The following is a 144179-nucleotide window of genomic DNA, read 5'->3' as shown; positions in this document are numbered from 1 at the left end:
CGCAGAGGTACACCCTACCAGCCAACCTCAGATCTCCACGCAGGCACACATGAATGCACATATATTTGCATACATCCAGAGATAAACTCCCCTTCAGAAACCAAATTCCAAGAAATCGAGCCGTGGCAATGCTTGCACACACATGTGATTATGCGCAGAGGTCCACCCTACCAGCCAACCTCAGATCTCCACGCAAGCACAGATGAATGCACATACATTTGCACACATCCAGAGATAAACTCCCCAACAGAAACCAAATTCCAAGAAATCGAGCTGTGGCAATGCTTGCACACACATGTGATTATGCGCATAGGTCCACCCAACCAGCCAACCTCAGATCTCAGCGCAGGAACACATGAATGCACATACATTTGCACACATCCAGAGATAAACTCCCCCCAAAGGACCCAAATTCCAAGAAATCGAGCCGTGGCAATGTTTGCACACACATGTGATTATGCGCAGAGGTACACCCTACCAGCCAACCTCAGATCTCAACACAGGAACACATGAATGCACATACATTTGCACACATCCAGAGATAAACTCCCCAAGAGAAACCAAATTCCAAAAAATCGAGCCGTGGCAATGCTTGCACACACATGTGATTATGCGCAGAGGTCCACCCTACCAGCCAACCTCAGATCTCCACGCAAGCACAGATGAATGCACATACATTTGCACACATCCAGAGATAAACTCCCCCTCAGAAACCAAATTTCAAGAAATCGAGCCGTGGCAATGCTTGCACACACATGTGATTATGCGCAGAGGTACACCCTACCAGCCAACCTCAGATCTCAGCGCAGGAACACATGAATGCACATACATTTCCACACATCCAGAAATAAACTCCCCTTCAGAAACCAAATTCCAAGAAATCGAGCCGTGGCAATGCTTGCACACACATGTGATTATGCGCAGAGGTCCACCCTACCAGCCAACCTCAGATCTCCACGCAAGCACACATGAATGCACATACATTTGCACACATCCAGAGATAAACTCCCCTTCAGAAACCAAATTGCAAGAAATCCAGCCGTGGCAATGCTTGCACACACATGTTATTATGCGCAGAGGTACACCCTACCAGCCAACCTCAGATCTCCACGCAGGCACACATGAATGCACATATATTTGCACACATCCAGAGATAAACTCCCCAAGAGAAACCAAATTCCAAGAAATCGAGCCGTGGCAATGCTTGCACACACATGTGATTATGCGCAGAGGTCCACCCTACCAGCCAACCTCAGATCTCCACGCAAGCACAGATGAATGCACATACATTTGCACACATCCAGAGATAAACTCCCCAACAGAAACCAAATTCCAAGAAATCGAGCCGTGGCAATGTTTGCACACACATGTGATTATGCGCAGAGGTACACCCTACCAGCCGACCTCAGGTCTCAACGCAGGAACACATGAATGCACATACATTTGCACACATCCAGAGATAAACTCACCCCAAAGAAACCAAATTCCAAGAAATCGAGCCGTGGCAATGTTTGCACACACATGTGATTATGCACAGAGGTCTACCCTGCCAGCCAACCTCAGATCTACACGCAGGCACACATGAATGCACATACATTTGCACACATCCAGAGATAAACTCACCCCAAAGAATCCAAATTCCAAAAAATCGAGCCGTGGCAATGCTTGCACACACATGTGATTATGCGCAGAGGTCCACCGTACCAGCCAACCTCAGATCTCAACGCAGGAACACATGAATGCACATACATTTGCACACATTCAGAGATAAACTCACCCCAAAGAATCCAAATTCCAAAAAATCGAGCCGTGGCAATGCTTGCACACACATGTGATTATGCGCAGAGGTCCACCGTACCAGCCAACCTCAGATCTCAACGCAGGAACACATGAATGCACATACATTTGCACACATCCAGAGATAAACTCCCCCTCAGAAACCAAATTCCAAGAAATCGAGCCGTGGCAATGCTTGCACACACATGTTATTATGCGCAGAGGTACACCCTACCAGCCAACCTCAGATCTCCACGCAGGCACACATGAATGCACATACATTTGCACACATCCAGAGATAAACTCACCCCAAAGAATCCAAATTCCAAAAAATCGAGCCGTGGCAATGCTTGCACACACATGTGATTATGCGCAGAGGTACACCCTACCAGCCAACCTCAGATCTCAACGCAGGAACACATGAATGCACATACATTTGCACACATCCAGAGATAAACTCCCCCTCAGAAACCAAATTCCAAGAAATCGAGCCGTGGCAATGCTTGCACACACATGTTATTATGCGCAGAGGTACACCCTACCAGCCAACCTCAGATCTCCACGCAGGCACACATGAATGCACATACATTTGCACACATCCAGAGATAAACTCCCCAAGAGAAACCAAATTCCAAGAAATCGAGCCGTGGCAATGCTTGCACACACATGTGATTATGCGCAGAGGTCCACCCTACCAGCCAACCTCAGATCTCCACGCAGGCACACATGAATGCACATATATTTGCATAGATCCAGAGATAAACTCCCCTTCAGAAACCAGATTCCAAGAAATCGAGCCGTGGCAATGCTTGCACACACATGTGATTATGCGCAGAGGTCCACCGTACCAGCCAACCTCAGATCTCAACGCAGGAACACATGAATGCACATACATTTGCACACATCCAGAGATAAACTCCCCAAGAGAAACCAAATTCCAAGAAATCGAGCCGTGGCAATGCTTGCACACACATGTGATTATGCGCAGAGGTCCACCCTACCAACCAACCTCAGATCTCCACGCAAGCACACATGAATGCACATACATTTGCATACATCCAGAGATAAACTCCCCTTCAGAAACCAAATTCCAAGAAATCGAGCCGTGGCAATGCTTGCACACACATGTGATTATGCGCAGAGGTCCACCCTACCAGCCAACCTCAGATCTCCACGCAAGCACAGATGAATGCACATACATTTGCACACATCCAGAGATAAACTCCCCAACAGAAACCAAATTCCAAGAAATCGAGCTGTGGCAATGCTTGCACACACATGTGATTATGCGCATAGGTCCACCCAACCAGCCAACCTCAGATCTCAGCGCAGGAACACATGAATGCACATACATTTGCACACATCCAGAGATAAACTCCCCCCAAAGGACCCAAATTCCAAGAAATCGAGCCGTGGCAATGTTTGCACACACATGTGATTATGCGCAGAGGTCCACCCTACCAGCCGACCTCAGATCTCAGCGCAGGAACACATGAATGCACATACATTTCCACACATCCAGAGATAAACTCCCCAAGAGAAACCAAATTCCAAGAAATCGAGCCGTGGCAATGTTTGCACACACATGTGATTATGCGCAGAGGTACACCCTACCAGCCAACCTCAGATCTCAACACAGGAACACATGAATGCACATACATTTGCACACATCCAGAGATAAACTCCCCCTCAGAAACCAAATTTCAAGAAATCGAGCCGTGGCAATGCTTGCACACACATGTGATTATGCGCAGAGGTACACCCTACCAGCCAACCTCAGATCTACACGCAGGAACACATGAATGCACATATATTTGCACACATCCAGAGATAAACTCCCCTTCAGAAACCAAATTCCAAGAAATCGAGCCGTGGCAATGCTTGCACACACATGTGATTATGCGCAGAGGTCCACCCTACCAGCCAACCTCAGATCTCCACGCAAGCACAGATGAATGCACATACATTTGCACACATCCAGAGATAAACTCCCCAACAGAAACCAAATTCCAAGAAATCGAGCCGTGGCAATGTTTGCACACACATGTGATTATGCGCAGAGGTACACCCTACCAGCCGACCTCAGGTCTCAACGCAGGAACACATGAATGCACATACATTTGCACACATCCAGAGATAAACTCACCCCAAAGAAACCAAATTCCAAGAAATCGAGCCGTGGCAATGTTTGCACACACATGTGATTATGCACAGAGGTCTACCCTGCCAGCCAACCTCAGATCTACACGCAGGCACACATGAATGCACATACATTTGCACACATCCAGAGATAAACTCACCCCAAAGAATCCAAATTCCAAAAAATCGAGCCGTGGCAATGCTTGCACACACATGTGATTATGCGCAGAGGTCCACCGTACCAGCCAACCTCAGATCTCAACGCAGGAACACATGAATGCACATACATTTGCACACATTCAGAGATAAACTCACCCCAAAGAATCCAAATTCCAAAAAATCGAGCCGTGGCAATGCTTGCACACACATGTGATTATGCGCAGAGGTACACCCTACCAGCCAACCTCAGATCTCAACGCAGGAACACATGAATGCACATACATTTGCACACATCCAGAGATAAACTCCCCCTCAGAAACCAAATTCCAAGAAATCGAGCCGTGGCAATGCTTGCACACACATGTTATTATGCGCAGAGGTACACCCTACCAGCCGACCTCAGATCTCAGCGCAGGAACACATGAATGCACATACATTTGCACACATCCAGAGATAAACTCCCCAAGAGAAACCAAATTCCAAGAAATCGAGCCGTGGCAATGCTTGCACACACATGTGATTATGCGCAGAGGTCCACCCTACCAGCCAACCTCAGATCTCCACGCAAGCACACATGAATGCACATACATTTGCACACATCCAGAGATAAACTCCCCCTCAGAAACCAAATTTCAAGAAATCCAGCTGTGGCAATGCTTGCACACACATGTGATTATGCGCAGAGGTCCACCCTACCAGCCGACCTCAGATCTCCGCGCAAGCACAGATGAATGCACATACATTTGCACACATCCAGAGATAAACTCCCCCTCAGAAACCAAATTCCAAGAAATCGAGCCGTGGCAATGCTTGCACACACATGTGATTATGCGCAGAGGTCCACCCTACCAGCCAACCTCAGATCTCCACGCAAGCACAGATGAATGCACATACATTTGCACACATCCAGAGATAAACTCCCCAACAGAAACCAAATTCCAAGAAATCGAGCTGTGGCAATGCTTGCACACACATGTGATTATGCGCATAGGTCCACCCAACCAGCCAACCTCAGATCTCAGCGCAGGAACACATGAATGCACATACATTTGCACACATCCAGAGATAAACTCCCCCAAAGGACCCAAATTCCAAGAAATCGAGCCGTGGCAATGTTTGCACACACATGTGATTATGCGCAGAGGTCCACCCTACCAGCCGACCTCAGATCTCAGCGCAGGAACACATGAATGCACATACATTTGCACACATCCAGAGATAAACTCCCCCTCAGAAACCAAATTTCAAGAAATCGAGCCGTGGCAATGCTTGCACACACATGTGATTATGCGCAGAGGTACACCCTACCAGCCAACCTCAGATCTCAGCGCAGGAACACATGAATGCACATACATTTCCACACATCCAGAAATAAACTCCCCTTCAGAAACCAAATTCCAAGAAATCGAGCCGTGGCAATGCTTGCACACACATGTGATTATGCGCAGAGGTCCACCCTACCAGCCGACCTCAGATCTCAGCGCAGGAACACATGAATGCACATACATTTGCACACATCCAGAGATAAACTTACCCCAAAGAAACCAAATTCCAAGAAATCGAGCCGTGGCAATGCTTGCACACACATGTGATTATGCGCAGAGGTCCACCCTACCAGCCAACCTCAGATCTACACGCAGGAACACATGAATGCACATATATTTGCACACATCCAGAGATAAACTCCCCTTCAGAAACCAAATTGCAAGAAATCCAGCCGTGGCAATGCTTGCACACACATGTTATTATGCGCAGAGGTACACCCTACCAGCCAACCTCAGATCTCCACGCAGGCACACATGAATGCACATATATTTGCACACATCCAGAGATAAACTCCCCTTCAGAAACCAAATTCCAAGAAATCGAGCCGTGGCAATGCTTGCACACACATGTGATTATGCGCAGAGGTCCACCGTACCAGCCAACCTCAGATCTCAACGCAGGAACACATGAATGCACATACATTTGCACACATCCAGAGATAAACTCCCCAAGAGAAACCAAATTCCAAGAAATCGAGCCGTGGCAATGTTTCCACACACGTGATTATGCGCAGAGGTCCACCCTACCAGCCGACCTCAGGTCTCAACGCAGGAACACATGAATGCACATACATTTGCACACATCCAGAGATAAACTCACCCCAAAGAATCCAAATTCCAAAAAATCGAGCCGTGGCAATGCTTGCACACACATGTGATTATGCGCAGAGGTCCACCCTACCAGCCAACCTCAGTTCTCCACGCAAGCACACATGAATGCACATACATTTGCACACATCCAGAGATAAACTCCCCAACAGAAACCAAATTCCAAGAAATCGAGCTGTGGCAATGCTTGCACACACATGTGATTATGCGCAGAGGTACACCCTACCAGCCAACCTCAGATCTCCACGCAGGCACACATGAATGCACATATATTTGCATACATCCAGAGATAAACTCCCCTTCAGAAACCAAATTCCAAGAAATCGAGCCGTGGCAATGCTTGCACACACATGTGATTATGCGCAGAGGTCCACCGTACCAGCCAACCTCAGATCTCAACGCAGGAACACATGAATGCACATACATTTGCACACATTCAGAGATAAACTCACCCCAAAGAATCCAAATTCCAAAAAATCGAGCCGTGGCAATGCTTGCACACACATGTGATTATGCGCAGAGGTCCACCGTACCAGCCAACCTCAGATCTCAACGCAGGAACACATGAATGCACATACATTTGCACACATCCAGAGATAAACTCACCCCAAAGAATCCAAATTCCAAAAAATCGAGCCGTGGCAATGCTTGCACACACATGTGATTATGCGCAGAGGTACACCCTACCAGCCAACCTCAGATCTCAACGCAGGAACACATGAATGCACATACATTTGCACACATCCAGAGATAAACTCCCCCTCAGAAACCAAATTCCAAGAAATCGAGCCGTGGCAATGCTTGCACACACATGTTATTATGCGCAGAGGTACACCCTACCAGCCAACCTCAGATCTCCACGCAGGCACACATGAATGCACATACATTTGCACACATCCAGAGATAAACTCCCCAAGAGAAACCAAATTCCAAGAAATCGAGCCGTGGCAATGCTTGCACACACATGTGATTATGCGCAGAGGTCCACCCTACCAGCCGACCTCAGATCTCCGCGCAAGCACAGATGAATGCACATACATTTGCACACATCCAGAGATAAACTCCCCCTCAGAAACCAAATTCCAAGAAATCGAGCCGTGGCAATGCTTGCACACACATGTTATTATGCGCAGAGGTCCACCGTACCAGCCAACCTCAGATCTCCACGCAGGCACACATGAATGCACATATATTTGCATACATCCAGAGATAAACTCCCCTTCAGAAACCAGATTCCAAGAAATCGAGCCGTGGCAATGCTTGCACACACATGTTATTATGCGCAGAGGTACACCCTACCAGCCAACCTCAGATCTCCACGCAGGCACACATGAATGCACATACATTTGCACACATCCAGAGATAAACTCCCCAAGAGAAACCAAATTCCAAGAAATCGAGCCGTGGCAATGTTTCCACACACGTGATTATGCGCAGAGGTCCACCCTACCAGCCGACCTCAGATCTCAACGCAAGAACACATGAATGCACATACATTTGCACACATCCAGAGATAAACTCACCCCAAAGAATCCAAATTCCAAAAAATCGAGCCGTGGCAATGCTTGCACACACATGTGATTATGCGCAGAGGTCCACCGTACCAGCCAACCTCAGATCTCCACGCAAGCACACATGAATGCACATACATTTGCACACATTCAGAGATAAACTCACCCCAAAGAATCCAAATTCCAAAAAATCGAGCCGTGGCAATGCTTGCACACACATGTGATTATGCGCAGAGGTCCACCGTACCAGCCAACCTCAGTTCTCCACGCAAGCACACATGAATGCACATACATTTGCACACATCCAGAGATAAACTCACCAAGAGAAACCAAATTCCAAGAAATCGAGCCGTGGCAATGCTTGCACACACATGTGATTATGCGCAGAGGTCCACCCTACCAGCCAACCTCAGATCTCCACGCAAGCACAGATGAATGCACATACATTTGCACACATCCAGAGATAAACTCCCCAACAGAAACCAAATTCCAAGAAATCGAGCTGTGGCAATGCTTGCACACACATGTGATTATGCGCATAGGTCCACCCTACCAGCCAACCTCAGATCTCAACGCAGGAACACATGAATGCACATACATTTGCACACATCCAGAGATAAACTCCCCAACAGAAACCAAATTCCAAGAAATCGAGCCGTGGCAATGCTTGCACACACATGTGATTATGCGCAGAGGTCCACCGTACCAGCCAACCTCAGATCTCAACGCAGGAACACAAGAATGCACATACATTTGCACACATCCAGAGATAAACTCCCCAAGAGAAACCAAATTCCAAGAAATCGAGCCGTGGCAATGTTTGCACACACATGTGATTATGCGCAGAGGTCCACCCTACCAGCCGACCTCAGGTCTCAACGCAGGAACACATGAATGCACATACATTTGCACACATCCAGAGATAAACTCCCCCTCAGAAACCAAATTCCAAGAAATCGAGCCGTGGCAATGCTTGCACACACATGTGATTATGCGCAGAGGTCCACCCTACCAGCCGACCTCAGGTCTCAACGCAGGAACACATGAATGCACATACATTTGCACACATCCAGAGATAAACTCACCCCAAAGAATCCAAATTCCAAAAAATCGAGCCGTGGCAATGTTTGCACACACATGTGATTATGCGCAGAGGTCCACCCTACCAGCCAACCTCAGATCTCCACGCAAGCACACATGAATGCACATATATTTGCACACATCCAGAGATAAACTCCCCTTCAGAAACCAAATTCCAAGAAATCGAGCCGTGGCAATGCTTGCACACACATGTGATTATGCGCAGAGGTCCACCGTACCAGCCAACCTCAGATCTCCACGCAAGCACAGATGAATGCACATACATTTGCACACATCCAGAGATAAACTCCCCAACAGAAACCAAATTCCAAGAAATCGAGCCGTGGCAATGTTTGCACACACATGTGATTATGCGCAGAGGTCCACCCTACCAGCCGACCTCAGGTCTCAACGCAGGAACACATGAATGCACATATATTTGCACACATCCAGAGATAAACTCACCCCAAAGAAACCAAATTCCAAGAAATCGAGCCGTGGCAATGTTTGCACACACATGTGATTATGCACAGAGGTCCACCCTGCCAGCCAACCTCAGATCTACACGCAGGCACACATGAATGCACATACATTTGCACACATCCAGAGATAAACTCACCCCAAAGAATCCAAATTCCAAAAAATCGAGCCGTGGCAATGCTTGCACACACATGTGATTATGCGCAGAGGTCCACCGTACCAGCCAACCTCAGATCTCAACGCAGGAACACATGAATGCACATACATTTGCACACATTCAGAGATAAACTCACCCCAAAGAATCCAAATTCCAAAAAATCGAGCCGTGGCAATGCTTGCACACACATGTGATTATGCGCAGAGGTCCACCGTACCAGCCAACCTCAGATCTCAACGCAGGAACACATGAATGCACATACATTTGCACACATCCAGAGATAAACTCCCCCTCAGAAACCAAATTCCAAGAAATCGAGCCGTGGCAATGCTTGCACACACATGTTATTATGCGCAGAGGTACACCCTACCAGCCAACCTCAGATCTCAACGCAGGAACACATGAATGCACATACATTTGCACACATCCAGAGATAAACTCACCAAGAGAAACCAAATTCCAAGAAATCGAGCCGTGGCAATGCTTGCACACACATGTGATTATGCGCAGAGGTCCACCCTACCAGCCAACCTCAGATCTCCACGCAAGCACAGATGAATGCACATACATTTGCACACATCCAGAGATAAACTCCCCAACAGAAACCAAATTCCAAGAAATCGAGCTGTGGCAATGCTTGCACACACATGTGATTATGCGCATAGGTCCACCCTACCAGCCAACCTCAGATCTCAGCGCAGGAACACATGAATGCACATACATTTGCACACATCCAGAGATAAACTCCCCCCAAAGGACCCAAATTCCAAGAAATCGAGCCGTGGCAATGTTTGCACACACATATGATTATGCGCAGAGGTCCACCCTACCAGCCGACCTCAGATCTCAGCGCAGGAACACATGAATGCACATACATTTGCACACATCCAGAGATAAACTCCCCAAGAGAAACCAAATTCCAAGAAATCGAGCCGTGGCAATGTTTGCACACACATGTGATTATGCGCAGAGGTACACCCTACCAGCCAACCTCAGATCTCAGCGCAGGAACACATGAATACACATACATTTGCACACATCCAGAGATAAACTCACCCTCAGAAACCAAATTCCAAGAAATCGAGCCGTGGCAATGCTTGCACACACATGTTATTATGCGCAGAGGTCCACCCTACCAGCCAACCTCAGATCTCCACGCAAGCACACATGAATGCACATACATTTGCACACATCCAGAGATAAACTCCCCCTCAGAAACCAAATTTCAAGAAATCCAGCTGTGGCAATGCTTGCACACACATGTGATTGTGCGCAGAGGTCCACCCTACCAGCCGACCTCAGATCTCTGCGCAAGCACAGATGAATGCACATACATTTGCACACATCCAGAGATAAACTCCCCCTCAGAAACCAAATTTCAAGAAATCCAGCCGTGGCAATGCTTGCACACACATGTGATTATGCGCAGAGGTCCACCCTACCAGCCAACCTCAGATCTCAACGCAGGAACACATGAATGCACATACATTTGCACACATCCAGAGATAAACTCACCAAGAGAAACCAAATTCCAAGAAATCGAGCCGTGGCAATGCTTGCACACACATGTGATTATGCGCAGAGGTCCACCCTACCAGCCAACCTCAGATCTCCACGCAAGCACAGATGAATGCACATACATTTGCACACATCCAGAGATAAACTCCCCAACAGAAACCAAATTCCAAGAAATCGAGCCGTGGCAATGTTTGCACACACATGTGATTATGCGCAGAGGTACACCCTACCAGCCGACCTCAGGTCTCAACGCAGGAACACATGAATGCACATATATTTGCACACATCCAGAGATAAACTCACCCCAATGAAACCAAATTCCAAGAAATCGAGCCGTGGCAATGTTTGCACAGACATGTGATTATGCACAGAGGTCCACCCTGCCAGCCAACCTCAGATCTACACGCAGGCACACATGAATGCACATACATTTGCACACATCCAGAGATAAACTCACCCCAAAGAATCCAAATTCCAAAAAATCGAGCCGTGGCAATGCTTGCACACACATGTGATTATGCGCAGAGGTCCACCGTACCAGCCAACCTCAGATCTCAACGCAGGAACACATGAATGCACATACATTTGCACACATTCAGAGATAAACTCACCCCAAAGAATCCAAATTCCAAAAAATCGAGCCGTGGCAATGCTTGCACACACATGTGATTATGCGCAGAGGTCCACCGTACCAGCCAACCTCAGATCTCAACGCAGGAACACATGAATGCACATACATTTGCACACATCCAGAGATAAACTCCCCCTCAGAAACCAAATTCCAAGAAATCGAGCCGTGGCAATGCTTGCACACACATGTTATTATGCGCAGAGGTACACCCTACCAGCCAACCTCAGATCTCCACGCAGGCACACATGAATGCACATATATTTGCACACATCCAGAGATAAACTCCCCTTCAGAAACCAAATTCCAAGAAATCGAGCCGTGGCAATGCTTGCACACACATGTGATTATGCGCAGAGGTCCACCCTACCAGCCAACCTCAGATCTCCACGCAAGCACACATGAATGCACATACATTTGCACACATCCAGAGATAAACTCCCCAACAGAAACCAAATTCCAAGAAATCGAGCCGTGGCAATGCTTGCACACACATGTGATTATGCGCAGAGGTCCACCCTACCAGCCAACCTCAGATCTCCACGCAAGCACAGATGAATGCACATACATTTGCACACATCCAGAGATAAACTCCCCAACAGAAACCAAATTCCAAGAAATCGAGCCGTGGCAATGTTTGCACACACATGTGATTATGCGCAGAGGTACACCCTACCAGCCGACCTCAGGTCTCAACGCAGGAACACATGAATGAACATATATTTGCACACATCCAGAGATAAACTCCCCCTCAGAAACCAAATTTCAAGAAATCCAGCTGTGGCAATGCTTGCACACACATGTGATTATGCGCAGAGGTCCACCCTACCAGCCGACCTCAGATCTCCGCGCAAGCACAGATGAATGCACATACATTTGCACACATCCAGAGATAAACTCCCCCTCAGAAACCAAATTCCAAGAAATCGAGCCGTGGCAATGCTTGCACACACATGTTATTATGCGCAGAGGTACACCCTACCAGCCAACCTCAGATCTCCACGCAAGCACACATGAATGCACATACATTTGCACACATCCAGAGATAAACTCCCCTTCAGAAACCAAATTCCAAGAAATTGAGCCGTGGCAATGCTTGCACACACATGTGATTATGCGCAGAGGTCCACCCTACCAGCCAACCTCAGATCTCCACGCAAGCACACATGAATGCACATACATTTGCACACATCCAGAGATAAACTCCCCAACAGAAACCAAATTCCAAGAAATCGAGCTGTGGCAATGCTTGCACACACATGTGATTATGCGCATAGGTCCACCCAACCAGCCAACCTCAGATCTCAGCGCAGGAACACATGAATGCACATACATTTGCACACATCCAGAGATAAACTCCCCCCAAAGGACCCAAATTCCAAGAAATCGAGCCGTGGCAATGTTTGCACACACATGTTATTATGCGCAGAGGTCCACCCTACCAGCCGACCTCAGATCTCAGCGCAGGAACACATGAATGCACATACATTTGCACACATCCAGAGATAAACTCCCCAAGAGAAACCAAATTCCAAGAAATCGAGCCGTGGCAATGTTTGCACACACATGTGATTATGCGCAGAGGTACACCCTACCAGCCAACCTCAGATCTCAACACAGGAACACATGAATGCACATACATTTGCACACATCCAGAGATAAACTCCCCAAGAGAAACCAAATTCCAAAAAATCGAGCCGTGGCAATGCTTGCACACACATGTGATTATGCGCAGAGGTCCACCCTACCAGCCAACCTCAGATCTCCACGCAAGCACAGATGAATGCACATACATTTGCACACATCCAGAGATAAACTCCCCCTCAGAAACCAAATTTCAAGAAATCGAGCCGTGGCAATGTTTGCACACACATGTGATTATGCGCAGAGGTACACCCTACCAGCCAATCTCAGATCTCAGCGCAGGAACACATGAATGCACATACATTTCCACACATCCAGAAATAAACTCCCCTTCAGAAACCAAATTCCAAGAAATCGAGCCGTGGCAATGCTTGCACACACATGTGATTATGCGCAGAGGTCCACCCTACCAGCCGACCTCAGGTCTCAGCGCAGGAACACATGAATGCACATACATTTGCACACATCCAGAGATAAACTCACCCCAAAGAAACCAAATTCCAAGAAATTGAGCCGTGGCAATGCTTGCACACACATGTGATTATGCGCAGAGGTACACCCTACCAGCCAACCTCAGATCTACACGCAGGCACACATGAATGCACATACATTTGCACACATCCAGAGATAAACTCCCCTTCAGAAACCAAATTGCAAGAAATCCAGCCGTGGCAATGCTTGCACACACATGTTATTATGCGCAGAGGTACACCCTACCAGCCAACCTCAGATCTCCACGCAGGCACACATGAATGCACATATATTTGCACACATCCAGAGATAAACTCCCCTTCAGAAACCAAATTCCAAGAAATCGAGCCGTGGCAATGCTTGCACACACATGTGATTATGCGCAGAGGTCCACCCTACCAGCCAACCTCAGATCTCCACGCAAGCACACATGAATGCACATACATTTGCACACATCCAGAGATAAACTCCCCAACAGAAACCAAATTCCAAGAAATCGAGCCGTGGCAATGTTTGCACACACATGTGATTATGCGCAGAGGTACACCCTACCAGCCGACCTCAGATCTCAGCGCAGGAACACATGAATGCACATACATTTGCACACATCCAGAGATAAACTCACCAAGAGAAACCAAATTCCAAGAAATCGAGCCGTGGCAATGCTTGCACACACATGTGATTATGCGCAGAGGTCCACCCTACCAGCCAACCTCAGATCTCAACGCAGGAACACATGAATGCACATACATTTGCACACATCCAGAGATAAACTCCCCTTCAGAAACCAAATTCCAAGAAATCGAGCCGTGGCAATGCTTGCACACACATGTGATTATGCGCAGAGGTCCACCCTACCAGCCAACCTCAGATCTCCACGCAAGCACAGATGAATGCACATACATTTGCACACATCCAGAGATAAACTCCCCAACAGAAACCAAATTCCAAGAAATCGAGCCGTGGCAATGTTTGCACACACATGTGATTATGCGCAGAGGTACACCCTACCAGCCGACCTCAGGTCTCAACGCAGGAACACATGAATGCACATATATTTGCACACATCCAGAGATAAACTCACCCCAAAGAAACCAAATTCCAAGAAATCGAGCCGTGGCAATGCTTGCACACACATGTGATTATGCGCAGAGGTACACCCTACCAGCCAACCTCAGATCTCAACGCAGGAACACATGAATGCACATACATTTGCACACATCCAGAGATAAACTCCCCCTCAGAAACCAAATTCCAAGAAATCGAGCCGTGGCAATGCTTGCACACACATGTTATTATGCGCAGAGGTACACCCTACCAGCCAACCTCAGATCTCCACGCAAGCACACATGAATGCACATACATTTGCACACATCCAGAGATAAACTCCCCCTCAGAAACCAAATTTCAAGAAATCCAGCTGTGGCAATGCTTGCACACACATGTGATTATGCGCAGAGGTCCACCCTACCAGCCAACCTCAGATCTCCGCGCAAGCACAGATGAATGCACATACATTTGCACACATCCAGAGATAAACTCCCCCTCAGAAACCAAATTCCAAGAAATCGAGCCGTGGCAATGCTTGCACACACATGTGATTATGCGCAGAGGTCCACCCTACCAGCCAACCTCAGATCTCCACGCAGGCACACATGAATGCACATATATTTGCATACATCCAGAGATAAACTCCCCTTCAGAAACCAAATTCAAAGAAATCGAGCCGTGGCAATGCTTGCACACACATGTGATTATGCGCAGAGGTCCACCCTACCAGCCAACCTCAGATCTCCACGCAAGCACAGATGAATGCACATACATTTGCACACATCCAGAGATAAACTCCCCAACAGAAACCAAATTCCAAGAAATCGAGCTGTGGCAATGCTTGCACACACATGTGATTATGCGCATAGGTCCACCCAACCAGCCAACCTCAGATCTCAGCGCAGGAACACATGAATGCACATACATTTGCACACATCCAGAGATAAACTCCCCCCAAAGGACCCAAATTCCAAGAAATCGAGCCGTGGCAATGTTTGCACACACATGTGATTATGCGCAGAGGTCCACCCTACCAGCCGACCTCAGATCTCAGCGCAGGAACACATGAATGCACATACATTTGCACACATCCAGAGATAAACTCCCCAAGAGAAACCAAATTCCAAGAAATCGAGCCGTGGCAATGTTTGCACACACATGTGATTATGCGCAGAGGTACACCCTACCAGCCAACCTCAGATCTCAACACAGGAACACATGAATGCACATACATTTGCACACATCCAGAGATAAACTCCCCCTCAGAAACCAAATTCCAAGAAATCGAGCCGTGGCAATGTTTGCACACACATGTGATTATGCGCAGAGGTACACCCTACCAGCCAACCTCAGGTCTCAACGCAGGAACACATGAATGCACATACATTTGCACACATCCAGAGATAAACTCCCCCTCAGAAACCAAATTCCAAGAAATCGAGCCGTGGCAATGTTTGCACACACATGTGATTATGCGCAGAGGTCCACCCTACCAGCCGACCTCAGGTCTCAACGCAGGAACACATGAATGCACATACATTTGCACACATCCAGAGATAAACTCACCCCAAAGAATCCAAATTCCAAAAAATCGAGCCGTGGCAATGTTTGCACACACATGTGATTATGCGCAGAGGTCCACCCTACCAGCCAACCTCAGATCTCCACGCAAGCACACATGAATGCACATATATTTGCACACATCCAGAGATAAACTCCCCTTCAGAAACGAAATTGCAAGAAATCCAGCCGTGGCAATGCTTGCACACACATGTTATTATGCGCAGAGGTCCACCCTACCAGCCAACCTCAGATCTCCACGCAGGCACACATGAATGCACATATATTTGCACACATCCAGAGATAAACTCCCCTTCAGAAACCAAATTCCAAGAAATCGAGCCGTGGCAATGCTTGCACACACATGTGATTATGCGCAGAGGTCCACCCTACCAGCCAACCTCAGATCTCCACGCAAGCACAGATGAATGCACATACATTTGCACACATCCAGAGATAAACTCCCCAACAGAAACCAAATTCCAAGAAATCGAGCCGTGGCAATGTTTGCACACACATGTGATTATGCGCAGAGGTACACCCTACCAGCCGACCTCAGGTCTCAACGCAGGAACACATGAATGCACATATATTTGCACACATCCAGAGATAAACTCACCCCAAAGAATCCAAATTCCAAAAAATCGAGCCGTGGCAATGCTTGCACACACATGTGATTATGCGTAGAGGTACACCCTACCAGCCAACCTCAGATCTCAACGCAGGAACACATGAATGCACATACATTTGCACACATCCAGAGATAAACTCCCCCTCAGAAACCAAATTCCAAGAAATCGAGCCGTGGCAATGCTTGCACACACATGTTATTATGCGCAGAGGTACACCCTACCAGCCAACCTCAGATCTCCACGCAGGCACACATGAATCCACATACATTTGCACACATCCAGAGATAAACTCCCCAAGAGAAACCAAATTCCAAGAAATCGAGCCGTGGCAATGCTTGCACACACATGTGATTATGCGCAGAGGTACACCCTACCAGCCAACCTCAGATCTCCACGCAAGCACACATGAATGCACATACATTTGCACACATCCAGAGATAAACTCCCCCTCAGAAACCAAATTTCAAGAAATCCAGCTGTGGCAATGCTTGCACACACATGTGATTATGCGCAGAGGTCCACCCTACCAGCCGACCTCAGATCTCCGCGCAAGCACAGATGAATGCACATACATTTGCACACATCCAGAGATAAACTCCCCCTCAGAAACCAAATTCCAAGAAATCGAGCCGTGGCAATGCTTGCACACACATGTTATTATGCGCAGAGGTACACCCTACCAGCCAACCTCAGATCTCCACGCAGGCACACATGAATGCACATATATTTGCATACATCCAGAGATAAACTCCCCTTCAGAAACCAAATTCCAAGAAATCGAGCCGTGGCAATGCTTGCACACACATGTGATTATGCGCAGAGGTCCACCCTACCAGCCAACCTCAGATCTCCACGCAAGCACAGATGAATGCACATACATTTGCACACATCCAGAGATAAACTCCCCTTCAGAAACCAAATTCCAAGAAATCGAGCTGTGGCAATGCTTGCACACACATGTGATTATGCGCAGAGGTCCACCCTACCAGCCAACCTCAGATCTCAACGCAGGAACACATGAATGCACATACATTTGCACACATCCAGAGATAAACTCCCCTTCAGAAACCAAATTCCAAGAAATCGAGCCGTGGCAATGCTTGCACACACATGTGATTATGCGCAGAGGTCCACCCTACCAGCCAACCTCAGATCTCCACGCAAGCACAGATGAATGCACATACATTTGCACACATCCAGAGATAAACTCCCCAACAGAAACCAAATTCCAAGAAATCGAGCCGTGGCAATGTTTGCACACACATGTGATTATGCGCAGAGGTACACCCTACCAGCCGACCTCAGGTCTCAACGCAGGAACACATGAATGCACATATATTTGCACACATCCAGAGATAAACTCACCCCAAAGAAACCAAATTCCAAGAAATCGAGCCGTGGCAATGCTTGCACACACATGTGATTATGCGCAGAGGTACACCCTACCAGCCAACCTCAGATCTCAACGCAGGAACACATGAATGCACATACATTTGCACACATCCAGAGATAAACTCCCCCTCAGAAACCAAATTCCAAGAAATCGAGCCGTGGCAATGCTTGCACACACATGTTATTATGCGCAGAGGTACACCCTACCAGCCAACCTCAGATCTCCACGCAAGCACACATGAATGCACATACATTTGCACACATCCAGAGATAAACTCCCCCTCAGAAACCAAATTTCAAGAAATCCAGCTGTGGCAATGCTTGCACACACATGTGATTATGCGCAGAGGTCCACCCTACCAGCCAACCTCAGATCTCCGCGCAAGCACAGATGAATGCACATACATTTGCACACATCCAGAGATAAACTCCCCCTCAGAAACCAAATTCCAAGAAATCGAGCCGTGGCAATGCTTGCACACACATGTGATTATGCGCAGAGGTCCACCCTACCAGCCAACCTCAGATCTCCACGCAGGCACACATGAATGCACATATATTTGCATACATCCAGAGATAAACTCCCCTTCAGAAACCAAATTCAAAGAAATCGAGCCGTGGCAATGCTTGCACACACATGTGATTATGCGCAGAGGTCCACCCTACCAGCCAACCTCAGATCTCCACGCAAGCACAGATGAATGCACATACATTTGCACACATCCAGAGATAAACTCCCCAACAGAAACCAAATTCCAAGAAATCGAGCTGTGGCAATGCTTGCACACACATGTGATTATGCGCATAGGTCCACCCAACCAGCCAACCTCAGATCTCAGCGCAGGAACACATGAATGCACATACATTTGCACACATCCAGAGATAAACTCCCCCCAAAGGACCCAAATTCCAAGAAATCGAGCCGTGGCAATGTTTGCACACACATGTGATTATGCGCAGAGGTCCACCCTACCAGCCGACCTCAGATCTCAGCGCAGGAACACATGAATGCACATACATTTGCACACATCCAGAGATAAACTCCCCAAGAGAAACCAAATTCCAAGAAATCGAGCCGTGGCAATGTTTGCACACACATGTGATTATGCGCAGAGGTACACCCTACCAGCCAACCTCAGATCTCAACACAGGAACACATGAATGCACATACATTTGCACACATCCAGAGATAAACTCCCCCTCAGAAACCAAATTCCAAGAAATCGAGCCGTGGCAATGTTTGCACACACATGTGATTATGCGCAGAGGTACACCCTACCAGCCAACCTCAGGTCTCAACGCAGGAACACATGAATGCACATACATTTGCACACATCCAGAGATAAACTCCCCCTCAGAAACCAAATTCCAAGAAATCGAGCCGTGGCAATGTTTGCACACACATGTGATTATGCGCAGAGGTCCACCCTACCAGCCGACCTCAGGTCTCAACGCAGGAACACATGAATGCACATACATTTGCACACATCCAGAGATAAACTCACCCCAAAGAATCCAAATTCCAAAAAATCGAGCCGTGGCAATGTTTGCACACACATGTGATTATGCGCAGAGGTCCACCCTACCAGCCAACCTCAGATCTCCACGCAAGCACACATGAATGCACATATATTTGCACACATCCAGAGATAAACTCCCCTTCAGAAACGAAATTGCAAGAAATCCAGCCGTGGCAATGCTTGCACACACATGTTATTATGCGCAGAGGTCCACCCTACCAGCCAACCTCAGATCTCCACGCAGGCACACATGAATGCACATATATTTGGACACATCCAGAGATAAACTCCCCTTCAGAAACCAAATTCCAAGAAATCGAGCCGTGGCAATGCTTGCACACACATGTGATTATGCGCAGAGGTCCACCCTACCAGCCAACCTCAGATCTCCACGCAAGCACAGATGAATGCACATACATTTGCACACATCCAGAGATAAACTCCCCAACAGAAACCAAATTCCAAGAAATCGAGCCGTGGCAATGTTTGCACACACATGTGATTATGCGCAGAGGTACACCCTACCAGCCGACCTCAGGTCTCAACGCAGGAACACATGAATGCACATATATTTGCACACATCCAGAGATAAACTCACCCCAAAGAATCCAAATTCCAAAAAATCGAGCCGTGGCAATGCTTGCACACACATGTGATTATGCGTAGAGGTACACCCTACCAGCCAACCTCAGATCTCAACGCAGGAACACATGAATGCACATACATTTGCACACATCCAGAGATAAACTCCCCCTCAGAAACCAAATTCCAAGAAATCGAGCCGTGGCAATGCTTGCACACACATGTTATTATGCGCAGAGGTACACCCTACCAGCCAACCTCAGATCTCCACGCAGGCACACATGAATCCACATACATTTGCACACATCCAGAGATAAACTCCCCAAGAGAAACCAAATTCCAAGAAATCGAGCCGTGGCAATGCTTGCACACACATGTGATTATGCGCAGAGGTACACCCTACCAGCCAACCTCAGATCTCCACGCAAGCACACATGAATGCACATACATTTGCACACATCCAGAGATAAACTCCCCCTCAGAAACCAAATTTCAAGAAATCCAGCTGTGGCAATGCTTGCACACACATGTGATTATGCGCAGAGGTCCACCCTACCAGCCGACCTCAGATCTCCGCGCAAGCACAGATGAATGCACATACATTTGCACACATCCAGAGATAAACTCCCCCTCAGAAACCAAATTCCAAGAAATCGAGCCGTGGCAATGCTTGCACACACATGTTATTATGCGCAGAGGTACACCCTACCAGCCAACCTCAGATCTCCACGCAGGCACACATGAATGCACATATATTTGCATACATCCAGAGATAAACTCCCCTTCAGAAACCAAATTCCAAGAAATCGAGCCGTGGCAATGCTTGCACACACATGTGATTATGCGCAGAGGTCCACCCTACCAGCCAACCTCAGATCTCCACGCAAGCACAGATGAATGCACATACATTTGCACACATCCAGAGATAAACTCCCCTTCAGAAACCAAATTCCAAGAAATCGAGCTGTGGCAATGCTTGCACACACATGTGATTATGCGCATAGGTCCACCCTACCAGCCAACCTCAGATCTCAGCGCAGGAACACATGAATGCACATACATTTGCACACATCCAGAGATAAACTCCCCCCAAAGGACCCAAATTCCAAGAAATCGAGCCGTGGCAATGTTTGCACACACATGTGATTATGCGCAGAGGTCCACCCTACCAGCCGACCTCAGATCTCAGCGCAGGAACACATGAATGCACATACATTTGCACACATCCAGAGATAAACTCCCCAAGAGAAACCAAATTCCAAGAAATCGAGCCGTGGCAATGTTTGCACACACATGTGATTATGCGCAGAGGTACACCCTACCAGCCAACCTCAGATCTCAACACAGGAACACATGAATGCACATACATTTGCACACATCCAGAGATAAACTCCCCAAGAGAAACCAAATTCCAAAAAATCGAGCCGTGGCAATGCTTGCACACACATGTGATTATGCGCAGAGGTCCACCCTACCAGCCAACCTCAGATCTCCACGCAAGCACAGATGAATGCACATACATTTGCACACATCCAGAGATAAACTCCCCCTCAGAAACCAAATTTCAAGAAATCGAGCCGTGGCAATGCTTGCACACACATGTGATTATGCGCAGAGGTACACCCTACCAGCCAACCTCAGATCTCAGCGCAGGAACACATGAATGCACATACATTTCCACACATCCAGAAATAAACTCCCCTTCAGAAACCAAATTCCAAGAAATCGAGCCGTGGCAATGCTTGCACACACATGTGATTATGCGCAGAGGTCCACCCTACCAGCCGACCTCAGATCTCAGCGCAGGAACACATGAATGCACATACATTTGCACACATCCAGAGATAAACTCACCCCAAAGAAACCAAATTCCAAGAAATTGAGCCGTGGCAATGCTTGCACACACATGTGATTATGCGCAGAGGTACACCCTACCAGCCAACCTCAGATCTACACGCAGGAACACATGAATGCACATATATTTGCACACATCCAGAGATAAACTCCCCTTCAGAAACCAAATTGCAAGAAATCCAGCCGTGGCAATGCTTGCACACACATGTTATTATGCGCAGAGGTACACCCTACCAGCCAACCTCAGATCTCCACGCAGGCACACATGAATGCACATATATTTGCACACATCCAGAGATAAACTCCCCTTCAGAAACCAAATTCCAAGAAATCGAGCCGTGGCAATGTTTGCACACACATGTGATTATGCGCAGAGGTACACCCTACCAGCCAACCTCAGGTCTCAACGCAGGAACACATGAATGCACATACATTTGCACACATCCAGAGATAAACTCCCCCTCAGAAACCAAATTCCAAGAAATCGAGCCGTGGCAATGTTTGCACACACATGTGATTATGCGCAGAGGTCCACCCTACCAGCCGACCTCAGGTCTCAACGCAGGAACACATGAATGCACATACATTTGCACACATCCAGAGATAAACTCACCCCAAAGAATCCAAATTCCAAAAAATCGAGCCGTGGCAATGTTTGCACACACATGTGATTATGCGCAGAGGTCCACCCTACCAGCCAACCTCAGATCTCCACGCAAGCACACATGAATGCACATATATTTGCACACATCCAGAGATAAACTCCCCTTCAGAAACCAAATTCCAAGAAATCGAGCCGTGGCAATGCTTGCACACACATGTGATTATGCGCAGAGGTCCACCCTACCAGACAACCTCAGATCTCCACGCAAGCACACATGAATGCACATACATTTGCACACATCCAGAGATAAACTCCCCAACAGAAACCAAATTCCAAGAAATCGAGCCGTGGCAATGCTTGCACACACATGTGATTATGCGCAGAGGTCCACCCTACCAGCCAACCTCAGATCTCCACGCAAGCACAGATGAATGCACATACATTTGCACACATCCAGAGATAAACTCCCCAACAGAAACCAAATTCCAAGAAATCGAGCCGTGGCAATGTTTGCACACACATGTGATTATGCGCAGAGGTACACCCTACCAGCCGACCTCAGGTCTCAACGCAGGAACACATGAATGCACATATATTTGCACACATCCAGAGATAAACTCACCCCAAAGAATCCAAATTCCAAAAAATCGAGCCGTGGCAATGCTTGCACACACATGTGATTATGCGCAGAGGTACACCCTACCAGCCAACCTCAGATCTCAACGCAGGAACACATGAATGCACATACATTTGCACACATCCAGAGATAAACTCCCCCTCAGAAACCAAATTCCAAGAAATCGAGCCGTGGCAATGCTTGCACACACATGTTATTATGCGCAGAGGTACACCCTACCAGCCAACCTCAGATCTCCACGCAGGCACACATGAATCCACATACATTTGCACACATCCAGAGATAAACTCCCCAAGAGAAACCAAATTCCAAGAAATCGAGCCGTGGCAATGCTTGCACACACATGTGATTATGCGCAGAGGTACACCCTACCAGCCAACCTCAGATCTCCACGCAAGCACACATGAATGCACATACATTTGCACACATCCAGAGATAAACTCCCCCTCAGAAACCAAATTCCAAGAAATCGAGCCGTGGCAATGCTTGCACACACATGTTATTATGCGCAGAGGTCCACCCTACCAGCCAACCTCAGATCTCCACGCAGGCACACATGAATGCACATATATTTGCATACATCCAGAGATAAACTCCCCTTCAGAAACCAAATTCCAAGAAATCGAGCCGTGGCAATGCTTGCACACACATGTGATTATGCGCAGAGGTCCACCCTACCAGCCAACCTCAGATCTCCACGCAAGCACAGATGAATGCACATACATTTGCACACATCCAGAGATAAACTCCCCAACAGAAACCAAATTCCAAGAAATCGAGCTGTGGCAATGCTTGCACACACATGTGATTATGCGCATAGGTCCACCCTACCAGCCAACCTCAGATCTCAGCGCAGGAACACATGAATGCACATACATTTGCACACATCCAGAGATAAACTCCCCCCAAAGGACCCAAATTCCAAGAAATCGAGCCGTGGCAATGTTTGCACACACATGTGATTATGCGCAGAGGTCCACCCTACCAGCCGACCTCAGATCTCAGCGCAGGAACACATGAATGCACATACATTTGCACACATCCAGAGATAAACTCCCCAAGAGAAACCAAATTCCAAGAAATCGAGCCGTGGCAATGTTTGCACACACATGTGATTATGCGCAGAGGTACACCCTACCAGCCAACCTCAGATCTCAACACAGGAACACATGAATGCACATACATTTGCACACATCCAGAGATAAACTCCCCAAGAGAAACCAAATTCCAAAAAATCGAGCCGTGGCAATGCTTGCACACACATGTGATTATGCGCAGAGGTACACCCTACCAGCCAACCTCAGATCTCCACGCAAGCACAGATGAATGCACATACATTTGCACACATCCAGAGATAAACTCCCCCTCAGAAACCAAATTTCAAGAAATCGAGTCGTGGCAATGCTTGCACACACATGTGATTATGCGCAGAGGTACACCCTACCAGCCAACCTCAGATCTCAGCGCAGGAACACATGAATGCACATACATTTCCACACATCCAGAAATAAACTCCCCTTCAGAAACCAAATTCCAAGAAATCGAGCCGTGGCAATGCTTGCACACACATGTGATTATGCGCAGAGGTCCACCCTACCAGCCGACCTCAGATCTCAGCGCAGGAACACATGAATGCACATACATTTGCACACATCCAGAGATAAACTCACCCCAAAGAAACCAAATTCCAAGAAATTGAGCCGTGGCAATGCTTGCACACACATGTGATTATGCGCAGAGGTACACCCTACCAGCCAACCTCAGATCTACACGCAGGAACACATGAATGCACATATATTTGCACACATCCAGAGATAAACTCCCCTTCAGAAACCAAATTGCAAGAAATCCAGCCGTGGCAATGCTTGCACACACATGTTATTATGCGCAGAGGTCCACCCTACCAGCCAACCTCAGATCTCCACGCAAGCACAGATGAATGCACATACATTTGCACACATCCAGAGATAAACTCCCCTTCAGAAACCAAATTCCAAGAAATCGAGCCGTGGCAATGCTTGCACACACATGTGATTATGCGCAGAGGTCCACCCTACCAGCCAACCTCAGATCTCCACGCAAGCACAGATGAATGCACATACATTTGCACACATCCAGAGATAAACTCCCCAACAGAAACCAAATTCCAAGAAATCGAGCCGTGGCAATGTTTGCACACACATGTGATTATGCGCAGAGGTACACCCTACCAGCCGACCTCAGGTCTCAACGCAGGAACACATGAATGCACATACATTTGCACACATCCAGAGATAAACTCACCCCAAAGAAACCAAATTCCAAGAAATCGAGCCGTGGCAATGTTTGCACACACATGTGATTATGCACAGAGGTCTACCCTGCCAGCCAACCTCAGATCTACACGCAAGCACAGATGAATGCACATACATTTGCACACATCCAGAGATAAACTCCCCCTCAGAAACCAAATTCCAAGAAATCGAGCCGTGGCAATGCTTGCACACACATGTTATTATGCGCAGAGGTACACCCTACCAGCCAACCTCAGATCTCCACGCAGGCACACATGAATGCACATATATTTGCATACATCCAGAGATAAACTCCCCTTCAGAAACCAAATTCCAAGAAATCGAGCCGTGGCAATGCTTGCACACACATGTGATTATGCGCAGAGGTCCACCCTACCAGCCAACCTCAGATCTCCACGCAAGCACAGATGAATGCACATACATTTGCACACATCCAGAGATAAACTCCCCAACAGAAACCAAATTCCAAGAAATCGAGCTGTGGCAATGCTTGCACACACATGTGATTATGCGCATAGGTCCACCCTACCAGCCAACCTCAGATCTCAGCGCAGGAACACATGAATGCACATACATTTGCACACATCCAGAGATAAACTCCCCCCAAAGGACCCAAATTCCAAGAAATCGAGCCGTGGCAATGTTTGCACACACATGTGATTATGCGCAGAGGTCCACCCTACCAGCCGACCTCAGATCTCAGCGCAGGAACACATGAATGCACATACATTTGCACACATCCAGAGATAAACTCCCCAAGAGAAACCAAATTCCAAGAAATCGAGCCGTGGCAATGTTTGCACACACATGTGATTATGCGCAGAGGTACACCCTACCAGCCAACCTCAGATCTCAACACAGGAACACATGAATGCACATACATTTGCACACATCCAGAGATAAACTCCCCAAGAGAAACCAAATTCCAAAAAATCGAGCCGTGGCAATGCTTGCACACACATGTGATTATGCGCAGAGGTCCACCCTACCAGCCAACCTCAGATCTCCACGCAAGCACAGATGAATGCACATACATTTGCACACATCCAGAGATAAACTCCCCCTCAGAAACCAAATTTCAAGAAATCGAGCCGTGGCAATGCTTGCACACACATGTGATTATGCGCAGAGGTACACCCTACCAGCCAACCTCAGATCTCAGCGCAGGAACACATGAATGCACATACATTTCCACACATCCAGAAATAAACTCCCCTTCAGAAACAAAATTCCAAGAAATCGAGCCGTGGCAATGCTTGCACACACATGTGATTATGCGCAGAGGTCCACCCTACCAGCCGACCTCAGATCTCAGCGCAGGAACACATGAATGCACATACATTTGCACACATCCAGAGATAAACTCACCCCAAAGAAACCAAATTCCAAGAAATTGAGCCGTGGCAATGCTTGCACACACATGTGATTATGCGCAGAGGTACACCCTACCAGCCAACCTCAGATCTACACGCAGGAACACATGAATGCACATATATTTGCACACATCCAGAGATAAACTCCCCAAGAGAAACCAAATTCCAAAAAATCGAGCCGTGGCAATGCTTGCACACACATGTGATTATGCGCAGAGGTCCACCCTACCAGCCAACCTCAGATCTCCACGCAAGCACAGATGAATGCACATACATTTGCACACATCCAGAGATAAACTCCCCCTCAGAAACCAAATTTCAAGAAATCGAGCCGTGGCAATGCTTGCACACACATGTGATTATGCGCAGAGGTACACCCTACCAGCCAACCTCAGATCTCAGCGCAGGAACACATGAATGCACATACATTTCCACACATCCAGAAATAAACTCCCCTTCAGAAACCAAATTCCAAGAAATCGAGCCGTGGCAATGCTTGCACACACATGTGATTATGCGCAGAGGTCCACCCTACCAGCCGACCTCAGATCTCAGCGCAGGAACACATGAATGCACATACATTTGCACACATCCAGAGATAAACTCACCCCAAAGAAACCAAATTCCAAGAAATTGAGCCGTGGCAATGCTTGCACACACATGTGATTATGCGCAGAGGTACACCCTACCAGCCAACCTCAGATCTACACGCAGGAACACATGAATGCACATATATTTGCACACATCCAGAGATAAACTCCCCTTCAGAAACCAAATTGCAAGAAATCCAGCCGTGGCAATGCTTGCACACACATGTTATTATGCGCAGAGGTACACCCTACCAGCCAACCTCAGATCTCCACGCAGGCACACATGAATGCACATATATTTGCACACATCCAGAGATAAACTCCCCTTCAGAAACCAAATTCCAAGAAATCGAGCCGTGGCAATGTTTGCACACACATGTGATTATGCGCAGAGGTACACCCTACCAGCCAACCTCAGGTCTCAACGCAGGAACACATGAATGCACATACATTTGCACACATCCAGAGATAAACTCCCCCTCAGAAACCAAATTCCAAGAAATCGAGCCGTGGCAATGTTTGCACACACATGTGATTATGCGCAGAGGTCCACCCTACCAGCCGACCTCAGGTCTCAACGCAGGAACACATGAATGCACATACATTTGCACACATCCAGAGATAAACTCACCCCAAAGAATCCAAATTCCAAAAAATCGAGCCGTGGCAATGTTTGCACACACATGTGATTATGCGCAGAGGTCCACCCTACCAGCCAACCTCAGATCTCCACGCAAGCACACATGAATGCACATATATTTGCACACATCCAGAGATAAACTCCCCTTCAGAAACCAAATTCCAAGAAATCGAGCCGTGGCAATGCTTGCACACACATGTGATTATGCGCAGAGGTCCACCCTACCAGCCAACCTCAGATCTCCACGCAAGCACACATGAATGCACATACATTTGCACACATCCAGAGATAAACTCCCCAACAGAAACCAAATTCCAAGAAATCGAGCCGTGGCAATGCTTGCACACACATGTGATTATGCGCAGAGGTCCACCCTACCAGCCAACCTCAGATCTCCACGCAAGCACAGATGAATGCACATACATTTGCACACATCCAGAGATAAACTCCCCAACAGAAACCAAATTCCAAGAAATCGAGCCGTGGCAATGTTTGCACACACATGTGATTATGCGCAGAGGTACACCCTACCAGCCGACCTCAGGTCTCAACGCAGGAACACATGAATGCACATATATTTGCACACATCCAGAGATAAACTCACCCCAAAGAATCCAAATTCCAAAAAATCGAGCCGTGGCAATGCTTGCACACACATGTGATTATGCGCAGAGGTACACCCTACCAGCCAACCTCAGATCTCCACGCAGGCACACATGAATCCACATACATTTGCACACATCCAGAGATAAACTCCCCAAGAGAAACCAAATTCCAAGAAATCGAGCCGTGGCAATGCTTGCACACACATGTGATTATGCGCAGAGGTACACCCTACCAGCCAACCTCAGATCTCCACGCAAGCACACATGAATGCACATACATTTGCACACATCCAGAGATAAACTCCCCCTCAGAAACCAAATTCCAAGAAATCGAGCCGTGGCAATGCTTGCACACACATGTTATTATGCGCAGAGGTCCACCCTACCAGCCAACCTCAGATCTCCACGCAGGCACACATGAATGCACATATATTTGCATACATCCAGAGATAAACTCCCCTTCAGAAACCAAATTCCAAGAAATCGAGCCGTGGCAATGCTTGCACACACATGTGATTATGCGCAGAGGTCCACCCTACCAGCCAACCTCAGATCTCCACGCAAGCACAGATGAATGCACATACATTTGCACACATCCAGAGATAAACTCCCCAACAGAAACCAAATTCCAAGAAATCGAGCTGTGGCAATGCTTGCACACACATGTGATTATGCGCATAGGTCCACCCTACCAGCCAACCTCAGATCTCAGCGCAGGAACACATGAATGCACATACATTTGCACACATCCAGAGATAAACTCCCCCCAAAGGACCCAAATTCCAAGAAATCGAGCCGTGGCAATGTTTGCACACACATGTGATTATGCGCAGAGGTCCACCCTACCAGCCGACCTCAGATCTCAGCGCAGGAACACATGAATGCACATACATTTGCACACATCCAGAGATAAACTCCCCAAGAGAAACCAAATTCCAAGAAATCGAGCCGTGGCAATGTTTGCACACACATGTGATTATGCGCAGAGGTACACCCTACCAGCCAACCTCAGATCTCAACACAGGAACACATGAATGCACATACATTTGCACACATCCAGAGATAAACTCCCCAAGAGAAACCAAATTCCAAAAAATCGAGCCGTGGCAATGCTTGCACACACATGTGATTATGCGCAGAGGTACACCCTACCAGCCAACCTCAGATCTCCACGCAAGCACAGATGAATGCACATACATTTGCACACATCCAGAGATAAACTCCCCCTCAGAAACCAAATTTCAAGAAATCGAGTCGTGGCAATGCTTGCACACACATGTGATTATGCGCAGAGGTACACCCTACCAGCCAACCTCAGATCTCAGCGCAGGAACACATGAATGCACATACATTTCCACACATCCAGAAATAAACTCCCCTTCAGAAACCAAATTCCAAGAAATCGAGCCGTGGCAATGCTTGCACACACATGTGATTATGCGCAGAGGTCCACCCTACCAGCCGACCTCAGATCTCAGCGCAGGAACACATGAATGCACATACATTTGCACACATCCAGAGATAAACTCACCCCAAAGAAACCAAATTCCAAGAAATTGAGCCGTGGCAATGCTTGCACACACATGTGATTATGCGCAGAGGTACACCCTACCAGCCAACCTCAGATCTACACGCAGGAACACATGAATGCACATATATTTGCACACATCCAGAGATAAACTCCCCTTCAGAAACCAAATTGCAAGAAATCCAGCCGTGGCAATGCTTGCACACACATGTTATTATGCGCAGAGGTACACCCTACCAGCCAACCTCAGATCTCCACGCAGGCACACATGAATGCACATATATTTGCACACATCCAGAGATAAACTCCCCTTCAGAAACCAAATTCCAAGAAATCGAGCCGTGGCAATGCTTGCACACACATGTGATTATGCGCAGAGGTCCACCCTACCAGCCAACCTCAGATCTCCACGCAAGCACAGATGAATGCACATACATTTGCACACATCCAGAGATAAACTCCCCAACAGAAACCAAATTCCAAGAAATCGAGCCGTGGCAATGTTTGCACACACATGTGATTATGCGCAGAGGTACACCCTACCAGCCGACCTCAGGTCTCAACGCAGGAACACATGAATGCACATACATTTGCACACATCCAGAGATAAACTCACCCCAAAGAAACCAAATTCCAAGAAATCGAGCCGTGGCAATGTTTGCACACACATGTGATTATGCACAGAGGTCTACCCTGCCAGCCAACCTCAGATCTACACGCAAGCACAGATGAATGCACATACATTTGCACACATCCAGAGATAAACTCCCCCTCAGAAACCAAATTCCAAGAAATCGAGCCGTGGCAATGCTTGCACACACATGTTATTATGCGCAGAGGTACACCCTACCAGCCAACCTCAGATCTCCACGCAGGCACACATGAATGCACATATATTTGCATACATCCAGAGATAAACTCCCCTTCAGAAACCAAATTCCAAGAAATCGAGCCGTGGCAATGCTTGCACACACATGTGATTATGCGCAGAGGTCCACCCTACCAGCCAACCTCAGATCTCCACGCAAGCACAGATGAATGCACATACATTTGCACACATCCAGAGATAAACTCCCCAACAGAAACCAAATTCCAAGAAATCGAGCTGTGGCAATGCTTGCACACACATGTGATTATGCGCATAGGTCCACCCTACCAGCCAACCTCAGATCTCAGCGCAGGAACACATGAATGCACATACATTTGCACACATCCAGAGATAAACTCCCCCCAAAGGACCCAAATTCCAAGAAATCGAGCCGTGGCAATGTTTGCACACACATGTGATTATGCGCAGAGGTCCACCCTACCAGCCGACCTCAGATCTCAGCGCAGGAACACATGAATGCACATACATTTGCACACATCCAGAGATAAACTCCCCAAGAGAAACCAAATTCCAAAAAATCGAGCCGTGGCAATGCTTGCACACACATGTGATTATGCGCAGAGGTCCACCCTACCAGCCAACCTCAGATCTCCACGCAAGCACAGATGAATGCACATACATTTGCACACATCCAGAGATAAACTCCCCCTCAGAAACCAAATTTCAAGAAATCGAGCCGTGGCAATGCTTGCACACACATGTGATTATGCGCAGAGGTACACCCTACCAGCCAACCTCAGATCTCAGCGCAGGAACACATGAATGCACATACATTTCCACACATCCAGAAATAAACTCCCCTTCAGAAACAAAATTCCAAGAAATCGAGCCGTGGCAATGCTTGCACACACATGTGATTATGCGCAGAGGTCCACCCTACCAGCCGACCTCAGATCTCAGCGCAGGAACACATGAATGCACATACATTTGCACACATCCAGAGATAAACTCACCCCAAAGAAACCAAATTCCAAGAAATTGAGCCGTGGCAATGCTTGCACACACATGTGATTATGCGCAGAGGTACACCCTACCAGCCAACCTCAGATCTACACGCAGGAACACATGAATGCACATATATTTGCACACATCCAGAGATAAACTCCCCAAGAGAAACCAAATTCCAAGAAATCGAGCCGTGGCAATGTTTGCACACACATGTGATTATGCGCAGAGGTACACCCTACCAGCCAACCTCAGATCTCAACACAGGAACACATGAATGCACATACATTTGCACACATCCAGAGATAAACTCCCCAAGAGAAACCAAATTCCAAAAAATTGAGCCGTGGCAATGCTTGCACACACATGTGATTATGCGCAGAGGTCCACCCTACCAGCCAACCTCAGATCTCCACGCAAGCACAGATGAATGCACATACATTTGCACACATCCAGAGATAAACTCCCCCTCAGAAACCAAATTTCAAGAAATCGAGCCGTGGCAATGCTTGCACACACATGTGATTATGCGCAGAGGTACACCCTACCAGCCAACCTCAGATCTCAGCGCAGGAACACATGAATGCACATACATTTCCACACATCCAGAAATAAACTCCCCTTCAGAAACCAAATTCCAAGAAATCGAGCCGTGGCAATGCTTGCACACACATGTGATTATGCGCAGAGGTCCACCCTACCAGCCGACCTCAGATCTCAGCGCAGGAACACATGAATGCACATACATTTGCACACATCCAGAGATAAACTCACCCCAAAGAAACCAAATTCCAAGAAATTGAGCCGTGGCAATGCTTGCACACACATGTGATTATGCGCAGAGGTACACCCTACCAGCCAACCTCAGATCTACACGCAGGAACACATGAATGCACATATATTTGCACACATCCAGAGATAAACTCCCCAAGAGAAACCAAATTCCAAGAAATCGAGCCGTGGCAATGTTTGCACACACATGTGATTATGCGCAGAGGTCCACCGTACCAGCCAACCTCAGATCTCAACGCAGGAACACATGAATGCACATACATTTGCACACATCCAGAGATAAACTCCCCCTCAGAAACCAAATTCCAAGAAATCGAGCCGTGGCAATGCTTGCACACACATGTGATTATGCGCAGAGGTCCACCCTACCAGCCAACCTCAGATCTCCACGCAAGCACACATGAATGCACATACATTTGCACACATCCAGAGATAAACTCCCCAACAGAAACCAAATTCCAGGAAATCGAGCCGTGGCAATGTTTGCACACACATGTGATTATGCGCAGAGGTACACCCTACCAGCCGACCTCAGGTCTCAACGCAGGAACACATGAATGCACATATATTTGCACACATCCAGAGATAAACTCACCCCAAAGAATCCAAATTCCAAAAAATCGAGCCGTGGCAATGCTTGCACACACATGTGATTATGCGCAGAGGTCCACCGTACCAGCCAACCTCAGATCTCAACGCAGGAACACATGAATGCACATACATTTGCACACATTCAGAGATAAACTCACCCCAAAGAATCCAAATTCCAAAAAATCGAGCCGTGGCAATGCTTGCACACACATGTGATTATGCGCAGAGGTACACCCTACCAGCCAACCTCAGATCTCAACGCAGGAACACATGAATGCACATACATTTGCACACATCCAGAGATAAACTCCCCCTCAGAAACCAAATTCCAAGAAATCGAGCCGTGGCAATGCTTGCACACACATGTGATTATGCGCAGAGGTCCACCCTACGAGCCAACCTCAGATCTCCACGCAAGCACAGATGAATGCACATACATTTGCACACATCCAGAGATAAACTCCCCCTCAGAAACCAAATTTCAAGAAATCCAGCTGTGGCAATGCTTGCACACACATGTGATTATGCGCAGAGGTCCACCCTACCAGCCGACCTCAGATCTCCGCGCAAGCACAGATGAATGCACATACATTTGCACACATCCAGAGATAAACTCCCCCTCAGAAACCAAATTCCAAGAAATCGAGCCGTGGCAATGCTTGCACACACATGTTATTATGCGCAGAGGTACACCCTACCAGCCAACCTCAGATCTCCACGCAGGCACACATAAATGCACATATATTTGCATACATCCAGAGATAAACTCCCCTTCAGAAACCAAATTCCAAGAAATCGAGCCGTGGCAATGCTTGCACACACATGTGATTATGCGCAGAGGTCCACCCTACCAGCCAACCTCAGATCTCAACGCAGGAACACATGAATGCACATACATTTGCACACATCCAGAGATAAACTCACCAAGAGAAACCAAATTCCAAGAAATCGAGCCGTGGCAATGCTTGCACACACATGTGATTATGCGCATAGGTCCACCCTACCAGCCAACCTCAGATCTCAGCGCAGGAACACATGAATGCACATACATTTGCACACATCCAGAGATAAACTCCCCCCAAAGGACCCAAATTCCAAGAAATCGAGCCGTGGCAATGTTTGCACACACATATGATTATGCGCAGAGGTACACCCTACCAGCCGACCTCAGATCTCAGCGCAGGAACACATGAATGCACATACATTTGCACACATCCAGAGATAAACTCCCCAACAGAAACCAAATTCCAAGAAATCGAGCCGTGGCAATGTTTGCACACACATGTGATTATGCGCAGAGGTACACCCTACCAGCCAACCTCAGATCTCAACACAGGAACACATGAATGCACATACATTTGCACACATCCAGAGATAAACTCCCCAAGAGAAACCAAATTCCAAAAAATCGAGCCGTGGCAATGCTTGCACACACATGTGATTATGCGCAGAGGTACACCCTACCAGCCAACCTCAGATCTCCACGCAAGCACAGATGAATGCACATACATTTGCACACATCCAGAGATAAACTCCCCCTCAGAAACCAAATTTCAAGAAATCGAGTCGTGGCAATGCTTGCACACACATGTGATTATGCGCAGAGGTACACCCTACCAGCCAACCTCAGATCTCAGCGCAGGAACACATGAATGCACATACATTTCCACACATCCAGAAATAAACTCCCCTTCAGAAACCAAATTCCAAGAAATCGAGCCGTGGCAATGCTTGCACACACATGTGATTATGCGCAGAGGTCCACCCTACCAGCCGACCTCAGATCTCAGCGCAGGAACACATGAATGCACATACATTTGCACACATCCAGAGATAAACTCACCCCAAAGAGAAACCAAATTCCAAGAAATTGAGCCGTGGCAATGCTTGCACACACATGTGATTATGCGCAGAGGTACACCCTACCAGCCAACCTCAGATCTACACGCAGGAACACATGAATGCACATATATTTGCACACATCCAGAGATAAACTCCCCTTCAGAAACCAAATTGCAAGAAATCCAGCCGTGGCAATGCTTGCACACACATGTTATTATGCGCAGAGGTACACCCTACCAGCCAACCTCAGATCTCCACGCAGGCACACATGAATGCACATATATTTGCACACATCCAGAGATAAACTCCCCTTCAGAAACCAAATTCCAAGAAATCGAGCCGTGGCAATGCTTGCACACACATGTGATTATGCGCAGAGGTCCACCCTACCAGCCAACCTCAGATCTCCACGCAAGCACAGATGAATGCACATACATTTGCACACATCCAGAGATAAACTCCCCAACAGAAACCAAATTCCAAGAAATCGAGCCGTGGCAATGTTTGCACACACATGTGATTATGCGCAGAGGTACACCCTACCAGCCGACCTCAGGTCTCAACGCAGGAACACATGAATGCACATACATTTGCACACATCCAGAGATAAACTCACCCCAAAGAAACCAAATTCCAAGAAATCGAGCCGTGGCAATGTTTGCACACACATGTGATTATGCACAGAGGTCTACCCTGCCAGCCAACCTCAGATCTACACGCAAGCACAGATGAATGCACATACATTTGCACACATCCAGAGATAAACTCCCCCTCAGAAACCAAATTCCAAGAAATCGAGCCGTGGCAATGCTTGCACACACATGTTATTATGCGCAGAGGTACACCCTACCAGCCAACCTCAGATCTCCACGCAGGCACACATGAATGCACATATATTTGCATACATCCAGAGATAAACTCCCCTTCAGAAACCAAATTCCAAGAAATCGAGCCGTGGCAATGCTTGCACACACATGTGATTATGCGCAGAGGTCCACCCTACCAGCCAACCTCAGATCTCCACGCAAGCACAGATGAATGCACATACATTTGCACACATCCAGAGATAAACTCCCCAACAGAAACCAAATTCCAAGAAATCGAGCTGTGGCAATGCTTGCACACACATGTGATTATGCGCATAGGTCCACCCTACCAGCCAACCTCAGATCTCAGCGCAGGAACACATGAATGCACATACATTTGCACACATCCAGAGATAAACTCCCCCCAAAGGACCCAAATTCCAAGAAATCGAGCCGTGGCAATGTTTGCACACACATGTGATTATGCGCAGAGGTCCACCCTACCAGCCGACCTCAGATCTCAGCGCAGGAACACATGAATGCACATACATTTGCACACATCCAGAGATAAACTCCCCAAGAGAAACCAAATTCCAAGAAATCGAGCCGTGGCAATGTTTGCACACACATGTGATTATGCGCAGAGGTACACCCTACCAGCCAACCTCAGATCTCAACACAGGAACACATGAATGCACATACATTTGCACACATCCAGAGATAAACTCCCCAAGAGAAACCAAATTCCAAAAAATCGAGCCGTGGCAATGCTTGCACACACATGTGATTATGCGCAGAGGTCCACCCTACCAGCCAACCTCAGATCTCCACGCAAGCACAGATGAATGCACATACATTTGCACACATCCAGAGATAAACTCCCCCTCAGAAACCAAATTTCAAGAAATCGAGCCGTGGCAATGCTTGCACACACATGTGATTATGCGCAGAGGTACACCCTACCAGCCAACCTCAGATCTCAGCGCAGGAACACATGAATGCACATACATTTCCACACATCCAGAAATAAACTCCCCTTCAGAAACAAAATTCCAAGAAATCGAGCCGTGGCAATGCTTGCACACACATGTGATTATGCGCAGAGGTCCACCCTACCAGCCGACCTCAGATCTCAGCGCAGGAACACATGAATGCACATACATTTGCACACATCCAGAGATAAACTCACCCCAAAGAAACCAAATTCCAAGAAATTGAGCCGTGGCAATGCTTGCACACACATGTGATTATGCGCAGAGGTACACCCTACCAGCCAACCTCAGATCTACACGCAGGAACACATGAATGCACATATATTTGCACACATCCAGAGATAAACTCCCCAAGAGAAACCAAATTCCAAAAAATCGAGCCGTGGCAATGCTTGCACACACATGTGATTATGCGCAGAGGTCCACCCTACCAGCCAACCTCAGATCTCCACGCAAGCACAGATGAATGCACATACATTTGCACACATCCAGAGATAAACTCCCCCTCAGAAACCAAATTTCAAGAAATCGAGCCGTGGCAATGCTTGCACACACATGTGATTATGCGCAGAGGTACACCCTACCAGCCAACCTCAGATCTCAGCGCAGGAACACATGAATGCACATACATTTCCACACATCCAGAAATAAACTCCCCTTCAGAAACCAAATTCCAAGAAATCGAGCCGTGGCAATGCTTGCACACACATGTGATTATGCGCAGAGGTCCACCCTACCAGCCGACCTCAGATCTCAGCGCAGGAACACATGAATGCACATACATTTGCACACATCCAGAGATAAACTCACCCCAAAGAAACCAAATTCCAAGAAATTGAGCCGTGGCAATGCTTGCACACACATGTGATTATGCGCAGAGGTACACCCTACCAGCCAACCTCAGATCTACACGCAGGAACACATGAATGCACATATATTTGCACACATCCAGAGATAAACTCCCCTTCAGAAACCAAATTGCAAGAAATCCAGCCGTGGCAATGCTTGCACACACATGTTATTATGCGCAGAGGTACACCCTACCAGCCAACCTCAGATCTCCACGCAGGCACACATGAATGCACATATATTTGCACACATCCAGAGATAAACTCCCCTTCAGAAACCAAATTCCAAGAAATCGAGCCGTGGCAATGTTTGCACACACATGTGATTATGCGCAGAGGTACACCCTACCAGCCAACCTCAGGTCTCAACGCAGGAACACATGAATGCACATACATTTGCACACATCCAGAGATAAACTCCCCCTCAGAAACCAAATTCCAAGAAATCGAGCCGTGGCAATGTTTGCACACACATGTGATTATGCGCAGAGGTCCACCCTACCAGCCGACCTCAGGTCTCAACGCAGGAACACATGAATGCACATACATTTGCACACATCCAGAGATAAACTCACCCCAAAGAATCCAAATTCCAAAAAATCGAGCCGTGGCAATGTTTGCACACACATGTGATTATGCGCAGAGGTCCACCCTACCAGCCAACCTCAGATCTCCACGCAAGCACACATGAATGCACATATATTTGCACACATCCAGAGATAAACTCCCCTTCAGAAACCAAATTCCAAGAAATCGAGCCGTGGCAATGCTTGCACACACATGTGATTATGCGCAGAGGTCCACCCTACCAGCCAACCTCAGATCTCCACGCAAGCACACATGAATGCACATACATTTGCACACATCCAGAGATAAACTCCCCAACAGAAACCAAATTCCAAGAAATCGAGCCGTGGCAATGCTTGCACACACATGTGATTATGCGCAGAGGTCCACCCTACCAGCCAACCTCAGATCTCCACGCAAGCACAGATGAATGCACATACATTTGCACACATCCAGAGATAAACTCCCCAACAGAAACCAAATTCCAAGAAATCGAGCCGTGGCAATGTTTGCACACACATGTGATTATGCGCAGAGGTACACCCTACCAGCCGACCTCAGGTCTCAACGCAGGAACACATGAATGCACATATATTTGCACACATCCAGAGATAAACTCACCCCAAAGAATCCAAATTCCAAAAAATCGAGCCGTGGCAATGCTTGCACACACATGTGATTATGCGCAGAGGTACACCCTACCAGCCAACCTCAGATCTCCACGCAGGCACACATGAATCCACATACATTTGCACACATCCAGAGATAAACTCCCCAAGAGAAACCAAATTCCAAGAAATCGAGCCGTGGCAATGCTTGCACACACATGTGATTATGCGCAGAGGTACACCCTACCAGCCAACCTCAGATCTCCACGCAAGCACACATGAATGCACATACATTTGCACACATCCAGAGATAAACTCCCCCTCAGAAACCAAATTCCAAGAAATCGAGCCGTGGCAATGCTTGCACACACATGTTATTATGCGCAGAGGTCCACCCTACCAGCCAACCTCAGATCTCCACGCAGGCACACATGAATGCACATATATTTGCATACATCCAGAGATAAACTCCCCTTCAGAAACCAAATTCCAAGAAATCGAGCCGTGGCAATGCTTGCACACACATGTGATTATGCGCAGAGGTCCACCCTACCAGCCAACCTCAGATCTCCACGCAAGCACAGATGAATGCACATACATTTGCACACATCCAGAGATAAACTCCCCAACAGAAACCAAATTCCAAGAAATCGAGCTGTGGCAATGCTTGCACACACATGTGATTATGCGCATAGGTCCACCCTACCAGCCAACCTCAGATCTCAGCGCAGGAACACATGAATGCACATACATTTGCACACATCCAGAGATAAACTCCCCCCAAAGGACCCAAATTCCAAGAAATCGAGCCGTGGCAATGTTTGCACACACATGTGATTATGCGCAGAGGTCCACCCTACCAGCCGACCTCAGATCTCAGCGCAGGAACACATGAATGCACATACATTTGCACACATCCAGAGATAAACTCCCCAAGAGAAACCAAATTCCAAGAAATCGAGCCGTGGCAATGTTTGCACACACATGTGATTATGCGCAGAGGTACACCCTACCAGCCAACCTCAGATCTCAACACAGGAACACATGAATGCACATACATTTGCACACATCCAGAGATAAACTCCCCAAGAGAAACCAAATTCCAAAAAATCGAGCCGTGGCAATGCTTGCACACACATGTGATTATGCGCAGAGGTACACCCTACCAGCCAACCTCAGATCTCCACGCAAGCACAGATGAATGCACATACATTTGCACACATCCAGAGATAAACTCCCCCTCAGAAACCAAATTTCAAGAAATCGAGTCGTGGCAATGCTTGCACACACATGTGATTATGCGCAGAGGTACACCCTACCAGCCAACCTCAGATCTCAGCGCAGGAACACATGAATGCACATACATTTCCACACATCCAGAAATAAACTCCCCTTCAGAAACCAAATTCCAAGAAATCGAGCCGTGGCAATGCTTGCACACACATGTGATTATGCGCAGAGGTCCACCCTACCAGCCGACCTCAGATCTCAGCGCAGGAACACATGAATGCACATACATTTGCACACATCCAGAGATAAACTCACCCCAAAGAAACCAAATTCCAAGAAATTGAGCCGTGGCAATGCTTGCACACACATGTGATTATGCGCAGAGGTACACCCTACCAGCCAACCTCAGATCTACACGCAGGAACACATGAATGCACATATATTTGCACACATCCAGAGATAAACTCCCCTTCAGAAACCAAATTGCAAGAAATCCAGCCGTGGCAATGCTTGCACACACATGTTATTATGCGCAGAGGTACACCCTACCAGCCAACCTCAGATCTCCACGCAGGCACACATGAATGCACATATATTTGCACACATCCAGAGATAAACTCCCCTTCAGAAACCAAATTCCAAGAAATCGAGCCGTGGCAATGCTTGCACACACATGTGATTATGCGCAGAGGTCCACCCTACCAGCCAACCTCAGATCTCCACGCAAGCACAGATGAATGCACATACATTTGCACACATCCAGAGATAAACTCCCCAACAGAAACCAAATTCCAAGAAATCGAGCCGTGGCAATGTTTGCACACACATGTGATTATGCGCAGAGGTACACCCTACCAGCCGACCTCAGGTCTCAACGCAGGAACACATGAATGCACATACATTTGCACACATCCAGAGATAAACTCACCCCAAAGAAACCAAATTCCAAGAAATCGAGCCGTGGCAATGTTTGCACACACATGTGATTATGCACAGAGGTCTACCCTGCCAGCCAACCTCAGATCTACACGCAAGCACAGATGAATGCACATACATTTGCACACATCCAGAGATAAACTCCCCCTCAGAAACCAAATTCCAAGAAATCGAGCCGTGGCAATGCTTGCACACACATGTTATTATGCGCAGAGGTACACCCTACCAGCCAACCTCAGATCTCCACGCAGGCACACATGAATGCACATATATTTGCATACATCCAGAGATAAACTCCCCTTCAGAAACCAAATTCCAAGAAATCGAGCCGTGGCAATGCTTGCACACACATGTGATTATGCGCAGAGGTCCACCCTACCAGCCAACCTCAGATCTCCACGCAAGCACAGATGAATGCACATACATTTGCACACATCCAGAGATAAACTCCCCAACAGAAACCAAATTCCAAGAAATCGAGCTGTGGCAATGCTTGCACACACATGTGATTATGCGCATAGGTCCACCCTACCAGCCAACCTCAGATCTCAGCGCAGGAACACATGAATGCACATACATTTGCACACATCCAGAGATAAACTCCCCCCAAAGGACCCAAATTCCAAGAAATCGAGCCGTGGCAATGTTTGCACACACATGTGATTATGCGCAGAGGTCCACCCTACCAGCCGACCTCAGATCTCAGCGCAGGAACACATGAATGCACATACATTTGCACACATCCAGAGATAAACTCCCCAAGAGAAACCAAATTCCAAGAAATCGAGCCGTGGCAATGTTTGCACACACATGTGATTATGCGCAGAGGTACACCCTACCAGCCAACCTCAGATCTCAACACAGGAACACATGAATGCACATACATTTGCACACATCCAGAGATAAACTCCCCAAGAGAAACCAAATTCCAAAAAATCGAGCCGTGGCAATGCTTGCACACACATGTGATTATGCGCAGAGGTCCACCCTACCAGCCAACCTCAGATCTCCACGCAAGCACAGATGAATGCACATACATTTGCACACATCCAGAGATAAACTCCCCCTCAGAAACCAAATTTCAAGAAATCGAGCCGTGGCAATGCTTGCACACACATGTGATTATGCGCAGAGGTACACCCTACCAGCCAACCTCAGATCTCAGCGCAGGAACACATGAATGCACATACATTTCCACACATCCAGAAATAAACTCCCCTTCAGAAACAAAATTCCAAGAAATCGAGCCGTGGCAATGCTTGCACACACATGTGATTATGCGCAGAGGTCCACCCTACCAGCCGACCTCAGATCTCAGCGCAGGAACACATGAATGCACATACATTTGCACACATCCAGAGATAAACTCACCCCAAAGAAACCAAATTCCAAGAAATTGAGCCGTGGCAATGCTTGCACACACATGTGATTATGCGCAGAGGTACACCCTACCAGCCAACCTCAGATCTACACGCAGGAACACATGAATGCACATATATTTGCACACATCCAGAGATAAACTCCCCAAGAGAAACCAAATTCCAAGAAATCGAGCCGTGGCAATGTTTGCACACACATGTGATTATGCGCAGAGGTACACCCTACCAGCCAACCTCAGATCTCAACACAGGAACACATGAATGCACATACATTTGCACACATCCAGAGATAAACTCCCCAAGAGAAACCAAATTCCAAAAAATTGAGCCGTGGCAATGCTTGCACACACATGTGATTATGCGCAGAGGTCCACCCTACCAGCCAACCTCAGATCTCCACGCAAGCACAGATGAATGCACATACATTTGCACACATCCAGAGATAAACTCCCCCTCAGAAACCAAATTTCAAGAAATCGAGCCGTGGCAATGCTTGCACACACATGTGATTATGCGCAGAGGTACACCCTACCAGCCAACCTCAGATCTCAGCGCAGGAACACATGAATGCACATACATTTCCACACATCCAGAAATAAACTCCCCTTCAGAAACCAAATTCCAAGAAATCGAGCCGTGGCAATGCTTGCACACACATGTGATTATGCGCAGAGGTCCACCCTACCAGCCGACCTCAGATCTCAGCGCAGGAACACATGAATGCACATACATTTGCACACATCCAGAGATAAACTCACCCCAAAGAAACCAAATTCCAAGAAATTGAGCCGTGGCAATGCTTGCACACACATGTGATTATGCGCAGAGGTACACCCTACCAGCCAACCTCAGATCTACACGCAGGAACACATGAATGCACATATATTTGCACACATCCAGAGATAAACTCCCCAAGAGAAACCAAATTCCAAGAAATCGAGCCGTGGCAATGTTTGCACACACATGTGATTATGCGCAGAGGTCCACCGTACCAGCCAACCTCAGATCTCAACGCAGGAACACATGAATGCACATACATTTGCACACATCCAGAGATAAACTCCCCCTCAGAAACCAAATTCCAAGAAATCGAGCCGTGGCAATGTTTGCACACACATGTGATTATGCGCAGAGGTCCACCCTACCAGCCAACCTCAGATCTCCACGCAAGCACACATGAATGCACATACATTTGCACACATCCAGAGATAAACTCCCCAACAGAAACCAAATTCCAGGAAATCGAGCCGTGGCAATGTTTGCACACACATGTGATTATGCGCAGAGGTACACCCTACCAGCCGACCTCAGGTCTCAACGCAGGAACACATGAATGCACATATATTTGCACACATCCAGAGATAAACTCACCCCAAAGAATCCAAATTCCAAAAAATCGAACCGTGGCAATGCTTGCACACACATGTGATTATGCGCAGAGGTCCACCGTACCAGCCAACCTCAGATCTCAACGCAGGAACACATGAATGCACATACATTTGCACACATTCAGAGATAAACTCACCCCAAAGAATCCAAATTCCAAAAAATCGAGCCGTGGCAATGCTTGCACACACATGTGATTATGCGCAGAGGTACACCCTACCAGCCAACCTCAGATCTCAACGCAGGAACACATGAATGCACATACATTTGCACACATCCAGAGATAAACTCCCCCTCAGAAACCAAATTCCAAGAAATCGAGCCGTGGCAATGCTTGCACACACATGTGATTATGCGCAGAGGTCCACCCTACGAGCCAACCTCAGATCTCCACGCAAGCACAGATGAATGCACATACATTTGCACACATCCAGAGATAAACTCCCCCTCAGAAACCAAATTTCAAGAAATCCAGCTGTGGCAATGCTTGCACACACATGTGATTATGCGCAGAGGTCCACCCTACCAGCCGACCTCAGATCTCCGCGCAAGCACAGATGAATGCACATACATTTGCACACATCCAGAGATAAACTCCCCCTCAGAAACCAAATTCCAAGAAATCGAGCCGTGGCAATGCTTGCACACACATGTTATTATGCGCAGAGGTCCACCCTACGAGCCAACCTCAGATCTCCACGCAAGCACAGATGAATGCACATACATTTGCACACATCCAGAGATAAACTCCCCCTCAGAAACCAAATTCCAAGAAATCGAGCCGTGGCAATGCTTGCACACACATGTTATTATGCGCAGAGGTACACCCTACCAGCCAACCTCAGATCTCCACGCAGGCACACATAAATGCACATATATTTGCATACATCCAGAGATAAACTCCCCTTCAGAAACCAAATTCCAAGAAATCGAGCCGTGGCAATGCTTGCACACACATGTGATTATGCGCAGAGGTCCACCCTACCAGCCAACCTCAGATCTCAACGCAGGAACACATGAATGCACATACATTTGCACACATCCAGAGATAAACTCACCAAGAGAAACCAAATTCCAAGAAATCGAGCCGTGGCAATGCTTGCACACACATGTGATTATGCGCATAGGTCCACCCTACCAGCCAACCTCAGATCTCAGCGCAGGAACACATGAATGCACATACATTTGCACACATCCAGAGATAAACTCCCCCCAAAGGACCCAAATTCCAAGAAATCGAGCCGTGGCAATGTTTGCACACACATATGATTATGCGCAGAGGTCCACCCTACCAGCCGACCTCAGATCTCAGCGCAGGAACACATGAATGCACATACATTTGCACACATCCAGAGATAAACTCCCCAACAGAAACCAAATTCCAAGAAATCGAGCCGTGGCAATGTTTGCACACACATGTGATTATGCGCAGAGGTACACCCTACCAGCCAACCTCAGATCTCAGCGCAGGAACACATGAATACACATACATTTGCACACATCCAGAGATAAACTCCCCAAGAGAAACCAAATTCCAAAAAATCGAGCCGTGGCAATGCTTGCACACACATGTGATTATGCGCAGAGGTCCACCCTACCAGCCAACCTCAGATCTCAACGCAGGAACACATGAATGCACATACATTTGCACACATCCAGAGATAAACTCACCCTCAGAAACCAAATTCCAAGAAATCGAGCCGTGGCAATGCTTGCACACACATGTTATTATGCGCAGAGGTCCACCCTACCAGCCAACCTCAGATCTCCACGCAAGCACACATGAATGCACATACATTTGCACACATCCAGAGATAAACTCCCCCTCAGAAACCAAATTTCAAGAAATCCAGCTGTGGCAATGCTTGCACACACATGTGATTATGCGCAGAGGTCCACCCTACCAGCCGACCTCAGATCTCTGCGCAAGCACAGATGAATGCACATACATTTGCACACATCCAGAGATAAACTCCCCCTCAGAAACCAAATTTCAAGAAATCCAGCCGTGGCAATGCTTGCACACACATGTGATTATGCGCAGAGGTCCACCCTACCAGCCAACCTCAGATCTCAACGCAGGAACACATGAATGCACATACATTTGCACACATCCAGAGATAAACTCCCCCCAAAGGACCCAAATTCCAAGAAATCGAGCCGTGGCAATGTTTGCACACACATGTGATTATGCGCAGAGGTCCACCCTACCAGCCGACCTCAGATCTCAGCGCAGGAACACATGAATGCACATACATTTGCACACATCCAGAGATAAACTCACCAAGAGAAACCAAATTCCAAGAAATCGAGCCGTGGCAATGCTTGCACACACATGTGATTATGCGCAGAGGTCCACCCTACCAGCCAACCTCAGATCTCAACGCAGGAACACATGAATGCACATACATTTGCACACATCCAGAGATAAACTCCCCAACAGAAACCAAATTCCAAGAAATCGAGCCGTGGCAATGTTTGCACACACATGTGATTATGCGCAGAGGTACACCCTACCAGCCGACCTCAGGTCTCAACGCAGGAACACATGAATGCACATATATTTGCACACATCCAGAGATAAACTCACCCCAAAGAAACCAAATTCCAAGAAATCGAGCCGTGGCAATGTTTGCACAGACATGTGATTATGCACAGAGGTCCACCCTGCCAGCCAACCTCAGATCTACACGCAGGCACACATGAATGCACATACATTTGCACACATCCAGAGATAAACTCACCCCAAAGAATCCAAATTCCAAAAAATCGAGCCGTGGCAATGCTTGCACACACATGTGATTATGCGCAGAGGTCCACCGTACCAGCCAACCTCAGATCTCAACGCAGGAACACATGAATGCACATACATTTGCACACATTCAGAGATAAACTCACCCCAAAGAATCCAAATTCCAAAAAATCGAGCCGTGGCAATGCTTGCACACACATGTGATTATGCGCAGAGGTCCACCCTACCAGCCAACCTCAGATCTCAACGCAGGAACACATGAATGCACATACATTTGCACACATCCAGAGATAAACTCCCCCTCAGAAACCAAATTCCAAGAAATCGAGCCGTGGCAATGCTTGCACACACATGTGATTATGCGCAGAGGTCCACCCTACCAGCCAACCTCAGATCTCCACGCAAGCACACATGAATGCACATACATTTGCACACATCCAGAGATAAACTCCCCAACAGAAACCAAATTCCAAGAAATCGAGCCGTGGCAATGCTTGCACACACATGTGATTATGCGCAGAGGTCCACCCTACCAGCCAACCTCAGATCTCCACGCAAGCACAGATGAATGCACATACATTTGCACACATCCAGAGATAAACTCCCCAACAGAAACCAAATTCCAAGAAATCGAGCCGTGGCAATGTTTGCACACACATGTGATTATGCGCAGAGGTACACCCTACCAGCCGACCTCAGGTCTCAACGCAGGAACACATGAATGCACATATATTTGCACACATCCAGAGATAAACTCCCCCTCAGAAACCAAATTTCAAGAAATCCAGCTGTGGCAATGCTTGCACACACATGTGATTATGCGCAGAGGTCCACCCTACCAGCCGACCTCAGATCTCCGCGCAAGCACAGATGAATGCACATACATTTGCACACATCCAGAGATAAACTCCCCCTCAGAAACCAAATTCCAAGAAATCGAGCCGTGGCAATGCTTGCACACACATGTTATTATGCGCAGAGGTACACCCTACCAGCCAACCTCAGATCTCCACGCAGGCACACATGAATGCACATATATTTGCATACATCCAGAGATAAACTCCCCTTCAGAAACCAAATTCCAAGAAATTGAGCCGTGGCAATGCTTGCACACACATGTGATTATGCGCAGAGGTCCACCCTACCAGCCAACCTCAGATCTCCACGCAAGCACACATGAATGCACATACATTTGCACACATCCAGAGATAAACTCCCCAAGAGAAACCAAATTCCAAGAAATCGAGCCGTGGCAATGCTTGCACACACATGTGATTATGCGCAGAGGTCCACCCTACCAGCCAACCTCAGATCTCCACGCAAGCACACATGAATGCACATACATTTGCACACATCCAGAGATAAACTCCCCAACAGAAACCAAATTCCAAGAAATCGAGCTGTGGCAATGCTTGCACACACATGTGATTATGCGCATAGGTCCACCCAACCAGCCAACCTCAGATCTCAGCGCAGGAACACATGAATGCACATACATTTGCACACATCCAGAGATAAACTCCCCCCAAAGGACCCAAATTCCAAGAAATCGAGCCGTGGCAATGTTTGCACACACATGTTATTATGCGCAGAGGTCCACCCTACCAGCCGACCTCAGATCTCAGCGCAGGAACACATGAATGCACATACATTTGCACACATCCAGAGATAAACTCCCCAAGAGAAACCAAATTCCAAGAAATCGAGCCGTGGCAATGTTTGCACACACATGTGATTATGCGCAGAGGTACACCCTACCAGCCAACCTCAGATCTCAACACAGGAACACATGAATGCACATACATTTGCACACATCCAGAGATAAACTCCCCAAGAGAAACCAAATTCCAAAAAATCGAGCCGTGGCAATGCTTGCACACACATGTGATTATGCGCACAGGTCCACCCTACCAGCCAACCTCAGATCTCCACGCAAGCACAGATGAATGCACATACATTTGCACACATCCAGAGATAAACTCCCCCTCAGAAACCAAATTTCAAGAAATCGAGCCGTGGCAATGCTTGCACACACATGTGATTATGCGCAGAGGTACACCCTACCAGCCAATCTCAGATCTCAGCGCAGGAACACATGAATGCACATACATTTCCACACATCCAGAAATAAACTCCCCTTCAGAAACCAAATTCCAAGAAATCGAGCCGTGGCAATGCTTGCACACACATGTGATTATGCGCAGAGGTCCACCCTACCAGCCGACCTCAGGTCTCAGCGCAGGAACACATGAATGCACATACATTTGCACACATCCAGAGATAAACTCACCCCAAAGAAACCAAATTCCAAGAAATTGAGCCGTGGCAATGCTTGCACACACATGTGATTATGCGCAGAGGTACACCCTACCAGCCAACCTCAGATCTACACGCAGGAACACATGAATGCACATATATTTGCACACATCCAGAGATAAACTCCCCAAGAGAAACCAAACTGCAAGAAATCCAGCTGTGGCAATGCTTGCACAAACATGTTATTATGCGCAGAGGTACACCCTACCAGCCAACCTCAGATCTCCACGCAGGCACACATGAATGCACATATATTTGCACACATCCAGAGATAAACTCCCCTTCAGAAACCAAATTCCAAGAAATCGAGCCGTGGCAATGCTTGCACACACATGTGATTATGCGCAGAGGTCCACCCTACCAGCCAACCTCAGATCTCCACGCAAGCACACATGAATGCACATACATTTGCACACATCCAGAGATAAACTCCCCAACAGAAACCAAATTCCAAGAAATCGAGCCGTGGCAATGTTTGCACACACATGTGATTATGCGCAGAGGTACACCCTACCAGCCGACCTCAGATCTCAGCGCAGGAACACATGAATGCACATACATTTGCACACATCCAGAGATAAACTCACCAAGAGAAACCAAATTCCAAGAAATCGAGCCGTGGCAATGCTTGCACACACATGTGATTATGCGCAGAGGTCCACCCTACCAGCCAACCTCAGATCTCAACGCAGGAACACATGAATGCACATACATTTGCACACATCCAGAGATAAACTCCCCTTCAGAAACCAAATTCCAAGAAATCGAGCCGTGGCAATGCTTGCACACACATGTGATTATGCGCAGAGGTCCACCCTACCAGCCAACCTCAGATCTCCACGCAAGCACAGATGAATGCACATACATTTGCACACATCCAGAGATAAACTCCCCAACAGAAACCAAATTCCAAGAAATCGAGCCGTGGCAATGTTTGCACACACATGTGATTATGCGCAGAGGTACACCCTACCAGCCGACCTCAGGTCTCAACGCAGGAACACATGAATGCACATATATTTGCACACATCCAGAGATAAACTCACCCCAAAGAAACCAAATTCCAAGAAATCGAGCCGTGGCAATGTTTGCACAGACATGTGATTATGCACAGAGGTCCACCCTGCCAGCCAACCTCAGATCTACACGCAGGCACACATGAATGCACATATAGTTGCACACATCCAGAGATAAACTCACCCCAAAGAAACCAAATTCCAAGAAATCGAGCCGTGGCAATGCTTGCACACACATGTGATTATGCGCAGAGGTCCACCCTACCAGCCAACCTCAGATCTCAACGCAGGAACACATGAATGCACATACATTTGCACACATCCAGAGATAAACTCCCCTTCAGAAACCAAATTCCAAGAAATCGAGCCGTGGCAATGCTTGCACACACATGTGATTATGCGCAGAGGTCCACCCTACCAGCCAACCTCAGATCTCCACGCAAGCACAGATGAATGCACATACATTTGCACACATCCAGAGATAAACTCCCCAACAGAAACCAAATTCCAAGAAATCGAGCCGTGGCAATGTTTGCACACACATGTGATTATGCGCAGAGGTACACCCTACCAGCCGACCTCAGGTCTCAACGCAGGAACACATGAATGCACATATATTTGCACACATCCAGAGATAAACTCACCCCAAAGAAACCAAATTCCAAGAAATCGAGCCATGGCAATGTTTGCACAGACATGTGATTATGCACAGAGGTCCACCCTGCCAGCCAACCTCAGATCTACACGCAGGCACACATGAATGCACATATATTTGCACACATCCAGAGATAAACTCACCCCAAAGAAACCAAATTCCAAGAAATCGAGCCGTGGCAATGCTTGCACACACATGTGATTATGCGCAGAGGTCCACCGTACCAGCCAACCTCAGATCTCAACGCAGGAACACATGAATGCACATACATTTGCACACATCCAGAGATAAACTCCCCCTCAGAAACCAAATTCCAAGAAATCGAGCCGTGGCAATGCTTGCACACACATGTTATTATGCGCAGAGGTACACCCTACCAGCCAACCTCAGATCTCCACGCAGGCACACATGAATGCACATATATTTGCACACATCCAGAGATAAACTCCCCTTCAGAAACCAAATTCCAAGAAATCGAGCCGTGGCAATGCTTGCACACACATGTGATTATGCGCAGAGGTCCACCCTACCAGCCAACCTCAGATCTCCACGCAAGCACACATGAATGCACATACATTTGCACACATCCAGAGATAAACTCCCCAACAGAAACCAAATTCCAAGAAATCGAGCCGTGGCAATGCTTGCACACACATGTGATTATGCGCAGAGGTCCACCCTACCAGCCAACCTCAGATCTCCACGCAAGCACAGATGAATGCACATACATTTGCACACATCCAGAGATAAACTCCCCAACAGAAACCAAATTCCAAGAAATCGAGCCGTGGCAATGTTTGCACACACATGTGATTATGCGCAGAGGTACACCCTACCAGCCGACCTCAGGTCTCAACGCAGGAACACATGAATGCACATATATTTGCACACATCCAGAGATAAACTCACCCCAAAGAATCCAAATTCCAAAAAATCGAGCCGTGGCAATGCTTGCACACACATGTGATTATGCGCAGAGGTACACCCTACCAGCCAACCTCAGATCTCAACGCAGGAACACATGAATGCACATACATTTGCACACATCCAGAGATAAACTCCCCCTCAGAAACCAAATTCCAAGAAATCGAGCCGTGGCAATGCTTGCACACACATGTTATTATGCGCAGAGGTACACCCTACCAGCCAACCTCAGATCTCCACGCAGGCACACATGAATGCACATACATTTGCACACATCCAGAGATAAACTCCCCAAGAGAAACCAAATTCCAAGAAATCGAGCCGTGGCAATGCTTGCACACACATGTGATTATGCGCAGAGGTACACCCTACCAGCCAACCTCAGATCTCCACGCAAGCACACATGAATGCACATACATTTGCACACATCCAGAGATAAACTCCCCCTCAGAAACCAAATTCCAAGAAATCGAGCCGTGGCAATGCTTGCACACACATGTTATTATGCGCAGAGGTACACCCTACCAGCCAACCTCAGATCTCCACGCAGGCACACATGAATGCACATATATTTGCATACATCCAGAGATAAACTCCCCTTCAGAAACCAAATTCCAAGAAATCGAGCCGTGGCAATGCTTGCACACACATGTGATTATGCGCAGAGGTCCACCCTACCAGCCGACCTCAGATCTCAGCGCAGGAACACATGAATGCACATACATTTGCACACATCCAGAGATAAACTCCCCCCAAAGGACCCAAATTCCAAGAAATCGAGCCGTGGCAATGTTTGCACACACATGTGATTATGCGCAGAGGTCCACCCTACCAGCCGACCTCAGATCTCAGCGCAGGAACACATGAATGCACATACATTTGCACACATCCAGAGATAAACTCCCCAAGAGAAACCAAATTCCAAGAAATCGAGCCGTGGCAATGTTTGCACACACATGTGATTATGCGCAGAGGTACACCCTACCAGCCAACCTCAGATCTCAACACAGGAACACATGAATGCACATACATTTGCACACATCCAGAGATAAACTCCCCTTCAGAAACCAAATTCCAAGAAATCGAGCCGTGGCAATGCTTGCACACACATGTGATTATGCGCAGAGGTCCACCCTACCAGCCGACCTCAGATCTCAACGCAGGAACACATGAATGCACATACATTTGCACACATCCAGAGATAAACTCACCCCAAAGAAACCAAATTCCAAGAAATTGAGCCGTGGCAATGCTTGCACACACATGTGATTATGCGCAGAGGTACACCCTACCAGCCAACCTCAGATCTACACGCAGGAACACATGAATGCACATATATTTGCACACATCCAGAGATAAACTCCCCTTCAGAAACCAAATTGCAAGAAATCCAGCCGTGGCAATGCTTGCACACACATGTTATTATGCGCAGAGGTACACCCTACCAGCCAACCTCAGATCTCCACGCAGGCACACATGAATGCACATATATTTGCACACATCCAGAGATAAACTCCCCTTCAGAAACCAAATTCCAAGAAATCGAGCCGTGGCAATGCTTGCACACACATGTGATTATGCGCACAGGTACACCCTACCAGCCAACCTCAGATCTCCACGCAAGCACACATGAATGCACATACATTTGCACACATCCAGAGATAAACTCCCCAACAGAAACCAAATTCCAAGAAATCGAGCCATGGCAATGTTTGCACACACATGTGATTATGCGCAGAGGTACACCCTACCAGCCGACCTCAGGTCTCAACGCAGGAACACATGAATGCACATATATTTGCACACATCCAGAGATAAACTCACCCCAAAGAATCCAAATTCCAAAAAATCGAGCCGTGGCAATGCTTGCACACACATGTGATTATGCGCAGAGGTCCACCGTACCAGCCAACCTCAGATCTCAACGCAGGAACACATGAATGCACATACATTTGCACACATCCAGAGATAAACTCCCCCCAAAGGACCCAAATTCCAAGAAATCGAGCCGTGGCAATGTTTGCACACACATGTGATTATGCGCAGAGGTCCACCCTACCAGCCGACCTCAGATCTCAGCGCAGGAACACATGAATGCACATACATTTGCACACATCCAGAGATAAACTCCCCAAGAGAAACCAAATTCCAAGAAATCGAGCCGTGGCAATGTTTGCACACACATGTGATTATGCGCAGAGGTCCACCCTACCAGCCAACCTCAGGTCTCAACGCAGGAACACATGAATGCACATATATTTGCACACATCCAGAGATAAACTCCCCCCAAAGGACCCAAATTCCAAGAAATCGAGCCGTGGCAATGTTTGCACACACATGTGATTATGCGCAGAGGTCCACCCTACCAGCCGACCTCAGATCTGAGCGCAGGAACACATGAATGCACATACATTTGCACACATCCAGAGATAAACTCCCCAAGAGAAACCAAATTCCAAGAAATCGAGCCGTGGCAATGTTTGCACACACATGTGATTATGCGCAGAGGTCCACCCTACCAGCCAACCTCAGGTCTCAACGCAGGAACACATGAATGCACATACATTTGCACATATCCAGAGATAAACTCCCCAAGAGAAACCAAATTCCAAGAAATCGAGCCGTGGCAATGCTTGCACACACATGTGATTATGCGCAGAGGTCCACCCTACCAGCCAACCTCAGGTCTCAACGCAGGAACACATGAATGCACATACATTTGCACACATCCAGAGATAAACTCCCCCTCAGAAACCAAATTTCAAGAAATCCAGCCGTGGCAATGCTTGCACACACATGTGATTATGCGCAGAGGTCCACCCTACCGGCCGACCTCAGATCTCAGTGCAGGAACACATGAATGCACATACATTTGCACACATCCAGAGATAAACTCCCCCTCAGAAACCAAATTTCAAGAAATCCAGCCGTGGCAATGCTTGCACACACATGTGATTATGCGCAGAGGTACACCCTACCAGCCAACCTCAGATCTCCACGCAAGCACAGATGAATGCACATACATTTGCACACATCCAGAGATAAACTCCCCTTCAGAAACCAAATTCCAAGAAATCGAGCCGTGGCAATGCTTGCACACACATGTGATTATGCGCAGAGGTCCACCGTACCAGCCAACCTCAGATCTCAACGCAGGCACACATGAATGCACATACATTTGCACACATCCAGAGATAAACTCCCCAAGAGAAACCAAATTCCAAGAAATCGAGCCGTGGCAATGTTTCCACACACATGTGATTATGCGCAGAGGTCCACCCTACCAGCCGACCTCAGGTCTCAACGCAGGAACACATGAATGCACATACATTTGCACACATCCAGAGATAAACTCCCCAAGAGAAACCAAATTCCAAGAAATCGAGCCGTGGCAATGTTTGCACACACGTGATTATGCACAGAGGTACACCCTGCCAGCCAACCTCAGATCTACACGCAGGCACACATGAATGCACATACATTTGCACACATCCAGAGATAAACTCACCCCAAAGAATCCAAATTCCAAAAAATCGAGCCGTGGCAATGCTTGCACACACATGTGATTATGCGCAGAGGTCCACCGTACCAGCCAACCTCAGATCTCAACGCAGGAACACATGAATGCACATACATTTGCACACATTCAGAGATAAACTCACCCCAAAGAATCCAAATTCCAAAAAATCGAGCCGTGGCAATGCTTGCACACACATGTGATTATGCGCAGAGGTCCACCCTACCAGCCAACCTCAGATCTCCACGCAAGCACACATGAATGCACATACATTTGCACACATCCAGAGATAAACTCCCCAACAGAAACCAAATTCCAAGAAATCGAGCCGTGGCAATGCTTGCACACACATGTGATTATGCGCACAGGTCCACCCTACCAGCCAACCTCAGATCTCCACGCAAGCACACATGAATGCACATACATTTGCACACATCCAGAGATAAACTCCCCAACAGAAACCAAATTCCAAGAAATCGAGCCGTGGCAATGCTTGCACACACATGTGATTATGCGCAGAGGTCCACCGTACCAGCCAACCTCAGATCTCAACGCAGGAACAGATGAATGCACATACATTTGCACACATCCAGAGATAAACTCCCCAAGAGAAACCAAATTCCAAGAAATCGAGCCGTGGCAATGTTTGCACACACATGTGATTATGCGCAGAGGTCCACCCTACCAGCCGACCTCAGGTCTCAACGCAGGAACACATGAATGCACATACATTTGCACACATCCAGAGATAAACTCACCCCAAAGAATCCAAATTCCAAAAAATCGAGCCGTGGCAATGCTTGCACACACATGTGATTATGCGCAGAGGTCCACCCTACCAGCCAACCTCAGATCTCAACGCAGGAACACATGAATGCACATACATTTGCACACATCCAGAGATAAACTCCCCCTCAGAAACCAAATTCCAAGAAATCGAGCCGTGGCAATGCTTGCAAACACATGTTATTATGCGCAGAGGTACACCCTACCAGCCAACCTCAGATCTCCACGCAGGCACACATGAATGCACATATATTTGCACACATCCAGAGATAAACTCCCTTTCAGAAACCAAATTCCAAGAAATCGAGCCGTGGCAATGCTTGCACACACATGTGATTATGCGCACAGGTACACCCTACCAGCCAACCTCAGATCTCCACGCAGGCACACATGAATGCACATATATTTGCACACATCCAGAGATAAACTCCCCTTCAGAAACCACATTCCAAGAAATCGAGCCGTGGCAATGTTTGCACACACATGTGATTATGCGCAGAGGTCCACCCTACCAGCCGACCTCAGGTCTCAACGCAGGAACACATGAATGCACATACATTTGCACACATCCAGAGATAAACTCCCCCTCAGAAACCAAATTCCAAGAAATCGAGCCGTGGCAATGCTTGCACACACATGTTATTATGCGCAGAGGTACACCCTACCAGCCAACCTCAGATCTCCACGCAAGCACAGATGAATGCACATACATTTGCACACATCCAGAGATAAACTCCCCAACAGAAACCAAATTCCAAGAAATCGAGCCGTGGCAATGCTTGCACACACATGTGATTATGCGCAGAGGTACACCCTACCAGCCAACCTCAGATCTCCACGCAAGCACACATGAATGCACATACATTTGCACACATCCAGAGATAAACTCCCCAACAGAAACCAAATTCCAAGAAATCGAGCCGTGGCAATGCTTGCACACACATGTGATTATGCGCAGAGGTCCACCGTACCAGCCAACCTCAGATCTCAACGCAGGAACAGATGAATGCACATACATTTGCACACATCCAGAGATAAACTCCCCAAGAGAAACCAAATTCCAAGAAATCGAGCCGTGGCAATGTTTGCACACACATGTGATTATGCGCAGAGGTCCACCCTACCAGCCGACCTCAGGTCTCAACGCAGGAACACATGAATGCACATACATTTGCACACATCCAGAGATAAACTCCCCCTCAGAAACCAAATTCCAAGAAATCGAGCCGTGGCAATGCTTGCAAACACATGTTATTATGCGCAGAGGTACACCCTACCAGCCAACCTCAGATCTCCACGCAGGCACACATGAATGCACATATATTTGCACACATCCAGAGATAAACTCCCTTTCAGAAACCAAATTCCAAGAAATCGAGCCGTGGCAATGCTTGCACACACATGTGATTATGCGCACAGGTACACCCTACCAGCCAACCTCAGATCTCCACGCAGGCACACATGAATGCACATATATTTGCACACATCCAGAGATAAACTCCCCTTCAGAAACCACATTCCAAGAAATCGAGCCGTGGCAATGTTTGCACACACATGTGATTATGCGCAGAGGTCCACCCTACCAGCCGACCTCAGGTCTCAACGCAGGAACACATGAATGCACATACATTTGCACACATCCAGAGATAAACTCCCCCTCAGAAACCAAATTCCAAGAAATCGAGCCGTGGCAATGCTTGCACACACATGTTATTATGCGCAGAGGTACACCCTACCAGCCAACCTCAGATCTCCACGCAAGCACAGATGAATGCACATACATTTGCACACATCCAGAGATAAACTCCCCTTCAGAAACCAAATTCCAAGAAATCGAGCCGTGGCAATGCTTGCACACACATGTGATTATGCGCAGAGGTCCACCGTACCAGCCAACCTCAGATCTCAACGCAGGAACACATGAATGCACATACATTTGCACACATCCAGAGATAAACTCCCCAAGAGAAACCAAATTCCAAGAAATCGAGCCGTGGCAATGTTTCCACACACATGTGATTATGCGCAGAGGTCCACCCTACCAGCCGACCTCAGGTCTCAACGCAGGAACACATGAATGCACATACATTTGCACACATCCAGAGATAAACTCCCCAAGAGAAACCAAATTCCAAGAAATCGAGCCGTGGCAATGTTTGCACACACATGTGATTATGCACAGAGGTACACCCTGCCAGCCAACCTCAGATCTACACGCAGGCACACATGAATGCACATACATTTGCACACATCCAGAGATAAACTCACCCCAAAGAATCCAAATTCCAAAAAATCGAGCCGTGGCAATGCTTGCACACACATGTGATTATGCGCAGAGGTCCACCGTACCAGCCAACCTCAGATCTCAACGCAGGAACACATGAATGCACATACATTTGCACACATTCAGAGATAAACTCACCCCAAAGAATCCAAATTCCAAAAAATCGAGCCGTGGCAATGCTTGCACACACATGTGATTATGCGCAGAGGTCCACCCTACCAGCCAACCTCAGATCTCCACGCAAGCACACATGAATGCACATACATTTGCACACATCCAGAGATAAACTCCCCAACAGAAACCAAATTCCAAGAAATCGAGCCGTGGCAATGCTTGCACACACATGTGATTATGCGCACAGGTCCACCCTACCAGCCAACCTCAGATCTCCACCCAAGCACACATGAATGCACATACATTTGCACACATCCAGAGATAAACTCCCCAAGAGAAACCAAATTCCAAGAAATCGAGCCGTGGCAATGCTTGCACACACATGTGATTATGCGCAGAGATCCACCGTACCAGCCAACCTCAGATCTCAACGCAGGAACAGATGAATGCACATACATTTGCACACATCCAGAGATAAACTCCCCAAGAGAAACCAAATTCCAAGAAATCGAGCCGTGGCAATGTTTGCACACACATGTGATTATGCGCAGAGGTACACCCTACCAGCCAACCTCAGGTCTCAACGCAGGAACACATGAATGCACATACATTTGCACACATCCAGAGATAAACTCCCCCTCAGAAACCAAATTCCAAGAAATCGAGCCGTGGCAATGCTTGCACACACATGTGATTATGCGCAGAGGTACACCCTACCAGCCAACCTCAGATCTCCACGCAGGCACACATGAATGCACATATATTTGCACACATCCAGAGATAAACTCCCCTTCAGAAACCAAATTCCAAGAAATCGAGCCGTGGCAATGCTTGCACACACATGTGATTATGCGCACAGGTACACCCTACCAGCCAACCTCAGATCTCCACGCAGGCACACATGAATGCACATATATTTGCACACATCCAGAGATAAACTCCCCTTCAGAAACCACATTCCAAGAAATCGAGCCGTGGCAATGTTTGCACACACATGTGATTATGCGCAGAAGTCCACCCTACCAGCCAACCTCAGATCTCCACGCAAGCACACATGAATGCACATACATTTGCACACATCCAGAGATAAACTCCCCCTCAGAAACCAAATTCCAAGAAATCGAGCCGTGGCAATGCTTGCACACACATGTGATTATGCGCACAGGTACACCTTACCAGCCAACCTCAGATCTCAACGCAGGAACACATGAATGCACATACATTTGCACACATCCAGAGATAAACTCCACAAGAGAAACCAAATTCCAAGAAATCGAGCCGTGGCAATGTTTGCACACACATGTGATTATGCGCAGAGGTCCACCCTACCAGCCAACCTCAGATCTCCACGCAAGCACACATGAATGCACATACATTTGCACACATCCAGAGATAAACTCCCCCTCAGAAACCAAATTCCAAGAAATCGAGCTGTGGCAATGCTTGCACACACATGTGATTATGCGCATAGGTCCACCCTACCAGCCAACCTCAGATCTCAACGCAGGAATACATGAATGCACATACATTTGCACACATTCAGAGATAAACTCCCCCTCAGAAACCAAATTCCAAGATATCCAGAAATGGAAATGTTTGCACACACATGTGATTATGCGCAGAGGTACACCCTGCCAGCCAACCTCAGATCTCAACGCAGGAACACATGAATGCACATACATTTGCACACATCCAGAGATAAACTCACCCCAAAGAATCCAAATTCCAAGAAATCGAGCCGTGGCAATGCTTGCACACACATGTGATTATGCGCAGAGGTCCACCCTACCAGCCGACCTCAGGTCTCAACGCAGGAACACATGAATGCACATACATTTGCACACATCCAGAGATAAACTCCCCCTCAGAAACCAAATTCCAAGAAATCGAGCCGTGGCAATGCTTGCACACACATGTGATTATGCGCAGAGGTCCACCCTACCAGCCAACCTCAGATCTCCACGCAAGCACAGATGAATGCACATACATTTGCACACATCCAGAGATAAACTCCCCAACAGAAACCAAATTCCAAGAAATCGAGCCGTGGCAATATTTGCACACACATGTGATTATGCGCAGAGGTACACCCTGCCAGCCGACCTCAGGTCTCAACGCAGGAACACATGAATGCACATATATTTGCACACATCCAGAGATAAACTCCCCAAGAGAAACCAAATTCCAAGAAATCGAGCCGTGGCAATGTTTGCACACACATGTGATTATGCGCAGAGGTCCACCCTGCCAGCCAACCTCAGATCTACACGCAGGCACACATGAATGCACATACATTTGCACACATCCAGAGATAAACTCACCCCAAAGAATCCAAATTCCAAAAAATCGAGCCGTGGCAATGCTTGCACACACATGTGATTATGCGCAGAGGTCCACCGTACCAGCCAACCTCAGATCTCAACGCAGGAACACATGAATGCACATACATTTGCACACATCCAGAGATAAACTCCCCCTCAGAAACCAAATTCCAAGAAATCGAGCCGTGGCAATGCTTGCACACACATGTTATTATGCGCAGAGGTACACCCTACCAGCCAACCTCAGATCTCAACGCAGGAACACATGAATGCACATACATTTGCACACATCCAGAGATAAACTCACCCCAAAGAATCCAAATTCCAAAAAAGTCGAGCCGTGGCAATGCTTGCACACACATGTGATTATGCGCAGAGGTCCACCGTACCAGCCAACCTCAGATCTCCACGCAAGCACACATGAATGCACATACATTTGCACACATCCAGAGATAAACTCCCCAACAGAAACCAAATTCCAAGAAATCGAGCCGTGGCAATGTTTCCACACACATGTGATTATGCGCAGAGGTCCACCGTACCAGCCAACCTCAGATCTCAACGCAGGAACACATGAATGCACATACATTTGCACACATCCAGAGATAAACTCCCCAAGAGAAACCAAATTCCAAGAAATCGAGCCGTGGCAATGTTTGCACACACATGTGATTATGCACAGAGGTACACCCTACCAGCCAACCTCAGATCTCCACGCAGGAACACATGAATGCACATACATTTGCACACATTCAGAGATAAACTCACCCCAAAGAATCCAAATTCCAAAAAATCGAGCCGTGGCAATGCTTGCACACACATGTGATTATGCGCAGAGGTCCACCGTACCAGCCAACCTCAGATCTCCACGCAAGCACACATGAATGCACATACATTTGCACACATCCAGAGATAAACTCCCCAACAGAAACCAAATTCCAAGAAATCGAGCCGTGGCAATGCTTGCACACACATGTGATTATGCGCAGAGGTCCACCGTACCAGCCAACCTCAGATCTCAACGCAGGAACACATGAATGCACATACATTTGCACACATCCAGAGATAAACTCCCCAAGAGAAACCAAATTCCAAGAAATCGAGCCGTGGCAATGTTTGCACACACATGTGATTATGCACAGAGGTACACCCTGCCAGCCAACCTCAGATCTACACGCAGGCACACATGAATGCACATACATTTGCACACATCCAGAGATAAACTCACCCCAAAGAATCCAAATTCCAAAAAATCGAGCCGTGGCAATGCTTGCACACACATGTGATTATGCGCAGAGGTCCACCCTACCAACCAACCTCAGATCTCCACGCAAGCACACATGAATGCACATACATTTGCACACATCCAGAGATAAACTCCCCTTCAGAAACCAAATTCCAAGAAATCGAGCCGTGGCAATGCTTGCACACACATGTGATTATGCGCAGAGGTCCACCGTACCAGCCAACCTCAGATCTCAACGCAGGAACACATGAATGCACATACATTTGCACACATCCAGAGATAAACTCCCCAAGAGAAACCAAATTCCAAAAAATCGAGCCGTGGCAATGCTTGCACACACATGTGATTATGCGCAGAGGTCCACCCTACCAACCAACCTCAGATCTCCACGCAAGCACACATGAATGCACATACATTTGCACACATCCAGAGATAAACTCCCCTTCAGAAACCAAATTCCAAGAAATCGAGCCGTGGCAATGCTTGCACACACATGTGATTATGCGCAGAGGTCCACCGTACCAGACAACCTCAGATCTCAACGCAGGAACACATGAATGCACATACATTTGCACACATCCAGAGATAAACTCCCCAAGAGAAACCAAATTCCAAGAAATCGAGCCGTGGCAATGTTTGCACACACATGTGATTATGCGCAGAGGTCCACCCTACCAGCCGACCTCAGGTCTCAACGCAGGAACACATGAATGCACATACATTTGCACACATCCAGAGATAAACTCCCCAAGAGAAACCAAATTCCAAGAAATCGAGCCGTGGCAATGTTTGCACACACATGTGATTATGCACAGAGGTACACCCTGCCAGCCAACCTCAGATCTACACGCAAGCACACATGAATGCACATACATTTGCACACATCCAGAGATAAACTCACCCCAAAGAATCCAAATTCCAAAAAATCGAGCTGTGGCAATGCTTGCACACACATGTGATTATGCGCAGAGGTCCACCGTACCAGCCAACCTCAGATCTCAACGCAAGCACACATGAATGCACATACATTTGCACACATCCAGAGATAAACTCCCCCTCAGAAACCAAATTTCAAGAAATCCAGCCGTGGCAATGCTTGCACACACATGTGATTATGCGCAGAGGTCCACCCTACCAGCCAACCTCAGATCTCAACGCAGGAACACATGAATGCACATACATTTGCACACATCCAGAGATAAACTCCCCCCAAAGGACCCAAATTCCAAGAAATCGAGCCGTGGCAATGTTTGCACACACATGTGATTATGCGCAGAGGTCCACCCTACCAGCCGACCTCAGATCTCAGCGCAGGAACACATGAATGCACATACATTTGCACACATCCAGAGATAAACTCCCCAAGAGAAACCAAATTCCAAGAAATCGAGCCGTGGCAATGTTTGCACACACATGTGATTATGCGCAGAGGTCCACCCTACCAGCCGACCTCAGGTCTCAACGCAGGAACACATGAATGCACATATATTTGCACACATCCAGAGATAAACTCACCCCAAAGAAACCAAATTGCAAGAAATCCAGCCGTGGCAATGCTTGCACACACATGTGATTATGCGCAGAGGTACACCCTACCAGCCAACCTCAGATCTCAACGCAGGAACACATGAATGCACATACATTTGCACACATCCAGAGATAAACTCCCCCTCAGAAACCAAACTCCAAGAAATCGAGCCGTGGCAATGCTTGCACACACATGTGATTATGCGCAGAGGTCCACCCGACGAGCCAACCTCAGATCTCCACGCAAGCACACATGAATGCACATACATTTGCACACATCCAGAGATAAACTCCCCCTCAGAAACCAAATTTCAAGAAATCCAGCCGTGGCAATGCTTGCACACACATGTGATTATGCGCAGAGGTCCACCCTACCGGCCGACCTCAGATCTCAGCGCAGGAACACATGAATGCACATACATTTGCACACATCCAGAGATAAACTCCCCCTCAGAAACCAAATTCCAAGAAATCGAGCCGTGGCAATGCTTGCACACACATGTTATTATGCGCAGAGGTACACCCTACCAGCCAACCTCAGATCTCCACGCAGGCACACATGAATGCACATACATTTGCACACATCCAGAGATAAACTCCCCTTCAGAAACCAAATTCCAAGAAATCGAGCCGTGGCAATGCTTGCACACACATGTGATTATGCGCAGAGGTCCACCGTACCAGCCAACCTCAGATCTCAACGCAGGAACACATGAATGCACATACATTTGCACACATCCAGAGATAAACTCCCCAAGAGAAACCAAATTCCAAGAAATCGAGCCGTGGCAATGTTTCCACACACATGTGATTATGCGCAGAGGTCCACCCTACCAGCCGACCTCAGGTCTCAACGCAGGAACACATGAATGCACATACATTTGCACACATCCAGAGATAAACTCCCCAAGAGAAACCAAATTCCAAGAAATCGAGCCGTGGCAATGTTTGCACACACATGTGATTATGCACAGAGGTACACCCTGCCAGCCAACCTCAGATCTACACGCAGGCACACATGAATGCACATACATTTGCACACATCCAGAGATAAACTCACCCCAAAGAATCCAAATTCCAAAAAATCGAGCCGTGGCAATGCTTGCACACACATGTGATTATGCGCAGAGGTCCACCGTACCAGCCAACCTCAGATCTCAACGCAGGAACACATGAATGCACATACATTTGCACACATTCAGAGATAAACTCACCCCAAAGAATCCAAATTCCAAAAAATCGAGCCGTGGCAATGCTTGCACACACATGTGATTATGCGCAGAGGTCCACCCTACCAGCCAACCTCAGATCTCCACGCAAGCACAGATGAATGCACATACATTTGCACACATCCAGAGATAAACTCCCCAACAGAAACCAAATTCCAAGAAATCGAGCTGTGGCAATGCTTGCACACACATGTGATTATGCGCAGAGGTCCACCCTACCAGCCAACCTCAGATCTCCACGCAAGCACAGATGAATGCACATACATTTGCACACATCCAGAGATAAACTCCCCCTCAGAAACCAAATTTCAAGAAATCCAGCCATGGCAATGCTTGCACACACATGTGATTATGCGCAGAGGTCCACCCTACCAGCCAACCTCAGATCTCCGCGCAAGTACAGATGAATGCACATACATTTGCACACATCCAGAGATAAACTCCCCAACAGAAACCAAATTCCAAGATATCCAGCCGTGGCAATGCTTGCACACACATGTGATTATGCGCAGAGGTCCACCCTACCAGCCAACCTCAGATCTCAACGCAGGAACACATGAATGCACATACATTTGCACACATCCAGAGATAAACTCCCCAACAGAAACCAAATTCCAAGAAATCGAGCCGTGGCAATGCTTGCACACACATGTGATTATGCGCAGAGGTACACCCTACCAGCCAACCTCAGATCTCAACGCAGGAACACATGAATGCACATACATTTGCACACATCCAGAAATAAACTCCCCAACAGAAACCAAATTCCAAGAAATCGAGCCGTGGCAATGTTTGCACACACATGTGATTATGCGCAGAGGTCCACCCTACCAGCCAACCTCAGATCTCAACGCGGGAACACATGAATGCACATACATTTGCACACATCCAGAAATAAACTCCCCCAGAGAAACCAAATTCCAAGATATCCAGAAATGGAAATGTTTGCACACACATGTGATTATGCGCAGAGGTCCACGCTACCAGCCAACCTCAGATCTAAACGCAGGCACACATGAATGCACATACATTTGCACACATCCAGAGATAAACTCCCCAACAGAAAACAAATTCCAAGATATCCAGCCGTGGCAATGCTTGCACACACATGTGATTATGCGCAGAGGTCCACCCTACCAGCAAACCTCAGATCTCAACGCGGGAACACATGAATGCACATACATTTGCACACATCCAAAAATAAACCCCCCCAGAGAAACCAAATTCCAAGATATCCAGAAATGGAAATGTTTGCACACACATGTGATTATGCGCAGAGGTCCACCCTATAAGCCAACCTCAGATCTCCACGCAAGCACACATGACTGCACATACATTTGCACACATCCAGATATTGACATACACACATACATGGCCAACGATTATAAATGTGGACCTCCTCTAGGCTCCGAATGCCTGGCCAGCCCTCTTGATGGGCTGGCACCACCCTCAGGCATGTAAAGTAAAGAAAAATGCCCGACCGGGCCGCCTGGCCACACTTTATATGGGTGGACCTCCCCCAGGTCTCACTGCCCTCCCCTTCTCAGAGAAACCTTCTACAGAAGAGTTAGGAAAGAAAAAACTTTTGAGTTCTGAATGTCATGGTGAGTCTCCACCTGTTACAGGTCAGTGCAGCCTGGACTGTCTCGAGACAGACCAGACCAGCTGCACCACAGACACTTCAAGCCTCATCTCAGTACAAAAACTAAAAGAACAACATAAAAAAGGAGAGAACTTAGCTTAGAAAAATGCTGGGTTACAGGAGGCAGCAGCACTGCAGAGGTGAGGACAGGCATCTGTTTGAAATAGACAAAACAGTAAGCATAGTCATACACACACATACACACACACAGGCTCCGAAAGCCTAGCCAGCCCTCATGATGGGGTGGCACTGTCCCAGGCGTGTAAAAGAAAGCAGAAAAAACCCAGACCAGGCCACCTCGCCACCCTTTATATGGGTGGACCTTCCCCAGGCTCCGAAAGCCTGGCCAGCCCTTGTCATGAGGTGGCCCCGCCCACCAGAATCTGTAATCAGTTACTCTGGAAAGGATCCAGATGTTTCAAAATACTTCTCTGGCAAACATTTCCATTCTGCAAACATAAATGCTGCAGTTAACGGACTAAAAGTCGTTGCTTTTCACCCCTATTTATGGATTTAAGAATCAAAGGACCAAGTTGGTGGTAAGATTCTAAATATATGTGACGTCATCATCCCGTAAGCCAATTAGGTTAGCTATTAATTGACTATGTGCACGTTCAAATTGGAGTAATCCTTAAGGACAAAAATAGTGAGTTTTTAGCTAACAATCTCATTATTATAACAAAGTATTACACACATAAATGCCGATATGCTAAATCCCCCCCTTCATGGTCTGCTGTTAAAAACGACCTCTCCCTGTTCCGTAAATCTCTTAAGCTAATAAATAAGCCCCAAGCAATCAAATTGCATAGATTTTTAGAAGAGTTAGATTTTTCTTAGCCCCTTATTTAAGTTATGTGTCTTGTTTATGGAACCTCAATTTTAGAGATTTTATGATCCCCCTTGTCTTCTTTATTTCTGTTCCTTGTTTTTCATTCTTTTTTTTATTGTTATTTATTTTTGTATTGGTTATTCATCTTTTTATATTATTATTATGTAGATGTGTGAATATGGATGTGTATGTATGCATGTGTATATGCATATATATGTATATATGTGTGTGTGTGTGTATGTATGTTTATTTTCAGTTATTGTCGATTTCATCGTGGTGTACAGGAGATGTGATTCTGTTCTGATTGATTTAATATGTGGCTTGTCTCTTTGAGATTGTCATTGTTATTGTTCTAAATAAAAGTTCATTTAAAAAATAACAAAAAAAGAATGTGTGCACGTAAGCATATGCTACTTCCGGTGCGGAAACTCCTGTGGGGAGCTTTGTTTCCGGTGTCCTATTCGCGCCTGGTTTATTGTCCAAAACAAGTTAAGCAAATGAATGAATCAAGCGGCGATTTACATTTCTATAGATGTCTCGGGCATTTACCCAATATATCTGTAAATGATGTTCATCGACTTGTCAATATTTTTCCCCGCGCCTCAGAGCAAAAGAGAAAAGGGATTCAAATGTTATATTTCTCAGCGGTCCCTCGTTTATCGCCGGTGTTATGTTCTAAAAATAACCAGCGAGAGGTGAAATCAAGTAGCCAATTTTATTTTTTGACGTTGCAAAATGTTTCGTGGACATCGTGGACATACAGCACTGCACTTCAGAGTCACACTGCTAGCATCGATGCAGCGATTCTGTACTGTACAGGAGAGACATCACGGAGGAGATCGTCTGCAGCGATCAGGACGCAGGACACAATGTGCCGTAAAAATAAGCATGCAAACTTGCACTAAAAAATCTGAAACAGCGAGGTGAAAGGTGAACCGCGTTATAGCGAGGGACCGCTGTAATTTTGAAGGTAAGTCACAACATACCCTTCGTACATACTAATGTATAGAAACCGTTACCAGCAATCATTCATTTTTGTGTGGTTTTCACGGTTTGTTAACATGCTGTGTAGGTGTGTACTTGACTAGCTGATCTCGACATAACGGGAAACATCTGGTTTGACTGTTCTTCACCTGTAGTTTGAATGCTGAACATTTGCCTGTTTAGATCATGAGACCAGTCACTATACAGAGATGTGCTTCTGAGTGTGGACGATGTGTCTTCTGCTGCAGTGATGCAGTTCTGCTTGTGTTGAGTGATGTAAACAACTGATCGATCTAAACGCTTTAAACGTCAAAATTGATCATTAGATTTTTTATGACACAGCAGCGGTGAGTGTTCCCACCTTCTGCTCTTTGTAACTTAACGCCATCTTTCTGTTTTCGAGTTCTGGACATGATTTTGGAGGATATCTTCGCAGTAGCGATTGACCGCAAAGTAAAGCTACCGGAAATGCACAACCCCACATCTGGTCTCAAAACAGGAAGTTAGCATTGTCTCGTGCACATAGTCAATTAATCCTGCATTTTTTTTGTCAAAGACATTTCTCACCATGAAATTACCCGATTCAAAACATGAACAGATTCACGGAGTAATCAGAAAAGTTTAGCATGAATCTGGACATTAGATTTAAGATTTAAGTTTTAAGCTTATCAGATATCACTTGTTAGAAGCTCCTTACCGTTTGAAGAAATCTCTTCTCAATCTGCTGTCCTCTTCTGCTTTCAAACTGATTTCAGGTTGATCCAGGTATCGTTTGAAACAGGTTCTCCTCTGTCACGTGACAGTCGGAACGAATCTGCGTAACCATGGTTACAGGGGACCCTTTGGAGCTCCGCTGCTCAGCAGCAAAATATTTCAGATCAATATGTAAATACTCCAACTCTAAAACCAAGTAAAATAAATATGCTGCATATGTGTATAGTGCACCGCGAACGCGTTCAATTTCTGGAAGAGGCTGTAAAACGGAGTTAAAAGGTGACCGATGGCAGCCATACTGAGGTGAGTTGTTGAGGATATGTCGAGCTGTCGATAAGCACGGCTGTTTCTGTGCTCTTATATACTGTTTTGCTGGCGTTAGTGAAGCTGCTTTCAACAATGTAACATTGTTGAACTCTGATGATTAATGAATAAACTCTCGATGTGACGACGTGAGCATGTAATTGTAACCCTGTGTTCATTTAGTCGTTTGATACCGTTTAATATCCAGCACATCTATTGGGTGTTTTCTTATAACATGCCCTGGAATCATTTTAAGTTTTACAATGCCGGTGATTTACGACTCCTTCGCGACAGTCAACTGTGGCGTAAACTCTGGCGGGTCTCAGAGCTAGCTTATGTGAGCCAGCAGTGACATCTATACATGCAGTAGCCTTAAAATACTGATTATTTATTCTGCTGCGAGGTAAGAATTTGTTTTATACGTTTATTGTCACATTGTGCGCCATGTTATTGTTTCGGTGAAAAGAATTTCTACAATGGCGGACTTAGACAAAATAGTGTTACTGTTAATTTGACTCTCTGCAGTGTTTAAATGCTTACATATACACAGTTTACTTGTGTCAGCTAGTGGGAGGGCAGAGAGCGCAGCCTTTACATTGTTTTATTGTAGAGTGACAGGAACTGCCTATGAGCTTCTAATCAAGCAGAAGTATTGACAGAAAATCTATCAAAGGAAATACATTGATGAAAATGAAAGAAGAGAAATATTTATATGATATTCCATCTTCCTAAGAGCTGATTGGCTGTGATGACTCCTTCAAGTACTACATGCTACTTTGTCCTGCTAGTTAAGCCTGCTGTCTGTTCTCAGGCCTCCTCCTGTTTCACTGCCATATATCCATCACCAGAGGGCTCCACTGACCTGCCTGCTGACATCAGAGCACACCCCTGTGTCATGTGACCTGGCAGGAGTAGCAAAGCTGGACTCAGACCTGGCCCAGGCAAGTTCAAAGGCAGCTGTGGTAGAGAGAGTATATGGGCTCAAATTGTGCTCATAAATATTTTGTACTTGTAAATCAGGATTTGTGTGTTAGGTGAGCACTCGGCTGTCGGGGAAACTTGTTTTGTAAAGGTCGTTTAGCTAACCCGTGCAGGTGAATGAATTTCCCCTGACTAAAGAAATCAAGAGAAACGCACCGGGCTGCTCAGTGACTAACCACGCTTACTGTACTTTTATTATGAGTATTATACTGTAAGAGCAACAGGCTGGACTCTGCTTCTGCTCCTGTGCAGAGCTGATTATTAAATATGTGCAAACAGAAGCATGTTTTCTGTCGCTTTCCACATGTGGAACGACATTAACGCCAACTTTTAAAAAGCTGGCACTTCAGTAACCCCTCATTAGTCAATAGCTACGGATTAAATAGCAAAGCCCGATACTTATGTACTGAAACCAACTACTTCCGCTTGGCAGCTTAAGTTAAAATGTTAATTTTTTCCTCTGATTATTTTTTAGCACTGACTCTGTGTATTTTTTGTTTGTTGCAAATATTCAGGTTAAAAAACTGTCCGAATTATTTTTAATGAGTTATGTTCACAAAGTCACATGTGCAGTACTCTGTATAGCTTGCATCCTTTAGGACAAATAATTTGAAGCATTAATATTTCATGTTCAATACTGAGCTGATAACACCTCTGTATGTTGTGACCAGGATGCAGCAGCAGACTGAACCTCGACTGAAACCTGCTCCATCATCTCATCTTTGCAGATGTCCATTTATAAAGCATCAACAACTCACAGGTAAACATGATGTTAGAAAATGTGTTAGTAAGGCCTTTTGTCAGTGATATTCAGTTAACAAACAGTCAGGTGAATAATCAACACTGAGACACTTGTGTAGGTTAACGTGCTGCACGGGTGAAAAGCTCAGAGCTAATCACACCGAACTGCAGTATTCGTTTATTTTTATAGGTTACATCGTCAATATGCAAATATAATCACATTTCCTGTTACGCAGATTCTGATGCTGTCTGTGTGTGTGTGTGTGTGTGTGTGTCACAAAGTATGTGTGTTGCAAGTCAATTTCTAAGAATAATATAATGCAAGTCAACTTCTGCGGATATGTATTTCTGTGCTGGTCTCTTGCGGTAAAGGCCAGTGTCACAGGGTCAGCTTCCTGTTTCTACAGAAAACTGTGTCTGGTGAAATATGTATAACATAACTTTTGAAGCATAAGCAAATAAAACAATAAAAAATCCCTAACATCCCTCCCTGTTGTTACCGTATTTCACCACTTCAATCATACTTTATTATCAGCTAACAATCACTTGCACATAACATTTTCAATTGTAGCATCATTCAGTATATGCGAATGTGTGTGTTCCTATACTAAATCTTCTTCGTCCAGTCCATCTTCTTGTGGCAGTCCAACATAGGTGATCACTGTGGCCTGTACCATTTTGCCAATCATTGATCTGATACAGGGTAGAATGCAAGTTGAGAACATGCAAAGCAATAAAAGAAGAACTCCTATCAAGACAAGTCCTTTGATCACGAGGGTCTTTCAGCTGCCGCTCAGCAGCCAGGTCAGCCAGTCCTCTGTGTTCATGACATAGTCTTGTTGCTGTGCATTACTCAGTTGTCGTAACTTCTCCAGGGCGGTGGTCATGGTCAAGGAATGCACGCTATCTGGAATATAGGTGCAGCAAGTGGTGTTGAATAAGACACAGAGGCCCCCTCTCTCAGCGAGAATCATGTCCAGGGCAACTCTGTGTTGCATGACCACTATTCTGATCGCGTCGATTTCCTCATTCTGAGCCTTGTTTATCCATGTTGAGCTGTTCAGGAAAAGTCCAAATCGGTAGTCAAGAGTCTCGATTCTTAGCATGTTTTTTCCATTCCCGATCCATGGGAAAAGTGAGTGCAGGACTTTCTGTCCGGTGGTCCACAACTTGAACTCCGCTGGCACATCACTGCCCCAGATTGGATCATGAGGTTGCACGTCATCAGTGCTCCTCTTGCGTCTTGGTTGGTCCTGATGGAATATTCTGAATGTGTGGTCTGACACTAAAATTGGGGCGCAGAGTCCGGTGCTGTTGGGTGGGATGGTGAAGTATGTCTTTGAGCCACATGCCCAAGCTGTACCCTGCACCCAATATGTGCCATTCAGGAAGCTTATCCGTGCCTTTCTGTCCTGCGGCATCCGGAAAGTCTGGGAGCAGTTTTGGTTCATCCCCAGCTTTCTGTTGCCGTATGCGAAGGTGAAACACATTGGATGTTGTATTCCTGGTTCCCTCCTGACGTTGAAAGATTTTCCCTTGTCATTGGTCGCATTCAGGTGTACCCAGTATCGGTCATCACAGCTGTAGTTCCAGTCTGAGACCTCTGGTGCACAAGATACTACCTCATTAGGTTTATAGTTGATCAGTGTTCCATTACACCGTGGCAGGTCGGGTTTTGAGACTTGTGTCTTTAACTCAACCTTGAAGAAGAAGATGTCTTCGGGGGAACATGTTCCGCTGGTGGCTTTGTAGAATATACATAGGGCTTCGGAAAGGCTGGGTGATTTTCCATACAGGGTGGCTTGCATTGCTGTTGTTGGGAGGTGAGAACAGACGTAGCAGCCAGTGTGGTTGTCTTCTGTATGTACTCGGTTGTAGACGTACCGGTACCAGGCATTGTTCAGTCAGGGGTGGTTGTGCTCTTTGTCCATATCCTTTAGGTGTAAGTTGTCATATGACCATTTCTTCTGCAGGTGGTGCTGTGGGTCCTCGTCTGTCCAGGTGAGTATCAGTAGGCTCACTAGGAGCGCAATGCCAGTCATTATGAGGACAAGGTTCTTCATGATGACCAGGCACACCCGGGCTCCAGGTGAGTAGACCACTGGCGAGAAGACAAAAGGGCGGGATATACCCAAACAGCCCTTTCCTCCACCAGGGAACACCTAGGAGTCGGGGGAACCGGCGTCTATGCTTGTGTTGTCACTCACTTTTTTGCAGTGGCTTTGGTGGATCCAAGATGGTCTTTCTGCTATTTTGCAGGCAGTCGGTGTGCTGAGTAAGACCTGATATGGGCCTTCCCACCTTGGTGAACTCCAATTCTTTCTCTGGAGCACTTTGATCAGGATCCAATCACCTGGTTGCAACCTGCAAGAAACTGGAGAGAATCTCTTTATTCTCAAATAATTTAATCATCCACTCTGCTAGGGTGGTTTCTCTTATAGACTTATTAATAGGCTCACTAGTGAGAGGCAGTGGGAAAAAGGTCTCCCGTGAAGTGCTTAGGGAGGATATCTGACATTCCCCCCTTTCCGACACACGTGTTAATCCGTGTGTCGCTAATGCTGCCGTCTTGTGTAGGGATTGTGGCAATACTGGTTTGCCATTACAGGTCAGTAAGTCATTGTGTAGTTCTACTCCACACTTTAGCCATTTCTTACGCTCTGCAATAGGTGCGGCTTTCTGTTCATCTTTAAGTACATCAAGTGGTATTAGATGTGAGGTTTCAGACATCAAAGTCTGTACAGGTTGCTGTGCTGCCTTCTTTGCTGCTCGGTCTGCAAAGTTATTGCCTTCAGTAATTTCTGAATTATCTTTTTTGGTGTGCAACGCATATTGACTGTCAGTGTGAATATTTATATATTTCTATTTCTCGACCTTTGCGCAGCATGCACATATGATAGCCGCTAGTTCTGCACTCTGTGCTGAAAAAGAGGAAGCTAAAGGTTTCGCTTCTAAAACAGTGTCTACAAAAGTAGGCTGCAGTGTACTAAAAATGTCTGGTCGGGGTTTCATTTTTTCAGTTAGCTTCTGCATACAGCTGTGTTCGGCACCATCTACTTCCGCAGGAAGGCGAGTGCTTGTCACAGTCAGGCAAAGCTAAAACTGTGCTTGTTTGCAGGGCAAGTTTTAAGTCAATAAATGCTTTGTCTGCCTCTGGTGTCCATTCTATTTCATCTTTCAGAGCTAAGTGTTTGCCATAGATCAGGTTTTGCAAAGGTTGGGCCAGCAGTGCATATTCAGGTATCCAACATCTGCAAAAGTTGCAGAGACCTAAATAACTCATCATTTGTTGTTTGGTGACAGGTTTTAGGAGCGTTCTGTACAGCTACTTTTCTGCTGTCTAACAGCTGTCTGCCTTGTCCTGTCAGTCTGTGGCCAAGGTACGTTACTTCTCGGCTCCACAATTGCAATTTATGCTGTGAGACCTTGCTGTGAGACCTTGCTCTGCTAGATGTTGCAAAACTGTGTGTGTTTGCTTTGCAATCCGTTTGTGTGTAGCCTGTAATCAAGATATCATCAACGTATAGCAGGAATTTACCTGGGGCAGGAAGCGTGCAAAATGACATGGATTTTCTCAGAGCTTCTGCATAAAGAGTGGGGCTATTCTGGAATCCCTGAGGCAACCTTGTACAGGTATACTTCTGGTTGTCAAAAGACTCCCTAACACCTTTAAAACAAATAAAAAATAAACAGCTGTCGGCAGAACTGTAGGACTGAACAACTTCAGATCCTGAGTGTGTGAGGACAGAGAAGGATCAGCTCTATTTCAGATTTGAGATAAACTTTATATTTCAGTTTGTGATGATTCTGTTTGTGATTACAGGAGCCGTCCTCAGATTCAGACCTCAGCACCACCCAGTGACAGCACACAGATCATCCTATATCTTCACTCTTTGTAGTAACTCCAAAATTAACTGAAGAAAACAGTACAAAGGTTAAAGTACCACATGTGCTGTCACTGAAAGCTGCAGCTGTTTTATTGATAAAGTTAAAGACAAAAAGTCAAAAGGATTAATCACCCCTGTAACTGTGTCACTGTACATCAGCATTAACAGTACCTCAGTTTGGTGTTTCAGAAAGCTGCTGATCTCAGACCTGCACAACTTCTGTTTTAAACACTGAATGTACTCAGCTACATGAAGAGCACATGATGTTTTCTCTGACACAATTAAATAAAACCTGATTAAAGTCAAAGGTTGTTACTTGTATTTGAACTAAAAACTTGTGATCTGGAATTCTTTCACTGTTTTTGACAATAGTGTGTTATTTATCATAAAGTAATTCAGAGTCATTCATACCAGAGTAACCAGAGAGCACAACATATATTTAACTTTCTACAGGACTTAAAGCTATGATATTATGTAAAAGTCCAGACCCTCTGAGGATTATCTGAGTACTTCTAACACTTGAGGGAAGATGAACAACTTTAATAATAGACCAACGCGTTTCAGCTTGTGGCCTTCATCAGGGCCACAAGCCCACAAAGCAAAGGTCTCCATCAGTGTTCATGAAATGCTGGGTTTATCCTTCTTGTGAGGGAGCTGCTGGTGAAGATCACGAGCCCTGCTTGATCCCGGCGATGAGTTTCAGTCTTCCTGGTGTTTCTGAAATGATGCCTCTCACTGTGGGTCAACAGAACTTCTGGCACAGGACAGCTGTAATGAAAGAAATTGAAGAAGTTTTGAAAAAAAATCTTGGAAATGCCCTATATGTGAGAAGCAGATTTTGTAGATAACTAACAAGATAACTAAAAGTATAATTTTCACCATACATTTACTAACCTTGTCATCTCCTGCACTGTCTGTTTTGGGGCGTGTCCTTCCCAGCGCTCATGAGACTGCTTTGCTGCACTGTGGTATGAGGTGCTAACCTGTTGACAGTGTTCATTTTAAAATGTATTCCACCAAAGATTATAGAAGTAATGTATTCTGAATACTTTACAACTACATGAATGTCCTATTGCTGTGTGATTTATTACTGTTACTGAAGGTTACTCTCCACACCAACACCAACTAGATGTTTAAATCTTAATATAAATGAGTAACAGTAGGTGCACATCAGGTAAGGCTGCACTTTTTGCAGCGATCTCGTATAGAAAACTATTCGCGCGTATATAAAACAGGTCGCGGCTCCGAACTGTAGTAAAGGGGCCTCTGGCTGATACGTCGGGGTCTTTTTTTTTTTCCTGGATCACCTGTTGAGAAAGAAAAAAGAAAACAAGCAGAAGAAGACTAGAGCAATAAAATAAACAACATCATGATGATCTATGGGAATATAACAGTAAATACTAAATGTTAAACATTATTGTGCAGCACGTAAGATCGACAGCGCACAGTGTGCTTTAAGGTAGGAGCCAAAAAGGAGCAGAGCAGCGGCGTTAAGGACGTCCTCGCCGTACCTGGGTCCATCAGGTCCTCCAGACGCGTGAGCAGTTTGGTGAGTTTCACCATTTGCTCCAGGAGCTGCGCCTGGATGACGGCCGATTCCAGCAATACCACCGTCGTTCACTCGCCCAGTTTGAGGACCTGCTGTCCCGCATTGGTCCCAGCATCGCCCGCCTAGACACCAACTACAGGCGCTCAATCCCACCTGCAGAGCGCCTGTCCATCTGCCTGAGGTTAGTGTTTAATACGGTAGTCCTTTATTGATACCTGTGCTAACATGGATGTGCTATGCTATCAACGAATGCTGTCGGTGTTTACTGATAGCAAACTGTGGTACGGAGACGACTGTTTATAATATTTCTAGTGATACTCAGAAGGTCTCATCAAGTCCCGATTTAATTCGATTTATGCTGTTATCAGTGTTTGAATGATAGCATGGCTGTGGTGTCCTATCAGTGTATGCTCTCGCTGTTTGCTGATATCAGACTGTGGTATGAGGACCACTGTGGGTTAACCTTTGTAGTGATACTCACTCCTTTTTATTTAGACCTGGTTTAATTCTGGGATAGTTGAATCTTTGTATATAATCCCAGCAGACTGTTTTAGATTATATCTAATATATATCATGCAATTATCCTGATAATTACAAAAGGTTTTATGTAAGATTTATGTTTTGTAATTTAAATCTGACATCACAAAAGTATTTTGGAATTTGAATAATGTATTTTGTAACTGCAGCATTTTGTCCAGGTTCCTTGCCACCGGGGACTCCTTCAGGACCATCACATTCAGTTTTCGAGTTGGTGTGTCCACGGTGAGCCAGATCACCCCCCAGGTAGCGACGTCCATCTGGGACTGTCTAGTGGACGACTTCATGGCTGTGCCTTCAACTGCAGACTGGCGGTGCATTGCAGAGGGATTCCAGGTGCGCTGGAACTTCCCTCTCTCCCTCACAGTAGAGGTTGCATCTGCGCTCCATGGAGCTCTGTCCTGAAATTGCGGAGAAGTGCGTGAAGGCAATGTGTGTTCTCCACAATTTTCTGCCGAGAGAGGTGCCGAGAGAGGGGCACCTGCTGTGAGGGGTGTGGCGCCTGCTGTGAGGGGTGTGGCACCTGCTGTGGTGGAGCCGTTGCAAGGCCTGGGTCGTGTAGCAGCAAACAACTCCTCCAGAGAGGCTGTCCTGGTGAGGGAGAAGTTCATGGCTCACTTCTCGGCGCAGGGAGCCGTGTCTTGGCAACCAAAGGAGTAGCCTGTTTGAAGTCTGAGTGACTTCCCCACAACGGCTCTTTTAAGAGCCACCCACAAACCTCTAAAGAGTGTTCCTGTCTTTTTAAAATTTTCTTAATAAATGCAGCTCTACTCCAAAAGAAACTAACCTCTCTTTACTCTCTAAATAACTTGTCTTCACTATGTTCCTATAACCAGTGTGATGCAACCGTTTGGGCAACCTTATTAATAGTCATTATTTTCCTGTATGAATCGCTGTTACAGTAAAAAATGTCACTTGCATATATCATATAGGAGATATGGGTAGCTACTGGTACACAAGTCGGGGCCTGATCACCCCCGGCTGGGTCGCCTGGGCGAGGGTGTAGGATGTTGTGAGACCCGAAACACCTGATGACCCCAGGATACATCACTGAAGATGCGTACCAGTGCATCCAGGAGATGTGTCTTTATAGTTAAACGTTATGTAGCACGATGTCTCCTTCCAACACAACTGCACAGTCTCACACAGACGTATCGGCATCGTCATCTTGCAGGATGGTGAGGATAACAACTGATGCACCGTTCAACACTGGTTCCAAAAACAATGTCAGTGTCCTGAAGAAAAGTAAAATATGAAGTATTGAGAGCCAAGAAAAACTAAGGACAAAATGCATTTCTAAAGATTTTAACTTTAACCTCTATACCATGATGGTCATTTGACTCATGGAGGTTTTAAAAGAAAAAGCTTACTTTCCTTTAATTAATGGCACAGTATCTTTCACCCACCAACCTTGTGATGAGTTTTGTACAAAAATATTTTCTTCTGGAACAACGCCCAGCTGCTCCTCAGCAGAAAAAAGCAGTGAGAGTTATGACAACTGCAATCCTCACCATAAAATTATCCAATCACACATCTGCTTACCTGCATAAAATTATCTGACAACTGCAATTTAATATTTACAGTTTGATGATTTAAAGTCTCACACACAAGCCGTTGGAAAGGGGAGGAGAGTCCTGCTGCTTCCAAGTAGACCACATTTCATTCATAATGTTGTAAATCCAAGCCTATTATGTATTCATGATTTGAATCCTGGGTTGTGCGAAATAAACCCTAGACAAAGTGAACTAAGGTGTAGGTTTATTAGGTTATGTTGTGGTGATCCCTGAGGCATAGGTGTTCATACTGGAGTGTAAAATTAAAACCAATGGAAGATGGACAAGAAAAGTTCAAAGCCATCATGTCTTCAGTTTAGAAAAAATAGAAAAGAAGAGGAGGAGAAACGAGCAAAAGATGCAGGTAAGCAGATGTGTGATTGGATAATGGCAGGTCATCCTGAAACAATCAGAATCAGAATACTTTATTGATCCTGAAGGAAATGATGTGGGTTACAGTTGCTCCAAGAAGAAATGGTAAAAATAGCAACAGTAACAGACTAAACTCCAAACATTATGTTACAGATTTTAATATTAATTAGTCATTGTCAGTTGTTGAGTTGTTCTGTTCTCATTGTATGATGAATCATGATGGATGTTTGGTGGCTGTTTGCATACTATGTGCACTCTCTCTCTCTTCATATGTGTGTGTGTGTCTCTCTGGTGAAATTCAGTATGGTTCCGACAACAGTTTTATGTTACAGTTTTTTACAGACGCTAGGACACATGTCTCAATACTTAGGTCACGTTGGCAAAACTCCTCACACAGTGAGCACGACAGAAGTCTATGTGGGCTAAACTGAGGACCAGTTATCATTGTTTTGGCACAAAATGCATTCAATGACTACATCTCTCAAATTTCATGAATTATCTTCTCACTCAGACACAACAACTGCCAAAAATCTTTGTATGTACAGGACATTTTGCATGTGCTTACATACTGTTTTCAAAACTGTTAAACTTATGGCCAAAACAATAACACAATGCAAAACTTAAAAAGACAGCAAAATTCAACAACAATATTTTATTGAAACATATTTTAAATCTAAAAATGCAGTTTAACCAGCCACAGCTGATTCTCATTGTAGATGAACATCTACACAGGTGTTACTCCTTCAATTTTTCAACTCCTTCAGTTCTGGCAGCCAGAAGATTCTTTCCTAGGTGTGTTGCCCTAGATGACATAAGATGTGATGTGGATGAGAACCTGTGGCCAAATGGAGAAGACCGAGTAGATTAGCATTACTATTGTATGTGTATCAGTGGATGGTGTGTATACAAATTCTTGTATTTTGGGATTACTTAGTGCAAAAAAATAAAAATACATAAACAAATATTAACGAATTCTGCATGATGTCTGATTCATTCCAGTAACATATATTGAAATTATAAACAGAGATGTGTCCTTGTTTTACACAAGAAAACACTGTGTAACATGTTGTTAGTGTTTTTTAGGTCATTGTTTTGTGGGTGACAAAGTGTGTTTGTCGGCTGTCAACCTTTGCTAGTGTTCTGGAAGAATGAGTTTATTTGAGACCTGAATGAAGTGTTTTGGTAGTTGTAGTGCATTTTGAATGTGAAATGAGCTGCTTTGCCAAGCTGACGGTCAGTTAGGAGGATTGTGTGAAGAGTTTTGCAAAAGTGACCTAAGTATTGGGAAATGTGTCCTAGTGGCTGTAAAAAACTGTAATATGTTTTGTGTGTGTGTGTGTGTTTGTGTGTGTGTGTGTGTGTGGGTGGGGGGGGGCAGAAGGAGTGTTCGCCCAGGGCTAGGACCGCCACTGCCCATGTTTGCCTACTGGTGGTGGTCAGAGGGCCCGGTGGCGCCAGTGTCCGGCAGCCTCGCCTCTGTCAGTGCGCCCCAGGGCAGCTGTGGCTACAATGTAGCTGCCATCACCAGTGTGTGAATGTTTGAATGACTGAATGTAGTGTGAAGCGCTTTGGGGTCCTTAGGGACTAGAAAAGCGCTATACAAATGCAGGCCATTCACCTGTTCATCAAGTTCATCCAGGAGGTCTTCCATCTCCTCACCAAGAGCTCCCTTCTTAGACCGGTACAGTTTCAGCAGGCCAGGCACAAATTTGTCCCCAGGACGTCTTTGCTTGTGATCCGATGAAGTTTTTCCAGATATCTAAACAAGACGTTCACCAAAATATTGTCATTTATTCAGCACAAAAAATTCCTGGGTAGCTGTCTTGGACAGTCTGCGCCATGTTATATGCCTGATTGTGTTATCAACAGCAAAACCTACTTCAAAAATCTCTCATGAATACACATTTTGCACAGGAATAGAAACACCCTCCACAAAACCCATCTCTACACACGACTGTCAGCTTGTTGCCACACTCTGTGCTGCTCTTTGTGCCCTGAGTGAAGCTAACTCAAACCTGTTTGTGTCTGTGTGGATTTATTTCACATTTCCATAACAGGACATGCTTTAATCATCATCATATCTCATTAAATTTGGCACAAAGAGCTGTGCGTTTGCATTTTCAAATCTAGACATTATGTTTTGAACTTTTTACAAATGATTTCCACCAATGAAGACTCTGAGCACGCCACAAACACATTTAATGAACAGCATGTGTAATTCCTCATTTATTCTAGACCTACATCAAGCAATAAAATATTATAAAGCCGTGTGTTAGTATTCATTCACGTCAGACTTTTTGGTGTTGAGTATATGAATGATCAGTACTAGAATGGATATGATTCATTATGGATAAAAACCTGAATGAGGCCTTTTCTTTTCATTTTCTCTCCTTTATTATTTATAACACGTTGTTTATGTGTTTATGGCTCTGTTTGGTACATTTAAATAGGTTTTTAGAAAGAAAGAAGGACGTTTATTCCAGGCGGAACAAAGTATTTGCACATCCTCCTCCTGCCGGAACTTCAGAGCGGGACACGAAGCGGAAGTAAACATTTTTAAAAGCCGGCAGTTTGGTTGTTCCAGCGTGAACTTTTGAAGGCTCGCTTTGTGCTGTGTGTGAGCCGAGGCAGTAACGATGCCTCCAGTTCAGTATCTGAGAGAGTTCATCAACGAGCGACTAACTGCTGCTGCTGAACAAATATTCTTGGAGTTTGAAAAAACGATCGTCCAGTACGAGGAAGAGATCGACCGTCAGCGCAGACTGCTGGATATCACCTGGAAACCCCAAATCAAGCTGCACAGGACAGGTGAGTGTCCCTCTGAGGGAGGATCCTGATCACAGCTCTGCGGGACGTTTCTGATTGTGAGGACTTTTTGGAGATGTGAGCTAACAAAGAGCAAACAGAGGACAGGACTGCGCTGCGCTGCATTCAAACAACAGGCGCTGAAATCAGCCTGGATTTGAGCTTTTCTCTGACCTGGATCCATCACTCAATCCTGTGAATCGTTTGAAAATCTTTTTGTTTGGCGGTGAAACGTGTGTTTGATGGTGCGTTCAGGTGCACCTCATAAACTCAGTAATCTAGCCTGAAAAGGTTTTTCCTTGATTTCCTTTCTTCTTCTGCAGAGCTATAAAGAGTTCAGTGTTAATGTCATAACAATAAGGCTTTTTTTATTTCTCCATCAGTGACGTCAAAGTGGTCGCCCGGGCCCGTTGTGGTGATTGTCACAGTTCATAAAAGCTAAAGTCATACACAGCACGTGCACGGTTCCTGTGGTCACATTTCCACACGTCTTGTCTTTATCTGAATAAATGCAGATCTGAGATCAGTGACTTACAGCTGATTGGACGGCTTTACTCTCACACACATGGGCGACGCAGTCATGCTGTAAAGTCCTGTTAATGTTTCTGTGGTTGTGACGTCTTTCTTCTGTCTCTCCAGACGTCCCACAGCAGCAGGTCTGTGAGGAGGAGGAGGTTCTCCCTGAGCAGCAGCTCTGGAACCAGGAAAGAAGCTTCAATGTGGACCAGGAGGAACCAGAAGCTCCACAGATTAAAGAGGAACAGGAGGAACTGTGCAGCAGTCAGGAGGGAGAGCAGCTGGGACTGAAGGAGGAGCCTGAAGTTCGTAATGATCCTGTGCAGTACGAGGAAGAGATCGACCGTCAGCGCAGACTGCTAGATATCACCTGGAAACCAGAAATAAAGCTGCACAGGACAGGTGAGTGTCACTCTGAGGGAGGATCCTGATCACAGCTCTGTGGTACGTTTACTTTGAGGCTGCGGGGATGTTTCTGGAGGACAGAAGGTGAATGTGTCTCTGTTTAAACAAGCATTCAGCTCTAAACTCACCCGAGGACACTGCACTGAGGCAGGGTTGGGGTTTTCCTCTCACACTTCCAATTCAATTCAATTTTATTTATATAGCACCAAATCACAACAACAGACTCCTCAAGGCGCTTTATATTATACAGTAGATGCAGAGAAAAACCCAACAATCATATGACCCCCTATGAGCAGCACTTTGGCGACAGTGGGAAGGAAAAACTCCCTTTTAAAAGGAAGAAACCTCCAGCAGAACCAGGCTCAGGGAGGGGCGGGGCCATCTGCTGTGATTGGTTGGAGTGAGAGAAGGAAGACAGGATAAAGACATGCTGTGGAAGAGAGACAGAGATTAATAACAGATATGATTCAATGCAGAGAGGTCTGTTAACACATAGTGAGTGAGAAAGGTGACTGGAAAGGAAAAACTCAATGCATCATGGGAATCCCCGGCAGCCTATGTCTATTGCAGCATAACTAAGGGAGGATTCAGGGTCACCTGGTCCAGCCCTAACTATACAGTGGGGCAAAAAAGTATTTAGCCAGCCACCGATTGTGCAAGTTCCCCCACCTAACATGATGACAGAGGTCAGTAATTTGCACCAGAGGTACACTTCAACTGTGAGAGACAGAATGTGAAAAAAAAATCCATGAATCCACATGGTAGGATTTGTAAAGAATTTATTGGTAAATCAGGGTGGAAAATAAGTATTTGGTCAATAACAAAAATACAACTCAATACTTTGTAACATAACCTTTGTTGGCAATAACAGAGGTCAAACGTTTACTATAGGTCTTTACCAGGTTTGCACACACAGTAGCTGGTATTTTGGCCCATTCCTCCATGCAGATCTTCTCGAGAGCAGTGATGTTTTGGGGCTGTCGCCGAGCAACATGGACTTTCAACTCCCGCCACAGATTTTCTATGGGGTTGAGGTCTGGAGACTGGCTAGGCCACTCCAGGACTTTCAAATGCTTCTTACGGAGCCACTCCTTTGTTGCCCGGGCGGTGTGTTTTGGATCATTGTCATGTTGGAAGACCCAGCCTGGTTTCATCTTCAAAGTTCTCACTGATGGAAGGAGGTTTTGGCTCAAAATCTCACGATACATGGCCCCATTCATTCTGTCCTTAACACGGATCAGTCGTCCTGTCCCCTTGGCAGAAAAACAGCCCCATAGCATGATGTTTCCACCCCCATGCTTCACAGTAGGTATGGTGTTCTTGGGATGCAACTCAGTATTCTTCTTCCTCCAAACACGACGAGTTGAGTTTATACCAAAAAGTTCTACTTTGGTTTCATCTGACCACATGACATTCTCCCAATCCTCTGCTGTATCATCCATGTGCTCTCTGGCAAACTTCAGACGGGCCTGGACATGCACTGGCTTCAGCAGCGGAACACGTCTGGCACTGCGGGATTTGATTCCCTGCCGTTGTAGTGTGTTACTGATGGTGACCTTTGTTACTTTGGTCCCAGCTCTCTGCAGGTCATTCACCAGGTCCCCCCGTGTGGTTCTGAGATCTTGCGTGGAGCCCCAGATCGAGGGAGATTATCAGTGGTCTTGTATGTCTTCCATTTTCTGATGATTGCTCCCACAGTTGATTTTTTCACACCAAGCTGCTTGCCTATTGTAGATTCACTCTTCCCAGTCTGGTGCAGGTCTACAATACTTTTCCTGGTGTCCTTCCAAAGCTCTTTGGTCTTGGCCATGGCGGAGTTTGGAGTCTGACTGTTTGAGGCTGTGGACAGGTGTCTTTTATACAGATGATGAGTTCAAACAGGTGCCATTCATACAGGTAACGAGTGGGGGACAGAAAAGCTTCTTACAGAAGACGTTACAGGTCTGTGAGAGCCAGAGATTTTCCTTGTTTGAGGTGACCAAATACTTATTTTCCACCCTGATTTACGAATAAATTCTTTACAAATCCTACCATGTGGATTCATGGATTTTTTTTTTTTTTCACATTCTGTCTCTCACAGTTGAAGTGTACCTCTGGTGCAAATTACTGACCTCTGTCATCATTTTAAGTGGGGGAACTTGCACAATCGGTGGCTGACTAAATACTTTTTTTGCCCCACTGTATGCTTTAGCAAAAAGGAAAGTTTGAAGCCTAATCTTGAAAGTAGAGATAGTGTCTGTCTCCTGAATCCAAACTGGAAGCTGGTTCCACAGAAGAGGGGCCTGAAAACTGAAGGCTCTGCCTCCCATTCTACTTTTAAATACTCTAGGAACAACAAGTAGGCCTGCAGAGCGAGAGCGAAGTGCTCTAATAGGGTGATATGGTACTACAAGGTCATTAAGATAAGATGGGGCCTGATTATTTGAGACCTTGTATGTGAGGAGCAGGATTTTGATTCCTGGATTTAACAGGAAGCCAAAACAGGAGAAATCTGCTCTCTCTTTCTAGTCCCTGTCAGGACTCTTGCTGCAGCATTTTGGATCAGCTGAAGGCTTTTCAGGGAGTTTTTAGGACTTCCTGATAATAATGAATTCCAGTGGGAAGGAGGGAGCGGCAAGACCGCCTTTCTGAACCGGCAAACACAGAAAACTGTATCTCAGCCTAGGTCTTTTCTTACGCCATATAAAAGAAATAATTGAACCATTTAATTTTGACAAAACCTTTTTGACAGAGCAAGCGGTAACATCTGGAATAAATACAAGAGGCGAGGGAGGATATTCATCTTGACCAGATGAATACGACCTAAGAGAGACAGAGGGAGGCTGCACCACCTACCCAAATCGCGATTGATGGTCTGAATTAAAGGGGTGTAGTTCAGACTATACATTTCTTTTAGATTCGGTGAAATCTTTACCCCTAAATAAGTGAAACCGGAGGGAGACCAACGAAAAGGCTGAGAAATGTTTGGATCAACCTCATTTAGAACAGAGAGGGGCATAGCCTCACTTTTAGAAAAATTGATCTTGTAGCCTGAGAAGGAGCCGTATTGGGAAATTAACGCAACTAATCTAGGAATTTGAGTGAGCAGGAGAATTTAGAAAAATTAAGACGTCATCTGCATAAAGTGAAATCTTATGTTGAGAATTGTTCAAACAGAGTCCTTCAATAGCAGCATCCTTCCTAATGGCTGTGGCAAGGGGTTCCATAGCCAGGGCGAATAACAAAGGGCTCAGCGGACAGCCCTGTCGACTGCCATGTTCAATACTGAAATTGTCCGACCTATAACCATTGGTAATCACTGCCGAAAGAGGGGAAGTATAAAGGATCTGAATCCATTTAACGAAGTTGTCACCTAAACCAAATTCTTGAAGTGTGAAAAGAAGAAACGGCCATTCCAGACGGTCAAAGGCCTTTTCAGCATCAAGTGAGATGACTAGAGCCTCAGGGTTAAACAAAGATGAGTGCTGAATAATGTTAAGTAGGCGCCTCACGCTATGTGTGGAATACCGCCCCCGTATAAAACCAGTTTGATCATTCTTAACGATCGAAGGTAGTATTGGCTCAAGACGTATAGCTAGGACCTTAGCAAGTATCTTCAAATCAAGATTTAAAACAGATATAGGCCTATAGGAGGCGCATTCTTCTGGAGGTTTCCCCTTCTTCAGAATTAGCGAAATATTAGCCTCCATTAAGGAGGGGGGGAGAGTGCCTGCCTCAAAAGAGGACAGAAGCATCTTATGCAGTGGGGAAGTCAGACTAAACTTACTAAATTTCTTAAAAAATTCCCCTGTGAACCCGTCTGGACCCGGGGCTTTGTTATTTGGAAGCATCTGAATAACTTTCAAAATTTCACTTTGCGTTATAGGCTTACATAAATCATCCCTTTGGATTTCAGTAACTTTAGGTAAATTTAGTCCTAAGAAGAAGTGATGCATACCTTGTTCCAATGTTGATTTAAACTGGGAGGTATATAACTGCTTATAAAAAGTTTTAAAAGTATCATTAATAATTACATTGTCATATTTAGGTAAACCAGATGAGTCTCTAACACATGGGATATTACAACCAGCACCCTTATTATGAAGAAGATTGGCCAGATAGCGGTTAGGTTTATTAGCAAACTCATACAACCTCTGCCATGAAGAAAAGAGATTTCTCAGCCTTTCTTGTTAATAGTGCCTCCAAAGCTGTTTTAACCACCTGAATTTCATTCCTTAATTGCTCTGATGGTGATTCATTATGTTTAGCCTGCAGTTTGTGCAATTCCAGTTCCAATTTCCGTTGTTCCATCTGATTTTTCCACTTCAGGCCTGCTGAATATGATATAATCAGTCCACGGGTGTAAGCCTTCAGGGTGTCCCAAAGCAGGCCTGGAGAAACTTCAGGGGTTGCATTAACCTTTAAAAAATGTTCAAGCTGATCATTTAAAAATATTTCGAATTTTGGGTCGTGAATCAAAAAATTGTTAAATCTCCAGGTATGAGACCGAGGGACAGGATTTAGATCACTTAGCTGAACAAAGACCGGCGCATGATCTGATATAATAATATCGCCTATTGTACATCCCAAAATGTTTCCCAGTGATCGTTTGGGGGTGAAAACGATCGATTCTACTACTTGTTCTATGAACACCCGGAAAAAAAAGTAAATTCTTTATCGTTAGGATGAAGAGTCCGCCAGGTATCAACCAGATCAAGTTCGTTACAAGTATCTAAAAGTGCTTTGGCCCTTGTAGACATTTGAATTTGTTTAGGAGGGGATCTGTCCTTAGTTGTAGAAAAATAACAATTAAAATCACCGGCTATCACAGAATTATCACAAACCCAATCAGAAAAGGAAGAGAAAGTATGAGCAATAAAGTCGTTAGACTGTACTGGTGGAAAGTAAATATTCAGAAATGACACCGCCTGACCACCTAGGGTGCCCTTTAAGGAAACATATCTACCAGACTTATCACAAATTGTTTGGTCAACTGTCAGCAGTAGGTGTTTATGTATTAAAATAGCTGCACCGCGACTCTTACTCGTAAAGGAGGAACTAAAAACTTGACCGACCCAATCACGTTTCAGTTTTAGATGCTCCTGAGGAGACAGGTGAGTTTCTTGCAACAAGGCAACATGTACATTCTCCCTCTTAAGAAAACTCAATATTTTTTTCCGTTTAACAGGGTTATGTATACCTCCTACATTCCAGGAACAAACATTTAACATTGAATTATCACTTATCATACAACATTTTAAATAAGCATGGAACCACGCTCAGGTGACCAAAGCATAGCTGATATGTAGGGCTCCCAAACACTGCTCTACAACACCAGTGGCAAGTAAAATACACATAGAAAAACAAACGTCCTGCTTTGCTAACAATTAACAAAAAACTATTTACAAGAAACAGAACCGTCAAGAAACCAGTGAGTATGGAGGTCAGACAAAGGTCTCCAACGCCCAGCAGGGGGCGCAAGCAAACTTTCCAACTTGGACATAGAACGATGCTGGACCAGAGTACGAGTCTTTTCTTAATCAGTAACGTGAAACAGCTGCCCGCCCGCAGCTAAAACAAGGATTCGGATTATAAATGGCTAAATAAAATAGTCTATGTGTATGGGGTTATTATCTCCGCACAGACCCGAAAAGAAAAAAAGAAACCAAACAGAAAAAAAATAACAATAATAAAAAATAAATAAATAAATAAAAAAGTAAAAAGAAAGGAGGAGACGAGGGATTGGCGAATGCCTCACGTATGGGACAGGAGCACAGATCAACAGTCCGCTGGAGCCACTGAGGATGAGCGCGGTCCCGCCCCTTGAGGCACGTTATCCAGGTAAGCTGAGGCTGCTTCTGGAGTTCTAAAAGATTTCTCCTGGCCATCGATCTTGATCCTAAGGACAGCCGGGTACATCATGGCGAAGGGGACACCCATCTCCCTGAGGCGTTGTTTGACGTGGTAGAATCCCTGGCGTTTCTTCAGAACAGCGGCGGAGAAGTCCTCGAATATCATAATAGGAATGCCGTTATGAAATAAGGACTGCTTCCTCGTAGCCATTTGCATGATCCGTGCTTTATCCTGGAAGTTGTGGAGCTTTATGATGACCGCGCGGGGCCGCTGGGCACTGGAAGGGAGGCGTGCAAGCACCCGGTGGCAGCGATCGATTTTAACAGCGCCGCCCTTGAAACTCACAGCCACCAACTCCGGTAACCACGTTTTGAAAAAAGACACAGGGTTGGTACCTTCACTGCCTTCGGGTAGCCCAATAACACGTATGTTACACCGTCGGCTCCTGTTCTCCAAGTCATCAATCTTATCCAAAGCGGCCTCCAGCTTAAGCTCCACTTCAGAAATCTTGGCGCCATATCCCGCTGTAACATCTTCCTGCGTTGATATACGCACCTCTGCCTCCTTCATTTTAACATCCAATGCAGAGATGTTAGCTGCGCATGTTTCCAGTCTTTTCAGAACCGGATCAATCTTCTTCTCAAAGGAGGCCTCCACAGCCTTCTGCAGCTGCGCCGATACCATCTCCACCAATTTGTCGACGTCCATTTGGCCGAGAAGTGGGGACGACTGGGCCTCCGCCATAACCGCTACAGCATGATCGCTGAGCGGAGGGTGATTTTCTCCGGATTTGCCCGGTTTCGACCTGAGGTTGAGCATAAAAGTGGTATCGTGCCATCTCTACTTTTTACTAGAGATGGCACGATACCACTTTTTTATGTCCGATACTGATATCATAAATTTGGATATCTGCCGATACCGATATGAATCCGATATAGTGTTTTTTAATCAACAAAACTGTTTTTTTTAAATATCTTGCTGCATTTTGTATAAGTTCATACTCAAGTTTAAAACAACAACAACACTAAAGCTATTCTGTTATACCTGTATGCAAAAAAAAATATATATATTTCATAGTTCCGAAATACTGATCAATCTAATAAACTTAAACCTACACCATCCTCCCTATTCTGGTATTTTAAAGAGTACTTAGCATAAATATTAAGCAACCTAACTAATAGGGTTCCAACTCCCAGCAACAAAAATAAATAAATAAAAAATAGGGAACCACCCCTCACGCTCCTCATGATGCTTAATCGATGTAATCAACCTTAATTTGATGCAGTGTGAAAAACAATGCACAGAAATCAATTATTTTTCAAGAAATATTAAATAGATTCAACATCTTTCTTCAACAGAATTGCAGACTGCACAGATGGTGCCTTCCCAAAGGAAAAAGTACTATAGCTTACTAGGGTATATTAGACTTAACAGTTACTATATACAGTAATGGACTTCTATACATTTTACATCAGATTAAAACTTTGGTGTAAGATTCAGATAATTATTTATTAAAAGCTAGACATTTTAAATGAGAGTAAGAAAGAAAAGTATGTCTTTGTGCCCCCTTTTCCCTGTTAATGCCCTATCGGCCCCCCTGGCTAAACTTTGCTAGATCCGCCCCTGCACAGTTACAGCCGTCAGCTGTAGAAATAGATCCTGGTGTAGAAAGTAATATTAAATACATTCTAACAACAGCTGATCAAGCTTAAACGTGCTGCTGTTGTTCAGCCGCTGGTTTCCTCTTTCTGGTGCAAAGTGGGCCAAAAACAAACAAGAGAGACGGACTCCCGACAGAAAAGCCGATCAGCTGATCATTAAGCAGTTTCATGATTGAAGTAGCAGCAAGAAGAGGCAGTCGCTCCATATATCGGTTGTTAAGCTTAACGCTGGAATGCTTTACAAACATTCAGAGATGGACTTACACACTTGCTTTACTTCTCTCTGTGATAACTTTGTTGGAGATGAAATGTCGGTTTGGTGGCGAAGCTCCAAATGCTATCCAGACCACCGACAGGTCCCGCATGCCACAGCCGCTCTATCACGTGATGCATACTGCTCCGACGTGCTAACGTTCTGAGGTGAGTTACGGCGTGTTGCAAGTTTTGTGAGGTGCTTTCGAGATATTTAATGGATCGGATTACATTTTTTATTTTTCTCCGATATCCGATCCAGTAATTTAGGTCAGTATCGGACCGATACAGATACGTAATATCGGATCGGTCCATCTCTACTTTTCACACAGCTGAATAAACGTCAAGCTGAAAACTGATTAAACAGAAGTGTGAGATGGTCGAGAATTTACTCCAGTGTCGTGTTATATTTTAGATAGCAAGGAGCAGATGGCTGAGTTTATTAAACTCCACCAGGACAAACTGCAAAGGTCATTAAACGTTTAATAAACTATCATCTTGTCTTCATTTTTAGTTAGCACATACCTTAAACACTTAAAGCTGTAAGCTAATGATAGTTATATAAGAGCAGACGCTGCTGGTGCAATACGTTTTACGTCCAATGGATGATGATCTGATTAGTCGACTAATCGCAAAATTAATCATTGACTAATCGACTATCAGAATAATTGTTTGTGCCAGTCGAAGGTGACACCTGGGTGAAAATCAAATCTCAGGACATACCACAATTCACGGATCACATTAACTCGGTGGACCGACACATCAAATTCACCAGCGAGGATATGAAAAGTGGCAGGTTAGCCTTCTTTGAGTGTGAGATTTCCATCAGTAATGGGGGACATCTAAAAGCTGATGTGTACCAGAAACCTACGCATACAGATCAGTATCTAAGGTTTGACTCTCATCATCCACTGGAACACAAACTGGGTGTCATTAGGATGCTACACCACAGAGCGAACACCATCCCCACTGACCCAGCAGCCAGGGAAGCGGAAAAACAGCACATCAGGAATAGGGATGGGTACCGGTATCCGGTGCCATTGTGGCCATATGCTTTTTTTTTTTTTTTTTTCCTGAATTGTCACACACTTTGGATTCTAGCCAATCATTTAACTTTAGCAAGGATAGTAGGCGGGTCCAGGTACGTACGTTCTTTTAGAGCAGAGCTACAGATTAAAAATGCTCAAGGCGAAGCGGTCAAAGTCTGGCTGTACTTCACAGCAAAATATGCAAACTCAGCCGCAACAAGTGCTTTAAGCTGATACTGTGATACTGTCAAAGGAGGTAACACCTCAAATCTGATGAAACACCTGGCGACGCATAGCGTTTTTTTTAAAAGCCCAGAAATGCGCCGTATTTGATAGCTTACTGCGAAACCTCACGCAGTGCACATCTACTGCGGGTGTGGTGCCTGTTGTCGGACCCAGAGTTAGCAACATCCCTCAAGAACCCAAAGAGGAGAGTCCTGGCCCCTAGCCCTGCCAGTGTAGCAGAAATGATGAGGATGATGATGCAGCAGCAGCCGTTCTTCTCTGCGTGAGTAGCTTAATGTTGTTCGTGTGTAATTTACGTTGAGTAGGCTAACCACGTTATTACATTAATGCATGTAAGGTGAACTAGCAAACATCATCATAGCTACATGCGGCTGTCTTCTTGTTTGATGGCAGATACTCCCTTCACCCTGGCCAAAAAGGCTAAAATGACCAAAGAAAAAGTGGAAAACAGTTAAACATGAGAGGTTTTGGACAAGGTTTATGGTTTTGTTTTGTTTTTTTTCCACTGTTTAAGCACTGCTTCCATCCAAGAGTGATACCATATATGCCCTATAGCTGCAGAAAAGGCTAACATTGTTATCTTTTTACAAAAAAACAGCTGAACATGAGAGGTTTTTGGACCAATTTTGTGTTCTCCATTCTTTAAGCACCGGTTTGAGCACCATTTAAGCACCAGCACAGTTTCAAAAGTACCGATTTGGCACCGGTATCGGATAAAACCTAAATGATACCCATCCCTAATCAAGAAGGCCCTGAGTAAATGTGGTTATCCCAGCTGGACTTTTGTCAAAGCTGGAGAAGAGCAAAAGAGAAAGATAAGATAAGATAACCTTTATTAGTCCCACACGTGGGAAATTTGTTACCCTCAGTGATCCCGTATGTGTCAGTAGTATGGGAACAATTGAGACCCATTTTCTCTAAACTCTGTGGCTTTCAAACCACAAAACAGGTGAACTCGGGTGTCAGTCCACATACATGAGTGATGCAGTCATGCTGTAAAGTCCTGTTAATGTTTCTGTGGTTGCATCAGTAACTTTTTTCTTCTGTCCCTGTAGACGTCCCACAGCAGCATATCTATGAGGAACAGGAGGTTCTCCCTGAGCAGCAGCTCTGTGACCAGGAGAGGAGCTCCAGTGTGGAGCAGAAGGACCCAGAACCTCCACAAATTAAAGAGGAACAGGAGGAACTGTGCAGCAGTCAGGAAGGAGAGCAGCTGGGACTGAAGGAGGAGCCTGATACCTTTATGGTGACTGAGGAAGGAGAGCACAGTGAACCAGGAGGAGATGGGGAGCAGCTCCTCTGTGATGACTCTCCTCAAAGTGAAAGCACAGATGAAGAATCCAGCAAGTGTGAAGAGTCAGGGCTAAGCGAAACTGTGACCTCAGTGTCAAAGAAGAGACAGAAGCGAGACAGAAGTCACAATGATGTGGAGAGCCGGACTGTGTCTGATGTTTGCCAAAAATCCATCAAGAATCAGGCCCAAAGAAAGAAACCCCACATTGATGTGAAACCGTATCCTTGTGATACATGTGGGAAAAGTTTCAGAGCTAGAAGTACATGGAAACATCACCTTGCAATTCACACTGGTGAGAGGCCATATCCCTGTGATACATGTGGGAAAAGTTTCAGTCGAAGCGGTACTCTGTATATTCACATGAGAACCCACACAGGTGAGAGGCCATATCCCTGTGATACGTGTGGGAAAAGTTTCAGTCGAAGCAGTAATTTGTATGATCACATGAGAATCCACACAGGTGAGAAGCCATATCCCTGTGATACATGTGGGAAATGTTTTACTCAAAGCAGTCGTTTGTATATTCACAGGAGAACCCACACAGGTGAGAGGCCATATCCCTGTGATACGTGTGGGAAAAGTTTCAGTCGAAGCAGTAATTTGTATAATCACAGGAGAACCCACACAGGTGAGAGGCCATATCCCTGTGATACATGTGGGAAAAGTTTCAGTCGAAGCAGTAATTTGTATATTCACAGGAGAACCCACACAGGTGAGAGGCCATATCCCTGTGATATATGTGGGAAAAGTTTCAGTCGAAGCAGTACTTTGTATATTCACATGAGAACCCACACAGGTGAGAGGCCATATCCCTGTGATATATGTGGGAAAAGTTTCAGTCGAAGCAGCCATTTGTATATTCACAGGAGAACCCACACAGGTGAGAGGCCATATCCCTGTGAAACATGTGGGAAAAGTTTCAGTCGAAAAAGTATATTGATGCATCACAAGAAAACTCACAGGTGAAAAGCCAGAGGCTCGTAAAATGTTTCAGTGTGAGTAGGAATTTGATAGACTGCATGAGAACTCTCACAGGTTGTTGTTTTCCAGAAATAAATGTCTTTTATGCTGTATTCCTGTTTGTGGTCAGTGTTTTATGTGAGACTTTGAAGTTGAAGCTGAGAATCCCTCTGGCCCTTTCTGCCTGCTTCAGTCTGTAATGGTCTGTTTAGAGCAGTTTTTTTTTTTTGTTTTTTTTTTCTCATGCATTCATTTATTTTTTTGATTTTTATCCACTTGTTTTGGGGTTTCTTTTCAGCCTTTAGAGGTGATCCTAAAAATCTGTAACCTTATGTACCATATATTTTGAAGTATAAGACACACTTAAAATCTTTTAATTTTCTTAAAAATCGACAGTGCGCTTTATAATCCAGTGCACCTTATGTATGAATTCTGTTTGTGCTTACTGACCTCAAACGGATTTTATGTGGTATACGGTGCTCAAAAATCTGTCAAAAAATGTTTTAGTACGACTTTGGTAAGCTACGAAGCCGCACCGCTTGATGGATATTTGGATCATTATGGCTACCGTAGTCAGGAGCCTCGCGGAGTAATCTGGGTCCTAAACTCCGCTTCAGGTCCCAAAGTCAAACGAACACTGCGCATCACTGAGAGTTACAAAATGTCTAAATTTTTCATCTTTAATAAAATGATCAGTGTGGCTTCTCTACCAGGTGTAACAATTAAATTAGACTTCTGGCTTAGACGGTGTAGCTGTAAGCCACATGTTTCGGAGCTCTGCTGCATTTTTTTTTTTTTTTTTTTTTTCAAATTCTGAAATTTCCTACTTCACACTTTTCTAAACTCTTATCCTGTTATACCCGAAGGAAGAGACAAGGTACAGTGGGGCAAAAAAGTATTTAGTCAGCCACCGATTGTGCAAGTTCCCCCACCTAAAATGATGACAGAGGTCAGTAATTTGCACCAGAGGTACACTTCAACTGTGAGAGACAGAATGTGAAAAAAAAATCCATGAATCCACATGGTAGGATTTGTAAAGAATTTATTCGTAAATCAGGGTGGAAAATAAGTATTTGGTCACCTCAAACAAGGAAAATCTCTGGCTCTCACAGACCTGTAACGTCTTCTGTAAGAAGCTTTTCTGTCCCCCACTCGTTACCTGTATGAATGGCACCTGTTTGAACTCATCATCTGTATAAAAGACACCTGTCCACAGCCTCAAACAGTCAGACTCCAAACTCCGCCATGGCCAAGACCAAAGAGCTTTCGAAGGACACCAGGAAAAGTATTGTAGACCTGCACCAGACTGGGAAGAGTGAATCTACAATAGGCAAGCAGCTTGGTGTGAAAAAATCAACTGTGGGAGCAATCATCAGAAAATGGAAGACATACAAGACCACTGATAATCTCCCTCGATCTGGGGCTCCACGCAAGATCTCATCCCGTGGGGTCAAAATGATCATGAGAACGGTGAGCAAAGATCCCAGAACCACACGGGGGGACCTGGTGAATGACCTGCAGAGAGCTGGGACCAAAGTAACAAAGGTCACCATCAGTAACACACTACAACGGCAGGGAATCCTACTGTGAAGCATGGGGGTGGAAACATCATGCTATGGGGCTGTTTTTCTGCCAAGGGGACAGGACGACTGATCCGTGTTAAGGACAGAATGAATGGGGCCATGTATCGTGAGATTTTGAGCCAAAACCTCCTTCCATCAGTGAGAACTTTGAAGATGAAACGAGGCTGGGTCTTCCTTTTTTTTTTTTTTTTTTTTTTCTAAATGACATCAGAAACAGCAGTATGCGACATTACGTGATGGCAGAGCTTCAGTTCATCCTTTGTCATTTTTTTTTTTTTTTTTTTTTTTTTTTTTTTTTTTTAATAAATAGGACAGGGGGAATGAATGAGAGAAAGAGGGGGAGAGAAAGAAAGAAAACCAAAGGGGAGAAGAGACGGTGAGAAGGGGGGGGAAGAGAGAGAAAAAAAAAAAGAACTCCTGGGTCACCTGTATGGAGAAAAAAAAACAAACAAACAGAGGAGACAGCAAACAACAAAGAGCAACATAATAATAGAGAAAACAAAGCACCATCACAATAAACTAGCTAGTCATAGATATCAATATTTACTAAATAATAAACGATATTGTGCAGCACGCAAGATAGACAGCGCACAGTGTGCTTTGAGGCAGCAGCCAAGAAAGCTTTAGTCCGCGTCTGTGAATACCCATGTGTGCATACCTGTGTGGATCAGCATGCTTGCATTCCAAAGGTTTCTCCATGTAATGATCTGCTAGGGAGGCTGGGTCTTCCAACATGACAATGATCCAAAACACACCGCCCGGGCAACAAAGGAGTGGCTCCGTAAGAAGCATTTGAAAGTCCTGGAGTGGCCTAGCCAGTCTCCAGACCTCAACCCCATAGAAAATCTGTGGCGGGAGTTGAAAGTCCGTGTTGCTCGGCGACAGCCCCAAAACATCACTGCTCTCGAGAAGATCTGCATGGAGGAATGGGCCAAAATACCAGCTACTGTGTGTGCAAACCTGGTAAAGACCTATAGTAAATGTTTGACCTCTGTTATTGCCAACAAAGGTTATGTTACAAAGTATTGAGTTGTATTTTTGTTATTGACCAAATACTTATTTTCCACCCTGATTTACCAATAAATTCTTTACAAATCCTACCATGTGAATTCATGGATTTTTTTTTTCACATTCTGTCTCTCACAGTTGAAGTGTACCTCTGGTGCAAATTACTGACCTCTGTCATCATTTTAAGTGGGGGAACTTGCACAATCGGTGGCTGACTAAATACTTTTTTGCCCCACTGTACCTGTCTCACAAGGAAATGGACATGACAAAGTTTGCAGCTAGTGTGCTACATGATGGCGTTGAGGACGAGGAAGAAACTAACAAGGCTGTTACATCAGCACACTGCCAGTTGAAAATAAAAGTTGAAAATTCTGAAAGCTCTCGACACACTTAAGTCAGTTTTCCGGCAGACTGGACCGTGTGCTTTCCGCTGTGCAAGAAGACATACAGGGATGCGTTGAGAGAGTGACACAAGTGGAGAATCGCAGTTAAAAAGCTGGAAAAGGAGGCAGAGACGCTCCGTTCAAAGGTCAATGACCTAGAGAACAAGTCGCAGATCCAACTTGAGATTGATCAACCTACCTGAAGGAGCAGAACGAAGAGATGCATGCGCTTTCATGGAGAGCTGGCTCTCCAAAACACTCTAAGGAGCCCACTGGATGTTGAAAGATGTCACAGTCTTCCCTCAAATAATTCCTAGGTGCCTCAGCCTGTCATTATGAAGTTTTTAAACTTCAGAGACTAAGGCTACTTTCACACTGCTGGCAAAATCGCATCAAGTCCGACTTTTCTGACCCTATGCAACCCATATCCAATCATGCTATGACAGTGTGAACAGTACAAATCCGATATTTTCAAATCCGATCTGGGTCACTTTCGTATGTGGTGCTGAATCCGATACATATCTGATGTTTTAGAAAGCGACTGCTGTTTGAATAGTCATGTCGCATTAAATCCGTCTTTTACGTCACTGACACAAGACAGACGCCAATTATCAGCTCCAGAGAAGCGCCCAATAAGACATTGCGAACGCTTCCTGGCCATCCCATGTAGATGTTAGTGAAACTGTCTGGAAGACAACGTTGGAGAACCATGAACATTTTATTTGTACTGTATAATCTGCAGATTCTGACAGAAATCTGCAACTATCCTTTGAAGCACCGCTCCTCTAAAACAGCAATAAGGATAATTATTTGGCCGTATGTAAATACCAAAATAACTATAACTTAAAGCAAAATTGGGAAACGTAAAGTCCGAAACAAGTCTTTATATTAACGGCCAACAATCCTGTTTGGTCTGGGTCTAAACAGAGCGTGTTGTGTGTGACATCTTCTTTTGCGCATGCGGGCCGCTTTGAGGGTTCACACTAGAGCGCGTTTGCTCTTTCTTTTTCTTCTCTCCTTTTTTAAAAAATTCACTATTATTACTATTTTACCTTCCCAAGAATGGCCATCTTCATATTTTCAGCTTTAATCTACTGCAGTCAACTTACTATCTACAATTATGTCCCAATCTATGACTATTAAGATAACATCCTGGAACTGTAGGGTTTAAATAAAGTGAGTAAGGTGAAACAGGTATTGACTATGTGCACGAGACAATGCTAACTTCCTGTTTTGAGACCAGATGTGGGGTTGTACATTTCCGGCAGCTTTACTTTGCGGTCAATCGCTACTGCAAAGATATACTCCAAAATCATGTCCAGAACTCGAAAACGGAAAGATGGCGTTAAGTTACAAAGAGCAGAAGGTGGGAACACTCACCGCTGCTGTGTCATAAAAAATCTAATGATCAATTTTGACGTTTAAAGCGTTTAGATCGATCAGTTGTTTACATCACTCAACACAAGCAGAACTGCATCACTGCAGCAGAAGACACCTCGTCCACACTCAGAAGCACATCTCTGTATAGTGACTGGTCTCATGATCTAAACAGGCAAATGTTCAGCATTCAAACTACAGGTGAAGAACAGTCAAACCAGATGTTTCCCGTTATGTCGAGATCAGCTCGTCAAGTACACACCTACACAGCATGTTAACAAACCGTGAAAACCACACAAAAATGAATGATTGCTGGTAACGGTTTCTATACATTAGTATTTACGAAGGGTATGTTGTGACTTACCTCCAGAATTACAGCGGTCCCTCGCTATAACGCGGTTCACCTTTCACCTCGCTGTTTCACAGATTTTTTTAGTGCAAGTTTGCGGCGTAGCCCTCGCAGCTCCTGCTGGTTGATTAATAGGCTGGTGTGAAAAATTGCTGCCAGGTTTCTTGAAATGAGAGCTGCTCCATCCAAAGTGGGATGGATGCCGCTTGTGCTAACAAGACCAGGTTTCCCCCATAATGTTTCACAATTATCTATAAAGCCCAAATCGTTTTTAGGACATGTCCATTCTGGTCCGATGGGGTAGAAGCTTTTTAATAAAGTTCATTTTTAACATGCATTGCAATGCATGCTCAGAATAGAGTTGATACACTCCTTGTTAGAAGGATATGAGCACTAACCCCACAGTGTGAAGGGTAAACTAAGAGGCATAGAGTTGAGTGTTGAAGGTAAATTGCTCCACACTTATAGAACACTGCTTCAGATAGATAGAGGCTGCCTTGGCTTTGTGTGGGGTATAACATGGTGTTCCAGTCAAAAATAATTGAAACTTGTGATTTGTCAGTTAAATTGGAAATAACATGTCTGGTAACAACTGTAAGGTAGGAAGGAGTTTTCTCACACAGGAGAAGATCCCTGACTTGAGGTCAAAGACCGTTGCCATGCAGAAGGACCACGAGGAGAACAAATCAGGGAGCACCGAGTCTAAAACAGGGAATCTGCACATCAATAGCCAGTTACAAATGTTTCCTGTTTTCATGTGTCTGATATATATTTTGAATTATGAACTGTACTTCACTTCTCTGCGAGCAGACGACCTGACATAGAGAAGACCAACAGCTGTGCAAGCCGAATCTGCAACTGCCGCATGATAAAACGGCGTGAACTGCTAGATTGTCTCCCGAACTTCTTTCAGTAAAAAAGACCACCACAAGTCTGACATTGTTTCAGTTACACACCGATTCAGTATTAATTTTAGTTACCTCCAACTGACATAACTCGTGTAATTACTGCAGACATGAATTATAATTTCAATGAATTTATGTTTAACCCTAGCCAGCAGTTTTAAATTGTCCTTCCCCCCCCCCCCCCCCCCCCTTTTTTTTTTTTTTACAGCTTATAGTGTTCTGTGTCCTTATTGGCTGCAGACCACTGTCAATCAATTTCCTCCATGCCGTGTCCCCTGTACAGCTCAGAATGCGTTCAGCCTGTCAAATTTACATAAATCTTCGATCGCTAGCAGTGTGACCCTGAAGTGCTGTACTTTATGTTTGTAAGTTTTCTCGCCAAGATACACAACAGTGTCAACTAAACATCATCACCTACAGGTGCCTTTGGTTTCATTCTATAATACTGGACTTATTTTTCTACAAAGGTTTGAACTTTGAGTGTTTAAAATAGAGAGAAAAGTGTGAAAATGTTCATGCCTGTCTGAGAAAAGTGTATAAAGCATGCAGTGAGGGGTTTTACAGTCTCAAAACATCTATAATAATTGTAAAAAAATAAAATTGGCTACTTTGCAGATTTTACCTATCGTGGGTTATTTTTAGAACATAACTCCCGCGATAAACAAGGGCCACTGTACTGCAACTATAATTATAATTATACCATATCAGCTTTATTTATAAAGCACTTTAACATAAAACCAGGGTTCACAAAGTGCTGTACATATACAAAAAGCATAAGCAAAGTAAAATAAAATAAGATACAATAAGATAAAATAAATAAATGAATAAATAAGATAAAACATGTTAAAACAAACTGAGTTAACCCCTTAAAGAGGGCAAAAGGCTTCAGCAAATAAAAATGTGTTAAGAAGAGTTTTAAACTGAATGAAGTGTCTCAGCTTGGTGCTTATTCCATGCCCCGGTTTGACGAGCCCCTGGATTTCCAAACTGGAAATAACCAGGACTACTGGCAGATTCTCTTTTCTCCAGACTCTCCAGAGTCTTATTGACTAATTAGGCAGTTCTTGGGATTGGCTCGTTGCTATTTTTGGTTCATGACCGGTTTTGCGGACCTGCCCAGCCCCCTGACTGATTTCACCCAAAAAAGTGCCTAGACCTGGTCCAGTGGATGGCGTTTGTACAGGAGTATGTTTACTTTTTAAACAAAATGCAACAATGAGTTCTGAGCAAATCACAGTTTACAACTGCAAACCTCTGGGGAGAGCTCCTAGACCACATACACTGGTGAGTGTGATCTGTGGCAACCTGAGACCTTCTGGAATGGAGCAATGCAAGTGTGACTCTGCCCAATGTGTTCTACTATGCATGGCTAAAAATAAAATAGTACTGGCCATAACACGGAGGCTCATGAGATTAATTACGTCACTTTGGGGAGTGTGTTTTGGGGGAAGGTGGTGTTCGACTAGACACATATGCTGCTCGACAGTAGCAACCACACGGCCTTCTTTCTGCATACACACCAACAATAATTCTGTCCCTTTGTCATGTATGGCTATCTGAGCTCTCAGACTGAAGACTGCTCTCATATTCATGGACAGAGTCACTCACACATACACAGACTGTCCAGGCCCTAAAAATAGCTGGTGTTAGCTGTCTGATGATATGTATGGAGATAAATACCTGCAAATGAGTCTCATGTGTGTTACCAAATATGTGCACAGACACACGCAGTACGTCCCAAAGACATAAACTCTCTTATCCTCCATAAATAGGTCACAAACTGGCACCTCATTTCTCTTCACTCCTCAGTGTCCTTCTCTGCTGTCCCAGATAGAGCAGCCACAATCACTTTCTTCCATCCAGCAAATAGTCCAACTCACCTTGACCAGACAGAGAGGACATCTATGCTGCTGCACAAACATCTCTCACATCTCTATGTAGCTAATATTAAAGACAAACAAAAGCGAGCAAAATGATTTGCAAAAATGTAATTATCCTTTCTCTTTCTCACAGAAGCATTCAACTTGACAACTATGTTCATCTAGCCACTCTATGTTTCGTTTTATTTGTGTATTTTTCACTGCACTTCATGGCATTTACTATTTCATACTTTATTTATGTTTTTCAGTTTGCAGAGGACATGGAGCTCTTTTTAAAAGCATGTGCTGACGAGCAGGGACTACGGGTCATGTGACGTTTGACACTTAATGGACAGATGAAGGCACTGGCTGCTTGTTTGTGTTTTTATGTGTTGTTGGGTTGGTTTTTTTTCAGTGTACAGAATTCCAGTTAAACTTGTTATAAAATGTTGTTTACTTGTTTCCATGTCCATACTTATAGTAAAAAAATTAAGTGTAAATGTAACAGAATTGTTTATACTTGTAACTTCAAAATAAAAAGCTTACAGTTGCTATTAACATTAATGTATTACCCTGTAATCCATAATATTTTTATACATTTTACACATTAACCCTCTGGGCTCTATCCTGGCCTTATGTGGTCACTTCACTTCCTTTTTCTTTCTTTTTTTGACCATTTTTGCTGTGTTAATGCAAATGGAATGAAAGGGTCTAGATTGTTTTCAGCTTTTGGCCACTTGAAACCCATTATTATGACATTTTTAAATTCCTTGTTGTTGACAGTGCTAAATCATGCAATTTAGGTAAAATTGCTTTTATTCTAAACTCAGCACATAAAAATTATGGTTGTTGTTGTTGTTTTTTTTGTTTTTTTAACCAAATTACATCATCTACCCATTTTTGGCTGAACAACAAATTTCATGTAATATTTTTAGTTTCAAACAGGGGTGTTTGATGGCTTACTACACCGCAGTGGACCAAAAGAATGACATAGGTTTGATCTTAAGGGTCCAATTGTCATGGTCCCCGTGCCTGCTCGGCTGGCCCTGTGTGGCTACATGTTATGTTTTGTCTTTTCTCTCTCCTCTCTCTCTGCTCGCTGCCTGGGCGGAGCTCATTGTGAGCTCCCGGCCTCCACCACCTGTAGGCAATCACCTGTGGCTCCTCACCTTGTTTGCTCCCGCTACTTAAGGCAGTGACTGAGAGCACCTCGCCGCTGGACTATTGAATAACGCTCGTCAGTGCTACTTTAGCCTCAGCCAGTTTTGAGCTCTGTCCGTGAAAGTTCTGTGCTAACCCTTGTTCTCTGTATGCAGATTTCTCGTGTTTGGTTTGGAGACTCTGGACGCTTTTCCCGACCCCGCTCTGCACCCCTGGGAACCCTGGCCCCCTTCTCCTTCACCTGTATATAGTGCACCTGGAGTGTGTAAATAAACCTGTTTTTTCTGAGATTTCAGTCTGCGCCGAGTCCTCCCTGCTCCTCCGTGACACCAATAGTTTGTGCATGGCATTGCAGCACAAATATGTGTTTGCAAGATAGACTGGGGGAAAAAATGACGCATTAAATATTACACAGGCTGCATTGAATTTCTGTTGAGTTTGAGTTTCCCAGTCAAACTTAGCTTTGAAGCACCTGCTAAAAACCGTTTTACTCTTGTAGAGTTCACAACAAGACACCATAGCCAAAATATTAACTCTCAAAAACAAATTCGAAGCTGCAGCACATACAGCAACAAACACTGTTAGTAAATGTGTCCTGGAGTTTATGCAGGTGCAGAAAGTGCTGCTGCTGTAAATAAGCCTAACAGCTTCTAGATCACTTATTTTTCTGGAAAGATGGCAAGAAGGGCATCACTGCTCATTTCTACAATCTCCCAGATCTTGGAATACAAGCCTCTGTCCCATGGAAATCACTTCACAGTAGTAGGAGTCCACTAAAACCTACAAATGAAGAGTGATCCTGGAAGAAATGGGGCGCACACTATAGTGACCTCAACAAGTGCAAGACAGCCTTGTCCCCAATGCTCAGATGAAAAGATAAATAAATAAACCTTTTTATCTGAAAGGTTACTGGTAATATATATAACCTAACTGGCATTTAAAGAGTAAAAAAAAGAATGTAGATAAAATTTTGGTTTTGATGAAAAGGACTGGAGCTAATTTAAAGAGTCAAGTCGGTAAAAGTAGAAAAATGTTTTAATAAATATACATTTTATAGCATTTTGTGAACATACACAAAAGTGGCCATTTTTGGCAACGAACAAGCTGAGAGAGAGTTTTATATTTTTTGCTCTCCTTGAACAAAAATAATAGAGCACAATAATCAATGTTGATGTTAATCAATTAGATGTCCCCCGCGGCAGGTGAAATCTGCAAAGTAGCCAACTTTATTTTTTACAATTATTATAGATGTTTTAAAACTGTAAAACTCCCTCACTACATGCTTTACTTTCCTCAGACAGGCACGAACATTTTCACACTTTTCTCTTTTGTTTAAACAGTTCAAACCTTCGTAGAAACATAAGTCCAGTATTATAGAATGCAAAACGTTTCGTCGGCATTGTTGTGTTTGTTGGGGAGAAAACTTACAATCTTCAAGACAAGCTGAACGCATTCTGAGCTGTACAGCAGCGGTCCCCAACCTTTTTTGCTCCACGGACCAGTTTAATGTCAGACAATATTTTCATGGACCGGCCTTTAAGATGTCGCGGATAAATACAACAAAATAAAATGATACGACCAAGACAAAAAATGTGGTATTTTGTAAATATAATAATAAACGTGAATTCACTGTGTAATTGTGTAATTTTATTAGCAGCATCCTCCTGAAATGCGCCAACAACATTGAGAGTAACATCCTCCTCTCTGCTTCTTAATGCGCTCTGGTCGCTACGGTAACGCGTAAATAGTTCTTTCAAAATAGGACACACGACTACAACACGGCAAAAGACCCAGGGAAACCGAATTAACGATAAAACCTCAGAAAACCATACATTTCACACCCGAGCCTCAGCTCTCACGTGTTGGGGACCGCTGCTGTACAGGAGACATGCCACTAGATTGATTGACAATGGTCTACAGCAATCAGAACGCACAACACAATGTGCTGTAAATTAAAAAATAAAAAATCAGCGTAACAGCGAGTCCGCGAAAGGTAAACCGCGTTATAGTGAGGGACCACCGTACAATAATTTCCAGTAGCACTGCTGATATGGTGAGTTTTGAGGTTGTCTTCAAACAAGTGCATTGTACAAAAAAAAGGTGCTTGAAGGATTGAAAATGTAAAAAGTAATGACTATTTTATATTTATGAAAAAAACTTGATGAGATGATGAGATGATGAGATAACCTTTATTTGTCAGTTGCAGGTCTTTTACCCACAACCGAGATGACAGACCTTGCCGACCGTACATACAATACAAACATCACATTGGTTATACTAGGTCAGGCCAGGTAGCGAGAAAAAAAACATCGAAATGTGTAACACAGAAGGATAATACAGGAATGCACAGATATCAACACACCATAGCACAATAAAAACAGACAGCAGCATGGGAAAGAGTTCCAGTGTGTACACCTGATCTGGGACCGCTGCAATCTTCGACTGCGCCTCCAGCCAACCCGATGTCCACATCAGAGGGGAGGTAAGCGTTGGAGGTGGCGTTGGATCCGGCGTAGGGAGGGTGATGCGTCAGTGAGTGCTTATCAGTATATGTCTGTGTGTGTGTGTCCATAGTTCAGCTGAGACAGTGTCCTTCGCCCTGCCAGGCTAAGTAAACAGTCTTCCAGCCAACCCAGCCAACCTTGTAGGGAATGGGAAGAACAGACTAAACACAGTCGTTATCAGGGAGCTTTTGTTCGGCTCCAGCCTTGAGCCTACAGCTGGCTCCGAAGGGGTAGCTGGATTATGATGGTGATTTTTCTTTTGCGACAACTCGTGAGAATTTCAAAGCTGTTCTTTAACACTCCGACACTGGTCTGTCAATCTCCCGTTGGAGAGCCGCGAGCTTCCCCATGATGGTATTAACCTTCATTTCCGTGGTCTTGTCATTCTTTTGCTCAAAGAGCAGATTCTGAGACCTCACGACCGCAGTCAGCTTTTTCCAAGATGTAATCCAACTTCCACTCAGAGATGTTGTTCTGAGTGGACTTTTCCTTGATGTATCCCAATATACGCTCAGATGTCTTATTCTGAGTATTCACGGCAGCTGTAAGCGTCTCCAAGCTCTTAACCATGCTGCTCTCAATGAGCCCGTTCTGAGAAGTCGCGTCTCGTCCCATCATTTCAATCCCAGCGGGCAGCTTTGTGGGGGTTTGAACAGCCGGTTCGGCTTTCTTAATCCTCCGATAAGCCAGAGCCAAGCCAGCTCCGATCAGCAAGAACCCTGTTACCATGGTTCCGAATAGGTAGATATCTTCAGCGTCCTCGATCGACAGTCCCACCAGGCACACGATCCTCCATGTCTGCCACCCGTCCATCGTGTATCCGGCAGGGAAAGTCCCTCCAGGGCACTCGGGCTCTCCCGAGCCCAGACTTCTCGTTGAGAAAAGGGAGTCAATAGCATTCAGAGACCAGTTGATCAAATCCATAATTCTCTTTAGGTTTTAGAAACAGACTGTGAGAGAGTGTTCCAGGGAAAGTAATACAAAAACACGAGACTAGACAAGGACATAAGAACTAAGCAGGGAAGATAAGGGAGAGGAGAAAAAGGGCGTCCACCTCCTCCGAGAGCCAAAAGGAAAAGTAGCAAAAAAACCAAAACAAAAACATAAAACATGGACACTTTTGGCAACGAACAAGCTGAAGGGATGGTGATTTTTTTAAACAAACCCAGAGTGTTAAAAAACATTTTAAACCATGTTTATTTCTCATCAGCATCAATAGTAACAAAAACACAATTTAGTTTTCGCTGTCAAAGTCGATTTAACTGAAGTTACGTGTTTCCGGTTACTGTGGAGGTCACAATATGGCGCTCCCCAGTGGCTGCAGCCAGGTGCTCTTGATTGGTGTAGGCTGCTGGGGGATTCCCATGATGCACTGGGTGTTTCTTCTTCACTCACTATGTGTTAACAGACCTCTCTGCATTGAATCATATCTGTTATTAACCTCTGTCTCTCTTCCACAGCATGTCTTTATCATGACTTCCTTCTCTCACCCCAACCGATCGCAGCAGATGGCCCCGCCCCTCCCTGAGCCTGGTTCTGCTGGAGGTTTCTTCCTGTTAAAAGGGAGTTTTTCCTTCCCACTGTCGCCAAAGTGCTGCTCATAGGGGGTCATATGATGGTTGGAGTTTTCTCTACAATTTAAAGCGCCTTGTTCTGATTTGGGGCTGTATAAATAAAACTCAATTGAATCAAATCCATAAGTCATACCTCAAATCACGATGTCCTGGTCATGGAACACGGGAACAGCCATACCCTGTGCAATAAAACACACGTCATGTATGAACATTTTCCATCCACTGTCTGAAATAAATAGTTTGTCATCATGATCCTAGAGTTGGCAAATGGATGGTTTATGAACTGGTACTTATATAGCACATTCTACTTAAGTTTGAACATTCACAATGCTTTTTACTACTACTACTCATTTTTTTATCTACACCTTAGCAGTTTTACCTTACATTCTAACATTTACAGGCACACTTAATGCAGTTTGTAAAGTCAGTGAAAGCTTTTGTTTGCTCACCAGTCTATTTCAGTTTGTCATTTGGAGTCAGTTCCCCTCCTGTGTATCATTGCTAATAGTGGAGCCCCTCGCTCAGCCTAGTTGGGTATCCACTTACCCAGCCATACTCTGGAAGTCATGCCAGAAATCACTGCAATCCTTTTTACAGAGACCTGATCACGTGTCCGACAGTCAGTCAGACAGTCAGCCTGGTAGCTGGCTTTCTCAAAGCACATTGTAATTTGGAGAGGCTCCCTTTGTGAAATTTCTCAGCAGGTATTTCAATGGTACTTTTGTGGCAGTCTCACAGGCTGCTTAGAAGGAGAACAAGTGATTAACTCATTAACTCATTAACACAAATGCATGAACAATTGGTGCAATATATTGCACCAATTGTTCATGCATTTGTGTCATCGCGTTCAGGTTATTGTAATTCCCTGTTTACCAGCTTGGATAAATCATCTCTTTCTTGCCTCCAAGCTATACAAAATGCAGTGGCCAGGCTACTAACATGTTCTAGCAAGCGAGCTCACATTACTCCCATCTTATATTCTTTACATTGGCTCCCAATAGATTTTAGAATTTGTTTTAAAATTCTTGTTTTAACAAGTAGAGCACTAAATGGCCCCAGATTATTTATCCAAGCTTCTTATAAAATACACTGCTGCTCGTTGTCTCCGCTCGTTGTTACACAACTGAAGACTAAAGGGGCGGAGCCTTTCAGTCTGTTGCACCAAGGCTGTGGAACAGTTTACCTCCACAGCTACGTTTGGTTGACTCTGTGGAATCCTTTAAAAAGTGTCATGGTCCTGGGTCGTGTGACCCAGTGTGTTATGCTTAACCTATTTTGATGTTTATTGTTTGCTTAGGTTCTTTAAGGTAGTCCAGTCCTTTTGTAATTATGTTACCCCTGCATTACGTCTCCCTTGCCCTTCGTGTGTTTACGTCTGTGTGTCTTGTACTGTCAAGTTCATGCTGTCAGTCATGTCACCTCCCCCTGTACTACGTCTCCCCGGTTCATGTCTCATGTTTCCTGTTTTACTTTGAAGGCCTGCATTCACTGTCTGTGTATTCAGTTTCACTCCTCCTGTCCTGTCGTTAAGTTCATGTGTGTCAGCTGCGTTCCCATGTGTGGTCACTTCCCCTGATCATCCCTCATGTGTATTTAGTCTCTGTGTTTCTTACAGTCTGTGTCGCGTCATCTGTGTTCCCACCCTCCGTGTTTCCATGCCTGGTCTGTTGTCTTCCAAGCCATAGCCTCACCATAGTTTGTTCCCAGTTTAGGTTTTTGTTTAGCCACGCCATCCCTGCTGTATTTGCACACCTTGTTTTCAGCCATATTAAAGGCTCGCCTTCTGTTAAAGTTCACTCCCGTCTGTTCACTTGTGTACGCACCTGGGTCCATTACACGCATTCTCCACTCGGTCCGTCACAGCGGACCGTGACAAAAAGCAGTTAAAAACGTTTTTGTTTCAACAGGCCTTCTGTGAATCAACACTTTTGAATTGTTTTGAATTTGCATTATTTACATTGTCTATTTTATTACTTAATGTTTTCTTTATTTTAACCCTTGTGTACAGCGCTTTGTGACTGCCTGTCTACAAAAAGCGCTCAATAAATAACCTCACTTACAATATCACCACCAAAGGAGGAGTGTCATTCATTTCCCTCACATCATATTTACTGATATCACGCAATGCTGAAGAATCTGGGGTCACTTGCCTGACATATAGCAGCTGCATGTTTTTTGTTTTTTTACAAAGGAACAATTGCTGTCACATATTCTGTTTAATAATCTGCTGGAGCCACCTGCACCGTTTCATTCAATCAATATATTTATTTATAAGCACATTTAAAAGCAACACAGGTTGATCAAAGTGTTGTACACAGTAAACAGTAAAAACCTCAGTCACAATTAAAAGCTAGTGAGTAAAGATGGGTTTTAAAGCTGTTGAGTGTTGAAGAGACACTAATTTGAAGAGGCAGACTGTTCCAAAGTGCAGCAATCACAAAGGCCCGGTCTCCTCTGGGTTTTAGGAACAATCAGAAGTAACTTATCAGCTGACCTAAGAGTGCTAATTGGAGTATTTTTAGTTAACAGGTTAAGAGGTAAGACAGAGCTAATCCATTTAGAGACTTAAAAACAAGGAATAAAATCTTTAAATCAATTCTATAACATACAGGAAGACAATGCAAACGAGCCAAGACTGGAGAAAGATGGTCGTGTTTACAAGTGCCTGTCAAGAGTCAGGCTGCAGCATCCTGAACACGCTGAAGTCGAGAGAGCAGAGCCTGGCTGATCAGTAATGCTTTGAAACCAGACTGAAATGTGTCATTCATTTCCAGAAAAGCCTGGAGCTGAAGGAAGATCATTTCTTTGAGGATTTGGGGCAGGAAGGGGAGTTCAGAGATTGGTCTAAAATTTGAGAGAGCTGTTGCATGAAGATTTGTTTTGTTGAGAAATGGGTGCACTGTAGCATGCTTAAGATCAGCTGGGATGGTTCGCATTAGAAGGGAGGTTTAATAAATTAGGTCCAATAGTGTCAAAGACTTCTTTGGAAAGGCGAGAGGGGAGAGTGTCGAGGTGACACATAGAGGGCTTAAGATGGGAGACTACTTCACCCAGAGCGCACAGAGCAACTGTGACGGCAGACGTGGTGTTTGAGAATGCCCCTTGATGCAAGCACGGCTTCTGTGGCGAGTGAGCTTTATTTTAACAGTGACAGTACAAACAGCAGTGAGGATGGCATGCAGAACCTAAGAATACCTAAACTGGAAAAACTAAGAAAAATAAACCAGAAACCTTTAAACAGACGCAGGGAGACTCGGGGAAACAACACCGATGAACCAGCAACAAGCATGAGATGACACACACTATAAATACACAAACTGGAACATGAGGGAACGAGGAACAGGTGGCATGACAGCTGGAGCCAATTGGGGACGACGAGACATAGAAGCAAAGCACTAACGTCGTGATGCTGAGATGAAACCTCGCGATGAACTGAAGCTTTCCATCCAACTGGTCGACTCAAGGTTCGAAGCATTGTGATGATTCATTTGCTCTACTGCGCCATCAAGTGAACGATTCAAGTGAAAAAGGCTCTTTAATTATAATGATGTGATGTGTAAACCTCTAAACTGAATAAATAAATTGTTTTCATGGTTATTTATCCCGAATATTGTCTCAGTATGTCTGATACAAAAGAGAAAGTGGAAACTATCAGGACAGAGTTTTGGTATGATTGTGTAACTGTGTAATCATCAGTGTTGGGTAAGTTACTTTAAATTAGTAACTTAGTTACATTACTAGTTACTTCTATCAAAAGTAACTCAGTTACTTCGAGTTACTCGTTACTTTCAGAGTAACTAGTTACTAGGGAAAGTAACTTTGGTTTAACTCAGAATTCTCTTGTTAATGTGTTGCTTCCATAACTTTGCCAGTCTTCTAGCTTGCTTACTTGGCACAAGTGCACTGTGTCACCTACCAAAGGAAAAGATAATGTGCATATTTCCACGAGAGAAGTCCCACGCCTGGACGGTCATTGACCGCCGCCATGATTCTAGCCTACGTCACAGCGTCATGTGCGCCTTTTACATCCAACACAAAAACTGCAGTCGTGGTGCTTTCGATTGTACTCAGAACTCGGAAATTCTGCCTTCTGAATAGGAAGATGTAGGTAACAGCAGACTGCAGATGAGCTGCATACAGGGCTGGACTGGGACAGAAAATTGGCCCGGGCATTTTGACTAGAGACTGGCCCACCATTATAGCAAAAATCATAAAGCCTTTGAATGAAAACAAACACTGTTGTGACAGTGATGTACACTGTTCTGATGGTATATATGCATCAATCTATCAATCGTTTGTTGTAAGATTCAGATAATTATTTATTAAAAGCGAGACATTTTAAATGAGAATAAGAAAGAAAAGTATTTCTTTGTGCCCCCCTCTCCCCGTTAATGCCCTACCTGGCCCCCTGGCCACAGTTTGCTAGACCCGCCCCTGCACAGTTACCAGCTGTCAGCTACCTAAAAAAGGATCCTGGTGTTATTTGTCTCTCAGAAACAGTTCATAACTTCAACTCATTCATGTCACCTAAAAGGTAAACCTGTTTCTCCATCACCTGTTCAGCTCTGATGATCCAGTAAGGACATCTCCTGGTTTCATCTTCATGTTTCCCTCTCACCAGATAACCAAACCATATCATGACCAGCAAACATCAGCTGATACTAGAAATTAATATTAAATAAATTCTAACAACAGCTGATCAAGCTTAAAAGTGCTGCTGTTGTTTAACACGACATCTGCTGGTTTCCTGTTTCTGCCGCAAAGTGGGCGATAAACAAACAAGAGAGCCGATCAGCTGATCATTGATCAGTTTCATGATTGAAGTAGAAACGGGAGAGAGAGGGGAGAGAATGAGAGGAGAAGAGGCAGCTGTGCAGCATAAAGACAGAATAACTCCAGCTTTGTGTCTTTTTCATTGTAGCTGAATTAAGGGACAAACTGTTCCTTTTCACCTCAATAAGAAACGCGTAATATTTTCTCTGAATACCAGACGGGACGGTTGGCAACTCTAATAACTTATGAACAAAATAAAGTTCCACATCAGTAACATAGCACCACCCAGCTGTATAGAAACTCCGTCATGCTAGCTAGCACGCAGTACGGAAAAAGTCAGCATAACGAAAATAAACTCCACCTAAACTTGGTTCATATCTGACCCAGAGAGACTGCAGGTCATAACTTCTTACCTGAAGTTCAGTTCACACTTGGACCAGTGGCCGCCTCGGGTCTCACCGCTTGCCTCCCCTTTCCCTCCTCCACCTGCTGGCTTCCACCACTTGCTAATGTTACTGAATCTGTGGAAGCTCCGCGATGCCGCCACACGAAGTAACGAGTAACGAGCCTATCTAAATCCCAGTAACGAGTAACGCGTTCCTGGTTTTGGCATAATAACTAGTTACCGTGCTCGTTACCACAATAATAACGTAGTTACTGTAACGCGTTACTTAATAACGCGTTAGTCCCAACACTGGTAATCATGCTTATGTACATCTGGATAATGACACAAACTAGTGTGTGGTTCTTCACTTTTTAATAAACTAAAAGACAGAAATCAGATTATAGGATCTGTAGTGTTGTTTATTTATATTATGGTGCTTATCATTCGTGACATTTATGACTGTGTGCATACTTTATTAGAAGAGATGAAATTTAAAAAAAATCTCTTTCTTACTGGTTCCATCGAAGAAGAAATGCTCAAGTAACTCTGTAGCACGTATGTAGTCCAATTCCACAACACAATGTGATGGGGAAATCAGCTTTGTTTTGCTGTCCATTTTATTTTGAATCTGGCGCGAACCGGCGAGCCAGTTCCTGAATCAGTCACATGGTACGGACTGCCCGCGAGGCCTCGACCGTCACTGCATACGTAATCAAAGCAAGCCTCGATACGTGCTTCACAAAAACTCCCCCGAGATTACCCGACACGGGCAACGAAGCTTCGACACACAGGACACATCACTAAACATTTGCTCAAACACCTTGAAGAGGACACAGGCAAGAAAGGTGAGTAATCATATCTTACAAACACTTATTTGCATCACCGGGCGACCGTGGCTCAAGGGTTTGGGAAGCGTATCTGTAACCGGAAGGTCGCCGGTTCGATCCCTGGGCTCCCTGTCCTGGTCGTTGTGTCCTTGGGCAAGACACTTCACCTACCGCCTACTGGTGTTGGCCAGAGGGGCCGATGGCGCGATATGGCAGCCTCTGTTCTGTCAGTCTGCCCCAGGGCAGCTGTGGCTACAACTGTAGCTGCCTCCACCAGTGTGTGAGAGTGAATGAATAGTGGCATTGTAAAGTGCTATATAAATCCAATCCATTATTATTAATTTGATCTCTAGATTTTCACACCCGCATTTGTTGGTGGTAAATCTTACTTCCTCTCAATCATCATTCCTTTCTCCTCACAGACTACCACCACATTCCTTGATGAGGAGCAACTGTGCAGGATCTGAAACAAGGCTACCGACTGATTTTTAAAATTCCCAATAAATATTCAATAAATAATTAAACTTCTTGTGTGCAAATGTTTTACTATGCAAATCCATGCTTAACGTGCAATGCTAAATAAAGTGCTTATTAAGGTGCTTTTAATAAAGTGAAAGGTGTGCTCTAAAGTGCTATACAGACAATATAAACAATATAAATAAATGTAGTAAGGGAGTCCTCTTCCTTACAAGTCTCCATGAGGTAAAAATTTGGTTATCACAATTTTTTCTTACAACCAGTTAGCTGATGCCCTAGGTCCTCTTGCTAGCCATCTCTCGCTCACTGTAAGCAAGAGATGGCGTGGTTTTCTGAACACCTAAGTGTCAAACATCTATAGGAGAGATGTTTGGTCTTGGGAAGGGGGGTGTTATGGCCCTGGCCATAATTAGTTTTGGTGGCTGTTTCTTTGTCTGTGTCTTTAAGTCTCTGCAGGTCCCTGATTGGATGAGCTGACGGCTGCTGATTGGCCCCCTGATCGTATGGTTTTGGGGACCAGGGCGGGGTCAATCTTTCCAACTCTTATGCTGCGTTCCTGTATCCCTAGACTGGGGCGTAACGCTCTACAGTATAAGATGCCTTGAAGCAACTGTTTTTTGTTAAAAATATGTTTTTCCTTTTTAAAAATGTACAAAATAAAATGTAATCAACTTGAATCAACTCTTACTCTCAAGTGTTTTTGTTTTGTCGCTGGTGTCACTGCCTCTCCGTCCACCACTTTTTGATAAGTGTTAACCTGATCTGCTTCAGATTGAATTGATCGGGGCCCTGGTAGCTCCACAGTTCAACTCGAGGTGACTGGATGAGGGCTGGTCTCAGCACTGCGGTTCTTTGTTGTGTGGTGTGAAAATAAATGGCCAGCTCTTGTTCCCACTGATGCAAATTACGATTTCATGCAGTGAAGTCATAACAACAACCGGTTTAAACTGGTTTGTTGTCTGGATTTTGAATGTCTACCTTTTTATGTTTACTTAGGTTAACAGTCTGATCATATTCTGATTCTTGACAATAATCTGCTTTTCTTGTCACATAATAAAAAGGCATATAACTCTGTATTTACACAAAGTTAGACAGTTCAAATGAAGGTGTAATACACTGATTACAAATCATTTAGCTCATTAATGACTGTAGCTTTTGTATGTTCCTCATCTTCTCCTAGACAAGTGGACCAATTTTGACCACACTTCGCTCAACAACTGCCAACTTCTGTATTTTATCAAAATCCCACAATCAAATATATTTGTACATTTGACAGTTCAACTGTGCACCGAATGAAACGGAACGCCAGCATTGACTCACGCTCTGGAATATCAGATAAGACTGGTGTGTGTCAACTCAAACACATTTCTGAAAGACTTTGTTTGGTAGGATGTGTTAGGTGTGGCTGTGTGCAGACAGGAATAGGACCCAAGGTGCAGACTCCGGAGACAGAACTTAAACCAAAACAGCTTTAATGCTGAACTCAAACATAACATAACTGGGGAAAAAGGTCAAAAATAAACTAACACCGGCGGATTGACAAAACACACAGCAAAATAAACGGTAGATCACGACACAGACACTAAGAAACACAGGGCTTAAATACACAGAGGGAGCAATCAGGGAATGGGTAACAGGAGGGAAACACAGCTGGGGCAAATCAGGCCTAACGAGACAAGGGGAAGCAAAACCAGACACATTAACATCAGACATGGACTTTCAAAGTAAAACAGGAAACACATAACACAGACTGAACAAAGACACAGACTCGCACGCACTGCAACAGAGGGAACAGAGACGTGGGACCAGGGCAGACACAAACACTGACTGGACACGGGGATATAGCAACTAAGGACACACAGAGACGCGAACTAGACAAGGGGATACAGCTGACAGGGGAGACAGAGCAGCTAGAGAAGACAGAGACATAAACTATAAGACAGAACTCAAAGAAACCAAAGACTAGAAAGTATAAATAATATAATAAACTCAAAACCCCTGGGTCAACGACCCAGGCATCCTAACAGGATGTTCATTTGATAGCTATATCAACAAGCTTTTGATATAGTTTGCAGCTCACTGGTGCAGTGGGAAATGGACTGGCTCTTATATAGTTTTTTTGGCATTTACCATAGAATACCAGAATTGGCAGGTCCGCTTCAGATGCTCTGTGCGTTTCACAGATGAAAGCAAGTTCACCCTAAGCACACGTGACGGATCTGAGAGGTACTGGATAAGCCGTGGAGAACGCTATGTTGCCTGTAACATCACGACCAGTTTGGTGGTTGGTCAGTGACAGTCTGAGGGTGGCATATCCGTGAAGGAATATCTACAAGCTAGGCAACGGCACCCTGACTAGGTATCAGGATGAAATCACATTGTCAGACACTATGATGGTGCAGTGGCTCCTGGATTCGGCCTAGTGTCCGGCCTCATGTGGTCAGAGTATGGAGAGAGTTTCTGGAAGACGAAGGAATAATCATAATCATCATCATCATCATCATCATCATCACGATAATAATAATAATATCAGTGACTGACCCCAAGAGTTGCATGACCTAAATCCAGTAGAACACAAATACAACATCATGTTTTGACTGCATCCCAGATTCCACCTGGCTGCATCTGGGAGGAGATCCTACAGGATACTGTCCATCATTCCATTACAAGCCCCGAAATCTAGAATTGAATTCAAAATCCTGCTCCTCACATACAAGGTCTTAAATAATCAGGCCCCATCTTATCTTAATGACCTTGTAGTACCATATCACCCTATTAGAGCACTTCGCTCTCGCTCTGCAGGCCTACTTGTTGTTCCTAGTAGAATGGGAGGCCGAGCCTTCAGTCTTCAATTCAATTCAATTTTATTTATTTACACAGCGCCAAATCACAACAAAAGTCCCCTCAAGGCGCTTTATATTGTACAGTAGATACAGAGAAAAGCCCAACAATCATATGACCCCCTATGAGCAAGCACTAGGGCGACAGTGGGAAGGAAAAACTCCCTTTTAACAGGAAGGAACCTCCGGCAGAGCCTTCAGTTTTCAGGCCCCTCTTTTGTGGAACCAGCTTCCAGTTTGGATTCAGGAGACAGACACTATCTCTACTTTTAAGATGAGGCTTCAAACTTTCCTTTTTGCTGAAGCATATAGTTAGGGCTGGACCAGGTGACCCTGAATCCTCCCTTAGTTATGCTGCAATAGACGTTGAATTGAATTGACATTGTCAGGCCAGAAGTGACCATATTTGGAGGGTTAGAGGGTGGAGTATCCACCAGCAAGTTTTGGAAGAAGTATTCATATTCAAACTAGTAAAACACTATAATTTACCCTTCGAAACTGGAGCACCTCTTGCCCTGTGGTAGCTGGAATAGGCAAGATGGCATGACTCTTTATCATGTCATTTTTAATAATCAGCTCTGCACAGGAGCTCAAGAAGAGTCCATCCTGTTGCTCTTGGAGTCTAAAATGACAGTGTCGGCAACGTTAGTGACTGAGCAGACCTACTGACCTGTTGGGGCGATCGTGGCTCAAGAGTTGGGAGTTCACCTTGTAATCGGAAGGTTGCTGGTTCGAGCCCCGGCTTGGACTCGGTCATTGTGTCCTTGGGCGCCAGTGTCCGGCAGCCTCGCCTCTGTCAGTGCACCCCAGGGTGGCTGTGGTTACAATGTAGCTTGCCATCACCAGTGTGTGATTGTGTGTGTGAATGGGTGGATGACTGGACGTGTAAAGCGCTTTGGGGTCCTTAGGGACTAGTTATGCGCTATATAAATACAGGCCATTTATTATTGAGACAGCAGAGAAGGAACAGTCAGTACTGAGTCTCCTAAAGGTCAGATTTCATTAGGGAAAAGGATCAAAAACTTTTTCTTAAGGCTGTTTCGCTTTTCTTCAAAGACTGAAGAAACCTAACATCAACCCTCCCCAACTGGTCATGACAGATGGCCGCCCCTTCCTGAGCCAGGTTCTGAGTTTTTTAAACCGAATTATTTGTGTCAGTTTGCTGTAAGATAAAGTAGGACTCGAATGCACAACTCCTTCAAAACAGTGAATTTAATTTACACTGATAAGTGATAACAACAGTCTCCAAAAATGTAAATCCACAGTAATGATGAGTCCTGATCCCAGGTGCCAGCAATTCTCCTTCCAGATGTTGTGCTGCACTTCAGCTCACTTGGTATTTACAATTGCTCAACACATTCACCTCTGATCCACAGATACCTGCTATTTCTTCTGTACAGGAAAGTTTCATAACACGTAGCAAAAGGAATCTCAGTCACCAGAGACTGTGACTGTAGTCATTCAACGATCTGATCAGCCACTCTTGAGTAGTGGCTCTTAATAGGGTCATCACAGGTAGGCTTGTGATTTCCAGCAGGTGTGTGGAGCGGAAAGGTGGGAAAATTCCATTGAGTCCTGCTGCTGCACAAAAACCAGCACACTCAGAAACAAACATACACACATATTAACACATGAAACAGAGGACTGAGGAAAAGAGCATGAGATGGCAAGAGAGGCAAAAACTGACAGATCAGGACAGCAAGGACGGAGGGACGATGACAATTTGTCCTTAAAGACTTAATTACGAAATAAGAAATTCAAGTTGGTCTTCACTCTGTGTAGTTTATCAATTGAGATTTCAGCATTGACTCTTTTTAAAGTTTATTTCTAAGAAAAACAGGACAGCAACTTAAAAAAAGATACATCCAGGAAAAGGACATAAACGACTTACAAACACAGACAGAAAAACAAACACTGAAACAAACGGACAGAAGAGAGAGCGTAGCGCATAAATCCAGAATTGAATTCAAAATCCTGCTCCTCACATACAAGGTCTTAAATAATCAGGCCCCATCTTATCTTGATGACCTTGTAGTCATTATAGGGGGCGAGCATTTCTAATGAGAATTGGGTAGAAGAGGTTATAATTTAGATTTGTCTGGTCACTGGTTTTTGTTTGGCTGCAGGGGGAGGGGAGCAGCTGATCGGAGCAGCTGACAGAGCTCAAAGGGAGAAACGTGCACAATAAAAACAAAAGTTTTGCAAGCAGCCATTTCTGGGTCCTGCCGGGTCCTGTTATAGTTTGTTTGAAGTGAGATCAGTAATTTCAGAAGTGAGATTTAAACAATGACTCACAGTGACGCAAAGACACAGGAAATGCTCACAGTTAGATTTTCTCCTCTCTCCACATGCACTGTTCTATCAATCTGCTAAACTTAATATCTTTATTTAGTACTGGTAGAATCTGACTTTTTAAAAACATCTTCATTGTGCCTGGGTTGAAGAAATAATCATAATGCAGTCGTTATCCTCACATGTATCCTATAGAATAAAGAACTGTAAATCTGTAAAACTGTAAATAAATAAATAAATAAAACTAAATGAATGAAGTAAATTGAAGTAAAAGAAAATCTAAATTAGACAAATTATTCTAACTTTACTTGAATATTTATTGTATTAATTCGACCTCGAGAATGTCACGGTTCTGGGTCCGTTGGACCCAGTATTTTGAGTTTATTATATTTCGGTTTAATTCTGCTTCATGGATTGTTTTCTTATTCTGTGATGATAATTATTATTATTATTAGTTTCTTGTTTCTGTTTATCCGTGCTTAAGGATTTGTTCTCGGTTATATCTCACGTTTAGTTTAGTTCAGGTTCCATGTGTCATTCTGTCTGTCTCTCAGTGCTTGTTTAGTAATTCATGTTTCCTGTTTTATTGTGAAAGTCTTTGTCTTATGTTAGTGTGTGCAGCTTTGCTCCCCCTGTCTCGTTAGTCCAATTTCTCCCAGCTGTGTCTCCCTCCTGTTGCCCATTCCCTGATTACCACCCTGTGTATATTAGCCCTGTGTTTTCCTGTGCTCAGCGTCGCATCGTACCCTCAGATTATGCCTGTGTGTTCAGTTCTCAGTGTCATTGTTCAGTTCACGTTCTCGTTTATCACCAGCAATAAAGCTAAGGTTCTCAGTTTCAATTCAGTCTCAGAGTCTCGCATTTGGATCCTCCTCTCCATCCGCTTGCACACAGAGCCCTGACAGAGAACAAATCTTATGATAACAGTAGCGTAAGTATCTCTGCAGCGAGCCTCTGACACTCTGTCCTGACATGAGTCATGGATGATGGTGACGTGTTCATAATTAACAGCAGGGCTGTGGTGTGATCGTACAACTGGCTTTGTGCTGAGTTAGCTTTCACTGAGTCAGCTGGACACTGATTTCATTAATCTCATTAATCACTTCTGCCTGCTAACCTTTCTCCTCCTTCTCTCTCTGCTTAACCCCAACTACACTGTGCAACAGCATTTTCAAAGACTTCTTTTAATAGCTTAGTCAAGCTGTCAGAGGTGACGTCACTGTTCCCTTAAATTTTTCATTGTTTGTCATACCCATGGACCGCTCTGATCCCTCCTGTTGAAGAGAGTGATTAAAGACACGTCTGCACCTGTGAGTGAGCAGAGCCATCAGACTGGAGGGGACACCTCAGACAAGGAGGTGCAGGCAGAGTAATCTTTCCTGTCTTCTGCAGTTTATAATCTTTTATATCTAACGTTCACACTCAGGTGAACGCATCAGAAACAGCTCAGAGGTCAGGATCTTGCCCCTTCTAAAGTCTACTCTCTATACAGAAAAGCTTCCTGGTGCAAAACACTGTCTTCCCTTCTTAATTAATTCAGTTATCATAAATAAAACTGCTTGTTTTTAACTAATATTAATATAACAATAATAATTATCGTTAGTATTTCTGTAAAACCTCTTAGTTGTAAAATGTATTTATTTATTTTTTGCCTGTCCTGTTTTGATTCTTTTGCCATCAGAATTGTTGTCTAAAGGTGAAGAAAGATGCCCAACGGATTTACTTTACCAAATGGACCATCCCAGCCTCGCTGTATTGGTCTGTTTGATTCACCTTTTATTGCTTATTTTATTTTATTTTCACTTGCTCCACACGGGACAGACATGACTGGGAGAAAGAACAACAGCAGGTAAGAGGGACGGGGATAAAGGGCAAAAAACAAAAACCAACAAAACAAACAGACAAAAAATCCAAATATTGATCACCTGGATCACCTTTTGAGAAAGGAAAAAAGAGAAAACAAGGAAAAAATGAGAGCAACATAATAAACAACATCATCGCGATGATCTATGTGAATATGACAGTAAATACTAAATGTTAAATATTATTGTGCAGCACATAAGATCAACAGAACACAGTGTGCTTTGAGGTAGGAGCCAAAAAGGGTGTAGTTTGTGGGTGTGATCACCCGTGTGTACACCTGTGAGCATGGACGCGCTTGTTTATTTAAAAGGTTCATTCATGTAATGATCTGCTAGAGGGTGTGGGGGGGCCACAGCCCTGTCCTCCAGGGCATGAAGCAGGTATGGAGGAGATCAAAACTCCAGACATCCAGAGGCCCCCAGAACACAAGAGACCAAGGAAGACCAACAGAGGGGCAGCTGCGCCACTGTCCCAGAAAGAGCTGAGGAGAGTCCCAGATGAGGGCTCACTCAGCAGCCGCGGAGCAGAAGCCAGGGGGAGTTGCAGTGACGCGCCCGTGAGCTCCGCCGGCAGCCAGCCGTGCCTGAGTGACCGAGCCCCAGGCCGAGAGGCCGGGGGCACCCCACCTCCGAAGTGGCCCGAGCGAGCCCCAGGCTCCAGGCCCCGATAAGCGGCCGCCAAGGAGTGAGCCGGTGTGTACCATGTGTACACCGGCATGTGTGTTCTAAGGTGCATTTAAAACCCAGGAGGGCATGGAGCTACCTGCCAGAGAGCAGCAGGTAAGCGCATAGTCCCTCCTGCTAGCCCTCAATGTCTACGTGTATTTAACATTGAGAGGTGGGCAACGACACCAGGGGTGAGGTGTACACCCTGATGGACATCTGGATGCTGTGTAGCGTGCCCACCCCCAAGATCCTATATGTATGTGTTATGAGAGTGTGAGTAATGTGAGTGTCTAAGTTGTGGGATAAAGTTGAGGCACAGGAAGCCAGAAGGGGACAGAGGGGGGGATGCCTCCTCTGCACCCTGGTGAACCACCTTTACCCCAAGGCCCTGCATGTGTGGGTGATTGTGGTGGAGCGGGAAGAGGGAGGCAGCTGGAGATGGGGAGGGAAGGAAGGGAGGGAGGGGCAAGTGACCCCTTGTAAAATGTATTAAATGTCTTGTTGGTGTCAGTCAAATCAGATTAACAGATGCATGAAGCAGATTTTAAGCAGTTTTATCTCCTCAGTGTCACATCACAGCCTTGGTGTGTGTCTGTGTGTGTTCTGTTTGTTATGCCTCAGGTGTCAAGCAGTGGTTAAAGGTGTTTTTCTTTGTTTTTTCTTGTTAATAACTGTTTTTCATGCTTTGATTTTTGTCAGTGAATGTAGGTTTGTGATTAAAATTGAATTCTTATCACCTACTTTTTTTTTACCCTTCATTCAGTGATATTTTTTCTACATTTAATTAGATTATCTAGAAAATAATTCAATCAGGAGAGATTGTGTGGAAATACCAAACATGATTTATTAAAGACAAAAATAAAGTAAGCCATCTGGCAATTAACTATAATGACCCATCATAGAAGAAAGAATCCCAGCAGTGAAAGGAGTTAGGTGGTGGGTTGCATGACAGTGTCTGAAAGACACAAACTAGCAGCCGAAGAGCGAGGAAGCCTTCAAATGGGTTTCTAAATACTGTCCTAATTTAACTAATGCATAAGCTTAATTTTCTATATCATCAGAATATATCTGTATTACAGCTTTTTGTGTGTGACTTTGCATTAAAACTGGGACATGTATGTAATTGTTGACATTCCAGACTCACAAAAACTGAAATAAACTAAAACTATCTTTTGAAAAATAACTAAAACAGGACAGAACTGGAAACCTGTTTTAACATAAAAGCAGCAAACACATAACCTATAATTACTTGTGGTGTGTATCATCTCAAAAGTGTAATGGTAGAGTTTATTCTGCATTATGGGCTGTAACACTGTATAATAATAATTTACAAATAAACAGGATAATCAATCAATCACAAAGCAACTGTTATCTACAGTAAGTAAAAACTGGTCTTTATCCTTTCATCATGTAACACGAGCTTTGTCCGCACCTGGACTCGAACCCGCGCTCTGATGGTTCCGTAAAAACTCCGTCTTTTTTTCATTGGATATAACGTAGCGATTTGATTGGTTGTTTCTGCGTTCCACCTATGAGTGATGGGCCGAGGTGTCAGCGTTTTTCTACCCGCTCTGGTGGCACGGAGCGAGGCTGGCTGTGGTGGATGTGCTGCGGGTCGAGTCGCTTTATACAGTATGGAGCCGCCCGACTTCGAAATCATGAATTTTACGGTGGCGCCGGAGGTGTCTGCCTACCCGGTGTGCAAAGAGTGGAAAGAGGGTGCGGAAGGATCGGTGTTCCATCTCGCCAACATCTTTCTGTTCCTTGGCTTCATGGGGGGCAGTGGCTTTTACGGACTCTTCTACCTGTTCACCTTTCTCACTCTGGGCTTCTTCTGCTCCACTCTCTGGTCGTGGTCGGACTCCTGCACCACGGACTCTTTTCTGTGGAGTTTGGCGATCTTCGCGGTGTGTCTGGTACAAGTCCTGCACATGTCATACAGGCTGAGGAGCTTTTCGTTTGACAAGGACTTCCAGGAGCTGTATAGCTGCATGTTTAAAAGAGTCGGAGTGTCATTGTCCCATTTTGGGAAGATAGTGGCCTGCTGTGACGGGGAAGTCCAAACTTTGGAGAAGGACCGCTGCTTCGCCGTAGAAGGAAAAACCGCTATTGACAAGCTGTCAGTGCTGCTCTCCGGAAGGTGATTGCGCACACACGCTTGAACAGCTCAGTGTCAAACATGGTACACCCCAACATAGAGTTTAGCACAGTCATGCCCCTATTGATATTAGAACAAAGGGTGTGTTTTCTAGATACTCTTTGTCATGTGAAAGTCTTACTGACAGACTCCAAATGTTTATCTGGGTCAGGGTTACTGGGACTGATCAGGATTGGCTCATGAGCTAAAAGGTTCATTATTGTAATCTGCATTTCTAGTTCACTCTTTACCTGAGGAGTCTTTGCAGCTTTGACCGCGTAGCTTTGTTTGTTTGTTTGTTTGTTTGTTTGTTTGTTTGTTTGTTTGACCAGGCTTTAACCACAACAGCTCCATGTGTCTAAATTATGCGCAAGTAAAATGAGCACATGGTAAATTAGTATAGCTTTCAAGAGCCTAGATTTAAACATGCTTTTCATAACCACATGTCCTTGGGGAGTAAAGGCTGAATAGATTACACTGTAATGATTTGCTTTTCACTCATCTATGGACAGCAGCTTATTGAACAGTTAAATGTTTTTCTGCGGTTACTGTGAAAGCACTCGCATTAGGTGACTGATTACCTTAATGATTAGTCTACTAGTATTTTCATGTAAAGTCAATGCATTTTCATCAGTTTTTGTGCTTTATTACTTTTGTAGCTAAAAATGTACTGGAGTAATAGTTTGTACAAAATGTAGCCTAGTGCACAAACGCACATTGCAGAATTTATCATGAAATCAGTTTTACACGTATTAGAATATATGTAATATATGTAGTAGAGTGCTCTGAGGCAGTGGATGCTGCCTGTGAACTTACATTTTCAGATATTTGTTCTGAGAAAGTGAGGCAGAACACCACCACAAATTTTGGATGTTACTATGATGGAAAGAAGTAGAATTGGTCCTAGCACAGAACCCTGTGGAACTCCATAATTAACCTCAGTGTGTGAAACAGCACTACTCACACGTCTCTGAGTCCAGACACTAAAAGGCAAGGAGCACTTGCTGCTGGAGCTATTTATGAAGTTCTGCATCACTGAGAGAGCAGCTCTCTTTTAGAGAGGCTAAAAGGTCATCGAAGGTAACAGGCTCACTGCACTGAATGGAGACGGGGTGGTTCATGTATATGTTAGTTTGGTCACAGCATGTCTCTGTGGCTTCACTTTGTTTTTAAACAAATTGACTTAGTGTGGAGTGAAGTGTTTGCCCACTTCCTGATTTCCTGGTGTTTTGCATATTTGTCACACTTACATGGTTCAGATCATCAATTGATATGAGACAAAGATAACCCAAATAAATATAAAATGCACTTTTTAAATGATGATTTCATTGATTAGAGGAGAAAAGTTATCCAAACCTACCTGGTCCTGTGTGAAAAAGTAATTGCCCCTCTTGGTAAATCATTGATTAACTGTGATTAACCACATTTTCTTTGGAGAGCTGCGTTCAATTTCACTAAACACACTCGGGCCTGATTACTGGAAGATCTGTTGAATCAAGAAATCACTTGAACAGAACCTGTTAGACAAAGTTAAGGAAGGCTAAAAGATCTCAAGAAGGAACACATCATGCCATCTAAAGAAAAACTTGAGAAAAAAATCACTGATATCCATCAGTATGTTAAGTGTTACAAAGGCATTTCCAAGGCTTGGGACTCCAGTGAAACACAGTGAGAGCCATTATACACAAATGGAGAAAACATGGAACAGTGATTAGCCTTCCCAAAATTACTCCAAGAGCATGTCGAAGTCTCATCCAGGAGCTGACAGAAGAACCCAGAACGGCATTAAAGAACCACAGGCTTCACATTTCTCAGTTAAGGTCAGAGTTCATGATTTAGAGACTGGGCAAAAACAGGATCCATGGGAGAGTTCACCAAACAAAAACCATTGCTGACCCAAAAGAACACAAAGGCTTGTCTCACATTTGCCAAAACAAACATCTTGATTGACCCCAAGACATCTGTGAAAGTATTCTGTGGACCGATTCAACTATTTGGAATGTTTGAGTACCGTTACATCTGCCATAAAACTAACACAGCCTTTCAGAAAAGGAACAGTCCTCAATTACTGAATGGTTGGAAGTGATGCAAATTATATAATGTGGGCTTTGTAGTTACCAGATCTTAAACTAAAAAAAACACCATTATGAAATTAACCAACAGTAAAATATGGTGGTGGCAGTGGGATGATCTGGGGCTGTTTTGCTGCCTCAGGACCTGGAAGACTTGGAACCATGAATTTTTCTACCAAAATATCACGAAGGAGAGTGTCCGGTCCGGTTTGTGATCTCAAGCTGAAGCACACTTGGGTTCTGCAGCAGGAAAATGATCCAAAACACAACAGCAAGTCCACCTCTGGCTTAAGAAAAACAAGATGAAGACTTTGGAGTGGACTATTCAAAGTCCTGACCTGTTATTAACCTCTGTCTCTCTTCCACAGCATGTCTTTATCCTGTCTTCCTTCTCTCACCCCAACCAATCACAGCAGATGGCCCCGCCCCTCCCTGAGCCTGGTTCTGTCGGAGGTTTCTTCCTGTTAAAAGGGAGTTTTTCCTTCCCACTGTCGCCAAAGTGCTTCCTCATAGGGGGTCATGTGATTGTCGGGTTTTTCTCTGTATGTATTATTGTAGGGTCTACCTTACAATATAAAGCATCTTGAGGTGACTGTTGTGATTTGGCGCTGTGTAAATAAAATTGAAACTGAATCTGATTGAGATGCTGTGACATTTAAAAGGCAGTTTATGCTTGAAAAGCCTCCAGTAAAAGACTCATTGCCAGTTATCGCCAACACTTGAGAGCAGTTGTTGCTGCTGAGGGTGGCCCAACCAGTTTTTAGATTTATGGGTACTTATGAGCCTTGGAGATTTGGATCTGTTTTCCCTTCAATAATAAACACCTTCATTTAGAAACTGCATTTTGTGTTTTAAGCCTGGTCTAATATTTAAAATAGTTTGATCATCTAAAACATTTAAGTGTGACAAACAAACAAAAAATAGGAAATCAAGAAGGGGGCTGTATGCTCCAGGCCACTATTATTTTAAGCTGCCTGCATGCAAGTGACTTCTCATCTATATATTATAGTGAGGATGACGTCACTTAATGCTGCAAATGACATTTTCTGTTGAAAGTAGAAAACTTAGAGAACAGACAGAGCCGGAGCTAAAAATTGTCTGTTGCCTGTTTTATTTTCTCGCTGAAAGCAGACGGGATTTATTGGGATATTTTAATGATTTTACAGCTCAGTGTGCCACTCTGCAGCAGGTACACCACCTGTTAAAACTGGGGCACCAAAGCCTCATTTAGTCGTGGTCACGTGATCTGGGTGTTTTTAACCACGTTTCAGAGCAGTGTTTTGAAACATCTGCACTCGCGAAGCTCGACACAGTGTTGAAATGTCTGTTTTGAACTTCCCATCTTCTGCTGCTCAACCCAAAGATGCATTTGCATTACAAATATGGCACAATTTAAGGGGAAATAAAGAGTATAAGATTACCAAGAAGCATTGTTACAACAAAGAAATACCAAACACAAATTTCCTTACTTTTTGTGCTAAGTTTAGAAATCGGAGAGGGAAAAGGTCAATTCAGAACTTGCTGGGGAATTCTCAGAATTTTACATTTTCTGTCTTTTATTTATGAAAAACAGGATAACAAGTGAACAAGACATCTCCACGATAAGAGCAAAACAGCACAGACAGCAGGACAATCATTGGACCAGGGGGAAATAGGAATGGGTGTAAGGTGAAAAATGTGTAAGGAATTTTAATCTTAAGTGTCAAAATAAAGGAAAGAACAATATAAATGCTAATAGTTACAGTAATTGAACACATGTGTTGGTGCCCAGTTTGTGTGTCACTGTGCTCCGATTGCCACAACGAACACTGTAACCCTTTCACCTTCTACCTCTTCTCTAGCTCCTCTCTCATCCTTGCTATTTCTCCCGCTTCTCATCTTTTTTCTTCTTGACGTCACTATCACTTGATATAGCTACATCACTTCCTGTTCATCTGTCTGTATCTGGAAGTCCCACAGGATCTTCGCTTGGTCATTCTCAACCTCCGTAGGAGCCGTATCCCATTTTGACCTTGGAATTTCCGTGCTATACTTAGCACAGATATTTTTATATACTATACCAACTACTTGGTTATGGCGTACTCAGAGCTTGTTTCTGAGCTGCCATAATTAGTGCCTCTGTGCTGTCTTTCAGTGCAGCTTTGCCGTGCAGGGGCCTGTCCTTCCATCATGGTTCCTCTTCTTTCTGTTGCCTTAGGTATTCACTAAACATACCATCAGTTGTGGCCAGGCTATTATCCCAGCAGGGTATCTGACGCCCAGCAGGGCATAGGTGTTGATTGCCTGGATCAACATCCATGCCCAGCTGACTCCTCAGGACTTGCCTTACTCTGCAGGTATTTGGTGGTTGCAGCTTTCGTAGTCCATGGTCCCATTTGCCTGTGGGATTCTGAGGCATTTGTAGCTGTCCTGCAATGTGGTCCACTGGCTGTGCATTTAACTCAGTTCTTACTACCTTCCCTCTTTGTTACCATCTTACTACACTTCTCTGGTCTGAATGACATGCCCATGTTCTTGTTCACTCCTGGCATACAGCTCAATGTCATCCGTGTAGAGGAGGCGGCAAACGATTGGTCCATAGTTGTACCGTTTTCATTGAAATTTCATTGCAAGTATTCCAAAAAAAAAAAGTTTATTTCTGATATTAAAATGTCCTGGGGGCATGTGGTTGCCTGATCACCCTGTGTGATAAAATTACACACATGAAAAAACATGTTGCACACTTATGTAGTAGTACAACACTACCATTACAGAATGTTTTAGGTTGTTTTAGTTAATAACTTTATCTTTAGTGTCTACTGTTGTGAACTTGACCTATTAAAATCAACTCTTGCTCCATTGTCCAACAGAATCCGTGTGACAGTTAATGGAGAGTTTCTGCATTACATCTACCCTTTCCAGTTTCTGGATTCACCAGAATGGGACTCTCTGCAGCCATCGGAGGAGGGCGTATTCCAGGTTCATTTTGTTGTAATCCAAGCTACACATTAAATACTGTGTGTGTGTCTGTGTGTGAGTGTGTGATGCACAAATCACACATCCACGAATACATAAGGAAGATGGCTCCAACTGGCGTATCGCTACATCGATCACTACGGCCGTCTTCTTCTGTTTGTCTACCACCACTATGTCCGGTTGGTTAGCCACCACCATTTTGTCCGTCTGTATCTGGAAGTCCCACAGGATCTTAGCTCGGTCATTCTCCACCACCTTAGTGGGCGTCTCCCATTTTGACCTCGGGACTTCCAGGTTATACTCGGCACAGATGTTCCTGTATACTTGGCCACTTGGTTATGGCTGGGTGTGGGTTTAAAACATTGATTTTCTGATTAAAATTGGTTTTAGTTTTAATAAAGTGATATCGATTCCTTATATCCTGAATCGATTTTTAAATATAAATGTATTTTGCCAGAAATGCCAGAATCTCATGTTAAAGCTCACAAAACTATTTTAACAACCACCAAACAGCTAAAACAGCAAATGAGAGCAGGTGAACGGATTCTGCAAAAAGATGTAAACACAAAGCGTGTGTCGTCACCCCGCGTCCACAGACACACCGTCGGGGCTGAAAGCCGACACCTCACAGATTCTGGTGCTGCAGGTTTCATCACTCTGACCAAAATTCACTGAACCAGCAGCAAAGGAAAATCCAAACTATGCTTAACAAACAAATAGATATCATCATTAATTCAGTCTGACTTTGGCTGTTTTGTTTCCACATCGATAAAAATCACTCTCTCTCTCAGTGTACTTCAAGGACAGTTTCCCATCTCAAATCTCTGTTTTCTGGATTATTTGCTTGCTTATTGCACACCAGTCTACGTACAGCGCTGTCAGCTGCTGTTTTTTGGGGGGGTTTTAAGCGACCTCTGACAAGAAAGCCTCATTTCTGCTGTTCAATACAGAAGAAATTTTAACTTTTTAAAATTATGCCAAATTGCATAACGCTTGGCTGTGTCTCTAATAAAGCTTATTTTCTTCAGTTGTTGATCTACGGCAGAATATTTTAAGGTTATCTGCTATAAAAAGCCAGGCCGGGAAAATCTCCTTCATGTTTTTCTGTGTTTTATTCTCAGTTACTTTCACACAAAGGCTCCTCTGATGAAGTCCTACAAGTGTCAGCTTTGTTTTTATACGTAGATATAAAAATGTGCACATGTACTGATAAATGATAAAAGAATTATGTTTCTGACTGCCTGAGAAAAAATTGAATCGAATCAAATCGGTGATTGAATCAAATCCATCCATCCATCTTCTTCCGCCTATCCGGTGCAGGGTTGCGGGGGCAGCAGCCTAAGCAGAGAAGCCCAGACCTCCCTGTCCCCAGCCACCTCCTCCAGCTGGCCTGGCCCAGCTGAGAGATATAATCTCTCCAGCGTGTCCTGGGTCTGCCCCGGGGCCTCCTCCGGGCCGCCATCCCTCCCGGATGGCTGAACTCCTCACACTAGCTCACACTAGCTCTCTAAGGGAGAGGCCAGCCACTCTTCAGAGGAAGCTCATTTCTGCCGGTCACTACCCACAGCTCGTGACCATAGGTGGGGGTAGGGACGTAGATCGACCGGTAAAATGAGAGCTTCGCTTTTACGCTCAACTCTCTCTTCACCACGACGGACTGGTGCAGCGTCCGCATCACTGCAGCCGCAGCACCGTCTGTTGATCTCCCGCTCCCTTCTCCCGTCACTCGTGAACACGACCCTGAGATACTTAAATTCTTCCACTCGGGTCAGGAACTCGTCGCTGACTGGGAGTGGGCACTCCACCCTTTTCCGGCTGAGGACCATGGCCTCAGATTTAGAAGTGCTGATTCTCATTTCCACCGCTTCACATTTGGCTGCGAACCGTTCCAGTGCCAGCTGGAGGCCTTCACCCGATGAAGCCAACAGAACCACAACATCCGCGAAAAGCAGAGATGAGATCCTGAGACCACCCAGGTGAAAGCCTTCCACCACTTGGCCTAGAAATCCTGTCCGTAAAATTTACGAACAGAATCAGTGACAAAGGGCAGCCATGGCGGAGCCCATCACCCAGCAGGAACGAGTCTGACTTGTTGCCGGCAATGCGAACCAAGCTCTTGCAATGGTTTTATAGGGATTGAATAGTCCGTCACAATGGGCTAATCACCCCATACTCCCGGAGCACCCCCCACAGGACCCTCAGATGGACACGGTCGAATACCTTTTACAATAATAATAATGGAGTGGATTTATATAGCGCTTTTCAAGGCACCCAAAGCGCTTTACAATGCCACTATTCATTCACTCTCACATTCACACACTGGTGGAGGCAGCTACAGCTGTAGCCACAGCTGCCCTGAGGCAGACTGACAGAAGCGAGGCTGCCATATCGCGCCATCGGTCCCTCTGGCCAACACCAGTAGGCAAGTAGGGTAAAGTGTCTCGCCCAAGGACACAACGACCAGGACAGAGAGCCCAGGGATCGAACCGGCGACCTTCCGGTTACGGATGCGATTCCCAACCCCCTGAGCCACGGTCGCCCCTTTTACAAGTCCACAAAACACATGGAGCAGTGTCCTGCATGGAGAAGGACACTAGAGGCTGAGATTAAGAGATCATGGAGGAAAGTTAGCCAACTGAGAGCCCCAAACGAGAGGTCATCCAGCAGCCACGGAGCAGAGACCAGAGGGGGTTGCAGTAACGTGCCCGCTGGCTCTGCCGGCAGCTAGCTGTGCCAGAGAGGACCGGGCCTCAGGCCCAGAGGCCTGAGGGCACCCACCCCCCCGGAAGGGGCCCAGCCAGGCCACAGGCGCCAGGCCCCACCAATTGGCCACCAGGAGTGAGCCGGTACATACTTGAGCGCCCAGCCCCAGACACCAAGAACCACCAACACACCAACGTCTGAAGGCATCGGCCACTGGCAGGGAGTGTGGTGAGGGGAGATAAGCCTCCATACCTCAGAGAGCCTGAGATGTTCCCAGAGAGGTGGAGTCTAAGACCCGACCTGACATATAGATACAGACGAGCAGGCGCACGCAGACACAAACGTGCATTCCCACCCCATATACACAAACGAATGCTCGGCACTCACCCTGTAGCTGTTGGCATGATGACATTGTATATAATTTGGATTATTTCTTTATCTTGTCAAGATCCGTGTCATCATTGTAAATTGTTTAAGCTGCACATTACTTTGTTTGTTATTTTATTTAGTCAAATTTACTATTTGACAATTTACTTTAGTCAAAGTTTTGGTGCTTTTATTTTGAAATTCAAGCTTGCTTACAAGTTGCGCTAGTTTCCTCTTTGGGTAGAAAGAAGGAGAAAACACCTGTAAGTGCAGAAAGAATGTTTTTTTTAATTATAAGTTATGTTAAGAGGACTTTAACTACACACGGTTAAACTGGTAAAGGAAACCTCAGAAGAACCTCAGAAAACCACTTGCATCTGCCTGTGCTTCCAGGGAATCATACACCCGACGTGGAGACAGACACAAATAGGCACTGTACACACAATCACACTCCCCAAACACACTCTATAGGGGCAAACCGTACCCAGACCCAGCAGATGTAACCCTTCTCTCTGGGGTGGAGGAAAGCAGACCGCCTCCTTATCTGCAGTAGCAGGGAGGCCCCGCACCCCAGACCCCAATCTGACGGCCAGCACCTCCTCTCAGCCCCCCAGCCCTGACGGCTAACAGAACGGGGGTGAGTGAGGCTCAGTGTCTAAACGAGTCTCACAGGCCTGAATGCACGCTTAAAGCCTTTTATGGTTCTTGTTTGATCTGCTGCTCACCACTAACAAGCACAAGCATACGTTTTGGACTTTTCTGTAATTTTGCACATTTATTTGTTACAATTTAATTCCAAAGACTTGTGATGACAGATTTCTTTCTTTGTCACAACAGCTTTTTCTTTATCATGCAGAAAAACAACAAAAATGTTGTATTGAGGTTAAACAAAGTTTAACTTGTTTTGTGGTTTATTCTCAGGTGACGCTGCGTGCTGATAACCCCTGCCGGTACGTAGCGTGGAGGAGGAAAAAGCTCTACCTGCTCTTTGCTAAGCATCGCTACATAGCCAAGATCTTTGCCCTGGTTGTACGCAATGACATAGCAGAAAAGCTGTATTCACTCAGTGACAAGACTTTTGACAGATACGGACACCGCTACGATCTCCGCTTACCATGTTACCCTCACATGCCGGGGACTGAAATAGAAAGGGCTGATGACCATCTGCAAGTGCCGGTGCAGAGCAGGGGGGCTCCGTAAACATACACACATGCACATTCTTCATGCGCTAAATCGCAGTGCGTGGAAGTCAGTGTCAGTCAGGCTGCAGACATGTTTGCAGACAGGTAGACCATATACCTGAGCACGAAAACAGTAGTGTTGTTACTCACAGGGCCATAATTTATGGGGCAATGAAACTTTTGAAACTTGCTTCGGATTTTAAATCAAACGATCAAGATCTGTTAGAAGTGCAGAATTTATCTTTATTTTAAGGGGTTTAGCAAAATGATTGCATTATATGACTTATACACACTTTTATACAGTTATAGCGGCGCCAAAGAGAATGGACAGTAAATTAAATTATGGACAGTAAAAATGTAGCAGATCTAAAACTCTGGATTTGATTCTAAGTGTTGAAGTTTGGAGAGTTAATGCAAAGAGACACAGATGAAGGATGACATCATCAGGCTGCAAAGCCAACAGAAGCCCGTCAGAGAGGAACAACTTTAAGAGTGGCAAATCAACAATCGTGGACATTTTTAAGAAGGATGCATTGGCCAGCTCAGCAGTAACTGAAGGCCTGGACAGCAACTAAAAGGAATAAATTCTTTCTGGGTTTTGGGGGGTTGTTGGGTGCTGGGGTCCTGATCTTTGAGACTTTTCACTCTCATTGTTAAGTGCATTTTGTGACAAACGCACATACTCAGACAAAACACAGAAAACACAAGATTGCTGGTTTGTGTATCCATTTTTTCCTTGTAGGCGCTGCTTGTTTTTTATTGTTTTGTCTTACAGGTGCAGCAGTTGGAGACTCATTGTTCTTCTGTCACAGGACAGCAGACGTCTTAAATTCATATGATATTGACGGATTAGATCAATATGTGTTGTCAGTGGTACACTGACTGATGTTGTTCTGTGACAATAAATGATTTTACTGTGTAGATGCCAAACACAAACTTAATCAGTTTTCTAAGCACTGGAGTTCATTTTGTCAGTATGTTAGGAAGTCTAATGTATAAATATATTTTCAGCCTTAATGCCTCTGAAAGTGAAGTTACTGCGGGTTTGTCAACCAAACGCTTCGACAAAGATCCACACACCCAGCAGAGTCATTCAGATGCTGGTGCAGTCTCACTGCTTGTGTTGAAAAAGTTCACATATAAGAGTATTAATAAAGTATGAATAACAGAGGGTCGTTTTGTGTGATTGGATCCATTGAGGAGAAGAGAAGGAGGATCCGAGCAATTCTGACGATTTTGGAGAGAAGAAGCAAATTTTCTTAAGAACTTCTGCTGAAAGTTAACCTTTGATCTGTCGCCCCCTGTCGGAGCTCTTGGGCACTGCTCTCGCCTTGTTCCCCTTTTAGCGTTTTCCTGTCAGCTGTGTGGAATGTGAGACGCACACAGCATCAGAGGCTCCAGCTATCCGGCCGCTTTCCCCTCTCACTGCTGTCCAGAGCTCCTCCGGCTGCTCCTCTGATCGGTAAGTGAAGAAGTCCTCACTTTTACGGGCTTTTAAGTTGAACCTAAGAAATTCCAGCGCAGCTGCGCAGCTGGACCATGTCTATTTCTACATGTGAGCTCTGCGCGTGCTACAGCTGCTGTACAGAAGTATTCACTGGCGTCCACATTTACAGTCAGATGTTGATAAAAGAGCTTCTTTACCATGAGCTGTAACGCGTTGTGTAATCTGACTACTGCTGCGTAGACTGTAAGCTGTACTTTCCCACCGGCGTTGAAAAGACAGAAACATGAATTCATTCATGACTGCAAATATGCAGCTGTGTATGTGTGCGAGTCTTCTTCAATGACAAACATGACGGAGCTCAGCTAGACCCAGTGTAGGAGCTCACTGTTGCGTTCACTAATGAATAAAAACGAGAGGGACAGTTTCTGTCGCGAACCTAAACTTAGCATCAGTAGAGTGACTGTATGACTTAATGAAGGGCAGCTGGGTTTCAAACAAACCGAATTCTAAAATAAACGTGTCAGGGGAGATTTGTGACAGAAGGATAGCAGGAAGGCTCCGAAACCAGTGAAACCAGCTCTGACGTATGGTGTGGACACTGTGGGACCAATTAAAACCACAGGAAGCTGACCTGGAAGTGGCAGTGGGAAGATAAGATTTTTGTTGGGAGGGACCAGAAAGGATAAAATTAGAAATGAGTATAGGACAGCATATATGAATAACAAGCAGAGAGCTAGTTTCACTTTAAAGCCGAGTCTGGTCCACCTTTGTTGTCCTGGAGTGAAAACAGATGACAGTTAATTATGCACGTATTTGAAACCATCTACTTTACTCTCAGATGAAATTTCGATCTGGAGATTTTGTCAGGTCCTGACATCTAAAAGACCCTTCAGTTCATAGAAGTAATAAAAGAATAAAAGCTGTTATTATTATCATGTCTGGTTTTTCCTCCTGGTCATTCCCACAGTTTCAATGGGAAACTAACCTGTAAGAACACTGGTTTGGTTCAGTTCGAGATGTTGTCCTCAAATTATTTTTGTAGGGCAAATGTTCACCGGTGTAACTGACATTCTCCTTTGGTTTAATGTTACATTGAACAATGTTTAGTGGATGAATGGGAGCAAAATGAGAAGTGTTTTGTCTACATGGAGGAAAATGTTCTAGCATTCGTCTGCCTGTGAAACGCAGCAAACATCATGGTAAGTATTAACGTGCCATCCTGGAGGAAGGGGACTCGCTATGCTGCTGCCATACGTGACACTGACCCCAGCCAAATGCTAAACCAGTGAAACTACAGTTGGAATATATTTAAAGCCCTTCCTATTTTGGAGCGCGTCTCATTGTTGCCTGCTGTTAATTCCAGTAACACCAAAGCAGCTGAAGTTCACTAACAACCCACTTCACTCCCCAGATCAGTTTAGCAGACTCGATGCTGTACTCTGATTAACATACAAGTACCTTAAAATATTAGAAGCAAAGTACTTGAATAAGTATACTTAGTTACCTTTCACAGCTGTGTAGTTTGTATGCTTTGAACAACCATCCTCCCACATTCACTTGTGCTCGCCTTACTCCAGTGTCCAAGGTGCCTAGCCAAAGGATGTCCTCCACCCCAGATGGGCCCACCCTCCTGCTCACCACGCTGTCCTCCTTCCCTTCTTCCATCCCGGCCGCCACGTCTGCAGATTCAAATGCCACCTCGTGCCAGGAGTGGGAGCAGACCCACCACCTGCTATTCCATGTGGGAAACCTGTCCCTGCTGTTGGGCCTGGCCATCCCGACTACCTTGGCTCTGCACATGATCATGCTGCGCCTCCTCCTGACAACAGGTCAGTTCACAGCTCGTTCCCGTGATGGGATCCAGAAGCAATGTAGTGGGGAAGATTTAAGGACCATAAAGTTATCACATCGTAAGCAGATGCGTATTCTGAGTAAAAGCTGCCCGTGCGTTAGTAAACTTCTACCAGGACAGGCTTGTTGACAGTTGACTGTAACGCTGGCATTTTAAAGATTTATTGGAAACTGTTCTGCACAAACAGGGGAGACCCTAAAAGGCTGTGACAGTGGGAGATAAAAGCAGGATGGAAAAAGCACTTCCAACATGTTTATCTTTGCTTGGCAAGAGAATGGAGACAGGAAGCAGCAGGACTTATTGAGGCTGTGGTTGTAATGTTGACAGCTCCGTTATTTATGCTGCTATTTTAGAGCAAGTCAAGTTTCAGTCTCTCAGAGAGCGAGTAAAGGAAGAGTGCTGAAATGTGTAAGGCAGCAGTTTTGGTGGTTTTATCATAAGACTGGATGGGTAATCATTATATAACACCGAGTAAGACATTTATTCATGTATCCAGACGAGCACATTTCTAAATAATTGTCATGATGTCTAAAATCAAAATATGTGAATGCAATGATTATGAATTTGTGAGCGATACAAAAGTAAAGTTTTGGACAATACTCCCATATATGAGCTTAGAAACAGAGCAGTGTGTGGCTCAGCGTTGTCCCGTAAGTTTCCCATAGAGCGATTTATTTTAAACGTACTACATTTATGGAACAATTAGACTACCTCGCTTGTTTGTCTCACTGCCCAAAGCTGCTTTATTGTTTTGCTGGCAAATTCAGATTCTGAAGTTCGAAATGTGCAAAAGATAAGTGAACAGAAGAAATAAACTGGGAGGAAATCATAAATGAATGGTGGGGTGGCTCAAGACTTTTGCACAGTAGTGTACATTAAAGTAATTTCTGATATTACAACCATACCAGATACTTTCTCCAAGATAAGATGAAGTGTTTCTTGTCTCAGCGTGGTGTGTAATCAAGTGCAGTGTGTAAGTCGGGTTGTTCTTGCAGGATGTGGTTTATTCATCGCGTGGGCCACGCTGTTCAGGTGCAACATGGATCTAATGGTGTGGAACGTGGTCTTCCTGGTGATCAACTTCGTGCACCTTTTCTACCTTTTGTATAAACGCAGGCCGGTGAGTTCAGCATCAACATCACTCACATTATACAAGATCATTGCAGGCCGCCCACGTGTGCTCATCAGAGGAGCAGTGGAGCTTCTAGCTAATAAATATGGGTTCAGTTCTGTTTCGTGGTAACACAATGCGATTATGTCTGCAGCAGCACACACCTACACTTTGGAGCAGCAGACAGGAGGAGCAACAAAGTGCGGCTGTAGTTGTTTTTTCATCAGAGAATTAAAGCCTTTCATTCATTAAAGTTCAAAAAACATTTTTATAACTTTTATAAAAAACATTTTCTCTCGAGTTACTTTGATTGTCTTAATAAGTGACTTGACATAAAGGACTATTTTTATTTCTTTCATCCTTTAATTAACCAGGAAAGTACGAATAAAGCTTTTTTCATAGTGTCAGTGTCTGAAGTGTTTCTGAAATATATCTGGAGGACAAATTACAGCTGTTCTGGAAACTTGCCAGAGGTGTTTTTGTCTTCGGTGCAAACGAGACACGACTCGAGTGTACAAACTGTGGAGGCAACAGAATCATCCTGGTTATTCATGCGCTGCTTCCCTTTTCTTAAATGGTCAAACTCTCTGTGTGTGAGGTTTTGGAAACACTTTTGTGACTATTTACTCTTTATTCTCTTTATTTGTAGTACAACAGTTTTAAAATGTATCCACACAAAGTAGCTAAACAAACATAGTAAATATGCAGAATGCCCCATTTAAGAACAATATGCATCATGTTGTTGATTCATTAACTTGTGAATTCATATAATTCATGTATACTTATTATTTTCTATACCATAATTTATAAATGGCTCGTGTCATTATCCCAACTAGGCCTGTGCTTCAGTGCGCTGGGCTACACTGACTGTGGATGAATGCTCAGGTCAGACTAACCGTCTCAAACTGTTGCTGTCAGATTAAGATTGACAGGGAGCTGCGGTCAGTCTACAAGAGGATGTTTGAGCCTCTGCATGTGCAGGAGGCTTTGTTCCAGCGACTCACGGGACAGTTCTGCACCATTCAGACGCTGAAGAAAGGCCAGGCCTACGCTGCTGAGGACAAGACGTCTGTAGACGAACGCCTCAGCATTCTGCTCAAAGGAAAGTATGTGCTGTTTGTTTCCCTAATGAAAGTCACATAGGTCTGACTAATACACACGATTAAGGTTATTATTTTAACACCGTGCTTTTCTGATTTAGTTGGTCAGAATTTTGAATTTCATTTTTTGTGTGTGTGATAGGATGAAAGTTTCATACCGAGGCCACTTTCTGCACAACATCTATACCAACGCATTCATTGACTCTCCAGAGTTCAGGTCCACTGAGATGCACCGAGGAGAGAAGTTTCAGGTAAATTCACTTGCATGGAAGCTCTGACATAAAGGATGGACATCGTTTGCAGGGCCGATTTCCTTCTCTGGCTGTAAAAACATGTCTGACTTTGCAGAACATGAATATTCAATAAAGATTTAAGGAGGTCAAATTTCTTTAAACAGAGCTCTGGAACATCATAAAGTTTCACATGCATGGTAATTCAATGTAGCATATTTTTGAAGTACTAATAATAATAATAATAATAATAATAATAATAATAATAATAATAATAATACTAAACATAGTAAAATAAATGTTCTTTTGCATTCAGAAATAACAAAAAGCTTTTGAGAAAGTCGTCATAAAATAAAGCGCTTAATTCAAAAACTTGTGGAAAGGTATCATTTGACTTTCCCGTCTTCTTTTTTCCTTAACTACACTTCATGTAAGCAGTCTGAAGTAATGTTAACTTTAAATCCTCTGAGGTCTCTGAACGTTCCCTTACTCATCTCCTTACAGACTTCTGTTCAGCCATAGACGCGCAGAGACGGCACAGTGTCTCAGTCAATCTGTAGATAGACGACGAGAACAATCAGGCCCAAGAAAACCGTGAAACGAAGCATATAAAAATATGTATCCCTACCTGTGGACACCTTAACACTTGTTAATGTGTCTGATTGACAGGTGACCATCATGGCAGAAGAGAACTGCAAGTTCCTGTGTTGGTCGCGAGAGAGACTTACCTATTTCCTGGAGTCAGACACTTTCCTTAATGAGGTTTTCAGGTTCCTCATCGGCAAAGATATCACCAACAAACTGTACTCTCTGAATGATGCCACACTCAGCGACAAGGTGAGTCCCGCTGGTGTCGATTTATTGGAGCATCTTGTTTAATGTGACAGCTGTAAGAGTGCTCACTGTGCTGACGAGGATGTTGGTCATGGATATGTTGTAGGCTGTGAAGAAAATGGACCGACAGCCCAGCCTGTGCTCCCAGCTGTCTATGACGCAGGTGAGAAACAGCATGGCGAGCAGCAGTGACACCGACGATGTTCTCAACCAGATCCTACGAGGTGGATCTGCTGGATCATCACTCCGTGAGTCTTAATGGGATATTTACTCTGTCACTGCAGCACGTGCTACAGCAGCGATCCACAGCTCTGCCAGTGTTCCCAGCAGCTCAAACGAGTGGGGCTCCCTCACTTCCTCCATAAATGTTCAGTGATGTTGAGGTTTATCTTTGGACTTCTGCATGTTGCCTCCTCGCAGGCTTCTGTTCACACGCACACATTTATATTTCTAAAGGTGCTGCTGAGATGAAATCCTCACCAGATGTTGGTAACAATCCATTCAATCCACACGTGAAAATTAAAATATGTTTAACAGTGAGAAACGACACATGAACACAGTGAGGTGCAAATAGTCATGAACTCTGAAATCCTGGCTCAGCTGCAGAGGGCTGGTGCAGTGGATTCAAGCGGAGGCTATGGCCACCTTGGGCGCCATGCAGATCCTGGTCCACGATACACTGGTTTGACTCGAGACGTTGTTGGACGCAGAGCGGATGGAAATTAAGTGTGTGCATGGGGATAGTCACATAGATCCCACGGTGCCAGTGGAAATAACGTATACATAGACTCGAGGCTGTGGTTTGACAAGTTAATGGGGCAGTGTGAAGAGGTGCGCTCACAACGTGTAGGGACATGTGATGTTTGTGCTGCGCTCAGTGGTGATGCAAAGTCGTCTAACACTGCTGATTCTACTGGTAGGGCAGATTGTGTGCTAGTTTGGGCCATTAGTGGGGGTCCTGTTCGAGCACACTGGCATGGACCCCATCATGGCATCATGGCACAGGGTATCGCTTTCATAAGTTCCTTCATGAGGACGAATGCAGTTGGGATCGCTGGCTGGACCCTGTGTTGTTGGCACTTCGGGAGGTGCCCTAAGCATCCATGAGTTGCTGTTCAGCAGGAAGCTGCAGGGGCTGTTGGACCTTAAAGAACACCGTGAGGAAGGTCCAAGCCCGGGTAAGAGTGAAATTCTGACGTTCCTTGTAGCATACCTGTGCATCAGAGAGGTTCCTGAGGCAGGCGGGGCTCACAGCCAACCTGAAGAAGTGTGCGGTTGGATGGAGGGAGGGACAGTATCTGAGGTCCCACTTGGGATGGTTGTTACCGACATCTGGTGAATTTTATGTCAATAACACCTTTAGAAATATATTTCTTCAAAAATTAGTGAAATGTTTACTCGCTGTATGTGATGTTAAAACAGTTCTTCTGTAGTGCTAGCTAAATGCTGTACACACGCTTAATGTAATTGATCTGTGCAGCATGAATGCATAAAGATGAGAAGGGGGAAAGGATGCATGGTAGGATTGTAGGATGACATTAAGTAGCAAATATTATGCTGCTGGCTGGAAGCAACGCAAGGGAATAAGATAGCAGTGAAGGAACACACAGGTGGACTGTCTTATGCAGAAAATGTCACCTGAAAGGTAAACTGCATGGTGGAGTCAGCAGAGAATTCATTTCATTCACTTTTGTCCTATAACACCAAAACACAACACAGTTGCCTCAGGGCACTTTATATTGTAACGGCCAAGGAGGGGCGCCCAGCTGCAGTGGATGATACAGGACAAGGACACCCTGTGGAAGAGAGATTAATAATAACTAATGATTACATGCAGAGTGCTGCATATGCTCACACTTCAGATTGTTTAGCCACAATGTTCCATATTTTTTTCATTTTGTGTTTTTCTAGAGATTTCACCCGGCACCAAAGCATCCTCAAAAATGAATCCTATAGAAGAAGGCATGGAGGATGATGTGTTTGAAGAATCGGCCTCGTCTGACCACATGCCCAACACTTCCACTGAGAATGTGTAGCCAGCAGCGCCCACAGGGGCATACTATGGAGTCCAACACAGCTGACACAACTTTCCTTGTGTTAGCTTGAGGGAACGCAAAGCCCCATCAGACACGATGGGTATCATGACGGTGGTTGTCAACTTATGTTTCCTCACATAAAAATGTGCATCTCATGTGTCATATGTCTTTTCATCCCTGTGACTGCAACATACTAATTAGGAGATGTTATCAGAGAAGAATCTTTAAAAAACTTCAAAAATATAACTACAATGTAATATTGTTGCAAATAGGACCAAAGTTAATGCTGCAAACATCTTTAATACAGTGATTTAGCACAAAGTAAACCTTTTTAATTGAGATAATATATTTATTTTACCCCTGAGTGCGCTCTAAAGCTGAAACTTCAAACTGGATCGATAGCGTAATAAAGGCTATAGGAGCAGTTCAGGCAGTGTAAAGGAGACACGTAAATCTCAGAAGGTTGATTATGTTCTCTCACTGAAAACATCCAGATGAACAGAATCAACCTTTAAAGTATAAAAACATTTATATATTTTCTGCATCACCAACTGAGACATACAACTTAACAAATTTCTCATATAAAATTTATTCTCCCAGCAAAGAATCCTTTTAAGAATCAGTGAAACGTGGTACTAACTCATTTTAATCTGAAACTCTAAACCACGGAGTTTACAAAGACAGCCACTGTCATCATGCAAACCTCTGTGTTTAAGTCCAACATAGCTCACTAACCCTTAATCTTGCTTCATAGCACATCACTCAGCTCTATAGTCTATAGATATGTTTAGCACTAACTGGGATAGCTGCAGCTCAGGAGGCAGAGCAGATGGTCTATGGTTGGCTGGTTTGATCCCTGGCTGATCTCCAGTCTGCACGCTGAAGTATCCTCAGGCAAGATACAAAACCCAGAGTTGCTCTCTGATGCACTCATCAGAATATGAATGTGTCATTGTTAGATAGAAAGCACTTAGGCTTAGAAGGTCTTGCATGAGCGGATGTGAATAGATGACTGAGGCATGCTGTACTGACTTTGAGTGCTCAAGTAGAAACTGTTCATTTACCATCAGTACATATTTGTCTCAGACCTGAACAAACAGCAACAAAGTTGATACATTATGTCATATTACACTATAATGTTCTTAGTTCTTACTGCAATTGTTTCATTTGGAGTTCACTGTGTATTAAATGTATGTGATCACATGTATGTACAGTGCATCCAGAAGGCATTCACAGCTAGTTCCATATCCTGTCATGTTACGGTGCTTTTCCACCCTAAAACCCTACACACATACCCCGCAGTGACAAAGGGGAAAATGTTGGCTTGAAAATTCTTCAAAATGTATTAAAAAAAACAAAAACTAATTACATGTGCATATGTTTCCATAGTTTTCACAGTCAGACCTGAGCTAAGGAGCATCCTGTTTCCACTCAGTATCTGTCACATGTTTCTACAACTTTGTTGACCGTCGTAAATTCAGTTAATTGGACAGGATTTGAAAAGGTATGCATCTGTCTATATGAGGTCCCCTAGTGGACAGTTTATACTGAAGCACAAACCAGTCCAGGAGTCTAAGAAGTTGCCTGTACACTTCCAAGACAGGATTGTAATTGAGGCCCAGATCGGGCGAAGGGTACATTTCTGTCACATTGAACAAATGTTGGACCTTTTTTATTTTAAATTCACTTGTTTTCTGTGTAGTTAGTCATGCATTTTTAAATTAAATACTGTGAAGATATCCACACAAGCTTTGGTGTAGAAGTGGCCGTAATAATACTGCAAAGATCTGATTTCTGATTCACTGATAGTGAAGAAACGCACACATCATGGGAAGCAGCAGCCTATTGCAGCGACACTAAGGGAGGATTCGGGGTCACCTGATCCAGCCCTAACTGTGTCAGCAAAAAGGAAAGTGTGCTTTAAGTCTGCTCTTTTGGGGTAATACGGTACTGAGAGTTCATTAAGATTTGAGCCCTTTTTGGAATGATTAAACTATTTTTAGGATTTAAACCCTTTAAATCTCAGTTTAAACATTTGAGTTACTAAATAATTATTGAAAAAAAACTAACAGAAAGCTGCTTTTTTCCATATAAATAGTACGGGAGTGGGACGCTGGTGCTGATTAGAGTCTTGGACGTTTCAAAGATCAGCAACAAAACTGATTTTCATGCATTTTCGTTCTTTTGTATATATGGTTCCAGATACTCCCTAAAACGTTCACCTCAACTAAAACCACATGTTTAATCTCTGCCATTGCAGTGTAAAACAGAAGTATTGATTCCTTACTGGAGGGATGGATTTTGTCATTTAAGTTATTTAAAAAAGTTACAGAATTACTGAATCTAACACAGAGCATGAAGTTAGTTTGTACAGTGGGTCAAACGTCATCCTGCTTTACGCCTCCTTGTTTGTTGCAGACTAAATATATATGATGGATGAAAGTGGAGCTAAAGGCAGAGGAAGAAGGAGATGCTGCGGCTCGATGATGACAAAATGTCAGTCTACTGGAAGTGCAAAATACTACAGACCCCTGGCGGCATCGTGGTGGGGGGCGGCATCACAGCAGAGTGAAGCTGACCCCCCACCCACTTGAAACGTAAAGGCAAATAGGCGGAGCGGTTAGTGCTACGTTTGTGCTGATTTGTGCAGGTAAAATTAGCGTTTGTGCTGCTACGGTTTCCGAGATATTAAACTTTATTTTATAGGTCATTCAAAGGTCACCATCCCCCCAGACTGCTCCAAAACGGGCCAAAATGGTCGACTTTTTTAGTGCTACGTTTGTGCTGGTTTGTGCAGGTAAAATTAGCGTTTGTGCTGCTTCTGTTTTAAAGATATTAATGAAAATGTAAAGGTCAACCAGCCCCCCCACATTACCCAAATCCAACAAAAGTGGTATCAAACGTTTGTGCTACGTTTGTGCTGCAAAGATTTTCGTTTGTGCTGCTATCATTTTAAAGATATTAATAACAATTTCTAGAGGTCATCAGAGGTCAACCAGCCCCCCCACATTAATTAAATCAAACAAAATGGGTGTCAATCAACTGTGCTACGTTTGTGCTGGTTTGTGCTGCTAAAATTTTCGTTTGTGCTGCTTCTGTTTTAAAGATATTAATGAAAATGTAAAGGTCAAAAGGTCAACCAGCCCCCCCACATTACCCAAATC

General features: G+C 44.9%; 3 protein-coding genes, 1 long non-coding RNA gene and 1 pseudogene across 5 annotated transcripts; 4 read left to right on the top strand and 1 right to left on the bottom strand.

Moving 5' to 3' along the window:
* The first annotated feature begins 69348 nt into the window (after positions 1-69348).
* LOC147318349 (uncharacterized) lies at positions 69349-77387 on the top strand. The gene is made up of 4 exons (XR_015131447.1): positions 69349-69547; positions 70359-70488; positions 71200-71288; positions 73243-77387. It is a non-coding gene; the product is annotated as an uncharacterized LOC147318349 (long non-coding RNA).
* A 4317-nt stretch (positions 77388-81704) lies between these two features.
* Positions 81705-94279, top strand: LOC147318348 (uncharacterized). The gene is made up of 3 exons (XM_086310267.1): positions 81705-81975; positions 82612-82890; positions 92968-94279. The coding sequence occupies exons 1-3, from the start codon at positions 81804-81806 to the stop codon at positions 94170-94172; spliced, it is 1656 nt and encodes a 551-aa protein (XP_086166393.1). The 5' UTR covers positions 81705-81803; the 3' UTR covers positions 94173-94279.
* A 10709-nt stretch (positions 94280-104988) lies between these two features.
* Positions 104989-107420, bottom strand: LOC147318347 (uncharacterized; annotated as a pseudogene). The gene is made up of 2 exons (XR_015131446.1): positions 107319-107420; positions 104989-107048 (listed from the first exon to the last, which is right to left on the bottom strand). The product of XR_015131446.1 is annotated as an uncharacterized LOC147318347 (transcript).
* Positions 107421-122502: 15082 nt separating this feature from the next.
* On the top strand, positions 122503-133562 carry popdc3 (popeye domain cAMP effector 3). Its single transcript, XM_086310253.1, has 3 exons — positions 122503-123131; positions 128050-128158; positions 132146-133562. Exons 1-3 carry the CDS (start codon positions 122530-122532, stop codon positions 132422-132424), a joined length of 990 nt encoding a protein of 329 aa, XP_086166379.1. The 5' UTR covers positions 122503-122529; the 3' UTR covers positions 132425-133562.
* A 179-nt stretch (positions 133563-133741) lies between these two features.
* Positions 133742-142380, top strand: popdc1 (popeye domain cAMP effector 1). Its single transcript, XM_086310251.1, has 8 exons — positions 133742-133867; positions 135430-135681; positions 136700-136824; positions 137734-137921; positions 138058-138166; positions 138815-138982; positions 139086-139227; positions 140891-142380. Exons 2-8 carry the CDS (start codon positions 135453-135455, stop codon positions 141013-141015), a joined length of 1086 nt encoding a protein of 361 aa, XP_086166377.1. The 5' UTR covers positions 133742-133867; positions 135430-135452; the 3' UTR covers positions 141016-142380.
* Positions 142381-144179: the final 1799 nt, after the last annotated feature.

This window comes from Aulonocara sp. 'chitande type north' Nkhata Bay, linkage group LG11 (genome assembly GCF_057382095.1).
Source record: "Aulonocara sp. 'chitande type north' Nkhata Bay isolate Kocher_YH1m ecotype deep benthic linkage group LG11, A_spYH_male_GT1.1, whole genome shotgun sequence".
Lineage (NCBI taxonomy): Eukaryota > Metazoa > Chordata > Actinopteri > Cichliformes > Cichlidae > Aulonocara > Aulonocara sp. 'chitande type north' Nkhata Bay.
The sequence above is the reverse complement of the archived record's forward strand: the minus strand, read 5'-3'. Positions and strand labels throughout refer to the sequence as shown.

What these genes read in the sequence shown, in the direction of transcription:
- popdc1 (XM_086310251.1), top strand. Translation starts at nt 135,453, where the DNA reads ATGTCCTCCACCCCAGATGGGCCCACCCTCCTGCTCACCACGCTGTCC. An exon ending in GCGCCTCCTCCTGACAACAG is followed by an intron (nt 135,682 to 136,699) that starts GTCAGTTCACAG and finishes TTGTTCTTGCAG; the next exon opens with GATGTGGTTTATTCATCGCG. An exon ending in TTTTGTATAAACGCAGGCCG is followed by an intron (nt 136,825 to 137,733) that starts GTGAGTTCAGCA and finishes TGTTGCTGTCAG; the next exon opens with ATTAAGATTGACAGGGAGCT.
- LOC147318348 (XM_086310267.1), top strand. Translation starts at nt 81,804, where the DNA reads ATGCCTCCAGTTCAGTATCTGAGAGAGTTCATCAACGAGCGACTAACT. An exon ending in AATCAAGCTGCACAGGACAG is followed by an intron (nt 81,976 to 82,611) that starts GTGAGTGTCCCT and finishes CTGTCTCTCCAG; the next exon opens with ACGTCCCACAGCAGCAGGTC. An exon ending in AATAAAGCTGCACAGGACAG is followed by an intron (nt 82,891 to 92,967) that starts GTGAGTGTCACT and finishes CTGTCCCTGTAG; the next exon opens with ACGTCCCACAGCAGCATATC.
- popdc3 (XM_086310253.1), top strand. Translation starts at nt 122,530, where the DNA reads ATGGGCCGAGGTGTCAGCGTTTTTCTACCCGCTCTGGTGGCACGGAGC. An exon ending in TCAGTGCTGCTCTCCGGAAG is followed by an intron (nt 123,132 to 128,049) that starts GTGATTGCGCAC and finishes ATTGTCCAACAG; the next exon opens with AATCCGTGTGACAGTTAATG. An exon ending in CGGAGGAGGGCGTATTCCAG is followed by an intron (nt 128,159 to 132,145) that starts GTTCATTTTGTT and finishes GTTTATTCTCAG; the next exon opens with GTGACGCTGCGTGCTGATAA.